Here is a 144179-nt window from a genome sequence, read left to right on the forward strand (position 1 = left end):
TGATGGCTGCTGCAGCGCTAAATGATGCATTGGCACAGAAATACAGTGAAAGAACAAATCATCAGTGACTTTTCTATTTTATTCTTTCAGGAAGAAAAACCCACATCAAGAATTGCAAAACCTGAATTAGATTTGTTAAAAAAAAAAAAGCTAAAGGAAACAGGCAGCAGACAAGCCTGGTTGTGTGCCCACGTTCTCTCACCCATAGCTGCATCAGCACAATAGGCGGGGGTCTCTGAAAAAGTGCAAGAACAGTTTTGAGGAGATCCAGGTTGTGCTTTTCATAAATCTGAGAAGCTCTGGAGCATGTCTGGAAAACTGCTGGAGGGGGGAAAAAAAACCCAATACCAAAACCCGAAAAATATGGGAAGAGGATGGTATTCTTTCTGCCCACCTTTGTACACCCAGCTCTAGTGCCTATATTAAAAAGGTGGTCTTCCTCATCTGTGGATGAGGACAAACTCTTCCAGCTGCTTATGCAGAGCAGGCAGGAAAAATAGCTCCCTCTCATCTCTGCTGTCTGAACCAGACTGAACGCAATGCATGATGAATAATAAGCATAATACCTGCTACTTGGTCTAATAGAGCAGTGAACTGTGGACCTCCCAGGACACAGCACAAGTTTTCTCCATTTTGCATTAATACACTTTGGGTCTGAGAAGTGTGACCAATTTACTTGCCCTGTGGTTTAGGCACCCAGAGACACCTAACCCACGTCAACCAGGCGCTACCAGTGCATGCATTGGTGTTTGTGGGTCAGGTTCCCAGGCTAGACAAGTTCAGCCCTGCAATGCATCAACAGCACAAAATGTGCGCAGAGTAGGTGGACCTAGATTTCTCTTTAAGCAGAGAGGGTCCAGGGACTTATAAACTACGTCAGCTGGGGGGGTGGGCTGGACCGATGAGTGGTCTGGAAATTCCTGACACTCAGCACCCCTTGGCTGGCAGGGCTGAGCTCAGTTCCTGCTAAAACCACAGCGGTTGTACTCCAAAAGTATGAAGAGTGTAGGATTAGAAAGGAGATGACCTCACTGATGAGATCTGGACTCCAACCTCCTTTCTCCATGAGGGGTGATAGCTGCCGTGCGAATGACTGCAAGTTCCCTGTATCCCAATGTGGTCTGGACATGATCAGTGACCTCATGGGCTTATTATTGCTTCTTACTTCACTTGCATTTTTTCACTTGAGTTTTTCATTTACCCATCCAATATTTTAATTATCTCAGTATTTTTTAAGCTACTCTTGGGTCCTATTAACAGCAGAAAAAGGGGAACTAAGAATAATATTGCTTACACTGCTAGGGTAGAGATCAGCCTTTGGCAGCAAAGATGTTTGTAGTTCTACTAATACAAAAATTACTTAAAAAAAAAAGGCAATCAATCAGATCTCATATGTCCTCAACAAATAAATTTCATCTGCAACACCCCCTGTCTAAACAGGTCTGCTTCCTGGCAGACCTCTGAGGGGACAACACAGCTCACCGTGAGAGTGGTCACAGGCCTTGTGTAGAGAAGGGAAGAGCCAAAAAAAAATCCAGCAGTCCCTATATACTAGCCTGTTCCTCAGGGCAGCATCCAGAGCCATGTGTCTGAGGGAGTCCAAGGAACAACACTGATGCAACGCCTACACTGTTAGTAGCAGCAGACTGAGATGGAAATGAATATGTTCAAGTGGCACTGCAGCGGCTGCCCATGGTCTGTGGAGTAGCACCAGTTGGACAACCTTGGAGCACAATCAGCCAACAGGAACGCAAGGAAATAATGTATGGAGAGAAAGGGAACCACCTTTGTGGCACAGCTGTGACCAGAGAAAGGGATTTTAGAAATCGTTTGCTTTGGTATATTAATACCCTGTTTTAATTTGGCTCAGTTAACCAATGTCCTCACAACAGGAATTAATGGTAGGTGTCAATAAAATTGAATGAGCCTCTGAAACTTGGGTAGGTCAATAAACCTTTCATAAATAAATCACTAGACTTGCTTCAAGTAGCAGCTCAGAAATTCCACGCTTTGCTTTTAAGAGCTACACAGTTAAGGAAGCCATTGACAACCCAGGATGCGTGAACCAACTGCATTAATAAAGAAGTACTTAGCATACTTGGTCAAGTCAACACAGATCAGAGCAGCATACCTAAAGTTCATCCTTTTACACCTCTCCCTGGATGTGAGGAAACCAGAGCTCCGCATTTACGAGACCAGCATGCCTGTGTTCTACTGGTTTTACATTTTTTAAAATAACTTCTTACACTGTATAGTTTCTTGGTCAAGCACTAAAAAAGGAGGCGGTGACAGATTTACCCAGAAGGTGAGGTAAGTTTAGTGCCCTGCAGTTAGTACTGCGCAGTCACAAGGCAGCAAGTGAGCCTGCACGTGGCTGCCATGTCCTGCCTACAGCATAGAGGGGTACCATAAGAAGTGGAGCATTTAGGATCTATGAGTGTGCCTCCTTTTCTCATTTCCTAGCAAATTCACCAGCACAGGAATCTGTAACCAGCAAGTTGTTTCAGTCAGCAAAACAAAAATGAGTCAAAGCTGTTGGATGGCAGCACCACCATCTTGGCTCCGACTTGAAGAAACCTCGACTCCAAAAAAACCCCCCCTCACTTTCCAGAAAAGAGAGCAAACAAACAGAAAAAAAGTAACATATAAATTAGAAGTTAAATGCCCCCACACCACAGATATATATTTGTGAGGCTCAGAACCTGACACACAGGCAGCAGGGCAAGGGGTTTTAAGTATTTGGGCTAAGAGGCGCTGTGTGGGTGAGGTAAAGCAGGTGAGGGCAATTAGAGTCCATGTGAGGAAGGAGAGGTTTTACATAGGTTATAGTGTGGTCTCCCAGGCACCACCCCCTAAATCAGCTGTCTCAGAGTTTCCACCTGTGGAAAACAGAAAAAACCTGTGCATGGCTGCTTGGAGTGATCCCTAGGGCATGTAAGAGCCTAGCTGTTGTTCTGCTTCTGGGGATCATGGTGTGTGTGAGGCCAGTGCCACTGAGATGCTGGGAAGAAGCAGCAGCAGGAGGCAGGTATGTGCCAATCAGTGGCTGGCATTGCAGTATCATTAGGCAAAAGAGGTTAAAAATAGGATTTTGCAATCTAGTGAGTGGAGATATCAACCAGATGGCAGAGGAAGAAAAGAGGTGCAATTCCCACTCTCTAGGTAAGGATTTTTGTTAAATCATTAAGTATCAGAACACTGGAGAGGAAGAAGGCCCCACGCAGCCCCATGCCTGCTGGGCACGGGGGATGGCAAGGTCCACAAGCCTGAACTCCCTCAAGGGTCTGGTGTCTGTCTGTCCCCCAAGGTGTGGCTTATGGGGGCCGCTGTGGTGATAGATGTTGTGACAGAGGTGTGAGATGCAGCAAGAAACTTCTACCCGCTGGGGCGGGATGTCATGTCTGCAGTGGGTGGTGGCTGAGTGGAGCCGCACCAAGGGAGGCAAATGGTGTCCTTCTGCTTGCTTTGTGTCTGTGGGCATTGCACTCAGGCGTGAAGCTTCAGCGCTGACCTGATGTGCGCAGGTAGCTTCTTAGCCAGATACTGACAGGCCTGAGGTTGCTTGGGTTGGTCTCCTCTCCTGTCATATACTGGTATGTCACGGTGAAAGGCGTGGCTGGGGAGCCCCTTTGCCAGGTCTTATCCTGCTGGCAGAACAAGCCTGTGGCCAACCAAACATGCATGAGAAAAAGTTCAGGTTGGCCTTTGTGTTGCCAAACTGTTAGCGACATATCCTGTGGCAATGGGTCAGCCACTGTTACCGGTGGTGCAACTGGGTCGCCGCAGTCTCTCAAGGGTGTCCCCCACTGCTGGGAGGAGGAGTGGGGTCTGGCCCGCTCTGCGCCTCAGCTAGGATAGCGTGCTGCTTTGTATTGGCTAAATGGGTGTATGGCAGCCTAACTGCGTGGCTGGCATCAAACCTGCCCCCACTACTATGAAGAGGGACAGGCCTTCTGTGCCTGCCACCCCCTCTCCTTCTGTGTGCCCCCACCGCTGCTGCTGGCCCTGAGGCCCCACCTTCTCAGCTGCAGTGCTTCCCGTTAAGCAGGCAGCGAGTAGATCCAAAAGGCATCATGGGACAAGGGTCATTTTCTTATCTAGTTTAATTTTTGATTTAAATTAAAATTATCAAGTGAAAATATGGATCTAGCATTTACCTAAAACAAATCCTTGGAATAAGGAAGTGCTTTATGTAATAGTAAGAGGTGAAAAAGGAAATTACTACATGTTAACTCCATTATAACATGTTGTATCTCCATGCCATTCAGATGCTGCACTGTCACTTCCCCCACCTCCTCCCAGTATGAAATAACATATGCGGTTGTGATGTGAACTGCTGAAATGGTGGGAGATGAGGCTATTCTGGGACTCTTTAGTTGGTCAAAAGGGTCATAGTCAGAAACAACGTGATAAATTAGTTAATGTACTTCTTTTGGCTTTCTTTTTCTTAATTCATAATGGATTCGCTCTATACAAGTAAAGCTGTATAGTTGTGCGTGAAAAGGTGCTCTGATGAAATGAGTGTTGCCTAATGGAATCAATACAAAAATATCTGATATTAATTTTCCAGCTACTATGATGGAAAACTGTGGAAGGAGGAGGGATCCTCTTGCAGATGGGCAAACCCTATGACTCCCTCAGTTATCCCCCACTTAAAAGCTATCAATTTAGAGCTGTCCTGTGTATTGCCCTGTGAATTGAACAAGCCTTTTCAGTCTTTAATTAAGGGTGACAAACTCTTTGAACATCACAGCATTCATCTGTTCATGTGTGGAAAGCCGGGTGTAACAAAAGAATTTAATCAAACTACAAGCCTAATAAAGACTACATTGCCTGAACTAAATGATGTTATTGCTGCTGCAGCTCATAGTTTTACATTTAAAAAAGCGGGTCAGAGTGTTCATTCATCTTGATTAGCAATGCCAACCTAATTACTTCTGGAGGAAACAGTAATTAGCTGGAGTCTCACCTCATTAATCATGACATTCTTCTAGCAGACTATTTTTATCTGATAAATGGCTTGGATTGGAACAAGGTGTATATTTGAATTCTAGTTAATTGTACACAGCTTGCTGCATAACATTTCACATTTTTATCATTTAACTGCTTCCTTCCTATGAACCTCTCAGCTGCTTTTGCAGGCTGTTCATGTTGAATAAGAGGTGAATGGCCCATGTAAGATATGTCAGCTTTAATTACGGATAGAAGTAACTGTAGGTGTGCTCCAACAGGAGGGAAACGGTGGAGTCCCTGTCTGTATAGGAGACTAAAGGGATCTTTTCTCAGGCAGAAATCAGTGCACAGCTACTATTGCTCAAAGGCTGATGCTGGTTACTATCAACAGAAGCCTAGGCCAAGGTTTTCAATGGGGACTGATGGTTGAACACATCCTTGCTCTTCAAGCCAAGTTCTTGGCGGTGTCTCCATTTAGGCACCTTGAAGTCAGTGCACCTAAATTCCCAGCCAGTTCTGGCGGTGTTGACTATTACATAGTTTCAAAACGTGTATTTTAGAAACCTAGTTTTGCATTTATTAAAACCAATGAGGAAGCATGTACTAGGTTTTTTGGGGGGGAGGATATTTTTTGAAAAGTTGCTTTAAGCAACAATCAGAGATGCTTCTTAATTTTACAAAGCCTGATTGCCTCATTTATCTGAACTGTAGGAACAGGAAAAGAGGAAGAACCTGGAAGCTACAATTCTAGATTCAGTTTTCTAATAAAACTAGCAGGTTCTTATTTTCTAGGGAGGATGACTAGAAGCGTGTTAGTCTGGGAACATCAGATTTTCAGGGGTAGTAAAATAAATGGATCTTTGGATGCATGCTTCTAAAATCTATGCCCAGTGTATCCCTGTTACTGGTCTACTGTGCAGAAAGTTCTCCTGCATAAGGCAAAGTTTTATATTTTTTAAATAGTGAAATAAAGGGTTTATGTTGTCCTTACCTACAATCTATCCTTTTTAACAAGCGGTAAATTAACCTGAAACAATGACAGAAGATTAACAGAGAAAGATAGGAAAAATAAAATCATAGAATGTCCTGTGTTGGAAGAGACCCGCAAGGGTCATCAAGTCCAGCTCCTATCCCTGCACAGGACAACCCCAAAATTCACACCATGTGTCTGAGGGTGTTGTCTAAATGCTTCTTGAATATTGTCAGGATTACTGTTTCCTTTTTAGGTAGCAAATATTAAGTTTATACTTGGCATTTGTTGTATGCAATGCATTACAATTTCAAATCATACAAATGTTAACATCAGTTTTTCATTTATTTTGAATAAATAGAGAAATTGGCTGTATTTTAGGAGTTATCTGTGTTCTGGAAGTAGCTTTCTCTTCCATAATCAGGTAGGTTTACTCTTACTAATAAAAAATGGAAACTACTTGCTATTTCTGAATGCTTCCTGCAGGACTCTTTAGCTGTAGCTGTTCCATAGACTGAGCTGCAACCCTGGAGCCTTTGGGGTACCGCTGGCACTTGCCAATAAAAGAACAAATATTGTTGACAGTTTTTGAGAAACCATAAAAGTATTTTCATCTTAATAATTAAAAAAAAGTACTCTGCACTTTATGCAGATGTGCTTGAAAAATGTTTTCTTTGGGTCCTCTTTCCCTGTCTTTCAACTACAAAAAGAAAATGGAAACACAAGAGGAAAAAATCCAGTGTCCCAAAAATTAAACAAACAACCCGCCCTAAAACCCTGAAAAATAAAATGCATTGAACATGTTTTTACAAATATTTTTTCCTCCAAGAAGAAAAAAAACATATGTAAGACACAACTTTCATTCTAAAGAAGATGTCAAATTACAATGAGCTCCACGCAGTCCGGGTATTGCAAAAAGCTTCTTAACTTCTATGGTAGAAGAACCCATGCTTTTTTGTAGATGAGAAACATCTGCAGAGAAGAGGTGTATTTGATGTGTACTTATACTACATGTGACTTTTTGATATTCAAATTATTAATTTAAATGTCTGTTTTAATAACTAGTATTGTTTCTAATCGTTAACTTTGTTATTAGGATCCAATATGCTCTAGGCTGATATGTTTGATCATAAGTCCCATTTACAGAACTATGCTAGAGGCAGTACTTGTCAGATGTTAGAAATGTAGGAGTCTTGCTAATGAGTATATACTTATAAATTAATACAACCTTAGTAAATCTCTAATGAAAATTGTAGACTTGTTTGCGTGCATATTACTTGTGTAGATATCACTAATGTCTCATAACTTCAGTCATAGATCACTTGTAGATGATTCTGCGTATCTAGAGAAAATTACTTTCCAACTTCTAATAGGTTAGAAGAAATTCATACTAAGTTTTTAATATTTAAGTAGTACTTTTCTTCTGACATCTCAAAGGAATTTTTAAACAATTAAGCCATTCTTGCTCCTCTTCTGATAGAGGTTGAAATTACCATGCCCAGCTTAGAGGAGGAACTGAAACCTAAGTTGGTTAAGGACAACTTCCTCAAAAGGAGGCTAACGCATGCAGGGCTCAGAATAACCAACCTTGTCTGTAGCTACAGATCAAAAACTCCACACCTCTGAAATTTGAGCTTTGTGACTTACCAAGGGAGTCAAGTGGAAGGCTGAGAGTAGAATCCCAAAGTCCTTGTTATCAGCTCTCTTTTCTAACCATGATGTACAAACTTAAACTCTCCTCTTGCTATAGCCCTCTCCAATTAAATTTCTTCTGGAAATGGACTCTTTAGTCAAAGTGCCAAGCTGATGTGGTATCCCAATATAATGCTATTTCTCACCCTGAAATCCATGACAAAGGGAACTAAGCCTCAGTTGTGTCATTTCATTGATGAGTGCTGTACAGAAATGGGGAATGATGAGCAGCGGTTTGGCTTCCCAGACCTTGTGAATTAGGCGGTCTGATGTATGGGGGGGGAAGGGGAGGGGGAAGTGCCTTGTTAATCTGAGTGTGCAGAGTCACCTTTCTGTGCATTGGTGAGGGCTGTGGGGAAGGGGACAAGCAGATGCAGGAAGAGTGGGATGGATCAGGTTGCTGCTCCAGGGGCTTTGGTGCATCCTGCTCTCCCCTGCTTGTTGCTGCAGCGCCATATGTAGCACTTAAGCTGATCTCCAAATTTCTTATTTTGGTTCCTTGTAATATACGTCTTGATTCCCTTCTGGGAGGCTTGCAGTGCAAAACACTCCCACCATCATAGTAATCTGCCAGTCACAAGATACGAGTGCTACTTTTTTTGGTATGTTATATAGGACATTATAAGTTTTGTGTCTATCCAGTCCCCTTGTTCCTTCATTCGTAGCACCTCATTTAAAACATGTCATCCAAGGCTCATGTATTGCAATCTCGCATAGGTTTTGCCAGGATCTCATCCTGTGCTTGGATTGAAGAGCTTTTTAGGATGTCTGGCGGAAAACCTTTAAAAATTAAAATTCAGTAATGAACTCCATAGAAATATTCAAAATTGCAGCTGCTTGGTAACAAAAAAAAAAAACCAAAAGAAAATGCAGAGTTTCTAGACAGCAAGAGAGGAGGAATGAGTCTGGACTTATAAACAAGGGTAAGGGACTTGGGTGCCGTAACTTCTATCACTGTCTATACCCTCCGATAGCACTATCCTTCAGACTAAAATTGACTATGTGGCCATTGAGAAATTCCTGCAGGCCTTTACTCTTGTCCATTCTCATAGCTGAGAGAAAATAGAGCAAGCTTTTGAGCAATTTCATTCTTTTTTTAATAACTATTGTTCTTCTGGGTTTTTTTCCTAGTAGCATAAGGTGGACAGAATATGGTACTGTGAGCAACTCATTTGTGGGAAAAATTAAAAAAATAAATCACAACGAAGAAGCAGGGTGACTGTGCATTAAAAATGTGGATGTCCTCCAGGTATAACCATGTATTGGCATGACAATAATTAGATTTTCGGTATAAGACACTCTTTTGGAAAAGACAAGTTATGTGATGTTTCTGCTTGCCGGAGACTAACTTGTGTCTCCTAATTTTATATCGGTTTGAAGTTATCTAACCCACATCAGAAAATACACATAGTAAAACAGATATTTTAAAAGTTTCTAACACATTTTAAAATAATCTGAGGCACAACCTTATGATTGAAAGATTAAATCCTGCCCTAGCCAATAAAAATAGATTAAAAAATGTGAAACTATTTCAAGCACAGTGTTGGCTGTACTAGACAATTTTAGTTAGGTCTGTGTCTCAGTCTTGTCAGAGATTAGCATAGTCCAGAAGGCTGCAGTCGGTACGCCAGAAAATCATAACAGCAGGGATGATAAAAAAGAGTTTTAAAAAATTAATAGAAAGCCAATGTCTATAAATAAAATGAGACAGTAAACGTGTACCTGGAATCTAGAAGTAATATGAAGATAAACCTTAGAAACTTGTCACAGATGAAAAATAGATGGAACTCTCAAGGGCAGAATCCAGTCCTGCTGAATTCAGTGGGAATTCTGCCACTTTCATCTTTTTGGCCAGGATTTTTTTCATACAGAATAGGCCCCCAGCTGGCACATGCTGTTGCAGTTTGATGGTTTTCCATGGAGTTATGACATGTTTTTAACAACATAGAATGGACTTTGCTTGAGGTTTTGCACCTTCTGCAGTCCTTCGTATCAATGTGAGGAAGTGGGATCACTGAAAATTTTACAGGAGAAAGAAAAAGTGAGATCCCCTTATTGCTGTAGTGGCTTTCACTGGCAACTGAAAAAAATATTAGGCAAAACTTTGAATGCTTGCTACTCTTTTCCTCCTTTAATTTTCTGCTTTCTTGCTTTTATGTACGGGATTAGAAAAACTAATTTATGATGAATTTGCATGTGATCTCTGATGTCTTGTTAACCACTAATGGTTTCTAAACTGAAAATATCACCACGCAGGAACATCCATGTTGTTGTAATAGCCTCATCGGTGAGTTGACCCTCACAGTGTATGCACTTAGGAATCAAATGTGGTCTCAGTCCCAAGGACTGAAAGAAGAGACATGGTCATGTCCAAAGAGTTTGCAAGGACAATAAAACTCAGTATCTATGAGCTTAGATCGACTGTGGTCTCAGCTGAACAAGTAACTGATTTTTTTTTTTTTACATAATGGCTTTTGAGAATATACAGCAGTTTGAGAAAAGATGTTTTTCAATCCAGACTTGTGAAATCCTGGAGAGCTATTACCTCCCACTTCTAGTGTTGCACCACTGTTCTGAGGACTGATATAACTGTTTCATGTCAAGTGTCTTTCTTGGAGAGCATGTTGTTGTACCACAAACTGCCAGGGCAATTCCTGGTGGCTGTTTCTCTTTGTAATAGTACATCTTGGCTCAGTTTTTTTCTCTGTGAAGTAACGTATATTTTCAGTTTTTCCAGAGAGGTAGAGGTAGCACTTCTGCTGCTCTTGGTTTGTCTCATATGCAAAATGTTTCTGTATGCCTTCTCTCTTTCTGACTTAGAAGCACCGCAAAGCCTCTGCCATACCTTTGAATTTTGGCTTGATTTGGTTATTCTGTTCATTTGTAGAGAGTATACGGTAATTATTCTTTGCCCCAGGGGTTTGTTTGTACTGAGTCACTGAAGCTGAATAGCCCTTCCTTATGCATATTTTCTTTGCAGTTATAATTTGCTCAGTTGATTTATTAGTGTGTTTATGCTACTTATGTTTGATCTTGATTATAAAAAACTGCTCATTGTTGCCCTGAGTTGTAGATAATGCCTGGCATCTATTAACCAGCTTAATTTAAAGTGTAATTTTAGACTGATCTCATAAATAGGTAGAAGAGGTGGTGTAGGCTGAAGTGCTCTAAATGAACACCTTTTGCGTGGGATTTAGCACACTAAAAAACATGCACAAGACCAGTACTCTCATGCCATTTGGTTAGCTACTGCAACTTGGTTGCTGTTGAACATGGGCGCCCATGTTCGGACTATAAAAGCCCTTGGTAAGGAATGAGTGGGACAGAAGATCTGAAGGAAACCATATTTTCAATACAATCAATACACTAGGCAGCCCTATGGGGCTTTGCACTTGTTAGACTGTTTTGCAAAAGTTGGTCTGAGGCTGTGGTTTCATGAGCAGTAGCTTTCCTTGCATCTGCTAGAGGGAGGCCTTGATGCTTGTGGCTGCGGCTCTGCTTTTCCCCCACAGCTACTTCCAGTGAGTGCATGGTCCTGCCCTCTCCTCCTGTTGCATCTGGGGCTCATGAGAGATTGCTACCCTGCAAAAATAGTTTTCTTTTTTCTTTTGGCTGAGTTAGTTTTCTGTCACGTTAGTAACATACATTGGCTCCTAGAAGGGGTCTGAAGACCTACAAAAGTAATGGGAGATGGGCAACAACATCTGGGAGTGGGGAAGAAAGGCCAGTAACACTTTTGGGCAGAAGCTGGTCCTCCCATATTGGTAGCAGCAAGCTGCTATATCAGCTCATGTTACCACCATAATTTAATCCCAAGTTAGTGCTGGGCCAGGTCAGCAGGTGCTCAGCACCTGGTTGAGCCTGGTGGTACTTTGCTGCTTCAAATTCCGGCACTGTGAAAGGATTCTCAGGGAAAGGAGGGTCAGGCTCAGGCTGCTGAGGCCCAGCACTGGGAGTTAAATTCACCTCTGAGAATCCTGCTGAGTTCCAGAAACAAACCTGACCCAGTGAACCTGTCTCTTGTGAGGCAGTATTACTGCCTCACACAGCTGTAGCCTCTTTGCAGGACTGGAGCAGCAGGAAACAAGAGGAGCAAAAATAAGGATGAGGCTCAGCATGTATGATTTGTGTATCTTTGTACACATCTGGTATAACTAAATCTTTGTGTGCAGGGCACATGCGATTTTGAAGTGTCAATTTGACTTCGGGTAACATTCAATAATCTCTTTCTATTCCCATTTAAAATCTGGCTTAATTAAAATGTACAGAGTGTTCTCACAATGAGTATTGTTTCTAAGTTGTGTGCCTCTTTCAAATTCCCAGTATAAACAATCCTGTAAATAGGTAATTAAAGCCATCTGCTTCTTGGTAGCCCAGTTACCTTTGCAGCATCATTTACATTTTTCTCCCCTTTAACTCAGGGAATTAAACTGCCATGAATTCTTTCTTTAGTGGATGAACCATTACAAAATAATTCTTGTGGCACATAATTTGTCAAGAGGAAAATACATTTTCTACTAAACTTCTCTTCCAAATTAACTGTTCTTCATGGCCACGCAAAATTGTGCCGTCAGGTGGTGGACATACCCATAAACTTTTATCAGGCATAAGATACTTAAAATAATGCAGTTACTGTCTGTGATCTTATTCTTCTGTCCATGAAAACACTGTATTTATTTTGTTGTCAAGGGTAAGTACTGATGTCTATGGAGCTATTTTGAGCTAAGGACCTGGACCAGTTTTTTTAGGCCCATTTCACAGAGGAGAAAACAAATTCAAATTTTCTTGGAAGTGGATAAAAAGAGAGTTCTGTCTCTTGCTCACCTTTTAAGTGAGAGAAAATGAACCAAGCTCACTGACAATGTTATGCCTACAGGAAAAAGATTTAAATGCATGGAGGTAGTTGCAAAAGCCTGTATTGTGTTGCCCAGAGGTACTTACTGAGGCCCTGAAAGAAAAGTATGTTCATTAGCATGGATCTGTGGACCTGGAAGCACACCATGCTGATGTGAGCACACTGGTGTTCATGGTGAGCTAGTTTCTGGTATCTCTGCAAAGCACTGAGCTGTGTTGCTACCAAAATAGTTTTTTATTTCTCCGCTTAGACCATGTATGACTTGAGTTATGTGGCAGGGATTAGCCAGTGAGACAAACCCTGTATCTTTATTGGATGGATTTGTGGTGGGCAGGCTAAAGTAAGTGGAGATAGAAGCAGGGTACAGCATTTTGTTCTCCTTTCCGAAGGCCTTGCTGCTCTGGTTGTTGATTCATGGCTTAAGAGAAGGGAAATGGAGAAGAGCTCTAGTCTCCTGCTCCCTTGGGAGATGGGAGCTGAGATCGAGGCAGAGAGAAACAGGGACTTTCCCATGCTCTAGCTAGAAACATCAGGAGGCACCTGCACCCTCTGAGAGGGGTGCAGTTCTTTATGAGCCTTTTCCATGTTACTTCAAGCTCTTGGGAACTTCTGTATGTTATTTCTGTGAAAAGAGAAGTGTTCCCTCTTATCCCCTTGCTTCCTTCAAAATAGCAAGTTCACTGCTAATTACTCACTTGTAAATTCTGGATTGGCATTGTAAATACTGGGACATTGCCGTATTCTATCTGACTGGTATGTTTAAGAAGCAGAGTCTGCTTAAAAGGGAGTGGAGGCCACTTGTTGTCACAACCCATGCAGAAACCTGGTAATTAACCCTCATTGTCTCTATGGCAATTTTTGAAACCAGCCTTCACAACTGAGCCCAATGCACTTTCAACCGCAAAGGAAAGTTATTTGAGCTCTTTAGTCATTTACCTTCTTTTAGAGAACAAAGCAAGCAACATTGTTGCAACATTTGCTATTAAGAGGGTTTATTTCACTGGGAGGGGAGGGGAACCACAGGAGAGCAACAAGGTTCTGTTGACCTCGGGTTTTCTTTAAAACTTAAGGGGAAGCTTGCTGGTGAAGGGAGCTGGTTGTGTGTAGGTGTAACAAAAAAAATATTGCCACTTTGGGGAGGCAACAGTGGGAAAACAATATCAAATATCCATGGGGTTTAGGAATACCATAAATCACAGAATGGTTGAAGTTGGAAGGGACCTCAAAGACTTATTCCCTGCCCAGTCCAGCCTCTATGCTCAAAGCAGAGCCAGCTAAAAGGTTGCTTGGGACTGTGTCCAGTCAGATTTTAATGTCTCCAAGGATGAAGACTCCACAGCCCCTCTGGAAACACCTTCCAGTGTTTGATCGTCCTCATGTTAGAAAACTAACAACAAAAGAACTGCTTACATTTCAAATGGAATTTCTTGTATTTCACCATGCCCATTGCTTCTTGCCTTCTCACTGGCTACTACTGAGAAGAATCTAGCTCTGCTTTCTTTACTTACCTCATCAGGTATTTATACACACTGATCAGATCTACCCCCACTCCCTAAAGCTACCTTTTCTCCAGTGGGAACAGTCCCAGCTACTAGACTCCTCTCATACAAGAGGTGTTCCTCTCCTTTAATCTAGGGTTAAAGCCCTTTGCTGGACTTGCTCCTGTAAATCCATCTTTCTTGTATGGGGGAGCCAAGAACAGGACCCAGCACTTACATGTGGCCTCACTGGTGCTGAGCTGAGGGGGAAGGATCACCTGCTGTGTTGACCTGCTGGCCACACTGTGCTTAATGCAGCCCAGGATACTGTTGGACTTTTTGCAGAGGTGCGTTTGTTGCTGACTCCTGGTAGACTTGTCCACCAGGACCCCAACCCTTTTTCTGCAGATCTGCTTTCCAGCTGATTGGTCCTTGCTAGGTACCGGTGCATGCGGTTGTTTCTCCTGGGGTGCTGTAGGACTTCGCATTTCCCTTTGAACTTCATGGAGTTCCTCTCTGCCCATTTGTCTTGCCTCTCAAAGTCCCTCTGAATAGCAGCCTGACCATCTGGTCTATCAAACACTCCTGGTTCTGTATCTACTGCAAGGTTGCTGAGGGCAGCGTGCCCTACCATCCAGGTCATTAATGAAGAGGTTAAACAGTATTGGCCCCAGTACTGAACTCCCTGGGGCACAACACTAGCGACTGGTCTCCGTCTTGTTTTTGAGTTGCTGACTATGACCCCTTGAACCCAGCAGTTCAGCCAGTTTTCGGTCTACCTCACTGTCTAAGTAGCCTGTACTTCATCAATTTGTCCAAAGATTTTTATGGGAGACACTGAAAGCCCTGTGAAGAAGCGACTTTCCTTCATTTTCATTCCATATGCTCTTTCACAAAAGGAAAAGTCTGTTTTGTATAAAGTAGGAATAATCCATTTCACTCAGGTACTAAGATGGGAGTATTCAGACTCTGAATAAGCTAATAGAGTGCCACTTTCTATATCCATGTAAGGGGGAATTGGGCGGAGTGGCTACAAGAACAGAACCACACTACTTGGTGATGATCTAATATTTTGTACTTGAAGTGATTTGAAGGCTGGCTGTTGTGGGTTGGGGTTTTTTTTGCTTTCTAAAATTTAAATTTTTTTAACCTGCAAGGCTCATTCCCTGATTCGCTTACTATGCATACTTACACAGATCAGAGTCCCTACCGGCTTAGACCAACATCACAGATGCAGGGGAGCAGGACCCTTGCTCCAATGGTTTGACATGTTGGGTCCCAGCTAGTGCCCCGATTCCTACACGTATTGAGTCCACTTCAGGCTCAGCCTTCTGCATGTGACACATGTGGATGGTGTCCCCCTTGCTCCACGGGTACAGTCTTGCGTACCTATTGCCTTCTGTAATAGATTGTTGGTGTAAGACACCAATGGCTTTGCAAATTATGTAGCTCCTGCTCAAAGTCTGACTTTCTTCATGCCTAGGGACATAGAAGGTTCCTCTGTGATTTCTGTCACTCCTTTGGACCACATCAGTACCAAAAACCATGATGTTAATAGCACTTATGTAACAAAGTTCATCTACTGCTTTCCTTTCCAGCTCATCCAGGGTTAGTCTAGTCAGTTAGAGCTGGGCTGATTCAGTCAAGAGCTCTTTTTTTTAGGTGGAACTTTTAGATACATAATACTCTGTAACAGTCTGTAAGTCAGAATGTGCAGCTGCTGTACCTGTAGTGTGTATAGATCTGGACTGATTAAGTCTGAAAGGTTGTCTTCCAGAATTGGGTCCTTAACACAGGCTTTATGAGGCAGAGATGGTAAAGCAGGAAATAAGTCATGCATGGCTCCCATAATACTACTATGCAGGCACCTGAAATACTGCAGTGTTGTTGCAATCCTCCCTCTAACAATAAGGGCTGGAGTCTTCCAAGTTTTCTCTTGTCAGTTTGTTTTCAAGCCATGCTTTTGCTACCAATGTGCTGGGTCATCTTAGCCCATGCCCCCTTCACATTGCCTCTGTTTCTGTATCTGTAAGTTGGATATAATTATTCCTGCATTTATGAAGTCCTTTGAGACCTGTGTACTAAGGAGTGCTATTTAAACACTCAGTAGTATTAATATTTTTAGTATTTTAGAGACCAAAGCATGACATACTTTAGTTCTAATTATTTCGTGCTGTAGTTTATGACTGGTACACTTCAGACAAGTTTTTGGTTTTATTCAGTAACTACTTAAGGCACCTAAAATGTGATACTGGGTGAACACCTCTAGGAAAAGAACTTAGTGCTTCTAATTACGGATATTGTCTTAGGATGGTGACATGATCAGGCAGGCTGATTATTTATAGTCTTAATCCTGTGTTAGTAAAACATTCGTTTAAATGAACAAAAGTTGGAAAAATAAGGTTAATGATTTCTATTAAATAAGGAACGTCATAACAACCTTCTCATGGGTTTATACAGTTGCATCATTGGGAGTCTTTTAAGACACATGTAGGATATTGATGTATGACTGAGCCATTAATATGGAATTGTAAAACAATATCCTACATCTGTCTCTTTTCGGTTATGACCAGTTGAAGTTAGAATTGTACTTTTGTTTGCTATGCAGGTAATACGAGTGTAGCTTTTCGATTTGCATTTTAAGAGATTGTTCATACATTCTTAGTCTGGTGGTCTTTCTGTTCCACATACTATTTTCTGTAAGAATAAAATGTCTTGCAAGCACACAGCATTTCATTTAAAGAAATGCGATCTTCCTCAATTCCAGTCGTTGTGGTTTAACTTAGGAAGAAAAAGCCCACCAAGCTAAAAAACCTGAGAACGCTTTTGACATTTAACTGTAACAGGGAAAGTGACTTGTAGAGGGTGGAGTTTCGCCCCGGAGAACAGGTGCATTGTTGGCCTTTGCTACATGTGCAAGGATCGCTTGCAGGGTAGGAGAGAGAGAAAGTGGGGGCAGAGCCGAGCTGGCTCAGAGGCTCTGAGGAGAGGCTCCTCTGAGAATGAACACTGCCACAGACCATTAAGAGTCCTTGAAAGGCAGGCAGGGGAAAATAATGTCCGTCTGTCCATGTCCCATCCCCCTCCCCCCAATTTTATGATCCATGTCATAGAAGAATCAGTCTTTTTTTTTTTTTATTAAAGTAATGAGATACTCTTCTTGATTAATAGGGAGGAATTTATGTGTGTTACATGTGCAAACACATTTTAATTTTTGTCAGGCCTGGTAGCATCTTCCCTTTATATTCAAAGCTGAGATACCATTGGAAATAAAACCAGGGATTTGGTTAGCTTAGGGGTATTGGGAGAAATAATTAGTACATAAAACCCTCTGAAGTGGAAAGTTCCTTTGTAAATTCTACCTCCATTGTTATCCTCACCAAGAACGTAGCTGAGATTGCTGTTCAATCTCAGTTTGAGAGCCAGATCTTCAACTGCTATAAACTAGCACAGCTACATGGTTTCCAGTGAAGCCACTTTTGATTTGTACCTGCAGAAGACCTGGCTTCTTTGATTCAATGATGTTACAAACTTCCTTTGTACAATTCCTGTTTAAAGACTTTTTCTTACAGCCAAATAATTTGTTTTCCTAATGATATGCACAAAAAGTATATGGGCCGAATTCTGCCTGTATGTTACCTCACTGTAATCACAGTTATTGTATTGCTGTCAGTAAATTTTATCTACTATCCAGCTGCGTAGCTGAAAAGAGAGCTTGATCCTGTTTGTCTGTAGAGCTTCCAGTGTGGGCTACTGCAAATGTTTTTGCTTTGTAACCAGTGGACATTCGCACATTAATTTAGTAACCCTGACTACAGTGGAGCTATGCCTGCTTATACTTATTTGCAACAAATTTGTGTAAAGATTCTTTATATTATTTTATAAACATAAATGATTAGGTTTTATAATTAGAAATGGGATAAATTAAGATCTTGTAAGTGCGAGCTTCAGCTCCTTTGAGGGAACTGTATGATTAAACTCACTGGTATATATTGTATTGTCCTCTGTATGTAACAGAAAGAGATGCTTTTTCTGACGGTTTGTATTCAACATAATTTTCCACTAAGGAGACTGCAGCAGCTTGCCAGAGTTGTCACACGCCTTGATGTCTTTGAACTTCTTCCTTGGAAGCTGCTGAAATCCTTCTTGCAACTGCTCCACTTGGGCATAATCCAGGAAGAGCTTTCTCCAGCTGCTTTGGTTTATTATGTATCGGCTCCCAGAATTTGAGATCACAAGTCAAGCAAAAAGGCTAAACGTAGAGGCATACAGAACAGCCAGCGCTCTCTGAGCCTGTGCTCCAGGAAGCCCCCCTGACCTGTTCGCAATGCTAACGTTCCTCAAGTTGCTTTCAAGGCCCCTGGGATTTTGGCTGTTGATGATAACAGGCCAACAAATGTCAAGCTGCATTTATAGGACAAAGGAAAAGCAAGCAGTAAAAACCCCTCCTTTCCCTCTATATTCACTGTATGGGGAGAGGAGTCGATTCCACATATCCTCCCCTGCAAGCTAGAAATGAAGTGCTAAAGCTAAAATCTTGGGACTTAGGAAAACAGGAAAGAGGAAGGCTGAGGTCCAACACAGCGAGATACACATCTCTGATGTTATAAGACTATCCCTGCTAGCTATTGCTTTTGGTCATGCATATCCACTTGTATGCTTTGGATAGTTTTCTATTCTGCAAACACAGGGCACTTCAAGCTTATCAACACTTCCTTATGGGAGAGAAGCTCCTTTTTTCAATTTGATAAGAAACACGTAGCTTATTCCAATAGCAGAACTGCCAGGTAAAGAAATACAAATGAGGTAAATAAGGTTTATTCAGATTAGAATGGGCTCCCTGTTGCTGGAGCTATGGTATGGTGGCTGTATGTCTCCAGTCCTCTACTGGCAATACAGCAGGTATTTTCTGCCAGACTACAGCATCTTTCACTCATCAGCCTCCAGGTATTGGCACTCAGGACTGCCTCAGCTTTTCCATCTGAGATAGAGGTTAGCCTGGATTTTCTTTCTCTCTGTCCATCCCTGCCTCCCCCTCTTCACCCTCCCCCTGCTTTGCAGCGGTGTGTTGTAGGATCAGACAGGTGAAAAAAAAATAGTTGAGAGGGATGGTATTTGCTCTTCATTGCATCAGAAATCCAAGTCTGAGGTAGTATAGAGAAATGTAATGGAAAGGCTAGGGTTGGGATGGAAATGTCTGGGTGTGGGGTCCCCAGAAGGGAAACACAGCAGGGAAAGGCTCTACAAGCACATGTGTTGGTGGCTTGCAGGCCAGCAGCCCATAGAGGCCTTACCACATCTACCTTCAGTTTCACAGGGCACCCAGCTGTGCAGGCAAGGAACTGTGAACAAATCCCAATGACTTGCAGAGGTGGGACAGGATGGAGACACTGACCACTGTCGGTTCTAGAAGGGTATAAAAAGGCACAAACCCTGCATACACATGGTGAAGAAACCCGGAGGCATAAGGAGGGCTTCATGTCCCTTGCCCTCCCTGGCATCAGAGTGGACCCTCGGCCTAATAGCTGAGCACAAACATTGCTGTGCCCAACAGCTGGATGGACTTCTTGGCACTGCCCACACTCTAGTGTTTCTGAGTGTGAGAGAGTGAAAACTGTTTCATTTCAGTTTTTATAAATTTAAAAATATCATCTTCCTCTCCTATGTTGCTGATACAATGTTGCAGCAGTATTTTCTACAAGATGAGGACCACCAGGAAAGAAAGATGTCAGGATTACAGAGCACCAGGACTCCAGCCTAGTCCAACTAATTGTTTAGGCAGATGCCTCCTTTGCAAAAGAAAATAATCCCAATTAATTAAGAAGACGAAGTGCTTTCCTGAAATGCATCTTGCAGGTTCAAATACACTTTCTTCCTGGAGCTCTAATTTTTTTTTCATTCTATCTTTTATGATTTAAGAACAACGCTTGAAAAACAGCTGCTGTGAAGCCTTAAAGATCCTCTATAATTCACATGTTCTAAACTCAGCAATCCTAGGATACTTATGTTCTTTTACAAAGCAGGGGGAGGAAAGGACGTGCAGAAATCTTTAAGATGTTATTTAAAAAAAAGACTTCAGAGGAAAAGGGAAAGTTTTATCCTTTCATAGCTTGAGAAAAATATGCTAGACTTATGCAGATAATCACACATCTTGTCCACACTTTTTTTAAGAGATCAGAATGTGATTGCCTCTTTCAGTAACATCTAAACTCTTCATAACCTGAAAAGCTATTGTTGTGTTTTCATATGTATCATGGGGAAGCTTAGGAGAGTTAGCCTTAAATGGTGTATGTACATTTTGTGGGAGGTGTTGTACTGTTTAGTTATAACTAAAGTCAGTAGTTCTTGCTTTTGCTCTTCAGTGAATGGTATTTTAAGTGCAACTGACAGAAGGGACAGAAAACTCCTATCTTTTTATTGAGTGGAATTGGGCAGCTTCATACTTGGTGATTTTTTTTTTTTTTTCTTTTTTTAACTTTTCATATAGTAAGTTAAGCAGGTCTGTCTTTGAACAAATACCCCCTTTGGGAATGGCGGTATTTTCTGACTATACGTGGGAGTTATGTATAGGACATCTCTCCATCCCTAGTCTGACCTGCTAACTATTGCAGTTCTGCTGCATGGAGGAGCCCACGTATAAACTGGATGCTTACCATGCATCCTAGTTTCCTGTATGTCAGCTGCAGTGGCTCTGGAAGGACTGGGCAGTACTGGTGTGGAAGAAGGAAGGTGAACAGGGCATGATGGGAGGTGGAAGAAAGAGGGTGGGTGACTGTGGGTGGTGTAAGCCCTGTTTTTGTGGGCATGCCCGCCAACGGCCAGGGAAGATATCTGCACTTAATGCTGGCAATGAAATACAGGCAGAGAAGCCTAAAGAACGGTAGGCTTGAACAAGTCTGGGGATTGGACAAGATGCTCTCTAGAGGTCCCTTCCAACCCCTCCTATTCTGTGATTCTGTGAAGTCCTTTTTTTATCTTCCTGAAACAGAGAGCTGTAAAAGATACTTTAGTGCTAATCTTGACTTAGTGAAGTCAATGGGAGTTTTGCCATTGGCTTCTTTAGAACCAGTTTTTGTCCTTTCTATGTACTTGTCTGGCAATACTTTCTTTGAGACTTGTATATCCGCAGTTACAAATCTGCATACGTAGGTCATACATTGCTAAACACTTCAAATTTTCTCACTCACTTTGTAGTCATTCAAGTACTGCCTAGAATTTGGCAATTTGAACTTCTCTGCTGAAGATACTCTTCCTCACTTATCACACCTTGGACAGACTGTAACTTTATCTACTTGACAGTTTTATGATCAAGAGCAGTAGTGGGCATTTGAATGTAGCAGGTAAAAAAAACTCTCAACCCTATTTTTCAGCTAAGCCACCTCCTAGTTGTCCAGTGCGCTTGTCCCAGTGAAAGTGCAACACAATCTGGCATCTAGGGACAATGAATAAAGACGTCTTTCTTTATCTGAAGCTGTTACATCACTTCTGATTTTGATATTTGCATCCTTGATCTGATGAAAAGATTTTGCCTTTGGGTAAATAATATCTTGCTGCTAACTTATGATTTTCATTCTCAACATCAACATTGCATTTTTATTTCTGATTGCAGTTGTTCAGCTCCCTTTGTTACAGTTATTTTTCTCGGTTTACAGGGTTGAATTCTTGTGTTGTAACTAATATCTCTCAAGTCCATATGGTAATGTAGATGTGCTAGCTATCGCTTTTTATTCCCGCTCGCCCCCACCCTTTTTACTTTACAAGATAAGGCCAGCCCCCTCCCCTCTTTACAAACTATGCTCAAAGCATGTTCTGTGCTCAAGTGTGATGATTTTTTTTCAATTTTTTCCATTATGAGAAACAATACAATGTAGAGGATGAGCACAGGTTCTGAACATGTGAATACCCACTTTTTTCCCTAGTTTTATGCTGAAGGACTATTGTATCTTAGACAGTTTTAGAGTCACTATCATGATTTCACCTTTTGTAGAAAAGGCTTCAGACTAAGCCACCCAGGATTCTATAAACACTGATTTATTTACATATTTATACAAACATTTCAATGTGTAGAGGCAGTGTGCACCAGTCCTGGAGTTTTATCTTCAGATGTACTTTCCTTAAATTTAAAATCAGTGTATATTTTTATTGTACTTCATTTTTAGAGGATTGAAACTTTTTTTTTCCTTATGCTCTTTCAAATAATTTCAAGCATAGATTATTTGAATTGGAGACCTTCCTTTTATTCACACTTATTTACATAATCAGAACTCAGACTTCTTCCTGTACACTTAAACCCAACCCATGGGGTGGTTAATACGTGTTTTAGCGGTTAGCCATGTCTTATGAATCATCTTTTGGTTTTTCTGTGTTGCTGCACCTTCAGACTCCAGTTGAAGGGTTCCAATACAAAAACAAAAGCCATTTTTAAGGTTGTTTTGCTAATATTTCTCTGCATAGAGGCTCCTGGGAGCAGGCATTTTGGACCTGGTTTTCTATATTTTCAAATAACTCAGGATGCATCTTGGAACATTTTTTTGTGCCAGTTCTGCAATGTGGGCTTTAATTTATGAGGATGGAAAGCTAACTATGGACATCTCATTTATTATTCCCTGCTTTATTTGCTAAAGTTGGTTCAGTTTTGCCTTTATGTCTAACACTGCTTTTACTTGTGCTTACACAACCAAACCTTTTCTTCCATGTGGTTGGCAGAATAACTAAAAGGTATAATGCTGCTGTGAAATAAGACAGTTGTTTCTAGGGAGGTATTTGTAGTATTCCCTTGTTGTTGTTTTCCTTGCTGATGAGACAGTCTTTGGGGCTGGAAGCTCCCCCTGTCCTCAGTAAGACTAGCTGCAAGAGAACAAGCATCATATGCTGTATTGTTCAGTTTAACAGAGTTCATCCGCTAGGTGGGTCACCTGGTCATAGAAGGAGATCAGGTTGGTCAGGGAGGACCTGCCTTTCATGCAGCTGTGCTGTCTGGGCCTGATCCCCTGGTTGTCCTGCACTTGCCTAGTGAGCTCACTCAAGATGTATAGCTCCATAATCTTCCCCGGTACCGAGGTCAGGCTGACAGGCCAGTAGTTCCCCGGATCCTCCTTCTGGCCCTTCTTGTAGATGGGCGTCACATCAGCAAGCCTCCAGTCGTCTGGGACCCTCCCCTGTTAACCAAGACTACTGACAAATAACGGAGAGTGGCTTGGCGAGCTCCTCTGCCAGCTCCCTCAGCACTCCTGGGTGGATCCCATCCGGCCCCATAGACTTGTGAGCGTCCAGGTGGCTCAGCAGGTTGTAAAACTGCTTCTTCCTGGATTATGGGGGGTTTATTCTGTTCTCTGTCTCTGCCTTCCAGCTCAAGAAGCTGAATACCCTGGGGATAACTGGTCTGACAGTTAAAGACTGAGGCAAAGAAGGCATTTAGTACCTCAGCCTTTTCCTCATCCTTGGTGGCAATGTTCCCCTCCGCATTCAATAGAGGATAGAGATTCTCCTTGGTTCTCTTTGTTGGTAATGTATTTATAAAAACTCTTTTTGTTATCCCTTACAACAGTAGCCAGACCAAGTTCTAGCCGGGCTTTTGCCTGTCTAATTTTCTCTCTGCAAGACCTAACAAGTTATCTATTTCATTATTCCTTCAGTAACATGTTTGTAATGTAAAATTTTATTAGGAAATCAGAAGGACTCAAGAGTCCATAAAGACGGCAGAGCTGCTGCACAGAAGCAATGAGCAAAGCCCTGTGGGTGAGACTTTGCAAGCCCTGACTTTGTGCTCTTTCATCTTTCTTTAGGTGACAATAAAGAATGAAGCTCATGCTTTTTGACTACTTGGGGACTCAGGAAAAAATGCATTACAAAGGGATAGGACTAGAGTGGACGAAAAAATTATTTTAGCTGAAACTAGTAGTAATTAGTATTCAGCTTTTCTTTCTTAGCCTGAGCCTAAATGTATGGCCCTGTACATAAAATTTGCTTGTCTTATAGGTAAGAAAACTTGTTTTATGTGTGTCTTACTAATGGATAATGTTCAGCTCCTTGGATTGCAAAAACATTATGCAAAACATTTCCTGTTTTCTGACTAGCTTTAGTTCTGAGCTTGGAGAAGGCTTTTAGCACTTCTCATCTGAGGAATTCAAACATCTTCCCAGCATTCTTTTATGACCTGCTTAATACACAGGGACTTGGAAGCAAAAGTGGATGCAAACCAGGTTTTAGGGAATGTGGCTTTACATAACTTTTTTCTTCTGCTTAGTTCACCTGAATTTCAACAGTTGATGTCCTTTCCAGGGTATGTCGCTGCTCACATCTTGTGTTGACTGCTGTTGGTGGTAGCACACTCTCCATTTCAAACAGCCATTTTCAGTTATCTCTACTCCAGTTCGCAAAAAAAAAAAAAAAAAAAAAGGACATCCCTTCTGCCCTCCCCCAGTTAATTTTGAAAATAAGACACCTAACCACTGAATGAGTTGGGGTTACAGTCTGTGTAGGTGTGTGTATATACCCTTAAAGGGTTCATTAGCTTGTCCTTTATCACCACAAACTTTTTTTTGAGATCCAGTAATTCTAGCCCTAGTTGAACCAGAAGTACAGGAAATCTCAGTCTCATGAAATAAAGGGTTGCAGTATTTCTGTGTTGATTTCTAGAAGACAGAAGATGTTGGGAACATGGTCTGTTTAAGCTTTTAAATGTATATTTAGGAAAGTAGGAACCTTCATGCTTTGTTCTGACCAGCAGTCCATTCGTGACAGGGTAAGAACCAGGCATTTCAGTAGCAATTCCAGGAACGCCCACAGAGACAATTGTTGCATAGTCCTGCCCTCAATGGACTACATATCTTCTCTTCTTCCTTGCTTATGAGTGATGGATGGCGTAAACCACAAAACTTTAGTCATACTGGTTTTAACATCTGTGCCTTGGTAACATTCGTGGCAATGCGCTCTGCGGAATAATGAAGTATTTTCTTTTGCTTGCTTTTCTCTGTGGGTGCTTTGCCACACCAAACCAAACATGTGGTTCAGCCCCATGTAAGGCATGCAGATATGACTCACCTAGGTGCCTTTAGCTGTGGTGAACCAGAGGTGAGTTGTGAGGCTACCCACGTCGTTCAGAAGGCCAGAGAAAATAAGCTATTAAAAGCTTTCTAGGATAAGTAGGAATCCCAGGCTGAAATTAAGATTTTGAAACAATGCAGATCATTTCAAATTGAAAGTTAAGAAGGCAAAGGCAGCATGAGCCACAGCAAGGGACACTGTACAGATTTCCGCAGATGTGCTCTAGCTGATTGCAGGTTATTCCCTTTGTATAATTTTCTAACTTTATTACACAGCTGACCTATCGAGCCCGAGTGACCAGATAGAGCTGATTCATGGATCCTGAAAGTGGTTTTTAAAAAAAAGATCATACATGGTAGTCTTATTTTAATGAGCCAGCAGAGAGGAATGTGTTTGTGTGTGTGTGTGTGAGAAACTGACACTGGAGGTGCAGGTTGCTGTTGCAGTGTAGTCTCTCTTTCAGCTCCCTCCTGTGTCAGTTCTGCCACTGCAGAAACCCTGGCATTAATTTGCATATCGGTCAGAGGGTATAAATAGTTCAAAAGAGGTCTGGCATGATCCAGTTTACCCGCCTCTCCTGAATTTGGCCCCTTGAATCCTTTCATTCATAGGGATGACTGCTGCAAAGAGGCCATCTCTCCTCCTGCGGAAACCTTCCCCCGTGTGGCATGCTGCGCGACAGAGCTCTGTGCCTTGTGGTGGCTAAAACGGGGACAGGTGGGGAATGTCTTTCACCAAATCTGCTAAATCTATTGCTAAAACGTGCTGTGACAGCCCTTCTCAGACATATGTGCACACTGAGGACACAGGCTAATTCTGTGAGTTGCTTTGCTCTTTATGGCAGGTTATCAGCATTCTGTCCCATTTTATTCTTTATTAGTATCTCTGTTAATAATTTTAATTGTACATTATTAGGGCTAGGACTCTCATAAAACTGAGCACCCATGTTAGTTTGTGCTTTCACTCAGAAAGGCCATCGTAGGCAGAGAACTGTGTCACAAACTGAACACAAATGGCCCCCATCAGCCCTGCCAGGCTAGTGGTAGGGGTCCGCAGGGAGGCCCAGGGCATGTTCTGATGGCTTGGGCATCAGGCTAAATACAGTTTTTCGAAGTTAGTGCTTAAGTGACAGGCATGCTGAATTATGAAGAATCAATGAAGTGAGCAGAGAGAGCAAAAGTTCTTAGGAAAGGTATGGGCTAAAGCCTTGGGATAATTGCAAAAATCATTCACGAAAACATTGCAAAGGAGGTGGGTTGCTATTCTTGGAGATTGTTTTCAGCAGTGTTTGAGTAGCTGTAAACAAATCTTGAAGATTAGAGCAGATAGACTCTGTTTAAGAAAAATGTAACATGAGTGATACATTAAAAGTTACATCCATGTCACAAATCATAATCCATGCCTCTGCCTGCTAAGGGGCTTCTGGGACCTGTAAAACTGTGTTCCAAATGCTGCATGATAGAAATTGTAAGTCAGCTGTGTTTGTGTAAGAAGACTGTGTTACAAATTATGAGATTCTTTCAAATAACGAGCACGGAGTTTTCCTTATTTGCCCTTTGAACCAGAAATACTGCTATTCATAGTGGATTTAGTGTCTTCCCATTGTAACCTCCTGATAGTGGAGTGGGAGGGGGGAGTGTTTTGGTGTTTTGTTTTTTTTTTCCCCCCAGTACCCACCCTTATTCCTTCCCAAAAATCTTGCAGTGTTGCATGCTAAAAGAGCTGGGTCTTTAAGAACACCCCTGTGTAAGATTTGTTATAAAATTGCAGGGACAGGCAACATTTTGAAGTACTTTGAGATAAAAACTTTAAAAGCGCTTATTTTTGTGTAGATTCCTCCTAAGAAGTTTCTCTACTGGGGTATGTATTATGCTTTAGCTGGTGGCAGTGTATTTTTGGTTATTAAAATGCTGATATTTTTCTAATGTCATTATAGTCTGCTGTAGAAATGCTAGGTTGGAGTTTAAATGAAAACTTGGGGACTGGCAGTGAAGTGACTGCAGCTGCCTGATTTCTGGCTGCTTGGAAACTCTACTTTTTTCTACCTTTATTTTTCATGCAACTCCTATCTATGGGTGGGATTTACCTGACTTAATTTCAGCTTTCTAGCATCCAGTCTAAGCTACTCACCTGGATTCCTTCTGTAGTTAATGGAAAGAGATAAGCACCTCCAGGCAGTGTTTTATCTCAGAAAGGTGAGATAAATCAGCTTTTGGAGATGTATATCCCTTCCCATTGACCACAGAGGAATCCTAGAGAGGTAGTTCAGACTAGATGCCTATCTTTAGATGGCTGAAGTTAGGCAGGTGTTTTTGAATCAGACTTCCTAGCTATGGACAGATAGCAAGGGAAGCAGTTCCTCCAACCCAATACCTTGCTGTGCCATTGACCCTGAGTGAAGCTTCAGGTATTTGTGCAAAGGCTGGCCGGGCTGTGAAGTGGGCTGGGGGGGCTAACTATGAACGGGAGTTTACATGAGGAAAGGGAAGATATTCCCATGACTGTGGCACTGGTTTAGGGAAATGTGTGTTCAGCTCCACTGTGCAATTCCAGACTGACCTGAGGTTCATCTCCCACATCATTGCTGGGCCAGACAGTAATATTATACCTCTCTGGAATGAGCATTTGAGGAGTTAAGACTCTGAGGTGGTAAGTGCCCACAAAGCTGGGAACAGCATAAGTAACTGGAGAGGTGGAAGTAGGAGTACTGTGAGTGGGCAGGAGCTGTGTGTTGCTAGTCCAGACTTTCAGATGGTTTTTAATAGCAGAGATTACATCCTTATAGAAATGAGAACCTCCTCAACCCATTTATAGCACACCCCTACGACAGCTAGAGATTGCTTAGGGGGAAATTAAGAACAGATGACTTTGAGGATGCCTGTGACGGGAGGCAGCCACTGCTGACAGCAGGTTGCATGTGGCACTTTGCATCAGATGCTTGGGCACCTTGAACACGTGCCCCTCTGGCTACCTCAATGCCTCTGCTGATCCAGTGCCCACTTATTGTGTGTGCCACGGATGAGCATGTTAGCTTGGGAATTGCTGTACAGGTGATCCTTTTTCTCAGTGAAAACACAGGCCTTTCTTCTTCAGAATATAATAAGATCGGAATACATAGAGAAATAAGTGTGTAAGTAGGTAAAGATTACTACCCTATATGCATTTGCTACCATTCACTCTTATGGTTGGAAGATTATCAGCTCTATATCCCATGACATTATACAGTAGAATGAAAGTTTTCACGCGTTATCTTTTCATGTATTTCTTTTTTATCATCAGGACCTCTGTAAGCCAATGAAGCTGCTGGAAATAGATACAGTTTCTTTGTAACTTCTATGTATTATTCTGTAGTCACAGGAGCTAGTGGGGGAGGAAAAAAAGTGAAAAACAGGAATGTATTAAAGGCTGCTCCTTCATTTTTATTAACATTAAAGCAAGAGTAACTGCCCTGCAGAATATGAAAAAAACCAGAATTCTACCATCCTGCAGTATCCAGTAATGCCTTTTACTTCTCTCTACATAATTTAAATGGATCCTGAAAGCAGAAACTCAAAAGGTGTGGTTTGGGGGGGGGGCACTTGCAAAAGGTTAAAGAATACTTAAAAATGAAGGTGTCTGAAAAGGCTGTATCTCAGACCACTTAAAGGTAGATTTCCAACACCAATTTAATGTGAGAGAAACGCCCATCTTCACACAAAGTAATTGTGGATTACAAAGATACCAAAAGTGTCCATTAGGAAATTAGTAAAATCACTATTAAACGCAATGTGAGACCAATAAATATTTAAAATGACTGGCAAGAGAAGTATGTAAAAATGCTTGCATATAGTCCAAATTTCTAGATTACATTAGTAATAGAATATTAGCCAAGATCACAACTCTTTCTTCGTAATTAAAATACCTAAGTGATGTTGATACCTGCACGATGTAATATATTTTTTTTCTTTGCACGTTTTCTGTACTACCAGGAGATAATACAGCACTGAGCATTTATGGGAAAGGGTCTCAAACCAGTAGCAATGGGTAAAAATACCCACTAGATGTCACTACTAACCTGGAAAAACAGCTGCCGTTGCCAAGCTTCTGGACAACGTGCTATTAATTTATAATAAAAGGTATCTGACAGCTTTATTCTGATGAATTATGGGAATCCAAAGCATAATTCCAAGTCTTTGGTTTATAAATTGTCATTGATTTTAATGTTCTTTGTAAAGTTGTGGCACGCAACAAATTTTCCTGCCAAAAGCTGTTAAATAAATAGTCATCCTTTGCTCCGAATAGTACATCGAACTTGTTAGAGTGATGAGCAGAACGAATTGATGGTTATCCATAAACCATTTATGACAGAATGCACAGCAGCAATTCAAACAATTATTGAATGCATTTATTACAGTTTTTTTTAGCCGCTCAGCTGAACCGAGAAGAACAGGCACAGGTAATAGACAGTAACAATTCCACACCGTTCTTTGCCTGACACTTCGTCTTGAGTGAAACATGGCTAGGGCTGCCGCAGGATTTCTGAGCGGCATATCTGCCTCCTCCCAGGAATTGTCTTATTTCCCAACGTAGGAGATCTGGCACTAGAAAAGTGTATTTCATACCCTCTGGAGACAGACAGTTATTATAAAGACAAGCTTATTTTCCTTTCTAAACATTAACTACAAACCCTTCTATTTTCTTGAAAAGCTTACAAAATGGATATAATATTTGCCATTAATTTTAAACTCAAATTTGTATATTTTGGACAGCATTATTTGTAGAGTCAAAGCTGTAGAAAATGTACTTTTACTTATGTAGTGTCCATCATTAAACCCAACAACCACACGATTACCTCTGGGGAAAAAAAAAACCCCAACAAATTGCCAACAAACATATTTCCAAACCTTTGCCCTTTATCTAGATCTGAAGTGAGACCAAATTCCTCTTAGCAATTCAAACAGCCAGCAAAGTGTGCAAGCCGTTTGGACAGGGAAGGACTGAAAGTGTGTTTTAAAAAACAAAAATCAGGTTACTTATATGATAGTGCTAACCAGAAATAAGAGAGTGGAGGTGCTAAAAATCTTGCAAGTAAGCCTGGTAAAGTTTGCAGCACCATTTTGTAGAGACAGGGACAGATCCCCAGATTATATATATCGGTACAGCTCAAACTTTGGGGGGAAAAAAATGGTTTACAGCAGCTGAACACAGGGAGTTAAGTATGTTTTATCAGTTCATTGAAGCTGCATGTATATATACTGCTATGATTGATTAAAGAAATTATAATCTTAATCTCTGAGATTTACATGTCCCTAATTTCTAAAATTGTGGCAATGTTTCATTTTTTAATGTGGAAAACCAGATGAAGCAAAGTTCTTGCCTGATATTTTTGCTTTTTGCAAAAGCATGACTGAACAAGGAATTTTCTGATTTCTACTAATTCATGGAACTGCCACTTACAGATACACAACATCAGCCTTAAATTTGAATGCATTTTGTCCAAGAGGGTGCCACAATGTGAGTAATGTGTACCTTTTTTTTTTTGGTTTGTTTTTAAAAGAAAGTATAACAAAAAGGTGGGAGCAGAAATAAAGAAACAATTAGAAAGTTTCTGTAAAGCTGACTCCTACTGACAGCTTCACTGGAAGCATTGTGGTCTGACATATAAACACTGTGTTTACCAACATTTCAAAATGCAGCCTATAATCCATGTACACTTGTTATTTTAATAATGCTTTTTATCGCAAGCTACAGACAGACAAATGTTTGAATACAGGCTACACAATGTGGCTTGTAGGTATGGACAGATGCCGACACACTTTCAAAAGCTTTTAGTTGTATAGATTCAAAATAGATTTGGATTTCAGTTCTGCCAAACTACAGCAGTGAGGGAGAAAGATCTGTCAGTATACATTTATGCAAATTTTTAGTGTATGGGAGGTTTTGGTAAATATGTATTAAAACTGAAGATCTTTTGAATACAGTGTTACCAAATGCTGCTTGCCTTTTCCTGGTGTGAATCCTGGTTCTAGCCCACGGCAGGTACCTCTGGGCACTGGAATGTGTTGTAATGTCGGGGAAAGGGAGACGCTTCGTTGTTTTGGGGAAAGGGGGGAAGTTTGCACTAAGACCAAATGCTTTGCCAGTAATTCTTCTGCACTCGGGATTGCAACAGAGTAGGTTTGTGCAAACCCTTTCTAAACTCCCTGCAAGAAAATATAGCTGATTCTCCCAATTTAACATCCGAAAACTAAATAAATAGAACCTTCAAATCCTTAGACATCTAACCAACGTTAGCAAAATAAACAAAACCCACAAAGCAGACAGGTTGAGTGAGACATGATTTCTAGAATCCGAGTCTCTGAGGAGTACTTGGAAGTATTAGATCTCACTTCACTGTGCAGCTTTTAAAGGAAACAGCTAGGGCAAGATTGGCTGGTGGTGTAAATCATCCTTGTTTCTTACAAACTAGTGGAGCTAGGACAATTTACTCCAGCCGAAGCTCTGGTTCCCCTGAATATAGTCAGATTTGTCTGTAAGTCTTTCAAGTCCAGGAGAAAAAAAAAAAAGATTAAAATCCTTCTATACGTGTTTTTCCATCACATGTTGAAAAAAGGAAGACAAAAAAAAAAAAAAGGACCCTCTAACCCCCCAAAAAACCTGAGAAAATGTTCCACGCAATTTTTATTGGACCTCTGAGGACCTTGAATTTTTAAGTAATCTTTTTTGATGATTTTAGACAGACCATTAAGCTGAGGATAAAAGTCCCTCTGTTCAATATCTGGATACATTAAGCATTAGGCTTAAAATTTACAGCTTTCATTTTGACAAGGAAAATGGCACATTTGGTCTCAAGTGCTACCTTGAACTGTTTTTCAACATTAAGACAGGTTGTCAGTCCGAGGGGAGGAGGTCTGTGCACCAGTGGCAGCTGCTGCTGCTCTTGCTGTGTGTACATGCAGGGATAGAAAGATGCGGCATTGCTGCCCGTCAAGAGCTGCAACTCAAGAGTGCTCTGGTTTTTTTTATTTTTTAAGAAAAAAGAATTATGCTGAGCCAAGGGAAGGCAAGAAGTAAATGGGGTGTCATTTATGACTGCAAAATTAGTGCTTCATCTAAATATTTGAAAGAATCAAAGACAGAGGAAGAAGGAAAATCGAGAATCATATTTCCAAGAAAGCTTTGGGGATTAGAGTAATGAGGAGTTTGACTTCCAGCTTCCCTGGTGCTGTTATTCCAAAACTACTCTCTCTTCCCAACATCCGTGAGGATATTTTACCAAGCAGAAACCGCTTTCAATTTTGTCCTCTGTCTGAAACAGAGAGAGAAAAGCAGACGTGTTTATTGGAGGTGTCTTCAGCTTGCTAATCAGGTAAATTCAGCAAGATCTGGTTAGAAATCGGAGAGGAATACTGCCACTATGTTAATTCAAGGCACAGCTACTTACAGCTAGTTTTAATAGTATTTCGTATGGGCAGAAAATCAGCCCAGACCATTCCGTAGTGGAGGATCACAGCTGCTGTCTGTAGGCATGTCTTCTTTCGAGGTTTATTAAGGCTAGCAGTTTTGGTCTGGAGGATTATTAGGACCTTGAATAATCTCACTAATTTCACTGAAGGGATGGGGGGTAGTGACCATCTCACATGATGGCAACCCCATGCAGGATCACGTACTTGTCTTCAGAAAGTGCAGGACTGTCTTGGTTAAGGAGTGCGCCCATCTCACTTGCAGCTGGCAAGCCAGGTTTGCTGGACAGCATCACAGTATGATGACTTTCTGCTTTAGTAGGGCAAGTTTTGAAGCAAGTTTCCAAAAAGGTCAGTAAATTGGTGGTAGTGGGCAAAAAGAAGAGACTACTCCAAGAAGAGATTAGTCTTTCACTGGTTGGCTGAAGTCAGTGAGTTTAAGGGAACAGAAGTTAATCCATTGATTGACCTTCATCCAAATGAAAGTAGAACTCGAAAGTAAAATAACTGTAGAAAAACGCCTCTGGGGTTTTCCCATGTGAGCAGAGCTAGCAACAACTGCCAGCGTATATGTCCTGGTAATGGTCACAAATCTTAGGGCAAAAATGCTTTGATAACTACAGTCAGAATATCTCAGAAAGATCTGAAGTACCTACAAAACAGCATCTTATCTAGCTGCAGGAGACAACACATGATCAGGCCATGTAAAAGCAAGAAGCATATGACTGGTTTGCTGGCATTCGCCTGGTTTTATTGTCCCTGTTTCTATTAACTTCAAGTGTCTTGTGATATATCTGGTACTTGAAAAGAAGGACAGCAAACAAAAGGAGTTGTTGTTTGTTTATTTGTTTTTATTTTTTTTTCTTGGAGGCAGCGAAATATTAACTCAGTGCAAGTACACTAGGCTGTTGTCTGTGATTCTTCACACAGTCAAGAGAGCTGACCTACCACCACAAATACCACTCACATATTTTTCAGAGACATTAAATAGGAAAATATAATCTCTCAAGTCACAAGAGAGCTGAGAAAGCAAGCCGTAACAGGGTCAATTAAACAGGCTTAATTACAATGGAACTTGTGAGCACTTGCCACCCTTTGGGTTCAGGCTTGCAGCCTGATTCAGGATTGAAGATCGGGTCAGACTTATAAATACTTCCATGCAAAAACAGTGATTTGATGATCAATAATTCAAAGTTAAGAACACTCTTGCTGTGTTTCCTTTATTTCTAAAACATGGCAGAAAATACCTAGATGTTTTTAAGTCATCTGGGCTTGATGAACTTCTTCCTGGGAAGGATGACGTAGTCTCAGAGCTGTCACTGGCTTGTCTTTGAGAACTGGATGAGACACCAAAGACCTGGGAAAGACATGAGTTGTGTCAGAATTTGCATGGGAGGAGAAAAGGAGCTAGGGCATTTTGGTCCTGTCATCTTTCCTTTAACTCCCAGAAAAATTCTGGAACAAGTAACCAATGAAATTCTGTGTAAGCACAGAGAAGTTAACAAGATGAATAGCAATCAAATGGATTTGTCAAGAACAAATCATGTCAAACCAATCTAATTTCCTTTTGTGAGAAGGAATCAGATCCTGTGGATAAAGGAAAAGCAGCAGATGTTATATTTTCACTTTCGTTAGGCTTTTGACACTGTCTCTTGTGACATTTTGACGAGTAAGCTAGGGAAACCTAATACTGGTGAAATTACTGTAGATTGGGCACAAAATCAATTAGAAAACCAAATGCAGAGAATTATCAGGGGTTTGCTGTCAAAATAAAAGGGTGGATTGAGGGTGTTCTGCAGTAGTCTGTCCTGGGTTCAGGGCTATTCAATATTTCAACAGCAATTTGGGTGACAAAACAGAGAGCGTGCTTTTTAAATTCCTAGATGACATGGTGCTAGGAGAGACTGAGAGTACATTGGGAAACTGGATTAGAATGAAAAACAACCCTCATCAAAATGGATTCATAGTTTGAAAGAAATTAAATGCAATTTGATAGGAAGAGCTACAAGAGTCACACTCAGACTTATATGACCGGCTACAGAAGTACAGGGTGGGGCAAAAAGCCTTTGATAGAAGTTCTGTAGAACAGGATCTGAGATATACGGTACAGCATAAGCCAAATATAAGTCAACACTGTGATGTTGTTGTGAAAAAGGTAAATGTCATACTGGGGTTTATGTACAGGATTATGGCCCACATGACCCATGAAATTTTCCTGCTTTATTTAGTATCAGTAAGACCTCAGCTTTAAAGGTTGTATCTGCTTTTGGGTACTGCAGTTCAAGAAAGATGTGGACTGAATGGAGACAATCCAGAGGAGAACAGTGATAGTGATCAGAGGTCCGGGAAATGTGACCTACAAAGAAAGAGTACGTGAATTTTTTTCCAAGGCGAAGAAGCAAGGACTGGGGGGTACATGATGACTGTATGCAACTACACAAAAGTGGAGGGAATGAGCAGGAGAGGTTGTGGGAATTCCATTATCTTCTCTTACACAAAAGTTAGACAAACATCAGGAATGATAGTGGAGGAGTATATCCTGCCTTGGGACAGGAAAAGGAGCAAGGTGACCCTGCAAGGTCCCTTCCAGCTATGTTCATCCATGACCCTTTGAAAGCCAGCATGGCATACTCAGGGTTAAATAAAAAATAAATCAGGGTTAAATAAAAAAGAGGAATCAAAAATATGAAGAAAGAAGAATATGCTCTGAGCAAAATTGTGATGACAAAAGGTGCTGGGAGAATGGCAGGGAAGGAAAGGGCAGTTTAATGGGTGCCATAGTGGCTCTAACTTAGTTGGAGTTTTCCAAGGTCAGCCATGATTTTGCCCTGTGTCAATGATTTCTGTAACTCAGGAGACAAAGTGATAGTACCGCTTCATTTTTTTTAAGAATTACACAGGTCTCTCATCATGCTACCACTGCTGAATTCCTTTTCTGTTAATGCTATTTGAAATGTAAGTAACCTTTTCTCTCCTGGGTGCATCCATTCTTCAGGTGCATACAGGTTCATACTGCTCTTTTTGCTATGCAGAAGATACTTGTCTGACTTCAAAATATTGGTGTTATATGTAGGATGAAGCATGACTCATTTTGCTTTTTGTTAATGTTCTCCAACAAATAATTGTTATAATTAAACTTTTTTAACATTCATGTTTCAGCTATATCTAAAAGCTGTGTTGTACCAGTCTTTAATATGGGTTTTCTTTTTCTTAGTCTGTAAATTTTCATAGATCACATAGGAGCTAGCTTCTAATCACTATCTCACCCCAAACAGCAAGAGGAGTGTGGAACACCTGAAAAGATAAAAGAAAAGATACAGGAATGGGGAAAGCCTACGGCTGTTCCCTCAGAATTACTTTAGTGCTTATCTTCAGACCAGAATGAGGCGTTTTTCCCTATCAAGGGCTCTTTGTCAGGAACCCTCTCCTGCTGCTTGCTGGAACTGGGCCAGCCTTTTGTCTTAGCAGATGCAAAAAGGGATTAGACAAATGTGTGGGCACCAGGTCTGTAAACATATGCAGAAAGAAATGGTCTGGGAAGTTCCTTCTAACATTGTTAATTATGTAGTTAGCGGTGGTGGGGGAGCGCAAGGAGCGTGGGTGGCAGAAGTGGCCAGGCTGGCATGCTCTTCCTAAACAACATCTACTTTTGCTGCTGTCACAGATTGAATCCTGGGCTGCACAGACCCCAGGGGTCCCAGCAAGACATTTCTTAGGCTCTCATATCTCACTGTCCTTGAAGACCCAAGGGAGACCCTCCTTCCTCTCTCACATTTCCCCAGCACACAAGCTGCAGAATGGATAGGGCAGTCACTGAGCATGGCTGAGGTGATCTGAACCTCAGTATCTGTTAACTGCAAAGAGTGAAGATACAAAGGTGGGTTTCCTGCAGCCCAGCAGCAGAGCTGTGTGGCTATTAAATAACTCTGTACATAAAAACTCAATAGCCATAGAGCCATTAAATAAAAATATATACGTACATGTGAAAGAATTCAGTTTTACTAGGTCCTAACCCCCCCCCCCCGAATCTGTTTATCCCAGTTGTCCTTGGTGGCTTGATTTGGTGATTATGCTCTGAGGACAGCTACAAGTATGGGACCACCTCATGAAATAAACATGCTCCCTGACAAGGGCTGGGGATTACAGCATTAGGTAGAAGCTTCACAGAGATAAGTTTTCAGTCGTACCTAATTGTTGGGCGTTTTGCAAAACTTTTCGATTGACTCATCTGAGGATGACCCAGTTGGACCTCCTAGTTCACACAGGTAAAGCAATAGGTGTCATTATGAAGCACTGATAAATCAGGGGAGCAGTGACATGTGAGATACACATACACAGGAGACTAACAATAATCTTTTGTTCCTAGAAAAAAACCCTTTAGGTGACAAGTCTTGTAGCTAAAAGCACAGTTTGGAAGTTTTAGTTTTACACATTTAAATGTTGCAGAATGGAAAATAATGTTGAGCACTGTTGATATTTTTTGCTCTGCAGTAGTGGTTGTGGGTCTGACTTACATGTGTTGCTTATGAGCAAGGACAGAAAAAAGAGGATCCCTAAGCCAAAGAGGGTCGTATTTAAAAAAAACCTCCTAAACTTTCCTTTCCAAAGTGATTTGTGCACTTGGGAACCTACAGTCCATTGAATTTTAACTTACTTTTGCAAGCAGGATGGAGATGAATTATCCTCTTTGAATGTATTGCAAACAGTGGAAATAAGCTTCTGCAGTCCCTTTAAAGGTGTTTAGCTGTCTGGAAGTTTTTATTTGGCCTCCAATTCCAGACTGACACTCACAGGAGAATAAATTCAGAGAGAGCGTTAGACAGTAGATGAGCATAACTGAGGGTTCTAAATCACCAAAATCAATGATGTAAAGGAAAAACATGAGCAGTCATTACTGTCCATCTACCTGTGTGTTTGACAGTTTTGCTCCAGCCGCTGTGGGCCTCGCAGGGAAAGGCAGTGGGAGAGGCTGGAAGAAGTTTCTAGATCCCCATGGGGATTTCATAGGGGGAGGTGAGCCTGGAGAGAAAGCTAAGCACAAACTAGCAGAAGTGGTAAACTAAACAGAGTGTGAGGTAGGCAGGATATGAAAACGCTGAGAGCTGAAGGATCAGGATTTTTTCTTTTTAAACTGTGGGTCTCCATCACAATATCTTTTCCACACTGTAAAGGGCGGGAAAATAGGAGAATGGGAAGCAGCTGTTAGTGAGAATAGACATAGAGGCAGTATCATAAAAGCAGAGCCAGATTTTTCCAGGGATGAGAACAGGAAGAAAGTGGCAAGATGAGATTTTACCTAGAGCCAATTGTATTGAGATGGAATAAGAATTCCAGAAAATTAAAAATGAGGTGGTGAGAACTTGGAAAAAGAAGAGTTGTTTATGGGAAATTCAAGAGGAGGGAAACTCTAGGCTGAAAAATTAGTATTGGAAACATGTAAGTTAAAATAATTGACATATGACTCAGAGAAACAGTCAATCCTTGTCTACCTTCACTGGGATTTAAATATGTCATTACACATGTCTGTAAGTGCCCTTCCTGTATTCTATCATTGTTGTCCCTTCATTTGATAAACTGAACTGCCATGAGTTTTCTAAAATTTGACCAACACCAGATTACTGAAGCCAGAAAATAAATATCTGTCTCACTTACAAATATGCCAGCTTGTCAGACTGTTATTACAGCAACCAGCATGAAACCCTGCTGCTTTTTAGGAGAAGTGTTTGCAGTACAGATCTACAGAAACTCTGGACATGACAGCAGAACTAACAGCATGTGCCCCTGTAACTTGTGTTTGGGTGAAGCCACCAGCCTGAGCAAAGCATGCGCCTGCTCTTCTCTGTGGCTTTACTTTTTTTCTGATTTCATTGAATACAATATACCTGTGCTTTGGACAGAAAGCTGGGGTCAGATGAAGTTTTAATGGGCTGACCATCAGTGTTAAATACCAAAGAAAAATTAATTTCAAAGCAAAATGCATTTTAATAAAAATAATGAGGAAGAGGTAGGAAACAAAAAGTTTGCTAAGGTCATGGGATAACAGAAAGAGAAAAGCAGCTAGAGTAAACAACACTTTGCTTCTAGTGCTTTTCAGTAGGTAAATACACAGTGTGGGAAACTAAAGTTTTCAGAAGCTGTGTCCTTAATTAGTGGGAAATCATTATTACACAGGCTGAGCAGTTTAGAGCTGTATCAAATGCTGCAGGTTTCCATCTGAGTGATTGGCTTTAGTCCAGGTGATTATCTGAGAAACACACAACCTTACATATTGTAACTGAATAAGCTTTATAATATAATTCTGAGGGGATAGAAAAAATGCTATTTATTTCATGTGTGTATGAACTGAGGAAATGAGGTTATATTGCCTATGGTTGCACAGTGATTCAGGTAAGAGTCCTGAATGGAAATTAATAATGGTGACTGCTCTACAGTCCTCTTTCAGCCACTAGGCAGCTCTGCTTCTCACGAGTGCTACATAATCCTTCAAGCAAATCTCAGTTTTGAATATTATAATGGGACTTTCAAAGAAATTTGCAGGAGTTAAGCATTCATAACCTAAAGAAATCAAAAGACTCTGGCAACTTTGAAATTCCAGTTCTCACTCCTAAATATAGCAGTTGTGTCATTCTTGCAAAATGCTGAAGGGGAGTTTGTGAATCTGGATATCGCACCGCGTTGTTAGAACCACTTGTTCGTCTTCATTTCTGCCCACTAAAGGAGGATCAGGGCTATTAGATATCTTTTGGGGAGACCTTTCATTAGCTCGCCACATTTTATATTGCTTTAGTACTTTCACTGGTGCCTTGCTTTTTTTTTCTTTCCCTGATATTGAATCTTTAGTATTACCCCTTTCATTGCTTGAGTGACATGGGAAATACCTCTTCTGATGCAAATGCTAGCAGGAAAGATAATAGCTTGTACTGCAAGGGACATATTTAATGACTCAGAGAGTCTTCCTCAGACGAGGTTAGTGCCTTACTGGTTGGTGCAATGCAGACTAGCATAGTTGGGTTAATACTATTTACAATGTCTCATGTTGATGTATTCAGAAACTGGAGATGCCAACTTTTCCGTAGAAGAAAGCTGGGTCTGTATATAAATGTGTGTGTGTGTGTATATATATATATATATATATATATGTATATTTCTATTTGGTTCAGGAAAAATAGCAATGTGCTGCCTTTGGTTCTAATTTTTGGAGAGCATTAATAGAGAAACCCTTAAATAAAACAGAGCCTTTGCTTGCTGAGCCAGCATCACCACTCCTGGAAGCATGATTTGCCTGAAGAAGGGCAGAGAAGGAACGAAGTAGCTCCTGTAGGAACAATAAAAGAGAGATGAGCCTCCTTCAATCCAGAAAAGTCTCCTCCGTAGTGTTCTTTTAAAGGAATTAAGCATTGCAAGCTGGTATGTATGCTGTGTGAGGCAAAAGAATTGGTGAGAGAACCTGTTGTCATAAATGGGTTGCCGGTAGAAAGCTCCAGCACAAAAGTGTGGAGCAGGAGGCGATAGCTATGGACGCTCTGAAGGAGCACACAAAGGCTGTGCTGTGCTAAGGAGCAGCAAGCCTACCTGCATAAGTTCAACATTTGTGTGCTTCTCATTTTCTGTGCTTGCAGCTGTGTTTATGACACATTTATGTCTCGGACTTCTTGGGCGCCAGTGTCTACGCTGGTTGCTCCAAAATCTTGCTTATGAGAGACAGTTTTCCAGGTTCTGTGCTCTAACTTTACACCCCTACCTGCAGTAAATGTTGCTAAATTGGGCCTCCTGCTAAGGAGCAGAAACTAGACAGGTAGCTAACAAGTTTTGCAGGTGGGTTACAGGTCAGCCTTGATATCATATTGTCCATGTTTCATTTCACTGTTCGGCATATCTTTCTCTTCCGCTTTTCCCTTGCATGTAAAATATTTAAGAGACTTTTTCTCTTCAAGCAGGTTGAACACTGTAATATCATTTCTGTTCATGGACCAGTGAGCACTCTAGCTTGTCAGTATTCAAATTACTATCAAACTGTTTAGTACCTGTCTAATTAAAACAGAACTCACTTGCTGATCTCTTCATGCTAAAGCAAATTAAATCCTAATAGGAAAAGTGATATATCACTTAGATCAAAAGCAAATGAATAACTATAACATAACCACCTTTTTTCTACTGGTTTTTTTTTTTTTTCCTTTTTCTAGAAGTGGGGGAGGGGAATGGTAGGCAATTCCTGTTTTCAGATAAAAACAGATGTACCATTGCAATTTTCTTACGACTCCTGGTACTAGCAAAATCCCTGCATTTTACTATCCAGAGATGGAAATTTCTGTAGCTGAAGGGAAGCACAGTTCTAGGGATGGAGCATGGGGAGGGGAAAAGGAGGTGGCAAATAAAGGAAGAGAGCATACTGGGGAAGGGAAACAAACCCCTAGAATGTTTTTGAGTCAAATGGGGAGCTTTTGCAATTGCTTTGTCGACTAAAGGAGGGCTGATGCTCTGTGGAAGACCCCGATCCTTTTGTTCGGTTCCATTAAATTGTTCAAGTATCCTAGGGGAAGTGGCTGTCCTAGTCTGTCTGATACTCTTGGGTTATTGATAAAAATAGAATAGAGAATATCTCCTTGTTTTCAGTCTATTTGCATACTTCTTCCTAGAGCAGAATGGTCTGTTCTTCTTCCGTCAACAAAGGGACCACTTGTCTTGGGGTATTGACTTGTTCTATGAGGCCTTCAATTCTTTTCCCTTCTTTTTACTTTTTTTTTTTTCCCTTTCCCTGACCCTTCCTCTCACTGAGTTGTAGCACACTTGCCTCTGGCTAGGAATATTAATGAGCATTTCTTTTCAAGAGCTTATGCAGATTCCACTCTGTGAATCAGCTGGCAAGAGGTGCTGTCCAAGTAACTTACCCAGAGTAGTGCCCAGGGGCACAGCATATGAGTGCATGGCATGCCTCATTCCCTGGCCTGAGAATAAAAGGTCAAAGAGTCGACGTTCAATGCGGGGTGCCTTGTATGCCATGGATGGCTCAGACAGTCCTTCGTACAACAAAGGTTATTTAAATAACTATAAATTAGGAATGGCTCCTAAAAATGTAAATTTGCATCAGGATGGGAAACTGAGTGGCTCAGGTGGTTCATTATTAACTGCACAAGCCTTTTTCCTTTGCTAGTTGAGATCTGCTCCAAGTCAGAAAAGATGTAGAACATTAAAACTGAGTAGGGTTCAATAGCAGGCATGAAATGAATTTAGTTGGCTAAACGGGAGTGCGTTTTCCAGAAGACTCTTGACCAGACTGCGTGCTTCCATTGTGGATAGACAAACTCAGTCAATGAGAATTAAAAAATCCTGGGGAGACTAGATCACAGATATGGAGCACTCCAGTCTCTTGGAGAAGATGGGTCATTTGAGATGAGGGGTGCCAGGATGACAGTGTACAGAAATGGACACTGCTTAGTATTTGAAAACAAACTGATCCCTCTTCTCTGATGACGTAAAGCCATGCTAACTGTCCTCCTCTGGATCCTCCTGTAATCTTGGCCTTGGTGGTGGTGGTTCAGAGCATTGGGCTTTATGTTAGAGACCTTTTCTCAGGCTCTAGTGGGTTCTGCCCACCATCCTAGCTGTGACATAGGGCTGGCATGGTTCAGCTACCGGTTGACACAACTCTGAAACAACAGATTCATAATAACATTCTGGGAAATCTTTTTGAAAATTGGGCCGAATCTAATTCTAAGTTACAGGGCAGTTTAAATTGTCTCTGGTAATCCTTCTCACTGGGGTTCTTGTCATTGGGAAGAGAGGTTAGGGTAACTTGGCTGAAAAAAAAAGGATAATTTTTCACCTGTAGGAGTTCAAAACAGCCATGTTTGTTGAACCATCATGACTGACTTCACCTAAAAAATAGAGACAAGTTCATTGCTAAAATCAGCATTCTTGAAGGATTTACTTGTGTCCTGGACAGGATTATGACAAAAGGGTCACCCTCTTTGCAAGAGTTTGGTATTTTTAACTGTTGGTCCCACTGAAAATGAGAGAAAAAAATATAGAGAGAGGTTTTTATACAGTTAAAGCTGCAAAAAAAAAAACCAACAAAAGATTAAAACTGAACTGTAACTACTGGTGTTTGTTTCTTTCATTTACATCCTCCCATCTGCCAGTATGGGCGAATTCCTATACAAAATGTTTATTCAGCTTCTAGGCCTGAGAGGTAAGGCTTATCCAAATTCTGTAAGGTTTTCAGAGAGCTGATAGATACATTCCTCCTTTGCACTATTCAAAGGAGAGAAATGATGCTCCAAGGACAGGAGTACTTGGCGGGCTGTAGAAAACTAAGCTTTGGTTCCCTGTTCTGCCACAGATTTCTGCATAACTTTGGACCATTATTTGGATTTAGATCATTAATCTCTTTATGATGATGCATGTCCTGCGAACTTAAGGTAATAGCATAAGCAGGCATGTTCTGAGAGTATATACATACCTTTCACCAGGAATTGGTTGACGTTAGCAAGACTCAGGCTTAAATTTCAGGAGATTTCTACTAATATGTTACCTCAAGACCTATACTGAAACCAGCCAAAAAAATCAAACTTCTGGCACTCAACTGGTTAATTTTCCCAACTCACAAACATGAGTCATTGCTTAAAAAAGTTGTATTATTTGGAAGAGAGAAAAGAGAAGTCCATAAAACCTTTGTAGCCCAACGCTGGAAGCTATTGCCATCCATTCGGGTGACCACTCCCCAGGCACATTCACACAAAATTACTTGACCTAAAGCTGATTGCACTTTTACTGTTAGATCTTCTTCACTTCATGGTATAAGTCCCCTTTTAACAGAAATGCCTCTCTGGACCTTTCCACTATTTCTACATCCCCCTTCTAGCTGGCAGTGCAGGCTCCTCTGATTTTGGGAACCTTTCCTCGGCATTCCTTCCTGGGCTTTGTGGTTGCAATGGGGCTTGGCTGCCTCCCCCGCCTACTCGCAGTAAAGGCTTTGCTGTTGGATGCTAAGGCCATATGGACATCCAACTTTGCCAGGATGAGTATCTGAGCGGATGACTTTTTTGTTTCTTTTTCTTGTAGAGTGATCTTTGGCAAGATACTTAGATTCTCTTTTGCTTCTGCATTTCTAAAATGGGGGGAAAGTGTTCCCTTCACAGCATGTCACAGTGCTCTGCTACAATTTTCAAGAAGTTCTGCCATCCCTGCATTCTGGAAATTAAAACCTTCATGATTTTATTAAAATTTACCAACTAGCCTGTATAGACACTGCTTTAAAAATATTAAATATTTCAAAATATTCAGTAGCAATCTCATGGGTGGAAGATAAGTTTTTAAAATGCCTTTAGTGTTGGTTTAATGTTTTTTTTTTTTTTCTTCTGACTTTTGCAGGAGCAGAGCTAAGTTAACATAAAGAACTGATTATGCTAAGGAAAAAGAGTTCCTGGATTATAGCTATAGTAGAAGATACAGCATAAAATGTAAGCAAAGTGACTAAAAAACATGACAGGATTTTAGTGCAGCATGTAAACTTAGTTGTCTACTAGAGAGGTGGAGATTAAACCTACCAGTAATTAGACTATGGGAGAAATATCCTTCATGTAACTAGTCCTTTCCAGAGCTGATTTTGTTCTTGTTTTACGTGAAAACCTTAACCTTCCTTCCCTGTCTTCAGGACTTAGTTCTCTAAGGAAAATGGTTTCTTTAATCCTGCTCCAGAGTCTTCAGTCTATGATTCAGTTACTCTTTGTGGAGCACCAGGAGCATCTCAGCTGAAAGGCACTTTTGTAGGTGCTACAGATTTTGGCTGTCAGCATAACATACCAGAACGGAATTACTGTAAAAATATTTCTTAGCATGACGTAAATTTTCTGTAACTGATCATGACACTCAGGTCTCTGAAGTTTTGTTACTTTCTACCATTTTGCTGAAAAGCTGTAACAGGAAAACCGATCACTGTGACGTCTGGTAACATTTAAGGGTTGTATTTTATTTTGATTCACACCATAATGCCAATTAATGTCAGTCGAATCATACAGGTTAGAGATGGAAAACACCTATTAGATAATGGCAGGGCATGACTGTTCCTCCAATGAATTCTCAAGTGCTTTGTCTCATCTAGTTTTAAATTACTCAAGCAATTGAGGTGCCTCTGGGGAGGCTATTCCACAGCCTAATGTACCTTGCCATTAAGAAATATTTCCTCCGATTCAGACTAAACTTTTCCTATGCTTATTTTTATCATATTGCTGCTAGTTCACACCCTGCTGTTGCTAAACTATTCCCATTCCTCTCATGTGTTTACTCTTCTCAGACTCCAGTCCATAAATAAACATTCCCCTCCTTGTTTATTATATGCCCACATTCCCACCTACATTTTTCTTTTCATGTCGACTTATAACACAGACTCTCCTCTTCTGGGACCCCTTTCTGATGTCAGGCACCTCAAACTGAAATGGCTATTGTAGGAGCAGTCTCATCAGTGCTTTGCATAGACAAACTATCATGGGTTGTGTTGACATGCCATTTTGACTGATGCTGGCATTTCTTGCTTTCTCATCACTGCTGAACATAGGTTCTGTTCCACTCACTGCTGGTCATGTGCTTATGGACCCTGCTGCGTTGTTATTAGAAATACGTGAGGAAGAATAGGCATTTTAGATTTTATGGAGGAAGTAGAGCTGGTGACTCAAACTGTACAGCTGAGGTGAGGAACATGATAGATATCTCTACAGCTCCTTCCACTGAAAAACCTCAAGCCATTTAAAAGCAATCTGTTGTAGGAGATTTCAAATATTCTGATGGAAGAATTAAGCAGTTGATAGTCATTGAAAAAATAATTGTGTAGAGATCTCTTGCCAGTGCTTGCAACGAGACTACAAATATTAGGTGGCTGATTGTTTGCATGCTGGACTTGAATCATTTGTCTTGGTCTGGACACCTAGAAGGACCTTGTAGCTCATTTGTCTGACATCATCTAAGATGAAGAGTGGGATTCAGTGCCAGAATAACCCTAAACTGTCTATGTTGTGCAACAGAAAGTGATAATAAGCCTGCTTCCATGACCGAAAGGCAGCCTTTCTTTGCAACCCGATGTGGCTACGCTAGCATGGCAGAGTGGCTGCACCATGCACAGGCCTCCGGGCTGGCCATCTCTTTCTTCAGAGTGCTGTGCTATGCAGGAACTGCCTGTTTGGCTCCTGAAGGCTTTACTAGCTCTCCTGCTCCACCTCGTCCCCAGCTGGTAACGCACACCTTCAATTCTTTACTATTAATTGTTTAAAATGCAACCAATCTCTGGATTCAGGGCTGGAATCCTGAACCAGTCATCTGTGTGGTTAAGAGAGACTGTGGCCGGCCCCTGAGGTGACAGTTAAAGCTGAACAGCAGATTAGGTCTATTTTTTATTAATCTTCTCTTCTATGTTTTTGTTAATGAGGATAAATGTTTGTGAGTCATATTTCTTAGTTCCTCAGATCCCAGAGAAGATTAATACTTAGCTGACTTTTAAAAAAATCAACCAACAAACAAACAAAAAAAAACCCAAACCCCCCCCCCCCCCCAACCCAGAATAAAAAAAGAGTACCACAAATTGTTTTTTTCCAGCTTTTCTCATGGTAAAAAGGAGCATTGTCCTACTTTCTTTGCCTGCCTGTCTTTGTCTGTCCATCCGTCTGTCTTTCTGAGTGAGCAAAATTCTTCTAGTGCTGTATAACAGATTTTATATTGTCCTTAAAATATTAAGACTGGGTAAATGCCTATATGTATTATGCACTAGTCTTTCTGTCTTTTAAGTATGCGAAACTCCTCTAAAGTTAAGGGAGAAATAGCTATATATGATAAGAAAAATGGAACTCTAATGTTTTTTCTTTTTGTCTAACTTTTACTCCTAATAATGGCAGGGAGTTAGAACACTTCTAAGGAGGGTCCCAAATGCCCTCGTGAGCCATAAGGCTGGAGCAGTGATGTAAAGCCCAGCACCTGCATTGGTGGTGGTCGTGCTGCATTGCTGTCATGGGAGCTCCAAATTCCTGCTGCAAACCCCCGCCCCGGGGTAAGAGCGTGGCGGGGGGCTGTGGGGAGCTGCTGCTTGACCCCTCATGGTAGATGGCTCCACAGCAGGGATGTGGGGCAGCTGGGCTGGTGGAACTTGTGCCTTGTGAAGGAAATTCTGCTTTGAGACTGGGGATGGGAAAGGATGGGAAAGGGTATGAAATAAAATTATGCGTTTTACTTGTGCATGGAACAAAGAGAATTTTTGCTTTGTGTCCTCCAACTAGACCTTGGAAATAGTCTGGAAAAGTGTGCTGTTATAGCAAGAGGTGACTCTAGGGTTGAATGTTTACAGTTTACTTGGTGAAAGTAGAGCAAATGATTCTTCATTAATTTAAATTTCTATCTGAATGCAGGTACCTTCCCACAGATCTTGAGAAACTCTTATGACAAATACAGTGCTTTGCTCATTGCTGTGGTTAATTTAGGAAGAGTGTTTCATGACTCAACAATAGTAACTTCAGCTAAATGCAAAATTAATCAAGAGCTGGAGGAGGCTCAAATAAAGCAAATGAGGTCTGGATAAATAACTCCACTTCTAGTTTATGTTCCAAGCCTAAAGCCATCTCTGGCCCCTATAGATTTGCTTATTACTGGTTGCTACATTTCAAAATTAAAGGGTCTTAAATTATGTTCATTGGCCTGGTTTTTGATTCAGGCAGGTGTGACTGCGCAGTGTCGTTAACTTCAATAATGTAGTGTAAATGGAGAAAGAATCCACTTCGTTCCCTGCTCTTGGTTTGCACTTCACGTACTCTGTGTGCTGTGTGGAGGCTAGATCTAAATTCTGCATCAAGGCCCTCTTGTTCCTGCGGCACCCTGGGGAATCCTGTGATAAAATGGGAATTCTGTGGCAGCTACAAATAAATTCAGGTTCAGTTCCTTTTTACTGAATTAAATATGTACATGAATAATACAACTGGTGCAGTAATCCTTGTAGTTTACATTATCAAATGCAATTTTTTTATGTTCCCTACATTTTCAACATGCCACAAAACTTTGTTATGATAATGTATGTCTGCACTGTAAAACTTTTCAGCAGGAAAAATCAAGGCTCTGTGCAGGATACACTTTAGATTCATTACATCCAGTTTGTGAGATAATTTGAGTTTTGGACACCTGGCACATGTCCTCTCACCCTCTTTCATTTGCTTTAGGCCAAAAGCCACTTGTCTGGGACTGCGTGAATTGATAAAACCCAAATGTTCCAGCTGCAACGTTCAGTACTGCATCTTGAATCAACAGTTTTCTAATTGTTCCTGAAGGTGCAAAGAGTTAATGTTGACATTTAAATAGCCATAGATTACTTCTAGACCTAACATTGTCTCTATTTTGCAATTTTTTTCAGAGACTGTTGATGCAGCGCTATGCAGTGTAACACCTTATTATGTGTGATACCATACAGACCCCAAGTTGGCATAGACCTTGATCCCAAGAGTGACACATGCGTAAACTCATTTCCTATAGAAAATTTGTGTGGAAAAGAGAAGCAATACGAAACACAGTGACTTGTCCACAACTGTGCAGCAGCAGAGTTGACTATGCAGAGCTAGTGGTTTCAGAGGCTTTCAACATGCAGTAGAGTGACACATCCTCTCTTGGATAGTTGTTCCTCTACACCCACCCCCTTTCTTTTTAAGAATAGGCGACCTCTTTCACAATTACTTCGTTAGGGATAATTCTAGAACATGTTTTGCAATGTAAGTTGCAAAATATGTAGGAATATGCTTAAAAGTTATCAAAGTATCCCTGTGTATTTCCTAGTGGAACAGATACTTAGTATCTACTGAGCCTAGTGGGTGGCCACGTAATTAATGAAATCTTTCCAGGACTTCATAATGGGGTCTATCATTTTCTTTCTAGTTAATAAGAAAATGACTGGGCTTACAAAAATTTCAGCTGGAGACCTCTGGAGCTGAAAGCACAATTTTGAGTCCTCCTTTAATGTAAGCATGAGTTTCAATGAAACATAAAAGCAGGATATGTCACTCCGAGCAATATAGTCAGTGTTTGCCTTCATCTTTTATAACATTAGACCAATGTCATTCTGGTCCTAATTCTTATGCCAAAGCAAACTACCTATTTAGGTTTCATCGTTCTATGTTTTCTAGTATCTTGGAAGCTAGAAATGTAGTCAGGTCAGGTTCCATTGTTCTTCCTTTTCGATGTGAATAATAGTTTTTACGGTGGATATGAACCTCATGTAAAGAAATCAGCCTCTTTTATTATATTGCTGTTTTAAATTTATATTTAATCATTAGACTTAAATTTAAAGAATGAATGCAGATGGAGCATTAAACTTGGTATGCTCAAAGAGAAAGCAGGAAGGGAATATCGTTTGGTGTATGTATCACGGGTGTCGATATCAGGGTACATTTATCACAGTCAGGATGTTTGAGGTCCTATCCTGGTGTTGCTGTGAGTCACTGGCTCTGTACGTATAGTTTAAGCAGCAGAAATCTTTATTACGGGGGGCAAATTTATCCTTAGTCTCAGTGGGTGGAACTTCCCATGATTTCAGCGGGAGTGCCCCTTGCCTACACGTGGGTGCATTTTCTCCTTGGGGAGGAAGTTCTGGCAGAGAGTTTCAAAAATGGGTTTTTAACAGAGCCTTGTATAACATTTTTACACTCGTTTCCTAACATAAAAGATGATACAAGGCAATGGTACAGGCAGAACTTGCTTATACAGATGCTATTGGTAGTTTAGATAAACAGTAACACCTAGGATGCCAGATGTTGTGATTCATCCCTAGTGCTTGCCAAACTGTATTTCATATTACGTTAGGGGCTACTGGTTATTTATTTTTCAGCCCACTAGATGTGTAATTGACTATTCCTCCACCTCTTCCCCCCCCCCCCCCCCCTTCCTTCCTCTCATTTACTTTTCTTCCACCTGCATTAATACTCATTTTGGCCCGAGGCATGGAGAAATCCTATCGGTCATCCAGGGATCAGGTACCCCAGCCCAGAGTATCCTAGTTTTACTTAATGGTTAGTGATGGCATCCAAATCATTTCCCATTTTCCTATTGAGATGTGGGTGAGGGGAAAAGCTGAGAACCTTTGCCAAGAAGCACTCTGTGGTGGATACTAAAATAAGTCAGGTAGCAGATGTCCAATCCAAACTTTGGTGGGTAATTAGCTGATTCAATATCCAAAAGAAGCAGGTAATTGTTGTGATTTGTGAATCCTCTGCCAGGGCAGATATTTTACAGCTTGCAGATATTTCTCTAATGAGGGAGGATATCGTGAGCTCTGAGCAGTAAAACACTGTTTTCTTAGTATTCAAAAAGAATGGCTGTTTTTTTTCTTTAGGGATGTTCTTGGCATAGATGGTTCTTGTTCTTTTCTTTGTTATTTCTTGGAAGTCTTCTGAAAACTATTGATGCAGTATGCAAATTCAATGCAGGAAATGTAACGTTATATAAGTGTAATTGGCCTTTTATTCAAAGGCGTTTTTATTCTTCCCTGCATATTTTAGTCCTTTCTTAAAGAAAAAGAGAGAAAATGAGAGAGGAAAGGACGAAGTTTAAACACAATCGTATATTTTTTTAACAAAAAAAATTTAGAGGAAGGTGCTATAAAGATCAGACCATAAAAAGAAATTGAGGAAATAGAGAAACACTAATAAAAACAAAAATATGGATATGAAATGCACAGAATGGGACTGTTTCAGGATGAAAAAAGTGTGCCTGGCTGTTGCCATTCTAGGAGAAGTAGACACGGAAAGAAGAGAAAGGAAAATAAGAGCAAAGCTCTAAAGCCATCTCTCTTCCATTCTTCTTTTCAGTGTCATTTCATAAGTAGTGGGGGTAGAGGGAGAAGTGAGGGGAAGGGGGCCAGGAATCCTAGCAACCAAAATACTACAGATGCAAACACCTCAGAAATGTGCAACTGCTAGCAAAAGTTTAAGAGGGTAAGTTCACTACTTCCATTCCGGTGTTAAATAGAGCAGTGTACGCTCACAACAGCATTGTGAGTCTCATTTCCTCCACTTCCTAAAGAGGAAGGTTATTGTTTTCATGTTCGCAGCACTTTGATATACAGAGGTGCCTATGCAATGCTAGGGAATTTAAAAAACAAACAAACAAAAAAACCCCACCAAAATTAACGAGGGGATACTGCTTGGATGCAGTTAGTTTGAAGAAATACCTGGAGCAGATGATGAGAGAGGGAAACAACATTTTGTACCAGTCATCAGCATTTGGGTTTGTTTTCTATACTATGTCAGGATTTACTTTTCTTTTCTAAACTCTATGCACTTTCTTCCATTTCATGTTTTTTTCTATGAACCTCTCCTTTTTGCTTTCTTTGAAAACAAAAGTCTGGACAGAAGTCACAGTAACTCTACTGAAGACTTTCTGTGGTGTAAGGGATCAAATTTCCTTTGCTCTTCATTGTCTTTGTTCCATTTGTCCCATTTTTTGCTGTCCACCCCACACATGACATTCCGTACTGAATTACTTCTTCCTTCTCTTTTTTTCATTCTTTCTCCTATTTTTTTTTTTCTCTCAGCGCTTCCCTGTTAGTATCTCTGTTCATTACTGCCAGCACAACTGGCAGGCAGCTGTTGGTTCCTTCCATTCACCGACAGAAGGAACATTTTATGGCAGGACCAAAAACTGGCCAAACAACAAGCCCAGAAATTAAATCATGATCATCATAAGCACCAGTGAGAGTGAGGGTGCCAGTTATCCAAAGTGGTGGACTTAGAAGGAAAATGCTGAGCCATAGCTCACCACTTCATTGCAACTTGACACATCTGGTCCCTAAAGTTTCTTTACCAGGGCCAGTATTTTAGTAATGGAGCAATAACATATCATTGTCTGTACCTGTGTAGAAGAAGAAGCTGAGCTGTACATACCGTGAAAATGGACACTGTAATTGTTGCTTACTTTGAACCGGGCTCCAACAGTAGTCATATAAATGAAGCGACAATAGCAGATTTATGTCCAAATTATTCCAGTTCAGTGTGAATGTTGATTTACTGGGGCAAATAAAAGTTCAGCAGATTGTAATAAAGACTAATGGAAGAAATTTCTCCTGGAATGACAAAATTGAAATTTGTTCTAAGCCTTTTGAGGTCATGTAAGCAATGTTTGTCATATTGCTAAGTGCCTCACGTAATCTTCCAACCTGAAACCCAAAATTCCTTCTAGAACCCAACCCCTATTTCACTCATAACAATGCTTTTATATTCTCTAATTGCATAGAAGTACAAAAAGCATGGCACTTCAGTCATTACACAAATTAACCCACATATTTAACACAAGTCACTTATCTAATGCCAGGTAAGAAAGAGATAAGTTATTAAGAGCATGATGTAGTTAGTATTAGGTTATCTTTGAAAGGATGAATGATCCAAAGAAAAGGAAAAGCAGTCTTAGCTGAAATGGTCCACTACCCTCCAGTCTATTGCGAACGAAAACTTACCAAAAGCTAATTTTAGGAAAGTTGCGTTCAAGAACAAAATGATGGTATTGTTAGAAGCCGTCTGTTCTCCTCGCTTTCCTGTCCCCTGTGCAGAAAGGTCTTCTATATGTCACTCAGAAAAGGTAAAATTACTGCTTTTTGCCTAAACCAACAGTGAAGTGATAATATTACAGAAAAGAAACATTGTGGACAATATTAATGCCTGACAGGAGTAAGGAGAAGGGGCCAGACTGAAAACAGATGAAACCCAGGTGTGGATTTAGACTCAGCCATACTTTTGTCTTGTGACATGCTCATTGATAAAAGCCTCAGCTTTTCACTTTTTTCTATTCTGAGTGGCTGGACAAGAGAAGAGAATTGCAGCACAATTGACATCTTGAAGGCACAGTGATTCCCAAATTGGTTCAGTGGCTGGGAATTGTGAAACACTTGCAGCTTTTAATTCAACTTGGGATTCAGCAAAACAATTTTGAAAAAACAAATGTAAAATTTTGGGTTCGTTTTTGATTCTTGGAATGCAGAAAATGAGGGGAAAAAAAAAAGTTGTTCTGGGTAAATACAGGGTCTGAAGAATTAGGGCTTTAAAAATAAGGGGAGAAAAAGAATTATTCAGGGTTTTTAATTGTATTCGTCCCCAAAAATGAATCTTGCCATCACTGACCTTCTATGAGGAAAATAGTTTTCAAACTGTGATCCAATAAAACACTCTAAGGGTATCCGCAGAATGGAGTTGCTCAAGAGCAAGCAATAGAAAACATGCCAGTTTTGCATCTGGGGGAGTTGAGAAGAAAAACGAGTGTGTGTGTATGTGTGCGAGTCGACAATCCCTCTGTCAACAAACTTTGCCAGCACAGTCTGAGGCTGCAGGGGGAAGCCGGAGCACCAACATCGGGGAAGAGCTCCCTGCTCCTCTGACTCACCTGTGGAAGAAGAATTGTATTTTTCAAACATCTTTCTTGACTCACTGATCATCATTCCCCTCGAAATATGTACCAAAAAGGAAGTCAAAACTCTGCTAACATAATTTTCTCAGTTAAAAGCATGGATTTTGTCCACACCCGCACAAAGCTTATTAAATTGCATAATCAAGTCCTAGCGTGATTTCTAAAGCACTGACACAATCTTCCTCGTGTAGATCAAATCTTTGAAGTTGTAGAGTAGCTGATAGATGTTTCTATGTACACAGTTATTATGTGCATGATGAATATGATTGCTGCTTGGCTACACTGTTTGCATTTTACAGTGCTATGTGTAGGATTTACAAAGCCCAGACTATCTCATGCAAAGCCAAAGTCCAAATAAACTTTGGTTTCTCTGTTCCTGAAGAAGGAACTTTGACAATAGAAGAAACAATTGCTTAGAAACAGTGTACACTTTCTAAAAGATGTACTGACTTACGAAAGAATATATTTTTTAAAGTTTACACTGTTTTTACAATGCTTTTGATATTTTATGCAAGCTGTCATCTAATGGAAATAATGACCTCAGGGGCATGTGTTTATCTTGGTTTTAGCCCACTTAAAATACATTTAGCCTTTAGCTTTTCCTGAGGCCAAAACCACATCAAATGGGCCAAAGATGGAATAAACACACACATACACTCCTGAGGTCATTATCACTTCATTGTAGTTTTGCAGAAGAAAAGGAAAACAAACTCTGTCTCTTTGCATTACTTTAGAGACTCAGCATGCCCAAGTGATGGCGTGTACACTATTTTATAAATGTTTTCTTTTAAGGGATGTGCTTTGCTTCTCTATTTGCCCCTGCCACATACTAATTGTAAACTCTTTTCTGTTAATACTTTAAATTAATCTTTAAAACATTAAAAAGCTAGAATTGCAGAAATTAGACCAGTAGCTGCAGGAGTACAGTATTAGTAACCAGCGTTCTCCACGAGCAGAGACTCAGAGTTGGAAACATTTTAAGAAGAAGAAAAGCTATTCCTTTTATGAACTGAATCCTGGAATATTAGATTAGTAAGCCATGGACTGGACTGTGAAACAATAAATGAACTCTGCACCCCAATGCTACCAGGGGGTTACTGACCAGTACAATATATACATCCCGATGCTATTCCTACTGTTCTCCAAAAATTAGTAGTGGCAAACAAACTCTGCCAACTTACTGTGTGGAAAAACTTACTCTTCTTTTTTTTTTTTTGCTGAGTCCTATTTTTATATGAATATCATATAGCTTACTTCTGTCATGTTCCGACGTAGTGGCTGTGGATTACAAGTGGCAAGAAAATTTTGGACCTCTTTCAGAAGCTTTAGTTTGCTTCCTAAACTTTAGTAAGGAGGGGGGAGAAAAAAAGATTTGTCTCTGAAGCATGCAACTTAAAAACAGAACTCCAAATATTTGTTCTGTTGAAATAATTGGCAATTTAAAAAATATATTTAATACAGTTAGGACTTCATCCTAAACCCAAATGGTACTTGGAGTCAATGCTGTAAAATAGAAGTTGTTTGTGGAAAGTTTTAGACCTTGTCTCTGAAAGCCACCCGGCACAAGCTGAACTACCATGGACTTCAATGGAAATGAATTTCAAAAGTGTTGGGCTTAAGCACACACTTTAGGTTAATCGTATGTTTAAGTGATTTCCTGTTTTGGAGGTTTAAAGATGGAAATAACATGGTTTGAATTCTGGGCAGAGAAAGTGATTCTGGCAGCCATGCTTTGAATGGAAAGGATGTGTTGTGTGCACATGTATGTTAAAGGGAATTGTTGGCGCACATGGTTGAGGAAAATTGACGACCTCCAAAAGTCTGTACTGAAGAGGACAGTAAGTTACTGATTCATATGCAGGACTACCAAGGGACCAAAAGCTGCAGGGAGGTGGGGAGGTCTCTCCAGAAATAGCCTAGGAGCAGCACAGAGTGCTCTGAACCAGAGTCACTGCAAGGCTGCACCTACTGTATTCCCAGTGGCTTTGATGAATCACACACCAGTACCAAATATGCAGGTTGATTTCTCTTGCTGGTAATTGCTTAACAAAAGAAAAGGTTGCATCCAAAGGGACGAGTATTTGCTAATAGAGACACCCAAACCAGCTGTCTGTCCTCATCCACGCATGCAGAAATAGCTGTGCTTTCTCATTGCCCTCATGAGGCGATGGCAGAGTTCAGGCAGTCTGGGCTTGAATCCCTCTTTCTGGATGTTTTAGACTAGCAATCCATTTCCTGCATTGCCTTAGCCTCAGGTCTGCTGCCTGTCAGTTCCTCCACTGACAAAATTGTGACCATAAAAATAATTCCTTGAGAGCTATAATACCCACCCCGGTTACCAGCCCGAGTTTATTGTGAAATCTTCACATTAATCATAGAGATGCTGGCATCATACAATGTATGATCTGTGGAGTATGGACAGCGAAGGCTGTATGCAGTACAGTGCTTACCTGGATGGGAAAAGACTTACCTCCGAGCAGACTTTTCCTTTCAAAAAACCAGGCAACATATGGTTTTATAGTGGGTTTATATGGCAAGGTATTGGTTACCAAAACCTTGCCACATAAACCCAATACAATTTTTTAGTAAAAAAATGAATTCATAGTGTTGATATCACAATTTTACTCTTAGAAGAGCTTCCTATTTTTTGAAAAAAAAAGTAATATCTGACAAATTACACTATTCAGGTTTGAAAAGCACCATACCATGGCACGCAGCTGAGCAAAAACATGGTCATGCTACCTTGCTCCCACCTGCCCCCAGAGGGGTGACAAATGTGGAAGGAGAAGAAATAAACAGGTCTGTAAGCAAAAACAAATAAAATTACCTAGGTGGAAACCGCCTATCCTTTCTTCCCCCAAAAGTCACAGAACTGCAGAATTATGGGCCTGGCTGCCTCACTCGGTGCCTGTATAGGGCAGCTCCGTCCCCTGTGACCACTCCCTGCTCCCCACCATGTCCCCCAAGCCCCAGCTCCCCATCTTCATCCCCAAGACTGCTTTCCACCCCTCACTTGACCATGGGTCTCAGTATTCCCCTCCTTTCCCGCACCTTCCCTCTTCAAGTCTCCCTGTGCCAGGTTTGCAATGGACAAGAAGGGGGCAGTGGCCAGGCAGGTGAGGGGTGGGCACATCCTCCTGGAGGGCAGGAGCAGGGAGAGACCATGGGGTGCAGATGCAGCCCTGGAGGGGAATCAGGGACTCGGCCCCCAGAGCTGCTTGGAGCTGTGGGAGGGATTGAAAAATGTCTTTACACGTTGGACTCATTTTCATTTCCAAAATTCAGTGTTTCTGGCAGCACTTATTTTTAGTTTGAAGTTCTATTTAACAGTTTTCGAGATTGGGCAGTGTAGTAATTTAGCAGCCCTTATGTGAAGGAGAGAAGGCTGCAGCTTCTGTGCCACTTTTAATGTTTGTTTACCGTTTCAATTTTGTAGCAGGCCGACATTTAAAAGTTCTGTTTGCTGTCATTTTGACACCTTCCCTTTATTTGCTTATTTTTAATCTGTGAAAGCGTAATACTTGGTGCTCACTGTTTAGAATCTGGGGATGAGAGTTGACTTTTCTTTGAGAGTAGAGCTGAACGTACCTGAAATGTGAGTGAAAAAACTGGGCTGAAGTCAACTTGGAGAGTGTACCTTCTTGAGAGGTGATCAATCAGATTTTCTTACTTTAGCTAAAATATATTTCAAGAAAAACTTTTCTTCTAGCACTTTGTTATAAGTTTCTTTGGCCTAAAAGAGAAAGTCAAGTAAAAATTATTGTTTTTCTCTAATAATTAAAGGTCCTCCAAAAAAGATGAACAAGTAGATAAACTCTTTAAAATACCAGTAAAATTTTGGGCATGATTGTTTCAGATTGGAAAATAAATGAAAGTTTGATACGTTGTATTTATCTGAGCCACATGGCATGGTTCCTTCAAGTTTGATCTTAAAATAATTTATTTGGATTTGAGAAGTCCTCTTCCTTGTCTCAACCCTGATACATTATTTACACAGAGCCATGTAATACTTTGACAACAAAGTGTGAAACCACATATAAATACAATCCAGAATCTCAGCCCAAATGGTTGAAAGTATATACAAGCTATAGAGCTTGCCATAGTTCTGTCTTCATTACACAATTCCAAGTGAGACCAGGTAACCTTCAGAAGTTGAAAACTAGTTTCCTTCATGATTTTTTTAAATCAAAATTCAAAGTAAAATTCAGAAGCGTGAAGCTCACTAAAAAACTCGTACTGAAGAAAATATTTACACAGTTCCCTGGAATTATCTGAAAGCAGAATTATGCAGAACGGCGTTTGTGAAAAGTTAATTATAAGATCCTTAAAGGCTACTAGATATATTCCCCTACAGGTAGTGAAAAACCCAGAAGACCGTATCTTTCATTATTTGTTTTGTTTTTTTCTCTGGACATATGTTTTTCTGTGGAAATCATTACTATGTTGTCACTTTTCTTTGAGTGCCCTATAACAACTCACGCGTGGGCCATCTCTGCCTTCTCTCAAAGACCAAATCTCCGTTATGTTCAAGTATTGTTATAGCCTACATCTACCATATATGAACAAATGAGTGGAAGTAAACACAGTAGCACGGTCTGGCAGGATTGCAATACTTGATACTAGGCTAGGTCAGTGTACGTCAATTATCTTGTATACGGCATTTAACTATCACTGCAAAATTATTAGGTACAAAATGTAGTTTCTTGTAGATCTTGCATAAAAAGTTGGTCAGAGTGACAAAGTCAGGTTTTGGTCTGTGGCCTGTAAATAAAAATATAATTCCTTCTTCTTCCCAGAGAAATTCTCTCCTGGTACACAGAAAGGAATGATCCTCTGTGAAAGGAAGATGCATGTTACTTTAACTTTTATGATTTTATGATAAGAATTTTTATTGCTGTATGCTTTTCCACAAGGCAGTCCACATCTTTAACACCAAGACCAGCTGGCACCTTTAAACTTCTTTAGGGATATGTCGTCAAAGATTCACTTGGGGAATTTTGCTGCATGGCCAGTGTAGAGTCAATAGGATCTGTATAGTTAGATCAGCTTGCTGCTTTGAAAGTTTACTCTGTTGTGTTTTAAACTATGCTGTCTCATTACACAAAAATGAAGAGGATTTTTCTGATACCTTATGAGATAGCAGACATGGGGTCTTGTGTATTTTTGTTTTTACTGCATCTTCTTTTGATTAGCTGCCTATTTCTTCTTAAGCAATAATAGCAACATATTTCTTCAGAGTTTTTTTCAGCTCCAGTCTTCTCTGTGAAAGTACAAGAGAGAGAATTTTAAAGATCTGTCCTGTGAAACTGTTATCTCTTTGATTAACATTCAAAATTCTGCTGCTTGTTTTATCAAATTAATGTAACTTTGAAGAAAGGAAAAAGGCAATACTGATTTGTAATAATAGATTTTAATTAGGATGAGTGTTTGAGTCTCAGGAGTCTGTCCCGTCCACGTTTTCAGATCTCTCATCCTCCCACTGTCAGAACTCTAATTACCACCCTTACAGATCAACTTGTATTTTGAAGATATCAGAAAATACACCATGAAAGATTCTTCTTTTTAATTGCATCCTTATACCCCCTGCTATATAGTTTCTATTGCCATCAATATTCCTCCACTGCTCTTTCTGTGTTTTTACTTCCTTTGTTACAGGTGAGCCTGTCAGGTTACATTTGGAAGAGGATCTGTGTTTAAGCCTCTCTCTGTTCTCCCCAGCTTCCAGCAGAATTTAAATAGTTGGACTCCACATGCAATGCCAGGCACATATGAGGAATCAGATTGGTATCATCCAGCCTCGGTGGCAACAGGGGCCATCTTGGGGTATGGGTCACACGGCAGGTTACCGCTGAGCTCCTCAGACAAGGCTGCTCCCTGCCTCTCATAGCAGCAGCCTGCCAGACAGCCCTCACCGCAGCAGCAACTGCCAAAATCTTTGTTCCTTGGTTGCCATGATCAATGCATCAGGAGGCAGGTAGGGAAGGAGGGCTGGTGATCCCCAGCAACGGAGCTGGGATGAACCAGTAACTCATCATGGACCCAAGGGGTTGTGCCCCAGGTCAGATGGGCTGGGGTCTCTGTCAGGGGTGTTTTCCACCTGTTGCGCAGGCACAGCTTTTGGAAGCACAAAACGTGGGTCTGAGTTTCTTGAGGCATTAGTAGATACTCTGCATCCTGAATAAACACTCTGGGCAATTGTCTGTTGGTGTTGCTTACTTCCTCTTCTCCCGTTCCCATTCAGTGGTAGACTTAGCACCGTGGTGCACTCTGAGATCTCTCACCACTGACTACAGAAATTTACCATGAATAGCTTTGGTCGAGCTCTGAGCGAAGAAGAGTCTGATTCAGCAGGGAGTTGGAATTAAACTAATCTTTTCACATGCCAAAGCAGAAACACCCCAGAAATCCCATTCAAGCCTGGACATATGGTACCAGCCCCACTTTGCTGCCTCATGCTCGCAGTGCTCTGCATGTTTCACAGCAGCATCCACCATCACAGCTAGACTTACTGTGTCCATCAGAGCGGTCTTCCTCTGAGCAGGCAGGGCTGGAGAATGAAGCTCTCCACTTCTACTTGTGTGGTGCTATTCACTGTTGGTCCATCACATAGAGTGAGTTTGCTTCAGAGCTAAGCAGGCAAGTCTTTTAATTTCTTTAGAGATTTTTAGCTCTGTATAAAGATTTAGTACCCTGTGAAGTCCATCTACCGACGCTACAGTGCCTGCATTCATTTTTTTATATTCCTCCTGCATCTCGGATCCATTGATAATGAGGCTCATTAGGTGGACACACTTTTTATTTAAGTCTTCACCTGAGGTCCAAAAGCTGAGGCGATAAGGGATGATATCTGTGAGATGTTCATACTGCCAACTGTCATTAATTTCAGAGTCAGGTGAGATGAATTGAAATGAAGTCCCATACTTCTCGTAGCAAGAGTTTCAGTAGACTCAGAAGGGTAAGCCTACACTAAGCCGCATTTATTTTCAGCAGTGCAGGATAGAAAATTAACAGTGCCAGGTGAACTCTTAATTTCTTTTCAAAAGCAAATGAGGATGTCTGAAAGAAGTGATATTATTGGCTTAATTGGATCCTTGTCTGCAGTGCTATGATCAGCAAAACTTGATGGTAACAAGGAGTACACTGCCTACACTACAGTGCAGGATCCTGAACTCCTTAGCAGGCTGTACGACAGGGAGGTGGCCCTCTTCACCAACTCCCATTTGCCAAGGCCTAAAGTAACTACAGATTCAGTATCCCTGAATTTGTTTCCTGGTTAGAAACCCTTAGAATATGGCTGAATGTCAGAAAATACCTAACATCCATTTTGTGAACATCAGTCATCTTTTAGAAGCCTTATATTTGGCCTGACAAAAACTAAAACATATTAAGACAATAGTAACTAGAAAAACTTGAATGCAGAATTCTTTTTTTTTTTTTTGCTTTAGTTACAGGAGTCACATAGATCAAAGATACTTGAGAAATCTTAGACCATATGATTGATCTGCTTAACAGGAAACTAAATGTATGTCAAAGAGAAAACAAGTTTTTAAAATGTAGAGTTTAATGATAAATATTTAGATATTATACTTATTTGTAAATGCTGTAAGGAATATAATTATAGTGGTTAAACTTTCAGCATATTTTATTGGGTGTTATTTTGCCTTTTGAAGCTGATGTCAGTGAAATATGCTGTAATTTCATGTCTAAAAATTAGGAAGGATTTTAATTGCAAACTTGTTTATGAAAAACCTTTTTTTCTTCTGGAAAGACACAGAAGAATTGTGTCAAAGGTGTCTATTTTTTTGCACAAAAGAAGAGCTGTGGGCTCTTTCCTGGGTAATCAGCTTCAGGGAGGAAGCTGGTGGCCGTGGGGCATATCTTATGTTGCTGTATATGCCTTGCTGATCAATCCTCTGCACCAGCTCTGACAGCTTGCAAGCATCTACAGAGCATCCCAAAAGGAAAAACCTGCAAATATAATACAAAAGATTTAGAAAAGACAGTACTGATAAACTTTGTTATTTAAGACAGGCAAAAGTCTTTATTTCATGGTGTGTGTGTGTGTATATATATATATATAACCTAACTAACCCAAATATGCAGTTTATAAAACCTCTTTGTAGTTTCCTTTCCACAGGGTTTTTGACTGAATATAATTCTCAGATCCAGGGACCATCCAATGCTCTCTGAAATCAACAGGACTACCATGGGCTTTGCTAAGCATTTGTCTTGCCTACAGTAAACTCCTTAGAAAAAAAAATGTTCTTTTAACATATGTTTTACTTTTCTCTGCTGTAGTCACCTAATATTCACAAAGCTTCCCATGTGCTTCACTGGGAGTTGCATTTTGTTATCTAGAGGTGAAGTTTGGCTCTGAATTATTGCACCGTTTACCTGCCATAGTAGTCTAGTAACCCAGAACAGGACCAGATCTGTATATCTAAGTCCTCATATTGGGTGAGATCATTTTTCAATGCAGACAAAGTAAAATATTATGGTTTTCTTAGTTATTTCTAATAGTCTATTGAAAGTGCTTAAGAAGTGGCTTTTAAAGTTTTAATTTATTTATTACATATTGAAATTTTGCAAATCTTTCATTTGCTTTGCTTTTCTGACAATCTACTTTTTTCTGTGCCTTTAACAATATTGCAGAACTGCCATGATAGTTAGATGCTTTTTGATTCATACTGAGTTTTCCTTTCTGTCTAGATCAATACCGTTATAGGAATTTCTTTCTCTTAATGGGATTTAAATTTTTTTTTTTAAATTTTTGGATCTAACACTTTGGGGGCTTTTTTCCTGGGACCTTGCTTAACAGGGAATCAGGACTGCATGGTTTTGTTTTTGTGGTGATAACAGTGATCTCAGCCATCCTACCTAGCCCCTAGGAAGAAAACACCACGTTAACCTTTTAAGTGCTGGCAACCCTTAAGGGCTTGCTGTTTCCAGTACTTTCTCATAGCCTGCTAAAAAGATAGAAGAGTAGGGAAGGAAATTGTCCATCCAAGTAAATTAGGAACACTGAAAGGTCAGAGTGAGTCAGGTAAAGTGCTATCTTTCACAGAAAGAAAGAAGGATTTAAAAACCTTATTCTAGGGGAAAAGATTATAAGAAGGACAGGAAATGGCACAAGATTTGTATCTTGAGATAAGGTTGTAAGAGGAGATTAAAAAGATGGATAAAATGTCACAGGCAAAGAACAGCAATAAGAGTGTCTAATCTGCATTTCGGAATTGGCATGGTATAATAAATTTTATGTTGGTTGGCAGGAGAAATTCATGTATTAACTTGCTTAGCTTTTTCATTTGAACTGGTAACTAGAACATGGCAGTGACCACATTGCTTTTCTTTACAAATACCTAATTTTGTCTCCGTTTATGCTGAACTGCATTATGACACAAGTGTAAAGTTACTTACATGTGAATTTTTTACCATATATTCTTGTTCTATAAGAATTATCTAGGTATGATCTTCTTACTAGAGGAACTATGATAATATTCACAATCCTTGGACTTTTCTCAGTGTGTGCAATTATTAGTTCTTATGGGACTGTGATTCAGACTTCTACATCTGATTTGCGAGTGGATGTGTTTCAAATCCATGGACCAATTCCACTAGCTTACCTGAAGTCTGCATTGGGCACACAGAGGAATTATTCCATAGACTTGAGTGGACTTTACATAATTTTTGGACCATTAGTGAGGCCTATGAAAATATATAAATAGATAAACACATAAACATACATACGTACATCTATACATATATATGTTTTTTAGGTGTAATGCTGAATTACTACCTGGAGGATGTATACAGTCCCTTATTTGACTTCCCCAGAGAAGCAGTTTTTCATAAGTAGAATTATTCAAGTCACTTACTGCACTGAGAATGCAGAATTGCTCGATATAAATTGAAAAATTGGCAGGATCTAGTGGCAATGATCTATGTGAACCTCCAGCCAATATGGAAGAAATGCACTTCAAATTCTTGGCTTTAGAGGAAGTCAAAGGCTCTAGCTAGCACAGAAGCTTGCATTCAGGAAATGTTAATTAAAATTCCCTGGATGAAACTTACAAGATGGACATTGAAACTGTTCATGGCACCTTGTTGTCCAAGCCAAACTTCATTCAGTTGCCTCTGTTTTCAAGCAAAATAATTTGCTTCACAACAGATTTGACTAGTGATTCGGTAATATGAACTGCTCAAATTTCACATTGTGAGCTGCCATGCCAGCCTTATTTTGTAAATACCAGTGAAGAAACAACTTGCCACTGTGCTAAGTATATGAACAGCACTAAGCACTTTAAACATGCCCAACATGGTTTGTTCCTCTGGGGATAAACCTCTGACGCAGGATGGAACCAGGCATGTCAGAAAAGGCCAAAAAGAAAGAATTTCAAATCTCTTAGGAAGGAGCAATATCCCTAGCAGATTTAGGTGGATGCTGAAGAAAAGGGGGACTGAACTTGGAGAAAAGGACAGTATAGCTCCTCACAGAGCTTCAGAGCCTTTATTTTCTGCCAAGGTTGCTCTATTAGGTCTGTATGTTTTGTGGCAAAATAAGCCATCAGAGGTGCTTTCACTGAATGAGCAAATTACTTGATAAGCACTCATACTGTTTGCCCTTTTATTGTAGTGTCTTCTGACTGCCTTGCTGGATTAAGTCCTACAAGGACTTTCAAACGAGGTATACAAATTTCTACACTTTCTGACAAGAATCTCTTGGGCAAACATATATTATTTTAATGGATGTAAGTATGAAGTCAAAGTCTCGAGTCTTTTGGGACATTTCTGAAATCTTCAGTACACCTCCAGAAGGTTGATGTGTTTGGCAAATTCCTGAAATTAAGAGGTATGCTGAATACCAGGCAAAATTTAATAGCTAAGATAAGGCAACCTATGTGCTTCATCAAGTATTTCAGAAAGAAATGCACTGCTAATACACACTGGACGTGATGCCATTAAATTTTTCATTCTCCCACTAGCGAAAAGTAAATGCATTATTTTTTCTTATTTATTAATCCTTCTTTCAAAAAGGTCCTTCTGTATTTTGCAAAATTTATTTGTCCTTTCACAGTTTGCATTGAGTGAAAAAAAGAACTTGCTACATTTAACTTAAGAAGTTCAGAAAAAGCATTGAGGTCAACAGAATTATGGAAAAGATGCACTTTCCCCTAATATGTTGGTAGTTTTTTCTCTTATCCGATTTGACCATATTGATAGCACCCATTTATGGATGTACTTGTTAAGTAAGAGGATATCCATAATTTTTGAGTCTTTATAAGAGGCAGAAACAGCTGTGTTTCAGATTTAAGCATTTTTATCTTTGTAGCTTCAGCATTTGAAATGTGACGATCAAATGATTGTCCAATTCATGGATTTCAAAGTTGTCCTATTGATAAGAAAACTTTTCTATTTCTTGGTGTTACTTTGTTGTGTTGGGACTTTTGGAGGAAGTTTGGAAGGGGGATGTTCCACAAAATCAGAGGCGGAGTGGAGAGCTCCTTGTATTAAACGAAGTGAAGCGCCTCAGTTTGGCTCTCATTTTCATATAGTGTAAGATATTACACAGATGGTACTGGCCACTATCCAAACTGGCTATTGCTCGAGTCCCTCTGGCAGACGCTGGTGGGGTATCTCCAGGATGGTATTCTTTCTGTCTCTTTTTTACATTCTGTGCCTTTCTCCCCTGGTCAACTGTTTTTGTGGCAGACCACGTCCAACATAATCAATAATATTGTTTGTGTCATGCCTAAACTTTTACTTCGATGAGGCGTTTCATCTTTTGCAGGGTCTTATGTCTATCCAGTGGCTTTACCTGGCAAATCTCACTGCTAAGACGACGACTGTATGTCACTACCTACCCATGGAACAGCTTATTTTTTTAGAAAAGGTCTGAAGGGCATCTCTCAAACTCAGCTATGTAAGGAACTGGGATATGCTAAGAGGGTGCCATGAAATACCAGCAAAGTGGAGTTCAATTTTATGAATGGTAATTTTTGACTTCCAAGCTTTTAAAGGACTTGTTTCTAGACATTTTTTGTGATCTCTGACTACATTATACTCTTGTTTCCTAGACTAATTAATAAAGATAATTTGGAGCTTTGGAAGTTAGTTTCTATTTGGCTAAAAAAAAAAAACAGTGACATGGAGTCAGTTTATTTTCTTAGCATAATTGCCATATATTTAAAATGTAGGGAAGAGTCTGATCTCTGAACAGAAGCAGCACATTCAGCTCACAGATGGTGTTCTTCATGCCAAAGCCTCGGGCTAGGCATCTTTCCCTTATCCTACCAGACCTATGCTGCCTATCTTGCCTTGCTTTCTCTCCAGAATCCATGCAGGCCATGTGAAAAAACAGTGTATTTGGTGATTGTTCACATAGCAGTGTTTGAAGCTTGGGAAACCCAATTAGATTTACATTCCCTCCAAACCGTGTGCTCATTCCCAGCATCAAGAATTTACCTGCTTTTTGATTTCTTTCCTTATACAAATAGGCCTACAATTCTCTCTGCTGCCAAGACGACCTTAAAGTGCAAAAATTGTTTTATATGAATATTCATCCCTTTAAGAAAAAAATAGGACAGTTGGCATATTCAAGAGCACTTGACGTGTTGCCAGTAGTTTTGCCTATATGACTTTTTGACCTGCGAACCAACACAGTATTAGTTGTTTTGAAATAAAAAACATCTCCATTCCAGAAAGCTCTTGGCATTGTATCTTGATTTTATTTATGGTTTTATACTAACTTGGACTGTTTTACTCTTGTAACTTGGGAATTAATTTATCTGTTTGTTTCATTGTAAAATGTCTAAGTTACCAGATAAGTGATAGATAAATATTATTATTATAGATCTTTGTGTATTTCTGAGTGCAAAATTAATCTTGCATTTGACAAAGAATGTTTTGTTCTACCCTTTTATGCTTTTCCTTGGTATTTTCCATATACAGAATTTTGTAAGACCAGTTAACTCTTATAACGCCAGTATTAGAGAGTTGTAAGAATACTGGTAGATGCAGATAACTTAGGGTGAGATAGCCCAGGTAAATTAAATCTTCTTCCAAAATTTGAACTAGGTTTTGCTTGAAGTTCAGAAATGTGCAGGAGAACACTGTTTTCATTAGTGCATATTTCAATAGTGCTGGGTAATGGTTAGGGGGGACAGTACCTTGGTTAGAGACATTTATAGAATCATAGAGTCACAGAATCATTAAGGTTGGAAAAGACCTCTAGCATCATCATGTCCAACCATCAACCCAACACTACCATGCTTCCTAAACTATGCCCTGAAGTGCTGCATCTATGTGTCTTCTAAATACCTCCAGAGGTGGTGACTCCACCACCTCTCTGGGCAGCCTGTTCCAATGCCTTACCTCTCTTTCAGTGAAGAAGTTTTTCCTAATACCCAGTCTAAACCTCCCCTGACACAGCTTAAAGCCATTTCCTCTCATTCTGTCACTAGTAACTTGGGAGAATAGACTATCTGAACTTAATATGCTCACGTATGTAATCTGTGAGTTCTTGTATTAGCAGTTATTTCTGGCTTTTTTCAGCTTCCTCCACCCAAAAAAGAAACCCTCCACATCTGCCTCTCAGTACTGTTGAGCTAATCACCTCATTCACTACAGCTGAATGCAATCTGCTGGGGAAGGTGTGGAGGTGCTTGGTCTATGAAGGGCACCTTGTGCTCCTGCAAGGGGCAGCTTGTCCCCCAGCACAGCTCTCAAGTACTCCCCAGAGATCTGACATAAAGACGGGTCAGAGCATAAGTTGGTAAAAATCTCTTGTAGTTTTCAGACTGATTTTTGTCAGACTGAACTTTAATTGCACCAGCAGTGAACGCACCAAAGCTGCTGAAGCTTGGGTGTCACCAGTCAGCATCACTTGTTACCCTGTGGTGTCATGATACCCCATAGCTTAAGTACCAGCTTTGCCAGGGAATACATAAATGGATTTTGATATGGAGTCTGATCAGAAGGTAGCAATTGCTTTAAGGTTTTTTTTCCTGGAAACCACATGAATGAGCCTCAAATCCAGCCTGGTTTTCACTTCTGTTAACTTGGAAAAGTTTTCAAGGTTGAATTTGCTAAAAATAGTGACAACCTAACATTACCTGGAACTAATTCATGCTGTTCATTTTACTGGTAACCAGGGGAGAGATACCGGGAAGTTATTACCTCTCTGTTACACAATAATTCAGTGCAACTAGAAAATCTGTTATTTAGGAGATAATTTTAGTTTGCTGTTGAGGTTACAAGGCAATAAATGGCTCCTTGCTGTATCCTCAGAGTTTACCCAGCACATTTATGAGGCTATTTATTGCCCAGTGTACTTAGAACCAAGCTAAATTATCACTACTGTATCAAATCTACATTTAAAAACCCCTTTTTTTCATTCATCCTTTCCTTTATTTCTTTTATTTCTCTTTCCTTGCCAGATATAGCAAAGAGCTTACTTCCCCTATATTGCTTTTTCAAATAGAATTAGAGCAAATAATATTAAAAGAGCAAAACATTTTGCATGTTAATTGCTGTTGGATTTTATTAGTTCCTTGATTTTAATTGGTTAAAGTTTTGTTGGGATTTTTTTTTCCTTGGGGGGAAAAATGTGCTCTTGCTACAATCAATTTTGTTAAAAGGATAATTAATTGCTCTTGTATATAAAGTGAAGTGGTTAACTTACTAAAATACTCTGTTTTGGATCATAACCAACTTATAAAATCCTATTCGTATGAAAATTGTCCCAACTTAAGATTCCCTAATGATAATGGAAAATATTATTCTAATAGTCTACATACCTTTCCTTTCTCTCAAGTTAGATAAACACTGACACAGTGTAGGCAGGGTTGGGATACTTTTTTAATTGTACTGACACAAAAAGTTTCTTCTGTAGTCCAAAAGATATAGTCTATGCTTTTTATACTGTGTGATAGCACCTTATCGAATTCATATAAATATATTTACGTTTCTGCTTGTATACCACTCACATAGACCATAGTTTTATGATTTCAGATTACTTGGTATCCCACAGATTTTTCTCCTTATTTTATATGCCTTTTATGAGGGCTGCCCGACACATACATATCTAACATATACCCAACTGATATCCAAAATATAACCAATTTTGACAGGTGTTATGGACAGCAGTCACGGAGCAAACTATCAACTCTGTCCCAGCCACAGAGCTGAGTATGTGGTCTCTGCCATCCTCTGGGGCTAGAAGAGAGAACTGGCAGCCAGGAATCCTGTGTTTTAATTGTCATTTAATTGTAAAGCTGGAGATCAAGACACCAGGAAAGCTGTACTTGATGAATGCAGGCATGTTAGCACCCATGAGGGACGGAAGCAGAGGAAACTAGTCTTACGGCTTGTGATAAATCCTGCTGTAGGGTCCCAGCTTTTAGGTCCAGACACATTTTCTCCTCGACTGGAATATCAGTGTCACTTCTGGCAGAGCGCAGCACACCTACCAAATCATGCCCTCTCTGAGGGGCATCTCTCCAGGGCTTTTTGTTAACATCTGCATATGGTGTATCCAGAACTGTTGTTTAATTTCTTTGTGCCATCCTCTGAGGTTTCTTATGAAGTAAGTGTGATGCACATTAAAGCAGTGCCATGGTAGTAGTGCAGTGCTTCATGAGTATAATGCCAAAGCTATTGGGTACTGGTAGGATCATGACAGTCGTGGTGCTGGTTTCATGCTCTGCTCCACCTCTGTCTAAACTGTTTTTCATACATGGACTCCTGCGTACCTTCCCACTTCCCTTCACCTTCACTGCCTCTATGTTTTCTCTACCCCAACCAGCATCCCTCCTTCTTTTCAGCAACAGAGTTAGAGCTGAGAATGGCTCTGGGTGGGGGGCTCTGAGCCCCAGGCAGTGGATGAGAATGCTGGCTGGTCTGAGATGGTAGGACCTGGGCACCAGGGAAATGAGAATCCTAGCTGCCATCATGGGAAGAAACCCTAGAAGGGCTAGTCACCCCCTAGCAAGGTCTCATGATCTTCCATGCAAGGGGAACTCCAAATAACAGTCCTGATTTCTTGTCCTCTTCCTTGCTTATCTGTGAAAAATTCATCTGGGATCAGCCATCACTATGCCCTAACCCTTTATTTAGGAGTATCCCAGACCTGGCCACCTTCCTCTGAAGGCAAAAATATTTTACTGGCTTTTATGATTTTTTTTCATTAATACTTTACTTGGAAATGGAAAAAAAAAAATCCTCCTCATTCTTCCCTTCTAAATCAGTTCACATCTGTAAGTGATTTCAGCAGAGCTGCAGCTGAAGCCCAGCCACCTTAGAAACCTCCAGCCTGTTTTAATGCAGCCCTTAGCTGAGTTTGATGATGAGATGATGCTGATCTTAACTTTTGCAATATAACCCTGACATCCAGTAAGCACCAGAAACTCATTTGTAAAAACAGGTCCTTTTTTAAACTCTGGTATTTAAAGTAACACTCTATTTATAATTACACATCAGGTGGAAACAAGAATCAGGTTCAGGCTTCCAGCTACTTTCGTGCAAAATATAGAATCCCTTTCCAAGGGGATCTGATGATGAAGTACATCAGTAACACCCTCCCAATTTCCAGATGCTGTCTATATTGTCACTCGTGGTTACAGATGTTTTATGGTGTGCCTATTTCTTTAGGTAAGACCACAGTGATTTGAATTTAGTAAATTTGTCTTCGTAGTTTGCAGAGTGACAAGTGCAACGCTAAACAGATGTGATTTAATTTTGAACATCATTGATACGCCACTGGGAAACGTTCCTGATGTGAATATATGTTGTCAAATACTCTAACTGTTAAAATGCCCACAGACATAGCTAATGTGAACTCTCTGTGTGGGAGGGCATTTGTGCACATATATAAAAGAGAATAAACTGAAAACACAGCAAGGATGTTATGTTGGCAGGTTATAACCTCTCTACTTTAATAACATGGACCGGCTAATATCAGACATACACTCCACAGCGCACTCATAGAACATACACAGCTTTAATCACAGTATGTGATTTGGAGGCATGTGTTAGCAATTATATTATCTCATTAGACTGCAATATAACTTTAGCAACAATTCAAGTTTATGTGAAGGGTAATTTTTTTTTAAGGGAAGTGAAGAAATTCTGACTCGTAGATGATTCACTGAAGGGAAGACTGGACTCTGCCATGGTTACTAACCCTTCTTCTCCCATTTCCCGAGTCTCCTGGACAAAAAGGACTTTCTCTTAAGCACTTAACCTGTACGGTGAAGTCATTTCTCACCTCACAAAGATTACTGAAAAAAAGATGTGGTTATTCAAGAAGATAAGGTCAATAATTGCTTTAAACTTCTCCACTAAAATCTTCCATAAATTTTCCAAAGGCTTGTCAAAAATTGTTGGAAAAATTCAAAAATTCTTCTTAGAAACTTATATTCTTTCACAGTGGCATTGTAAAGAGGCACAAAAAGGAAAATGGTGAATGTGATTGAAGAATTAACTTCAGAGCATTGTATATGATGTATAGAGAGCATGTATGTGAGGGTTATTTTCACAACTGCTAACAAAGATTGTTTTGATGCAGAGAGATTGTTGTTATTGTATAAGCAATAAGATGCTGTTTCCTGGATAGAAGTGCAATACCCTTGGTTATGAATTATTTTCAGGATGGTAGATCTCTCCTTCCTCAACCTCTTCATGTAACTAGTCAATGATAACGTGATACTAGTGGTTGATTTCTTCAGCACAGAGCTATCTGCTTAGAGGATCTTTGGCTGATGCTCAGGTAGTGTTGGTTTACAGTGCAATTACTGCATAGGAGATGGGAGATTCTTCATTGGTTGTAAAATGGAGTTGGCAGATAAGGAGGAGAAACCATTTCAGGAGGCCTTTGGGCTCCTTCAGAGAGCCCCAGATTCATGTCTGGGAGTCATTCCCATCAGGCACTATGTTATTAGCACAAAGATATATGTGTTAGCATGGATCCTACTATGGACCCTACTGAAAGAGCAACCTACTAATCGCTTACAGTAATCCATTGATTTATGCGGTGTTTTACAGAAGAAAAAAGGAGACCAAAGGCAAAGTATCTTTACTAGTGCTTTGAAATATATCCACTAAGTTGGCTTTGAATCATTTTCTGTGACCATAAAGAGGGGATCCTTGTTTGCAGTAAGTTGGTGTAATTCTGCTGATGTCAATTACTTTACATCAGGCTTGCAGAATCCCATCCTTTCTACTTAGCAAGGGTGGGATATTCTCAGACTTGGGGTATGTGGATCTCCCAAAGAGTGAACAAAAGCTCTTCAGAATTGCCAGTGGAGGGGCAGGCAGGGGAGCTGCTACAACTGTGTGCGCTTCAGTTCCTGTTTTGTTTCTTAAAAAATGGGTGTGATTAAAAGAAAAGTATAATTGCATGAAGACTTTCAATAGCCAGCTGTGGCTGGGGAGGCTGCATTCCAGAACACTGGCATGGATTTTTTGTCATGTCCCTGCACTCTGTAATTAAATTTTCATTGAATGGCTGAGTCTGACTATTATAATGTAATCACTTACAGCTCTCGCGTGTAATTCATTAGACCAATAATGAGTTTCAATGAACAGGCTCCCCACCAGTGATGAACTCTGAATGATTTCTACGATAAAAATTCATTTGGAAGGGTGGCAGACATAAGGCAGACCATGGTATACTCAAGATCTGTGCACACCTATGTATAAATAACAAATACATCTCTGGCAAATGTAAAATGTTGCAGCATTTTGTGAAGTTATTGGGAGAGGAGCTTCTCTACATACCAGTACTTTAAAACAAGAGCCGCCTCAGCACTCAAGCTGTTTACATTTTACATATCTTATGCACTTCTCCCTGCCATAATTTTTGATAGCAACATTTCCACCAACCTTCCAGTCCAGTCAATAATTTATCTCCAGATCTTCAGATAACAAATTCTGTGACGGACCTTACAGCTTACCAGATGGGCTGCCTTGCTTGCAGCTCCCCACAGCCTCCTGTTGGCTGGTATGTGCCATCCAGGTGAAGGAGCTGCCTATTATCCTTCCTTTGGTCTATCAGTTTCCCCAGGAATGTTGTTACCTGGGTTCTACATTTCCCCAAAGGTAGGGAGCTGAGCAGCCTGCCAGCTGGGCAAGCAGGAGCCAAAAAAATCTGAGAAGAGTATTTCTGTTCAGATTGTTCCTACCTTGGGAACATTTTGGAATTTCCAACTGAAGCTCTCTTGGTGGGGGAGAGGGAAGAAAAAAAAAAAAGGATAAAAAGAAAAAAATAGTTTGGCTTTTTGGCATTTTCCATGAGTTGGGAGTTCTGTTTTTATGCAATCTCTGTGGTTTAATTATTAATGCCTTGGCAACACAAACTTAGGAAAAGATGAAGAATTAAAACTACAAGAAGACTCAAATTTCATCATCTGGTATTCTTTGATTTTGCCCACAAAAATACAAATGAATTATTTTGTAAAATAGGTGACGCTGCAGAAGATAATCTCCCTAATGCATTTTTTTAATTTCTCTGAAAAACTCGAGAGTTGAAAGCTAGGGATGTATACATTTTTATCTTTTTCTATGGAAAATGGGAGTTTTGTATTCTGCCTTGACTTTCCATTAAAATATACCAAATATTAGCCACACAATGACAGTCTCGCAGTGCAGAAATCTGTCTTTCTAAGGGATTAGTAAGTCCCATAAAACCCTGAAAGCAGACATCAGTCAAAGACCATACATAGTTTCAGTTTTCAGATAGTCTGTGTTTCAAGATGACAAATAAAATTTACCATAACGCTTCCCATATTTGGAGGCAAAATAAATGATGGATAAATGCTGGAATAGTGAACCCTGCATTTAGAGAGGCTGGATCAGATCCCTCTGCTAGGATCTGTCCCCAAAAGGTTTAGCTCATGTCCTGAATCAAAACCAGAGAGGGCATATTTTCTTATTACAGTTTCAATTTAGATATTACTTCATTACGTCCTGTTAATGATAGCTAGCTTTTGGCACAAGATGTTAAACATCTAAGAAATGAGGGTCTTGCTGATGATCATGTAGAAAAAGGGAACTATGTTGCAGACCACGAGATGAAGGAAAGGAAACATTTGAGGCAAGTTTTTAAACACCCCTCAGCCCTACAAAGAACTGCTGTATTAATTTATGGCATGTTTGTTGGAAGTTTCATGCTGCTACTTCTAAAAGGTAAGTTTCTAAAACTAGTGGTGTTGGCACCGCAGCCAAGTTGGGACATTCCTAATTACATATTCTGACAGATAAAGATGAATTGATCACTGAACTAGATGGTTGCCTAGGTGCAGGCAATCATGATCTAATTTTATTTGTTTTGTGCAAACAGTATTATATTCTTGGTGCTTTAAAAAGGCCAATTTCCCAAAGCGGAAAACAATCATGAGCAAAATTGAGTGGGAGGAAAAATTTAAACACAAGAATGTGCATGATAATTAGGAATTGTTTAAGAATGCTTTATTAGATGCCAAAAAACCCCAGCTCTGCAATCAAGAAAGGTTTCTATGGCTGAAAAAAATACCACTAAAAAGGGAGGTGAAGACAGTTACAAACCCCCTCTGAAAATCAAAAAGCCCTACAAAACTACAGTATGTAGCAAATGAAAAAAGAAGCTTATCATAGCGAGCATAAACCAACGTTTAGTTTTCTCTACCAGTTTATTTTATTTCCTAAATAAATCAATAAAATTCCTCTGTGCCCAAGATGGTACCAAAACCAGGAAAGCATTTCTAAAGCACATGAAGAATAAATCAAATCTTAGTAATGATGTCTGCCCAATATTGCATAAAGATGACATAATTTTCTAGCAATATACATAAAGATATAACCAGTAGATGTTATATTTTATAAATGGAAAGAAGCAGGATTCTATTTTAACACAATACTGAAATACCTTCAGCTAATATTTAGGAGATTAAACAGCAATGTTTTAACTGAAATGTTTCAAAATTTTCAGAACTGAATAAGTTAATGCCAATTCTATTAAAAGAATTGGCCAAGGGGTGTCTTAAAGTAACGTTGTGGACACTGAATTAAGTTTTAAATATGGGCAAAATGCCAGAGTACTGGAAAAAAGGTAATACCATTCCAATATTTAAAAAAGGTATTTGGTAAAAATTGGAATATCTGAGCAGGCTAGTTAAGATAGAGATCCTGAAAAAAATGTGGAAAGTTGAAGTGGACATTGCCATTAAAGAGTGGAATGATGGGTGCCTTATTACTGTCTGTCGGAATGATTGTACATAAGAAAATGTTTTCTCAAGTATACCTGATGTTCCCTTAATTTCATTATGTATTAATACAGAGTAGCTATGTTGATATAATAAAAATTATTATAAGTATTTGACATAGTCCTGCAGAAAAAATACAGCAAAATCTTAAATTGTATTGAGTTAAATTAATTGCATCCATATTAAATTATTTATAATCTTATAAAATTGTCTCAAAAGGAATTATAAATGGGCATCATCACCTAAATAAGGTATTTATAAGGTCATATACGGTTAGTCAGTATCTTTTGTCTGGAAAACATAAAACAACTCTTGGCTGACATTGTTAATACAAGTGTTACTGAAGTGAAAGGCTGTAATGGAAGCAGGTCACCTGTTACACTGAGGTCTGGATTGCTTGACATAATGGGCACATTTAAACAAACGTACCTTTTAACGCTGTTAAATATATGTCCATTTGTTCAAAACTAATGTAAGCCATATTTACAGTTTAAGGGTTTGTATGCAGGATAGAACAGTAACAATAGAATTAATAACTGAAAATTAGCTCCTAGTACAAAAGTTCAGTAAGGAGGACAAAATTATTTTTGGCCGCATGTGCTGAAACTGTTATGTAGGAGTAAGAATGTAAGATTGTCATTGTATTCAGAATTAGTGAGACAATTTAAAGAGAACTGTGTGAGCTGGAACACTAAAACTGGAAAAAATTCAAAAACTGGTCTGGAAAGCATGCCTCTTAGAAACTGCAGAAGCATAAACTATCAGGTTATTTGAGACAAGGCTAGGGGTGATTGTTGGCTCTACGCATCTGCATAAGGAAAGGACTTCTGGGAGACAGCTATGAAAACAAAACAAAATAACCCAAGGAAAGGTACTGCAAGATCCAGTAGCTAGAAAATTCAAACCAAATAATGGGGAGATTTTCATGGCAGAGGGACAGCCGTTGCAACAATTTGTGTAAGGATATAATAGTTCTTCGTCACCTGAACTTTTCAGTCAAGGATGTCTTTATACTTGCAGGTTATATTTAGAGTTTACTGAACAAGTGTCTGTGATCTGCATGGTCCCAGAGGCCATGATGGTGTCTCCTCTCCACTAAACATATAGAAATTACATCTTGAAATGTTCAGCTTTGTTCCAAAACCTTATGGAAGTCTAATCCTAATGTGAATTTTCCACTAGTTCCATGGATCATACAAACCTCAGGAACACAATGCAGAGTCCCACACAGAACTAAATAGAGTTATTTCTCTTGTTTCTTTAGTACATACTCTTTTATCTTTATAACTCCAGTGGCAATCGTGAGTTTTATCTTAGAACTTCAGCTCACTGAAGTGAAGAAGCTGTCAGACAAAATTTCCTTTTGAAGCTTTTCTGTGGTTAAAAGACAGAAACAAAAGTTAGAAAATTGTTTGCCTTCTCCCCGTCTAACCAGGAGGCGCTCCAATATTGTGATTGTGTAAAAGGCTATGTAGATGGAAGAAGTCACATATGGGTTGCTCTTGTATGTAGCTATGGAGTAAGTCTTTGTGGCTGAGTTTAGAGATAGTTAAGGTTATGCTGAAAGAAACAACTCCTGAGGTATCCAAAGTCTGACGAAACAGCCTGCTGGTACATGTTAATGACTAGTAATCCTGTACAGCAATGGGACATATTCTTCTGGGCAGAGTTTTGATCTGTTTGCTGCCCAAGGGACATAACTGAAAACATGTGCCGGTGTCCCTGCACAGTGCAGATCTGAGGTGTAGCTTAAACACCCTGGAATGATGAAGCTGGTTTTTTGCAATACACTATTCTACAAAACACACATTTTTCAGGACTGAGAATGAAACCAGAGACAAGTGAAAGAAATCTAATGGTTTGGTGATAAGAGTAGAATTCAGTTATTTTTTTCTTGCTTTACATAGTTTTTCTGCAGCAGTATATTTTAAGAGTTTGCTTTCCTTACACAGATATGATTTTATCATTCTGTGTCCGGGTGGTGCATAATCTGCATTCCTCTATGAATTGCCCTAGAAGTGACAGGGCACACAACTGCTAGCAGGGATTCTTCTGCAGTTCCTGTTTCCAGCACTCTTATCAATGCATGCTTTTGTAGTTAATAGGGGCTTCATATGACAACCGCTCACACAGTGGCAAAGCCCCATTATCTTACAGTTGTATTAAGTGAATGTGTAAACGTATTGACCTTTTTCTGTCCTGTCTTTCAGTTATTGTCATATCGATTTGAACCTTAGTCTTGCAAGTAGGCAAGCAACTAATGCTGAATTCATGGGGGTACTTGCATGAAGATTTTGTCTCACGTGTGATTATTAACGTGAGTTTAAACAACAAAACTCTTAAATACATGCCTGTGTTTTATCAGTTAATAAAATCATCAAAGCCACCCGGCCACTAGGCTTACATGCAAGGACTGAACTTCGTCGTGCTGGTGGTCTCTTCTAGTTCCTCCGAAGTCAGGGGGACAAAGATGCTTGCATAAAATTAACCACGTGTTTAAATGCTTTGTTGAATTTAAATTATGATCAGTTAGGGGAATGAATTGTCATTATTTAAAATCTATAGTGTTTCATGCACCTTTATGAGTCTGCAGTGCATTTCCAAGAAATAGAAATAAACAGAACCTACTATTTCTCTAGGGTGTTGGTATGTTTATTAGAGGCTTGTCAGATGCGATCTCTATTATTTTAGAAAAATATTGAAGTAGATCCATAGTCCTAGGAGTTCCTGATCTATTTAGTGAAGAGAAAGCCAGAACTTTACTAAGAAAAGTCAAGAAATAAGACAAGCAACCAAAAAAACTTTCTCCACTTAATTCCCATAGATACTGTAAAACCAAAGAGTTGGGAACTAAAGCTCCGTTTTAGGAATTCCTCCTTTAATTTTTATGTCAAATAGACCTTTTGATAATGTTCAGAGCGCTTTTAAACTATTTTATTTTCCTTTCAGGTCAATGTAAGGTTTGCCTAGTGGTCAGCTTTCTAAGCTATTGCACTTCCCATTTAAATGTGAACATAAAGACCATTACATTGCAATTGGCACACATCAGGGTTCCCTGATATTCTACCACCAGTTGAGATTTTAGAGATTTTTGAGCTGTTCAGGGGTTGAAAAGAAACCCAAAGAAGTCATTTTATCTAGCTGAAGATAACTGATTTTTCCACAGGAAAGGTAAATGAAACTTATGTATTTTGCATAATGAAACAGATGACAAACTGGGCAAACTGATCTATTAATGAGCTTCCTGTAAAGCGAGGATGCAGGAGAATGAACAAGGAGCAGAAGGAATCACTCTGATCTTAAAATTTAACAACCACTTCTAATCAAACCGTCTTCTAGGATATGTGAATTCTTCAACTCCCTCCAATGGGCAGCACTATTTGAATTAAAAAAGGCATTGTAAGGTTAAAATGTAAACCTCATTACAAGCAACTTATTCAGGTATGCAATATTATTATTTGGAGGACAACTTACCTGTCAGGTGTTAAAGTACTGTAATTTAGAGATGGCAATTTGCAATGCTAAGAAAGAAATGCAGCCATGAAGTAGTGAATCTGATTGATCTGGCCTCACAACATAGTTCCATTCTTTCATCCTTTGAGTGTTTATTGTCTTTGTGACAGTTCTTCACCATTGGCTTTCCTATAAGCTACCTCCAAAAATTGCAGAAATGAAAGGGGGTCTTGCCCATTACTCAAATGGGCTTTGAATCAGGTCAGTATCAGTTTAACTTGTAATCCTACCCTTTGCTGAATGCTTTTACGGAAACTCCCCTAAATGCTGGTGCTGTTTTCTTTGGACTGGTAGCATGGAGCACTGCACCTTTTCTCCTGTGAGGGAAGTACAAGACTATGTCTTCAGCAGGGTACATACATGTTCAGTGTTGCACGGTGGGCCTGTGGATGTGTCTTTGCAAACACCCTTTGTTTATGGAGCAGCTGTACCCAGTTTTACTATTTGCACTGATGCCAGCTGGAGCTGCATGCCAGCTTTGACCCTTTTTGATTTCACCGTGACCTGCCACTTCAAGAGGAGTTTTCTGATAGACATGTACTGTTGGCCAGTTATAAACTTTTTCTTATCTAGGGCCGGGGGTCACAGTTATGCTGGCAGCCCACTGTGCTCTGTGCTGCACAAATACATGGTAAATGACAGATTGCCACAGAGAACTTACAAGCATTTAAATAATCATTGATGCTCTCATCCCTATGGCATCCAAGCGTCACCTGGAAAATAAGACTATCGAGCTGGTAAATCTAATCCCCAGCTTCCTTTAGAGGAGTTGGGAGACCTGATATTTGGAAACTGCTGGTACAGAAGTTAAGTCCAAATCCAGTGTGCTGTTACTGTCCAGTAGCACACAATGGAGAGCTTGCTTCTTTGGAAATTATACAAGCAAATTAAGTATCAAGTAATGAAGCCTGTAATAAAGATCAATATCTTCAAAATACTTCCCAGTATGTTGCTGCCTGAGTCAGCTATCAGTCTGTCTAAAGAAGCAATAAATACAATGCAAGAATTAAGAAAGGAAGAAAGAAGTCAGGCAATACTGTTTTTTTCCTTACAGCTACATGCTGTGTTGGCTGCTGTTTTCGTCCCAGATGTGGCCATATGAATTCTTCATTAATACAGTCTGCATTTATTTGGACTGATATCTGATCTATATGTTAATGCTTTTACCTATCTTTTTTTTACACTGATAGTCTTCCACACATACTTTGTGATATATATAGCAATATGAAATGGCCCAGAGTTCTCAATGGCACCCAAAGCTGTGCTCTGCTCGGCATGCTTAGGCAGTAAGAAAAAGTGGCTCATTCAGGATTGTTGAGCAACCGCAAACTCCTTTTTCCTGTTTCTCTGCAAGTGATGATGCTAGAGGGAGCAGAAGATGAGCTGTGACTCTGTCAGGGAGCATGGAGCTCCTATTGACCAGGGCAGGAGCCTAAGGAAGCAGGGGAGGGTGGATAATTGTGGAATTCATGGTACCAAGGGCCAGGAAGCCCAGTTGTGTTTGATGTTATACCTGTGTGGCAGTGAATTTTAATTTAAGATTTTTGCTGTTGGAAGAAGAGCTATACAGATTATTCCTTCCATTTAAAAAGAAAAACAACAGTGGAAATGGCAGGATGTCTTTGTGAAACCATCTGCTCTATTGGAGCTTTTGCATAGGGTGAGAAGAGGGGGAAAGGCTTTGGCCATGCATCTTCCCAGAATGAGATTTTTAGAATTCTCACAGGAGGCAAAAAAAGCCTCAGAGCAGCCTGAAAGCTCATGTTCTGTCCTTAGAACATCTTGAAAGCAAATTAATGCCTTTCAAATTAAAAACAAACTGCATATAGGGGGTAAACTAAGAGTACCTCCTATACAAACACATACATATGTACCCTTTAATTCTATCAAGTTAAATATTTAGTTTAAAAATTCAGTGCTGAACTGGATTTATTGCTGTGGGGAGTGGCCACATTTAAAATCTGGATATGTTGCTAAGTCTTTTTAAAATAGCACAACTTTCGTTTTCTTCTTTTAGCTTAGATATCGTGCTTTCTTTGCACGTGCATATAAATTTTGAATTAAAATTGAAACCATTATTAGACAAACAGGATGTGATATAAATAATTTGTAGTATGGGCTGACACTTTACTCCACAATATTTTGAAGGCCAGGTCCTAGAAAAGTGTGAAGAAGAAAACGTATTAGTTTTAGTTAGTATTCTAATAATTCAATAGTAAATACTTTATTGTTTTTTACAATATGGTGATAGGCTGTGATGGGGAAGGAGGGGACTTAGTATCATATTAATAGGAAAAAGTAGCTGCTTAGAGACACACGATATTTCAGCTCATTTTTGTTTACTGGCTACATCCAGAAGATGCAATAATTTTTTGCTTCTTGGTCCATTTTTTATCCAGAGAAGAGAGGCAGGGTATGAATAGTTTCTATATTTAGATTAGAGAGGGTTTTTTTTCTCTAGAAGTTACATTTTTCCTGGTTGAAGGGTAAACAACAGCAGCAATAATAACAATTTTTAGTGCTAGAAAACTAACCCCCACTTTTTAAAAATACCTAATAACCAAATATTGATTCTGTTAATAACTATTCCTTTGTAAGTACAATACTACCTTGGACAATAGGTGCTCGTGTACACTGCAGGGAAATTCTAGTGTCTTTACAAAACTGTGAGGGATGTAATGTTATTGGACCCAGTCCAGGATTCACACTGGTATTAGTGTGGATTTGAAGAAGTACTGTTTGTGATTAAAATGGGCATGGTAACATGGATCATAATTAGCTGAATTTAGATTGTGATTAGCCAACAACATGCCGAACATGATTTTTCCATACCTCTAATAGCAAAGTCACGCTCATGCTGTGTATATGTCCTTATACAAAAGGGAATACATTCTCTGCTCAGATGTCTTTCAGTGTTTACTTCAGAAAACACACAGTCAACTAAGCAAATTTCAAAAAAGGTCAGCTTTTGATTTCCTTTAAGTTTTGGTGGTGTGATTTTTTTTTTTTATTGTGGATTTTTTTTTTAAGGTTCCTTTAAGCTCTCCGCAGAAAATCAATTGTTTGGTCCTTTTTTTTCCTACAGTGAATTTTGTGTCTGCACACTTACATATACTCAAATATTCTCATTAGAGAATTATTATTTTTAGAATTATAATGCAAATTGAATCTCAGATTGGTCTGAGCCTCCAGCGTAGCTGCATATTAAATGAAATGCCTCTACTTGCAGTACTGCATTTGAATATATCCTATGCTTTGTATGTGTTTAATTCTGCACAGGGAAGACCTTGTTGCTTGAGGGTGAAAGGAAATCAATTTTTACAGTGATTCCTCCATTAAAGACAGATGTATCAGAGGTCATTCTTGATCCATATGCTGTCATTGTTTATTCATGGGGGGTAAGGTAGTTCTTAAGTTAGGAGAGAAATTTTCCATTAGGAGTTAATGCAGCAGCTCAAGACATAAAAGCCTGATGTCTTAGTGCACTCTGGGAAAGTGGGGAATTTAAGTCATTACAGAATCACAGCAAGGTCTTGGGGGCCTCTGTCACAATGACTTGGCATCATCTGAGGTAAAATGGAAAGCAATTGTCCAGAGGAAGAACAAAAGAAATGAAACTCTAGTTACCAATCTATACTATTTACACAAAGACCCAACATTAATGGAAAGTGCAGATGAGGAACTCTGGCTTAGCTCATCCTTTGAACCTCAGTGGGAGTAATTCTATTTTTAAAGTCTGGATTTTTCTTTTTTCTGTCTTATTCTTTCTTTAGATCTTGTTGTTTTGTTTTTACGCTTGCAGAAAAAAAGAATAATAAGAAAGCTACAACAATTCTTTCCTGTCTATGGGGAATAGCACACAGGTCATAGACCAAGGAACTATATTACCACATTATTGCTGATTTTTTCCAAAATTAATTAAATAAGTACTTGAAATGAAATAAATAAGGTAGGACTTGCTACAGGGTTTCTAGAGAAGAAACCTTGTAGCCAGCAGTGACTTTGAAGTTTTGCTGCTTCTTCTTTTTTTTTTTTTTTTTTGTTTTATTATTATTCCGTGTTGATGTGCTGGTGTTCGGAGTCCATGACCTATGTGCAGTCCCTTGAGAATGTCAGAGATCTGAGAGCCATTGTTGTGAATGTGTTCATTAGGTATGAAGAAAAAGATACTGATCTAAATGCAACAGAATGTCAAACCTCTCCATATTTTGTTGTTGTTGCTGTTAAGGACAGAGCAAAATAACAGTCCAGAGCTGTTAAATTTCTGTGCTTTGTTTTTGCAGAGAATTAAATATCTTTGCTGAATTACATTGCTGAAAAATTCAGAAACCAGCTGTATTTTTTGGGGGTTGATGACAATAATATTAAAAAACATGTAAATGAAAAAACCCATACTAAAAGATAATGGTTCTAATCCTGCCTTAGAAAAGTCCATTTAAAAACTAAAACTATTTTAGGGCAACGCAGACTGGATGTAATTGTTCTTGATGTTTGCAACAACACTTTTCAAACTGCTTTGCAAATATTCAGTGTTGTACAGTAACTTATCTGGAAAAGGTCCCTAGGTATAATCATCTAGGACTGTTATTGGTATTTCTGCTAATTTTCTTCTAGTGTAATTGGCGTAACAACTCCCTTTTTGTTAGGCATAGTATGCACATAAAATCATAGACAACATGTGCCTCAAAGGACTTAAAATCTAAGTGGGTATGACAAACAGAGGGAGTATGATTATCCCTAGATTATGGCTATTAATGTGAGATACAGAGAAAAAGAACCTCTCCCATGCAAAACAATGTGTGACATCACCACCCAAACTCAACGACGTTTAGGTATGTGTTCAGTTCACATTGTGATAAATGGAAATTAGGTGTCATTCAAGCATTTTGGACACTTAGGTAACCGATTCAAAGAACTCACAGGGACAGAAAGAGGTCACTGTGCCCTGTATCTTGTGCCAGCCACATGGGCTTACCCAGAGCTCTGTTTGAGGACCCCTGTTTCCAAACAAACCACAGTTCTTTGGTTTGGAGTGCTTTCAGCCAAGTAAGGGAAATTTCCTTAAATTTTTCAACTACATGATATGCATCATAAGCACTGGTATTTGTATATCTGTCTAGCTCACTGTCTCCTAACTCCGTTGGATGCACTTATTTCTTATGTTGCTCATTAAAAAAAAATTCCAATTATTCAATGTAAACAAATGAAGAGGAAGTGTGGGGCTTCAGTACAATTTACTTGAACAGAAGGTAGGAAACATTAGTATCGATGCATTCCAGGACTTGCTAGCAAAGCACAACTAAATATAGCAGCCAGAGATATTGATTTGATTAAAAATGGTTTAAGACTTGTAAATGTCACTGGAACTTAGCAAAATGAACATTATTAAATCCTTCTGGTGATGGGGAAAACTAACAAAGGGATTTGCAGTGGTTTCTGTAATTAATTGCTCTGTCATGATTTATATTAACTTACAGTACAACTCCATTAGCTCAGACCTGTCATCTCTGCTCAAGGAACCACCAAGTAATCACTACCACATTAAAGAATAAATTAGTTTTTGGCTTGGAGCCTAGTTGTAGAATGTTTCATTTGTGTCTGCTGTAGACATATGTACCTAATAAAGTTGGGAAGAATGAGTTAAAGTATGTATATATCAATGTCGGCTGACTGTATTTTAGAGATGATATGATCAGCATTGTTCATTAGGCCTAATGAATCACTTAATTTCTGTTTCTTGCCTCCTGTTTTGGTGAACACGTTTTGATGAACTATGAAGCAGGAGATGACTGAAAATAGGTAGGTCTCCTGAGATCCTCCTTCTTTCACATTCTGCGGCCTGTGGTTGTAGTAATAACTTCATATGGTTTTTGTTAACACTTCATTACCCCAGACTTGGATAAATTATCCTCCTGCTTCTTCCCCAGTTGCAGACACACGGGTGAAGCCAAAGTCTTAGCTACTACTTACAGTAGATTATGGGATTTGTGAGGTTCTATCAAATCATCTCTGATAGTTTGAAGATGTTTTAAGTGGTTTTTCTGTTGGTGTGTTACAGCTTGCGCAAGAAGTTGTTTTACATTTCCACATATGCTGTAACGGTCTTACGAGTCTGCAAGCTAAGTCTTCAACCAATTTATCTTTTTTTTTTTTTTCTCTCCCCACTGGGTCCTGGATAAACCCTCTCCATACCCTTGAGGCATGTCAGTGCATGGCCAGGAAGGCAGCAGTGGCACTTTGAACATGCAGCTGGCTGTCCTACTGAAGTGTCATGTGGTTAAACAAGCGTTGTGGGCAGACTTCATGACTTGTGAATGTGCATCACGTGTAAACCCTCAAAGGGCTTGTCATGCCCTTGAAGCTTTCAGTCTTTCAACTAGCTACTGAAATTCAAAATGTGTCCTTTATTAGCTCTGTTGTTTGAACTAGCACATTATCCCCTCCCTGTAACCAGCAATGGAAGCCACACTGACAGCCTTGCTGTTTTTACTGTTTCTTAGTATTTATGGGGTGTCGCATGGGTCTCAGTTCTCCTCCCTGACCTCAGTGAGAATGTTGCCCTTGGAGCCAAATTAAGGACCCTTGTGTCAAAACAATAAGCAGGACATGCATCCACTACCTAATGACAAATGCAACCAGGTCCTAGATGCTCTTGTACCTAGAAGTTTGGACCTAGGTTGGTCGAGACGACCTAACGTGCCTGCAAGCAAGCCAGATCCAAGAGAACTGCCTGAATTAATATGCCAGCTTTAATATGCACGAGTTTAGGAATAGGAGATGACTCAGCATGGCAACCCAAGCAGAGGGAATAAACTGGCCAGACAGCAGAGATGTGGGCTACTAAGTGGGTATTTTGATGAAGTGTGATGGACACAAATGACGGCTTGGAGTGATGCTGCGTTCCTCCTGATCAGCTGCAACTTGAGATAGTTACAGCTGCAGTAGGGTCGGCTGCAGGGTACACAAACACCGAGAGAGCTTCTGAAATATGCAGTGCTTTCACAGGTTCTACTGGACACTGATTATAGGTAATTTTAAACAATTACATATTTTATATTAATGATAATTTCCTAGTGTCCCAGAGAAAAAGCCATGCCTGGCATGTTCACAGAAGTGGTCAGGGCACAGATTTTTGTGAGCCCTCCATCTGTTGAAGCCAACACAAGGACAGGAAGGAGCGTGAGCTCCATACCTCCTTTCTACAGAGGGGTCTATGCCACCCCCCACTGTTTTCAATAGATACCTGCAGTAAAATGGAATTTTTTTTAAATCTGTGAGTTTATCAGATCTCTTGGCATGATGACTGCTGTGCCTTTATTTGAATGCCGTAGCACAAGCATTAGGTTCAGTGGCAAGAGACACTGTCATTTGTAGTGTCCCAGACTGCTAGTCTTTAAATATTGTCGCACCAGCCAGCTCTTTTCTACACATGCCATCATGACTGGCAGTGCCAATCTACTATTTATGTGGATTATGTTCAAACCATCTGTTTTAAAATAATAGTAATGATCTCTTGAATAGAAATATATGTGTTGACGTAAAAGTACAAGGCAGTGCTAGAAAAGAGTTACAAAATGGATGGACATTAATTTACAAATGTTCAGTGGTGGAATAGATGTATATCTATTAAGTAGTCCCAGGAGGAAGATGAAAACAGGCCAGTTGTGCCCCCCATTATTTTGTTGGACATAACTTGGATCAGAGTTTGTTCCAGTGTTTGCAGACTAACCTAGTTTTATTTTTCAGTTCGAACCTAGTGGGAGTTATCTGAAGCAGAGCAGTTGTGATCCTAATACCCCCAACAAACTTGCAAAAAGTACAGATCACTATCCAAACTTTGTGGTTTGGTCTCACATTTCTTATGCAACTTTTCAAAACTAGCCATGAAATGAGGTAGTGCGTTTGCACAAACTTGATGGAAACTGGGACATAGAAAATCTCAAGAGAATATCAGTTGTCAGGAGACTTCAGTATGTCCTGAATTCAGTGGGAATGGAAAATCTGTGACAATAGCTTTTCTCTTAAAGAACGATCTAAACCTCTAGCTTTAAATCTAATCTTCTAGACTTCTGGCTCAGACCCATCACAAAATATTTTAGCGCTTCCATTCCTTGTGCCAGGCAAAATCAGGCACTGTTGTCTAATTTGCATTTCCAAAGAACCTATAACTGCAGTCTCTACAGTGAGTGTTGAAGTGCAGAGACATACCAAAACATTTTTTTTTTAACAAATCTGAAAGAATATAATAATCTAGTTTAGGTCAGTTCTTACTTTATGTGAACATACTAATTTCTTAAGCCAACATGGTTCTTGGCTGTACTTTTCTATTGCTAAAGCTAGCTGTTTGAGTTGGGAACATATTTGCAAAGTTACTATCCGATATGATCATAACAAGATGAGGGGTATATTCTCCTCTCAGGTACCTTCCATTAACATCAGAGCACTTCCCTCCTTCAAGTCAAGGGAAGCTTTATTTGAAGAGGGACTAAATAACGACCACAGGCTTTGTCTGTGGTAATTTATAGTCATTTAGGCTCTTTAAGATAGAGGATGTGCTTAGGCACACCATGCTGTGTAGCCCACCCCCCTCTGCTGCTGTGGTCATTTATGTTACCTGGGAAGGCTTCTTGCAAGAGCAGGCTCCCAGCAGACTGGGATTATTCACCTACCTTTTTTTCCTCTTGTGACAGCACTGGGGTAAGTTGTGGGTAGTAAGAGAGAGACAGGACCAACAGATAGCCAGGGTTTCCAGTATGCAGAGATGAGGTGTTTCTCCTCCCCATGCTCTTGTCTCTGCATTGCAATCATCTGTCACAAAAAGAAGCCTCTCTGTTGAGGTTTCGGAAGTCAAAAGAGAGGCTTCTCTTTTGATAGACAGTTGCTTGCGAGGCCTGCTCTGCTTTTATCTTCTTCCCTGTCAAGTTCTTCTGCTGTGAAAATGTTGGTGGAAATCATGCAAGTCTTGTAGCCAAGATCCGTATAAGGTTCAGAAGGACATTTGCACAATTGTTTAAGGCTCTCTGTATACGGGGATATGGTAGAATATGGTAGAATCTTATATGAGTAGCTCTTTTTTCAAGATTTCCTTCACAATCATAAGGATTGAAACAGAAAAATGACACGAGACAGTGAAATGACTAAACCTACTGAAATTACAGTGCCTTTGACCCCTAGCCTTAAGCAGAAACTCTCAGTAGGTGTCTTGTTTTGTGTGTTAGGACTTTTGCATCACCTGTCCTTGGAGAAAACCCCACAGCTCTCCCAACATTCAGAAATCTCTGTGCTAACTCTTTGGTCAACCCAAAGTATTTTTTAATCTTAACAGCAAGAACAAAGAATATCCTAGTGAATTACCTATATGCACATCTGTTTTACCTATTGCTCTCAAAACAAGGGATTTAGTTTGTTCTCTGGGACTCTGTTACATTATTTTACCTACCCAAAGTTCTTTGTTAGATTCTCTCCCTCTGCAGTCTTGCTCCAATTCCAGCTGATTTTCTGGTAGTGAACCAGCACGATGTTGAATTTAGTGTAGCCAGTGGTAAAATTTCAAAGTGAATAACATTTGCATAGTGAGAAGTGTAGCTAGATGGGACTATACAAGGCTTTTGCCCCTTTCATATATGTTAACACCTGAGTCTTTGCAAACATGGTCACAACTAAAAGAACTTATAACCTTAGTTATTACCTCTTTCATATTCACATTTTAGTGTAAGCCAGAACTGTTCTCTACAGGCAGAATAACTGATATTGTTCTGCAGTCATTGCCTTTTAAGAACGGGCCGATGAGTTATGCTTTCCGTATAAGCATGGGTTTCTTTAAATGGAAAATAGTCAGTGAAAGTCAATCAGGTTTTGAACATATAAATTTAATCACTCGTCACTCAGTACTTGATAATCTTGCACATAAATATGTCATATTACCTATTCAAAGACGCAAACTACATATGCCAAAAGAAATAGAGTCCACACTTAGAGTTTAAAAAATTAATCAAGATTTTAAATATGTTCCTCAATGATCCTACAGTCCAATAAAATCCTTGGCCATAACCTGACACCAGGTCCTTTTCACTCTAGAGATTGCTCATTAATGGAGCTTAATAGTTTTTGTTACATGATACTGAAATATATTGCAGGTCTTGTTGGATGCTTTCCCTGTTCTAAGATCAGTACCCTAATGGCTTGGAGATGAAGATGTTGCCACTTGCCCAGAGCTCTCTCTTCTGTTTCAGTCCCTTCATGAAATGATATTGTGTCTCCACCTTCCTCATTTTGCTTCATAAAACCAAGCTTTATTCCTAAGAAAATAAAATCCATGTGTCAGCTCAATTCATTCCCTTTGCCATCCCCTATTCCCCCAACAGTTTCTTCACTCCTACTTCATCAGCAGGGACAATTTACTGTCCTTAATTAACTATATGGATCTGTTGAGTGTCTAAACTTGATCTGAGGAGCCCAGCAGCTAGAGAGCTTAGGGACATGGTGCACAGTTTCAGAGTAGCAGAACCAGAAGTGTGCACCCATATGGCTCAGTGCAGAGCATTTTGGAAAGCAATGTTACCAGCAGCAGTGTTAATTAGCTTTACACCACACCACTCCAATGCATCAGCATCACTTCTGGTACTCAGTTTGGCTCAGGGTATTGTAAAACTTTCTGTTGCACAGTCCAGGCAGCCTTACTACCTCTCAACTCCAGCCATTGGTCCATCTTCATGCTAGAACTCCTTCTTTCTTTAGGGGTTTGAATTAGTTATTGCCTAGACCCAAGCGTTGCTGCCATGTTTGACTCCTTAAATATTTCTATGTGCTGAGTAGCCTGGTTTCAGGGAGTGTCTGGTCTAGTTCTTTGAACTAAGAAGACAGCAGGTCTCTGCCAAAAGGGGTAAATCAGGAAAATCAACTGGTGTCAAATCCTTAGATCCCAGCACTTCCAAACTTTGACCTAAGGAGGGAACAAAAGCTGTAAATCATGCAGGCACTCCTGAGCTTTGCAGAGGCATTTCTTCAGTGTCCTACCAGAGCCTGTCAGATCAGATATTTCTGGACTCAATCTTGGAAAAATGAACTTTAAAAAAATATTATAGTAACCCAGGACAGAAGCCTAAAGCTAAAATAACAAGGAACACTATGGCAAGGAGACCTTTTAATGGTGTGATTTACGCTGCTTTATATGGATAATCTTTGGCTGGTAGAATACAAGAGAAAAAAGTTGACGCTGAGAGGCATGTACAGAACCAAAGCTCAGAATCTCTGCAGAGCAGCTCAAAAAAAAAAAAAAAAAAAAAAGCTACAAGTGGTTTGGCAAGTGATCGGGCAGTAAAGCTGTGGCAAAATTATGTGAGATGATGTCTGGAAGACCAGAGGGAAATCAGCAAGTGGGGAGAAGCTGTGCCCTTCCAAAGCGGCAGCAAACACAGAGACAATGGTGCTGGGAAAAATCATAATATGTTTGAGAGACTGTGGCTGCTTCTGCTGCATGGAAAATAGCAGCTGTCTGGGAAAGAGATCTGTGAGTGGAGAGTAAAGGGCAGGAGACTGAGAAAGTTGTAGCCAGCAAAGATAAACTGACAGTTACGGTATTGTGGGAACTACTGAACCAAGCAGGCTGCAGCAGACCAGGAAACAGCTCTGTGTTGATCAGGCTGCATCCAGCATACAGAAAGAAATGTGTATTTTTTCTGAAATATGCAACAAACTCTATGCATTACCTACTGAGTACTTGCTCTTGGCTACTTCTGTATAAGAGAGGTGGGGTGTAGAGTGGTTCCAGGAGCTTGTTTTTCCCCACTTGAATGCTGGTCTGGTCCAGTGGACCCCTACAGGTCCTGGCTTGGATCTCTAAGGGAAAAGGCAAGGGCCCCTGCTTCGGGGGCATGATGGGGGTGTGTGTGCGCACCAGCACCCTTGGGGCCAGGTGACAGAGGAAGATGGGCGTGTCTTAGGAAAATGCATATGTAGTGTTGTAAACCTACTGCCTTCATTGTGGTGTGCTGTTCTTTCTTACTGCTTTTATTAAAAATGGACACACTCTTTATTAGCGGAAGAATGAGGGCAATATATGCTACAGCTTTTTCTGAGGTGTTTTTTTGGTCTGTGGTATCACTAACTCCAACAATTAAAGAGCTGCAAGTAGGAACCAGAAGCTGGCCCACCTAAAACTTTCAAGGCCAGTCTAAAAGTAATGAGTGTTTACAATATTGGTTAACTTGGGATTTTTGTGTATTTGCCTTTTTGTGCATACCTTTCAACACACTTTTAGTTCATATTTGTAGCCTATTAGTCTTTTTAGGGCTAAAAATCTAGTAAAACCAAAAGCATAGGTCTATAGGTCCTCATATAATCTCCAGGATTCAGAGCCTGAAGATTTGCAACATCAAAAGCATTGTCAGCAAAACTTATGTCCTTCCCAGGTATGTTCCTGCCTGCCTCTGCTACCCTTCCCAGGGGCTTGGGGCGGACAGGGGCTGGCGGTGGTTGGTTGAGCTCTGCTGCATGTAGCAGTGCAGTTGTGGCCGTGTCTCACCAGGTGATGCTTTTGGGCAGGGCAGAGGCAGCAGGCAGTCCTCCACCATCCTTAGGGTCCTGCATCTGCACCTGGCATGTTCTCCTCTATGCTGACAGCTGGACAGATCACCGCTTTTCCCAGCCTCCTTGGGAAAATAATAACGCAACTTCCAAAACCAGGTTTTGGGCTTTTTCCCCCCTTTTTCCTCTCTGTTACAGTAAGATTGAGTAGACTCAAGTGACTCATACTCTTTTTCCCTTTATCGGCGGCCATACAGTTCTTGTAGAGCACCGTTGTGGGTCCCCCAAAACTGATGCAACATCAGGCCTATTTTTCTCTCAAGCACCAGCAAAAGCTTGTCCCTTTCTCTGTCTCCTGGCCCGCAAAGACAGAGTTTCTGCAGTCTCCTTGATCCAGCCAGGTTAGTTTTTTAATTGCAGGGCTCCCTTGGCTGGGCAAGCTCCGAGATCTCCTTTCGGCAGCCCCCAAGAACACAGCTGTCCCTCCCAGGCTGGCCCATGTCCCATCGCCTCCCAGCCCCACAGCAGCTCCAGACGTGGGCAGAGGAGGCTAGGGAGGGATTTCTGGGCACAGACTCACTGCGGCGGTGTGTGCCCCCCTCCAGGGAGATGTGGGGGCGTGCCGCGGTTTGTGGTTGGCCCCCTCTGTGCTGGAGGACGTGGGGGAAGGATGGGGAGTCAGAGGTGTGCCTCTGAGTCACCACGTCCCCACGGCTCCTCTGGGCCTGGCACGGCTTAGTCACCGCTGCTCGCCTGGAAACGTGCCCCAGCTCACCCTCAGCTGCTGGCAGCACCCATGTCTGCTTTCCCCAGGAAACCTCATGTCCTCGCACCTTGGGGAGGGTGGCAGCATGACTGCAGACCCCAGAGGGCAGCCCTCGGATGTTAGTGATGCTGGTGCAAGCCAGCTGAGGCCAGGGTGTTCATTGGGAAGGCTGAGTAAGCTGGTCCCCACCTCGCTGCCCAGACCCTCCTCCAATGCCGGCTGGTGGGTTGGTGGGAGGCCGGCCTCAGATGCCTGTGTCAGTCCCCTGTACATTGTGCTAAAAGCGTATCTTGTCAGGAAACTTGTAGCAATACGTGGGAGAATTTGGCACCAGGTACTGGAGTGGAAAATATTAACAGCCTGTAAGAAAGTCTGGCTTGTGCTGCTGCGGGGAAATCAGCAACTGGCGGGGGTACAATTAGTGTAGGAAACTCCTGAGCTCCTCTGTGAGAAGGCTGCGCTTGTACTGTGCATCAGGATGGGAATTATTGCAAAATAACGTAAGCTTTTGTGATCACCCAGAGACGCTGGCTAGAGCCAAGTTGCAGAAAAGCACTACAGAAACTATTTCTTTAGTCCAAAAAAGTCACATTTAAAAACACAGAGTAAACCAGAAAAAAAAAAGGGCGGGGGGGAAGCAAGCTCAGCTCTGTAAAGATGGCACTGTGATAAAACTGTTAGAAAACTGGCGCTGAAACGGTCATGTTAAATATAAAACACTGCTCTTCTCCCACCCCTGCCCTGCACAGTGAGTGCAGAGGGCAGCGTTTCAGAGCTGTTTGGCTGTGGCCTAATTCTGCTCCTACTGAAGTCATGTGAAATCTTATGAGGATTTTTTTTAAGGGGAAGTTACACCAACACAGCACATTTTAAAAGAATCCCTCAAATCCCTCTCTCAAAACTCAGAATCATTTGGGCCATAAACCATCCATTAAAACGTCTCTGACAGTCGTATGCACTCAGCTCAGTGTAACAGTGACTGTGGTATTGTTAAATGTCCCATTTCGCTGTGTTTGTTCCATGACTCTGAGTTAGCCACTTGGCTGTTTGTGGCCGTGGCCACAAAACACCTTCTCTTCCCAGCTATGTCCTCCGCCTCTGTGGGAGGCTGCCTCCACAATGGTTGTGCCAGGAGAAAGGGCCTTGTCTTTGCCCCTTCTCCATGCGCAGAGGTAAAAGGAAGGTTATGGTATTTTCCGTTAACGCACTGGGCTGTGAGATGCCGTGGGTGAGAAACACGTACCCTGCTGGCTCCTTGGTGGCTGGTGACCTTTGGTGGGGGGTACGTCTGACAGCAATGGCAACTGCTTTAGCTGCATCCAGTCCAAAAATAATTGTGATCTTTTTTTTCCTATGGCACTGTGCTGAGGAAGAACTTAGTGCTGTTGCTGTTCAGGTCTGACCACCATCGGCAAGCTGCTTCTAAGAGAGGGAGCAATGCAGAGTCAGTTATATGGACTTTTTCAAAAACTTAGTAATCTGACCTAGAAACTCCAGGTTTGGCATATTCTTTTCTGCCTCCAAAAGCAAATGCTATCAACGTATAGAAAATGTAGACGTCAAATATTTGAGTTATTTGTCTCTTTTCATTCTGTTACACACCTACTGCGGTTACTAAAGTATTTGCTGGTTGTGGATGACTCTGTACATTTAGAAGTGTTAATTTATGGATGATTCAAACAAGAAAACTTTTTAAAGTCCTCGTGTGATCCAGTATCTTATAAGTGCACAAAAACGCCTTCAAAGCACATACTGCATGTGAATGCCAGTCTATAATCTCTTTCTGCTGATGTGAAAACATTGTTTTCAAATATCATTATAAAAGCTGCCCTTAAAAAAGAGTCCCAGTTAAGAACTTTATTAAAATAACCTTCAGGTTCTCCGTAGACCGTCAATGTACAATGGCATTATAATGTTGCATTAAACACATAAAGTTTACTTGAAAATTAGAAAAAGTTAGTGCTAAAGTTAAAGGTAAAAACCAACAACCCAAAACTGTTAACAGGAAAGTTGGGACATTGATTAAAAAAAATTGTCTGGCAATAGTCACTTGATGTGCTAACATGAACTTTAACAGTATTTGCAATTCTAGCCTAATTAAGATGTTGTTAGGTAATGCTAATAGGCATTGAGCCAATAACTTCATTTATCTAAGTGTAACACTGCAATTATCCAATGCAAGTTACACTCTTGTAACTTCAAATAAAGAGTCTGAGAGAAAGAGCCAAGCCTGGAGCGCTGCTCTACTTCAGTGACCACTGGCTGCTAAGCCAGCTACTTACGGATGTTTTGCATTTCCCTGGAGTCTGGAGTCCCTGGTCCCCTGGATCCGTGGATATCTGTTGAAGTCCAGGGATTAGGTGGAACATCAAGATGTACAGGTAATTTTGTCCTCTCTCTGATTTAGCATGTGAGGTATCGCACATCTGAGTCAAACCTACAGAGAAGGGCCATGGTCTGGATGATACCCACCCCAGAGCCTCTGCAGCTTGCGGTTGATTCTTCTGGAAAATAAAGCAATAGATAGATACTCGTTTTGCAAACATCTGTGTAGTGAATACGTTACGGGTTTCCCAGCTGCTTGGGAGGCTGCCTACCAGCTGTGAGCTCTCACTTTTGCAGTCCTGCCTGGAGAAGCCAATGCGTGTATGGACCCCGCTCAGCCCCAGTGCAGAATCAGCAAGGTTGGCTCAAACTATCTTCACCAGCAGATTAAACTAATCTGTCTAATTCTGTGCTGAAACAAATGAGAACTGCTCATAGACTCCCTGCCACTGGGTCTGGTGTGGAGTTAGTCACCACTGGAAGAATCAAGGCAGCAAGCAGCTAGGGAGCATTAATGTCTTAAGTGTCACTGACACTGATAAACTGGGCGTATACCCACAGCCTAAGAAATCTCTGTATGACAGACAATATATAATGGTGACTCTCAGGTCCCTGAGTATACACAGTTTAATGTGGATTATGCCATCTTCCTCCTCTGCCTGCCCCTTTACAACTGTCCTGCCCTATATATCAGGAGAGCTGTTGGGGTTAGGAACAGATCCAGAGCTTCCTCCCTGCTCTCCTGCTGACAAATGTATAGATTAATTATGCAAATACATATTCTTCACCAGCCACCCTTCTTCACTTGCACAGAGATTGCAGATCATGGAAGTGAAAAGGCAATCTCCGTTACTATTACCAATGAAGAAAATTTATGGATAAGGATCAGATCGCATTTTATTAATTCTGAATGATCCAAGGACCTGTCTGAATGTACTATCAAATGTTAACACTTCTTAATCACACATTTTTGCACATTCAAGGAGACTTTAATTAATTGGTTTGGTCCAGTCCACAAGGCAGTCACGATCCAGGAATAACTCAGACACATGACTAGCTGAAGAAATGTAAATAGTCTACTTGAATTTAAAGGGAGTATTTAATTTCTGTGCCCAGTCCTTTCCAAAGTGCTGCTTTTATTTGTTTTCATTCTAGCAATTATGGACTAACAGATCAACTACTAGTTTGGAGATCAAATCCTAGGAATAATGATAAAGTTTAGTTATGACTGAATACAATGAGAGAAAGATTGTTTCTTTCAACAAAATTCACTGAACACCTGAGAATCAATACTAATTTAGACTTGAAGGGAGCAGGGTGGTAGAAAATAACCCTTGCAAAGAGTGACCAAGAGTTGATAGAATTTAAATTAAATGGTGGGATAAGATAAGGTTCAAAGGTCCAGTTCAAAAAGACAAACTTTAATAAATGTAGTTTTTGAAATGAGTTGGGCTGAGAAACTGTGGCATTAAATACAGAAGAAATTTAAAATTTGATCCACATTTCAAAATCTGTTAAGAATTTGTATGCCAGCAAAAAGGGGAACATTATCTGACAAAAAAATGTGCCCAAACTAACTGTAGAGTAGAAAAAAGCACAAAGCCTAAGACGAATGAAAGAGAGGAGTGAAGAGCAATGAAAACTATGTCTTAAAGGTCAGGAGTTGTATTGATAAAGCAAGAATTGCTAGTGGTGAAGCTACGGTATGCTTTGCAAAGAATATTAAAGCAGATAGTTTGTATTTACCCAGGCTTAAAACAGGAAGAGACTAAGGAAAGACAAAAGAGAGTTACCTTACAGTAGGATGGGATAGAAACGAAAAATAGTGCAAAGCCCCAATAGAAGGATAAAATATTTGTCTTTTGCCATTAACATAATATTTTTTAATATGGAAAACAAAGGTAGATCAGCTAATAGGAGCAAAGGTATGGAAATGGAAGTGGAGATTATCACATGGAAGGTAATAAGGCTCAAAGAGTTTAACCTGTTCCAGTCTTGGGGTACCATGTGACTTCCACTCCAGTACTCTGAAGAAATGGTATCTGATTTTTCATGTGTTGTGGCCAAAACAGCTGCCAAGTCAGGACAGTACTATGTGAAAAGAGGATAACTATATTTGTATATACACATAACTATTTACATATGTATTTGTGATATACATATATATTTGAGAGTAGGAAAAAAATATCTGGAACAACTGTAAGCCTAGTTGTCAGGTTTCAGCTGTGAGTAGGCTTTAAAGCAAAGTTTGTAGTTTATAGTAAAGATGCAGGATAAATAGAAAATTGTATAGACTACAACTTCTGTTTACAAAAGATAGATTATACCGGGCTAAATTAATAGCTTTCTTTCATAAAATAGCTGGTCTTCCAAGCAAAGGAAAAGTGGTATAGCCAATCCATCTGGACTGATATGTAGTACTGCGGTAAGTAGTTAATGCTGAATTAACATTTTTGAATAATTTTTTCAACTGGAGAAAGGAAGGTAAAAGAACAGTAGATTAACACAACTGAGTAAGGAATATACTACATTAGATTAGAACAACCAAGGAATTTACTACAGCAGAAAAAAAGCAGGGGTAGAGGTTGAGAGAAATTATTAATGGAGTTCCTCTACAATGTTAGGTTGATTTAATTAAATAATTTTGGTATAAAACATTGCAATGAAACTTGTTGATAAAAAAAAAAAAAAGAACGGCATAAATATCTTACGTACAACCAGAACCAGATCTTGAGGTCTTCTGTAGTGGGGATGGAATAAATCTGAGCACTAGAAAATACACGATCATACAGCTTGTTCTAGCTGTCACCTGGAAATTACTGTGGATGACAAGCCATCTATATGAGGAGTTTATGGAAAAGGCAAATTGGGCCTTAATACATAATAAGGGAGGAGTTTGCCATAGGAACAATGAAGGATTTATGCCACTGCAGAGGCTCTGGGGAATCCACCTGGAGTACCTTGCACTCTCTTGGTAAAATTCTGGTCTCCTCTATTCAGGAAAGACTAACTCAAACTGGAGGGTGTGCTCAGGCAAACTGAGACTCAGTCTTAAAAGAGTCAAAGACAATTGCTGTTTCACTTAGAGAAATGAAAGCCAAGAAGAAAGATTTTTTCTTGTCAAGCCGTCACATCTGGAAGCCTAATGGCACGGATAAAAAGGTACAGCTTAAACCAGCACACAATGTTAGCACATAGGCAGGTGATATAAACTGACCACGACTAAGTATTTCAAATAACCATAGGGAGGACAAAGAAACGTTAGGCCCAAGGAGGCTTATAAGTATGAATAAGCAGGGGCACGTGAAATTCCTGTTCTGTTGAACAGTTGAGTCTGGTGGGACCGGCCAGGGGAGCGCAGTGTAGGGAAGCAGCCAGCAACTTTTCAAAGGGTGCTCAACAGTCCCAACATCTTTTGAAAAAAATATTTGACATCTTTTCTGTCTGACAGTCTTTGCTCTGAGGAAGCCCTTTTTTTCTCCTTTGGCCAAAGTAATTTGGCGATTTCTGGTTATGTGAAAGAAATAAGCGATAATGTAGAATTCACCACTTCATTAGAAAAAAAAAAAAAGTAGACCTAGGTGTGATTTGGTAGATAAGACCTGGATGGAGAAATTCCTGCATTTTTTGTTTGTTTTCATTTAAGGAGTAAATATTTTAAGTAGGTGGTTTTGATTTATTTACATGTTTTAATTAAAAGAAAATTACAGATAAAAGATGCTATAGCAATAATCTTCCTACAAAAGCAAAATATTGCAATGTAATTAAAAGGACTCCTCAAATTATAATTAGATTTGAAATTTAATTATGACTAGAATACTTCATCCCTATGCACAACTGACACCTTATTGATACATAACCTTTATTGTAATTTTATTACATTTCTGCTGAGATCTTAATCTATGGACTAAATAAGATCATCAGATTTCTGTGAAAGCTTAGATTTAGGTGAAGAAAGCAATACAATATTTTCTTCTGTATATTAAAGTATAGTTCTTTATTTGCATATTTCTGTTGGATCAAATACCTTGCTCTTTACTTGGGCTCAGCTCCTCTGGACAAAGAGTACTGGACCCTGGTGTTCAATAACTGCAATATTTTGCCTTCAGCTATAAACTGTGCAAAAAAACCAGGAGCCAGCTGATATGAAACTGGTTTAGCTCGTTTTCCACCTAACCTCTTACCATTTGGTTTGCTGCCTCCTGTGGCTAAATCTCATTGCGGCAATGTGTCTGCATCTGCTCCACATGTTTTTCTTGTTCAAATTCTTTCAAAGACATAGACAATTTCTGTAATCATCTCCACTATGAGGTCTTCTATTCATTGTTGAACGTCTCTTCTGTTGGGAAGAGCAAAGCAAGCTTTGAGTAGGGCACTGTCAGGTGTTTTTAATTGTATTCTAATTTTGCTCAGAATCATGTTAAAGATTATTCTTCTGTTAGCAATTAAAGCAGAAACAAGGGGCCTGGCAATCTGTCAGATGTCCGGCTAGGACAACTGAAAACACAGCCTGCAAGAATGTCTCTTCTCGTAAGTAAAAGAGTCAGACTGAGGATCCCTGGATCTCAGTAGCTCCAGAAGGAAAAAAAGCTGTTCAGAGGAAGAGACTGTAGTCCTAGTGCATGTCCATAGTTCTCCACTAGCAACTTACAATTTGTTTTAACAGCCTTTTCCACCAGCTTTTGAGTTGACATTTAGTTTATTTTTATAGAAGAGTGTGTTCATTTTAATAGAAAGTATTCTAAGTCCCTATTAAATAACATTCAGCTATGAGTTTTGGAGTAAATACAGGTGCATATTCATTAGTGATCCACTGAAATCAAAACATGTCGGCAAAACATGAAGTAAAACAGTGCTGGTAGGTGGAAACTCACAAGCCTTTCTCCCTCAGTTAAATTTAGTACAGATTAACAGTACCCAGACACAGAAACCATGGCTGACCATCTGGTTAGGTCATGAGTTCTATCATGTTAATTGGGTGGTACCTTGGAGATTGTCCTTGTGTAGACAGATACAGCTATGCTGAGTCTGGAAGGGTAGCCATAGTGATGGAGACATGGAAGCATGGACCTCAGTTTGGATAAGCACATGAATGGGAGCTGCCTGCAGGGTATAACTCTTACTCATTTTCTTGTGCAAAAATTTGTGCCATTATCTCTACATTAGTCACTATCTGAATTAAGTTTAGTAAGAAAAGACTTCAGCATATCAAGTAGTAATTATTCAATTATATCATCTCTCAGTTCAAAGTAGAAGGTACCGCTAGATTTCTACTATTATTCCCAGGTGTTAGTAATCTGAAAGATTACTTTCTTTCTGAAATCTGACAGATTACTGAAAGAGATAAGAAGAAATGTAATCTTATGACTGCCACAGACAACACTGACAACTCAGCATAGGATTTATGTGACATTAAATATAATATAAAGTTGTTAATATGATTAAAATGTTAACACTGTAGTGGTAATAATGTAGAAATAATTTCTTGTGGTTAGCACAGGATTTTACTTTTTATTGCCTGTGGTTTTAGCATCTGTTTCATCAAATATTACACCTATAGTAAATTCTAAAATTTTGTATTTATTTCGATGTATCTCTCAGTTCAGATATGGGAAGGTAACTTTTCAGTAGTATCTGGAAAATGTTCAATTGTTTTGAGTAGCACCATAAGAAGTTTCTCTTACAGTACTATTATTCCATGTTTCCTCTTTAGGCTAAACAATTAACAATAAATATATTTTTTTTCTTTCTGCCCAATCATCTTTTTGTCCAAGGATGAAGTATAGATGAAATATAGCTGTTCTCAGCAGTAGACCTGAAAGCATTTTACGTAGATGGATTATATTTTTGTTATCTATTTACAAACTGGGAAACGTAAGGCAAAGACCACCACATGGCAGGTCTGTGGTAGAGTAGGAAGAAGTCCTATTGACTTCTAGGCACAGCCTGAGTGCTCAGGACCAGGGCTCTTTGGGGATATTATTGCAATCTTCTGCTTAGAAACTATGGTAACAACTGCACTGGTAGTGATAATAGGTCTATTCCAGTATATTTGGGGCAATTACCACTTGGAAAAAAACCCCAGCTTCATATATAGCTGTACAAAGAAACTTGTTAAGAAAGTTATTAAGCCTGAGTAGAAAGAAATCACAGGACAGTTGGCTAAAGAGCCATTAGGTCTTACAGTGAACCCACTATGGGCCACTGCAGAATGATTCCCAGGAATACACTCTCCATTACTGTACTTTGTCTAGGACCAAGCAATGACTCTGCGCCCTTTGAAAAACTCTTCACATGTCTAAAAAATTTGCCTCACTGTCATGAAAAGTCACTGACATAAAAGAAACTTTGTCCTTCCTGTTCCTTCACCTTTTTTGCCTCATGTTGTGTGGGCATCGCTGTGAGACCCTGGATGAGACCTGAGGTTCCCATACCTTCACCTCTGCCCATTTGTTTACCCCATGTTCAAGACCACCATCCCTCTGTGGAAATAACCTATCCTGAATACAAGGGGTGACAGAAGGAACAGCTGGGATGTGATTTGAGAGGGAGAATCATAGAATCACAGAATCATAGAATTGTTAAGGTTGGAAAAGACCCTTAAGGTCATCGAGTCCAACTGCTAACCTATCGCTGCCAAGTCCACCACTAAACCATATCTTCAAGCAAAGGAGAGTCTCCTTTAAAGACTGGCAACTTGCCCCTCTGAGGGTAACATGAAAACATTGGACCTGAGCTTCTTTCATTTTACATTTTAGAAGCATTAGGAGATTCAAAAAAACATAAGACGTCATATTGTTCAAGCTGTCTGATGGAAAGGTGTCAAAGTTTGCTGCTTTTATAAACTGACACAAATTAATTCATTTCAGTTTTAATGTCTGCATTATATCAGAGTGAAGTAGGCTATTGGGTTTTTAATTGGCTTTTAAAAAAATTCCAGTTTAAATTGTCAGCATGTCATTCAAGTTTAGATACTGATGTAAAAGGCCTTTGTATACCTTTTACACTAAGGACAGTAAGGTTACAAGATGGTTAAGGAATGTAATACATGGATATGCATGCTAATCTCTTCACACTTGGATTAGTTTGTCTGGCCATCTCAAAATCTCATTAATCTCTTTCTCTCAAGTAATCCAGAAAGGAGAAGCAATGTAAATGGATTTTAGGTGACCAACCACTATAAATATTGACTAGCAAACAGTAAAAAGTAATATGTTCACCAAAAAGCCCCCAGAACATATAGACTGAAATACCTTTTTTCACAACATCAGACAAGATCAAATAACAAAGACGTTAATGAAAAATCGGTCAGTGGCAATTTACAAACAGAAGAAAGGGTGACATTTACCAAACATATTGTTTGCAATAGAGAGTTCTCCCTGCTCCACGCAAGGAACATGTTGCTCTGTCCCCTTAGCTTGACTGGACTCAAGGGCTGGATCTAAACTGTTAAATAAAACAAGCCATGATGCCAATAGGAAATCATCCTTCCATATGCTACCCCATGAGGTGTACCTAGGCATCAAACGGGCCATGCTAGTGGGCCAAAGCTGGGGCAGGAAGTGTGCCAACATCCGAGCACTTTGCCTGCTGGTGTTTTGAATGTGCCTTTGCCCTGTTTTATTTCGTAGCAGATGTGCAGCCTTGGAGACCTCGGAGCAGTTAATTTCTGATTAGCGAGCTGTTCCTAATCACAAGAAGTTAACGCAGGAAGAGGAATTTACTCCTTTTCAACCCAGCCAGTGTCACCCAGTTAATCTTACGTTCCTCCCTTCCTGTATGAAGAGCATTTTTTTGAATAAGAGGAAAGAGTTGATGGTTTAATCTCCTATTTTGCTTTCTGCATTCCTGTTTTGTCTGACAACACCTGTATACTTAGGTTTACCTTGCCTTGCAAAATACTTATGAAAATGTCCTTTCAGTCATTTGTACTGAAATGGAGAAACTCCACAAAAAAGTGGCCTCATTGCTCTCAGCCCACCTTCTAGTCAGTGTGCTACCCACTGGGAACATTACCCTCTGTTTCTTTAAATACCTTCTGTAAGCTCTTCTCAAACCTGTTGCTGGATTTTTATTATAATATCTACTTTCTAATTTGAGATAACCAACCATTTGAAATGATGCTATAGTAACCCTGTTGTACTGCCCTAATTATAACCTATTTGTGTTTTCTCTGTATTCTCCCAATTGCTCAAAAATTAATGAGCGTTCCTTTCAAAGATAATGTATTGACCCTATTTTAGTCATGTTTTGGCCTGCTATATTGCTCTTTTCAAGGTAACCTTGATATTGTTATAGACATACATTATAATTTTTTATGCTGGAACTATCTATATTGATTTCACTGTGGCCTTTGATCCAATAAATCACAACATATTGCTATCTAAGTTTCCCTCAATTTGGCTGAGTTTAACTACAGTAGAATGGTTCTCTGGCTACATTAGAGAGCAAACACCAGTCATTTTGTTTAATGGTGTTGAATCTGAGGTGAAAATGTTACATGTGAAGTTACCTCAGGAGCTAATTAGAGGGCTTTTACTTTTGCAGTTTTTATTAATGACCTGTCGACGCTGTATAGTTCATGAAATATTCTGTACATCTACATGCTGATGATGTGACCTTGTACACAGTAAGAGCACAGATAAGGTATCAGACCTTGACTGTTCTAACTCAGAATTTATGGAGTGATTTTCACAATTTAAAGATACAGTTTTCTGCAGAAATAAATTGGCTTAGAATCTTAGGAAAATATAAAATGTGTAATTAGAGGGGTTGTCTCTTATACTACAAACAGACCTAAGTAAACTGGTATGGAAAGTAATAAGATTTCCCTCACTTCAGAAAATAAGTCAACCAGTGAAAAAGCCAAAGCTACCTTTCCCCCCTCCTCGAAGGAAATATTGATAAAGCTGGAAGGATTTAGATCTCAATGTTTCTAAAGACTGCGGTCCTTGAGATCTAAGAACATATCTCAGCCTACTGCATGGATGGTAGTTACTGCACAATAAATAACAACATGCAAAAGCTATTAAAAATCAGGAGTGTGGGGCCCAGGCTTACTTATTTGTCAGGGCTCAAAATGTTTGAATCATTTAATTTTGTGTCCAGTTGCTACCTGGGACAGGAATTGTAACATGGGAACTGCAAAAGAAAGAAACCAATGCCATGTTACACATGAACCTGTTGATTGCAGGTCAGACTGTGCAATATGAAAGTCTCTGATGGTTTCTGTACTGAGTCTCTACCCTTATGAGACCCCTTTTCTTCTCTCACTATTTGAACAGAGCACAAAGGAGATGACCAGATCATATCCATGCTCACTGGTTCAGTCAGAAAGTGCTACACAGACAGGCCAAGGCATAGGCTTTCAGCATGGGCCTAGGTACCAGCGACAAGCAGCATAATAAAGGTAATGTTGGTTCAAATTCAGCTCCCAAATATAATGCTGACACCATAATAACCCAGATAGCCTCAGTTGGGCAGATCTAGTCTATGCCTTAGATCAGAGGTTTTTTTATGGTACTTTGGAGATATCCAGTGAAAATGCATTTTATCTATTTTGGCATGACTAGATATTTTGCTGTTGACTTTAAGGTGTCAATCCACTTGCTTAAACATAGATATTTAGTGCTATTTTAGATATTCTAGGTTATCCTCCTAGGCCTCTACCTGCCATTGCAGAGGCAGGTGGGTCTCCTGTGTCATATCCTTCCCTGCAACATCTCCAACGCGCCAGCACACCTCAAACAGCTGAGGCAACAGTGGGTTAGCCCAATGACAGCAATCTTATGAGAAATGTTAAGAGGACCAAAAAGCCAAAGTGCATACTAAAGTGGGTAAGAGGGAATAGTAAAGGGGATTGCTATACCTTGTAGCCTTCCTGACTGATGCTTTTCAAGTTATAACTCCTCTTTTTCTTGTTGCATATATTATACTAGCTAAAGGTCAGCTATGAATCAGCCCTGAATCTGACCTGGCACTGTTTGCAATTGTAGCAACAGTTGTGACCATGATCTGGAAAAAAGTGAAGCACATGCTTGCAAAGCTGTTTTCAAACCAGCCACATTTTAGGGTTTGGGTTTTTTTTTTGAATATAGAAATCTGTAGTGGCATCATTATCAGTATTTAGCTATTCTGTTTGCAGGAATGACAATGATTTATCTTGTCTTCTTTCAATGTTTGCTTCATTATTGTTTTTAGACAGTAACATTGGAAAAAGATCCTCAGTAACAAAACCCATAGTCTTTTATTCTTGGCTAAATTGTGTTCTGTGCAAGGAACTGTTAACCAATTACATAGGTACGTAAAGATCACATACTCCCTGTGTTTGAGAATGATGCTTGGAGCTTCTAAGCTCGTATTGTGAAACTCAGTGGAAGCTGGATCATTCTTTAAATCTGCTGATGATCTTGTTCACTTAACCATGCCAGGATGATTCCTCTCCCCTTTCTTTCTCCCTGTTTTCTTTTCCCCTGCTCCTCTAGTTTTACAGATGGTTAAATGCTTGCTTTACTAGATTGCAGAGAGAATTAATTATTTTGTCTCTGAGAGCATTTGAAATTGAACACGTGTGTGTGTTTTTCCTTAGACATTCAGAACCTCTGGTTGCATTTTCTGCCTAAACAATTTAAGAGAATATGTGTTTTAATAATATTTTTCAGCTGGAGTTGTATTCCAAAGGCACTTTAACAATTCTCAGAATTGTATTTGATAGCTGCTTGTACAAGCCTGTATTGCAGATGGAGGGAATTCTTTATTTAAAAACCAATATGCCAGTTCATATCTTCTCCATCTCATCAAGGGATGAATCATTAACTTTCTTGTCTCTCCCTGGCCACTTTGGTTATGTATAAAGATATACTCCTTTATACCACTGCAGCCCAGGATTCCTGCTACAGGCAGTTTTGAGGCTTAAACAGGCAGAGAAGAGAGAGAGATACACCAGGAAGAAGTGCTGAAAGATAGCATCTGTGGAATAGGAGAATGGAAGTCTAACAACTACTTCTTTTCCATTAACAAAAAAGCTCATCCTCTACTATTTTCAAATTATTCAGCACCTCTTGTTGACTCATGTCCTCAACTCCTGTCCTCAGGACCTGTGTCATCTCCAGTATCAAAAGTGAAAGAATGTACTTTTATTCATTGACATGATCTTGACCACGCAACCTTGTGTGACTTTGGGACTGCAGCTCAGTCCCAAACAATGGGAACTCCAATATAAAACATTTTTTTAAAGATTTGTTTATTCCGGGAAAGTGTTACCTTGTCACATTGGCAGTACCAACTCTCAAGAGCTTTAGAGGGTGAAAACCACTTCTTCCATTTCTCTTTCCCAGAGATGCTGCTACAAACAAGAAGACAAAAAAGGTGGTGGGAGGAAGAAGAGGAGAAAATATGATGAGGATGTGGTTTAGGTACTGAAGAAGAGGGAGGGAAAAAAAACTGCAGGAGAGAATGTAAATGTGGAAGTCAAATACTTGGTCAAAATTACCTTGAGTAGAGGGAGAAACATTCAACCTCTGAAAAATGTGATAATGTGTTATCAGCTCTTGAAAAGCACACTACAGCAGGGAGCTGTCATAAGAACAAAGACAGATCAGTTCACTTCAGGAACAGCGCATCTGTCTGTTCACATAACAACATCGTCTTTATATAGTGCTGCTTCTTGTAGTTACTTGCTCCATGGTAGTAAATCCTGGAAGCTCTGTTCTAGACAAAACCTCTGGATGCTACATGGATGTATGAAAAAAACAGGTTTTGCTCCAAACAAAACACAATGTGTAAAGCTCCAGACACATGATTAAGTTACAATGGTCTAACAAGTTGCCACGGTGACTGCATACTCTTAGCTGTCATAATGTAAACTTATGTTCTTAAACCCATTTCACTGAGGTTTAAGTTAGTGTATTTTAACTTGCATGTGCTGTGGCTTGAAACTATGCAAATTACTACTTTGGCTCAGCTAACACGTGGTACTCATTAACCTGTGGCAATTTGATTATGCATCTGAGCCCAAGACAAGAGACGACATATGGCTGCAGACATAACTGAGGGTATTTCAAGGAAACCAAGGGACAATATAGGTCAGCATGGTAGACAGTGGTCTCAGCACACTGTGAGTTTAACCATTGACAAGTTTTTCCAGATTTCATAGAGAAGGAAAGTTTTAAGGAGAATTTTGAAGAAGAACACAGAAATTATATTTATTTATGACCATGAAAAACTTTTATTTTGAAGACTGTGAGGACAACTTATGGAACAAGCAATGAAAGCATTTGTTTGAAATTTTAATAGGCCGGACAGGAGTAAACAACTCATTAATGAAAAAAAGCTGATAGGAAGTGTGAATGAGATCAGCTATGAGGTTCCTTTAAAATAACAAGTAGTTTTGTATTTGGTGTAATAGGGAAAGGATCCCAACAGAAGAAAAAGAAAAGAGGGAGTGAAACAGTTAAAAGAAACAGGCTAGAAAATAATTTTTGCCAGGCATATTCTTAATGGACTTGAGGATGATTGCTTTTGTCAAGGCCAGAGAAAAGAATGTTGCAGTAATCAAGATGTGCCATGATTAGTGGATGGGAAGAGCTATATATTAGAGCTGTTATGCAGAAAGAATATACTAGGTAAAGACATAGCCCGAAGGGGTGGTTGTAGAGAGAGATTCAGCTCTAGTATGAAGCCATCTAAAAAGAGCTTAAGTCTGCAGGTAAAGTAAAGGTTTGTATTTATGCTGGCTGTCCTAACAATGCTAATAAATCTTAATTTAATATGCAACATATTTTTTCCTGCTCAGACATGAGTTTTGCCCCTGAGGTTTACCAAAAATAGAGCACGTGAAAGTTTATTTTTGTATTTTTCCCTTGCTTCCTTTGTCTGTTTGATAAACATCTGTTTCTCCTTTTATCATAAATTACAAGAAACCATTCTTTGTTGCTGCTCCTTTAATTTTATCGGTCATGTTGCGTTAATCACGTGATGTGCGTAGCAATGCTAACTACCTTAAGTATAAACCTCCTAGCTTGGGTAAGCTCACGGGTCACCCTTAGGTAAACGTAACACATATAAGAGCTTTGGACTTATTCTTGCAGGGCATCTCCTCCCATCAAGCTGCCATGCCACAGTTCTGGCAGGATGCACAGGGCACACTCTGTGTGCCGCATAACAGTTGTTGCGTTAGACCATGATAACTACAGGCACACACAGCCTGTGTGTTGAAGTTACCACTTATCAGTCACCCTCAACTTGTTATTGCTTGTATCAGCATATAAAATAGTGGTACACTGATTCTTTCAGGTGAGAATGTGGGGCTGGGGTGGTGAGATTTTGGGAGGAAGATGAGTGAGAGAGATAAAGGAGTATGGAGCTGGTGGAGGGAGCTGTGGAGGTGGTAGGAAGAGTGAAAAGAGATGGGGAGGCATCAGTGTTTGAGTGGGGCATCAGTTTGTAGTGTAGAGGAGATGGGACCTGGGTGGGGAAGCCAGGTCAAAGGCGGGCCTTGGTTGGCTCCCAGATGAGAGAAAAGGAAACTAAAGCATTTTTTAAAAACAGATTTCTGCACTAAAACTAGCTTAGGGCTCTGATGGAGCTGATGAGGGAGGGAGGTACAAGCTGCGCCAGGACTGGGGCAGCAGAGTGTGGTGTTGGGGCTTCACAGCTCTTGAGATCCATAGCTGAACATCAGCCATGTGGAGGTTTTTGATACAGCTCTCAGCACTTTTTGATCTCAAGTTCTTCAGTGTGGATATTCACATAAATGCTTTGGCAAATGTCTCGTGGTTTCATTTATAGCTCTTTGGAAGAAATCGTGTGGGGAGGCTCACACAGCATGCAGAGACCGAATGTCAGTCCCAGTCCCCTTCCTGTGAAGCTCACCAATGCTCACAAGGACAAGCCATGCCTCTTGGTTTGTTGTGCCAGTCACATATGAGGGTAATGTTATTAAACATTCAAGCCTTAACCTTCCCTGACTCCAGAAGCCAGGAACATGCAGAAATCACTTGTAGCGGGGCAGTTTGAGCAGGATCTGTTTTAGGTAACGCTGCCGACAAGCTTATCTTCTTAGAACAGGAATTAAAGCACTAATGTAGCCAGGGCAGAAACTAATTTCAGCACAAACATGGAAATGATGTGCAACATTCAACATTACTGAAATTCTATGGAAACGTGAAATGTAAAGAACACCCTAAAATTGCACAATTAAAGATTCAGTTCTCTAGAATTTAATCGCTAACAACCAAGGCCTAGAACTGCTTGTCATACTCAATGTGGATTACTTTGCATGAGTCAGACAAGCAGGATTTCAGCCCATGGGGGTGAAAAACAAACTGTAATAACCATAAAAAAGTGTAGGACTGCTTATTTATAGGGTTGCATATTAGAAATGCAATAAAAAGTCCCAGTACAAACTCAGTAGACAGGCTTCAAACACCAAAAATGGGCAGCTCCAAGTCGTTTCTAAATTATGGTGAGCCCTAAAGACGGCCTAAACCCAATTAACTTCTTTTTTTTTTTTTACTCTTTTTATGTTTTAAAAATGACCAAAGAGATCTCTTTGAAAATATATTACCAAAAAAAAAAAAAAAATGCTCCTAGAATTAAACCTTTTGTGAGAAGCTTCAGCCTGGAGCAAAATTTAATGGCTGAACTATAAAGCACTGAAAACTTTCATAAAGGGGTTCATAAAGAAACACCAACTGACCCTGAACTCAAGGAGGTCTAGCAAGCTCCACTGTAATAAACACAGGGCCTAGTTAATTTTCACTTAAGGGGTGTATGACATTTGAGTAAGATGTGGTTACTTTATGTTCACTTTCAGCACATATGTCCAATAGATATAAATGACAGAGGGGGATACTGCAGTCGAGAGGTCTACGTAAGTTACAGCTAGCCCTAAATGAGGTTATAAACTCCGTTAGCCAGGGACTTTGCTTTTTCATGTGTTTGTAAGGTGCCTAGCATGACTGGTCAGTGAGACCCTTTTTATCTGCATTTCCTACTTCTATGCCTCCTCTAGACTAGCAACAATGAGGGGTGCGTATACAGCTCGTTTCCAGAGCAGTTACATTAAAACATGGTAACTGCTGTTATAGGTGCTTTCACTGCTTTAATGTTCATCCATGGGAACTGCCAAAATCTAGACCATGCTATATCCTTACCTGATTAATTGATTTACATTATAGGTAACATTTAAAAAGAAATTTTCATAATTTGGATTAAATAGAAGTAACTGTACGCTCACTCGGTCTAGAAATACCTGTGTTATCTGTATGGAAATACTCTATTCATGTGTTTTTCTGTATTTAATACAGCCATAAACACATGCAATGTGTGAGGCATGAATATGAGGCAGAGAAATCCTTCATTGTCTGTAATCGCTCAGACATCATCTGTGCTTTTATAACACATTTTCTTACACCTCAAGATGTTTCTGCTATTGGTGAATTCAGGACTAGTATTTCATCCAGAAGAGAGGCAAAACCTGTTCTAGGTCATTGCCTCCTCTTGGCCAGCAAGGGATGCTCTTGCACTAACAAGATATCTGTGCAGGGACTTAGGTCTCATCCTTTCCCTTCTTCACCACCCCTCTCCTTCACCTCCCTCCTCTCCCCTTCCAACCTCAGCCACAGTTGGCCTTCAGGCTAGATCTCCCAGTACAAGTAAGATAGAGCTTAAAAAAAGATCCAATTTTTCAAGCATCCTACATTTAATTTTAAATTCCTCATCTTAGCATTGGTCAGAATTCGTTCCAAAAACAGACAGGAAAGTGAAGGAAAGGCAGATGTTTGTCAAGGCTATATTTAGGAAGCCATTGCTTAAATGTGAAAAGCAGTTATACTTTAACCATGAGTGAGAAGCACAAAAAGCATATTCTTTCCTCTACATGTGTTTGCAGAACACTTCTCTTTTCTTCACCTGCAGTAGTGATATGTTCCTTTACGCTCTGCCTCTACTTGGTTATCAGTAATGTATTGTGGGTCTAACAATGGCGCCTGTTTTCACAATACTTTGTGGAATAATGCCATCCATCCCCATGGATTCATTGGTTCACGAAGGTATTGGTGAAAGGTGGGATAGATTTACTCAACTTTTCAGCATAATATTCCTATTGTTCTCTGCTAGGGCATGCATAACGAATGGCCTTTAGTGTAAATAGCTCAACCACTGAGCTTAGTGATTACTATGGGGGGTCTGTTTGAGGTGGGTATTTCTAGTTCTTTGATATATGACTCATTAAACCCACTCTATGTAAGTATTGTTTACAGTGCTTGCTGTGCTGGTGGCTTGCATCTGAGTACTTGTATTTAATTTGAAAGGTATTTTGCCTACACTTAGAAGTAGTCTTTAAGTGCCTAAACCACTCTCACATTTTTCATTATAAACCATGGGCAGAGGAGTGGGAAGGAGTTGGGAGTTTCTTATAACAAGAGAAATGACCTTTTGTCTCTACAGACTTCCCTTTGAACTCACTAACCTCCTGTCAGTAGAAAGCAAACAGTAGAATAATAGTCTCTTCTCAGTTTCTCCAGGCTTTTGTCCTCCCCAGGACGCACAGGTTGGCCTTGCTCCTCTACGCTTGCCTTGCTAGTAGGAGGCAGAACTTGGAAAGATAACTACACAGGACTATCATGGCCTAAGTTTATTACATATCCTAAGTTCATGCTAACTTTTGTGCTTTGACGCCTGCACTGAAATTATCTAAATTATAGACTGCCATTTTTTAAATGGGTTGTGATTACATGGGCCCATTGCTTTTATTCAGAACCAAAACTGCTCAGATCATGATGGTGCTATAACAACAGAAGAATCCATTTAATTGGTGCCTTGTTGAAATATACTGCCCTGTCTGTGGGTGCAATTGCTGTGGAGCAGAGCCTGCACCACTGATTTCATTCCCTCCAATCAATGGGTAAATGGCATATCTAGTCAGTTTTAAGTGGCACGCTTGCTGTTTATATTTTATTCATAGTGACTAACAACTATGAATCAATGTCTGCTACAATAAACTCCTGTCAACTTGGCCTTTACTAGTTTCATGCTGCTACTTGACTCGACTATACCTTTAACTTTGCCTTTGCAGTCAGTATTTTTGCAAGTTTAAGAGATGGGTCTGTCTAGGATAGTGAGTAAAATAATGAGTGAAAGGAAGGTGGAATGGTTGAAGACAAAGACTAGAAATTATGTGCTAAGAGTTCTAGTTCAGTTTTTCTCTGTCTTTCACCGTGGCCATGCTACTGGAGATAGACTTGGACTTGATATACACACCTTCTGTACCTCCCCTTCTTGACCCTGAGTCTGATTTTAAGGCTGGCAGAGTGAAGTCCTGGAGGAAACCTCCTGCTTGGGAAATCTTTGCTGGAGACAAAGCTTCTGTAGAAATTCCTGTATCATTCCCTGGTTCAAAGAGTATATCCAGCTACATAAGAGGTGAGACCATCCTCGCATCCTCCAAGATACAGTTCCTGGGACAACCTTGTCTTCTTCACTTAGAGCCAAGAGCTGACTTCTCTACCTTGGATTGAGACCAGGTCTACGTCGACTCTATTCTGCTCTACACATGCACCCTCCCACTGTTCACATGGATGCAGGATTTGGGGTCATTGAGCTGGTGGCATTTTCAGAGCGTGGGTGAGAGGAAAATTTTATCTTGCACGTTACATTGTTCTATCAGACTCTAAAACAGGACAGATGCTTCTTGCAAGTGTTGTCGTTGTAGAACATTTATAATCACTGGACAGAAGGGGTGTCACAGGTTGAAAATATTGCTTAGTGTTTTGTATTCCTCAGCACTTCATAGATTTTAGTAAGCTTGACTATTCTTGATTGATATGTTTGTTTTCTAGACAGACCATTTATGAGTTCTTCTTTATGCTGCTCGTATTAAATGAACATATTTGTATCTTTATGATAGTTTCATCCCTCACCCCAAAGTTTATTTTCTCCCCTGAAACTTTTGAATAACTTTAAAAGTTCTGTATAGGAGTTAGATATTACTAATACTATTTTTATATACCAGTATGAGCACATTTGTTATGATTTACTGTTACAACTGTACACAAAGGCTCCTGTTCAGGTAACGTGGGAATAACCTGCTGAAACCTTTGCTAATAACTCCACTACATCTGACAAATTTGTCAGCGTGGATTAATTGTTGTTTGAGAGAATTCTTAGCCATACAGAGCACACCATTTGAGGGAACATTCAGAAGATAAAGCCAGGAGGGAGAAACTTGCCCCTAAAATAAGCTTATCATTTCCTGCCTCAAAATCTACAAACTTCTGAAGCTCTTTTGTAAGTTAAAACTTACATATCATTGCTAACTTATGTTGCTTACATTTCTGCTGAAGTTAATGTACACTGACATTGTTACAAAGGCAGTACTTCTTAACAAGAGTGAATTATTTTTTGCACAGTATGTCCTGTGTACGAGCCACAAACAGGACATTGTTTGTGTGAATGTGCATTTGAGACCTGTGAGTGAGCATGCCAGTGGTCACTGGGCTGTCCCCATTTATTCATCATTAATGCTGGAGTTTTACTTTTTCCCTACCTCACCTATTCTGGGACTTTTCAGTGTTCTGAGTTAATACAGTGTGGTTAAAAGTGTACGAGGCAGGTTTCCAAGTTGCTTCATCACTATAAAGCAGTACTTACTATTTTTATAGCCAGAAATAGTTGAAACTGGTCAGACAACATTTTTTTCATTGGAGTACACATAAACTCCTGGAAATTTAAAGGCTTCCCAGGGCTGAACTGTAAATTATAATGAAGCCCAGGTAAGATTTTGGCTTGGATGTCTTTCTGGGATTTTTGTTCTTCTTTTGATTTTGCCACTTCTGTGCTGTGTTCCTCAGCAGTCTGCCTCTGAGTTAGGAACCCAAGACTTCCTAGGACATGCAACACCTCCTCAAAGAGAAATACATGAGTTTTCTCAGTTTTTGTTTTGAGTCTGTGCAGAAAAGAAATATTGAGTTCTCAAATCCTACATAAACTTCACGTACTTTTCTCTGGTCATCTTGAATCATTACTCTTCAAAGGCAAAACACATGTTTCTCAATGCTGTTGAAACGAAAGTTGGGATGCAAAAACATGAATCTATGAATAGTACCAGTAGTATGTAGCTATATAACAATAACACCTAGAGACTCAATACTTCATTCCTTACCATGTCACAGCCTCTGGATGCACAACAGAAGTCTCTGCTCCAAGGAGCTTGCAGAAAAAGTTCAAGGCAAGGGTAGGGCACGTACCTAAGTCAGGTGGGCCCAACAGATTTTTTAGAATTACTGTGCAGTAATCAATATATAAAAAGTGTTTGCTACTGATAGATGTTCACAGAATCATTTTTATTCATTGAATATTTATAATCCCTGTGCTGTGCAGTTTCCTCTGGCTTCTGGGTTGAAATGTACATAAGTGGTGAATGCATACCTAGGTAATTCCTTTTCATCAGCTCTTGTATCCATTTTACTGGAAGGTGACACACAGGGGAGGTTATGGCATGTGCAGAATAACAAAGAATCAGAGCAGAATATAGCATCCAAGACTTGGAGTTTCTTGCTCTCCCACCAAGATGTACCTCCTTTGTGATTTCATGTCCAATTGATCAGGAACACTCAAAGGCACCTACACTGCAGACTGTCAGAGTGTAAGTTGATAGTCCTTCTTGTGATCATCAGCAATAAACTGATGAGCTCTTGAGCTCCACTCTCTAAGAGAGGAAATGTAGTTGTCAGTGTTGGGGTTCATCAGGTCTGTGGGGGCAGTAGGGTCCTGTCATTTTGTGGCTTGTTCCGAGTCCAGAATAGGTCCCATATCTATTCTGTGATGGCCTATGGTGGCAAGACGTTGGTGCTTGATAACCTTTAGTAAGACTTGATAACCCTGGGGACCTCCTACAGTACCTGTATTCCTAATGAGTTCGTGTCTGCGGTTCCTCTGTACTGCCAGAAAAGAGAAATCATCTTGTTCCCCTGCAAATGATAACCTGTTTCAATGGTGGTTTGTCTCATTCTTTTACTTTACTTTTCCATAGCTTGCCATTTTATTTTTGTTTTGCTACCACTGAATAATATGCAGCCCCACAGCTCTGGCACAGAGAACCTGATGAAAGTGAACATATAAGAAAAATATTAGTGGCTGCACTCTTCATTGCAGAGGTAATGGCCATTGACATTAATGGGAATTATGCATGTGTGGAAGAGGAGTATGGCCCCTTTACTTAATAGAGCCCTTAATATGTTTTAGTGAGCCATGGTAGTGTTCTAAATATCATGAAACCCAAAGGAGATAGAGAAAACAGCCTCTGGCACTGATGAGCTGGATTCATTGCTCTGAGGCGGATGGCTTTTCAGGACTATCCCGGTTTATCCTCCACTGGAAATAGTTCTGCACGCAGTATTCATTGACATGAGAGAGGAAAAGGTAAGGAGAGTGGACAGAAAATGAGGAAAGGAAATACAGAGCCATCCAAGTCGTCAGATGTCAGACTGTCACATAACTACATAAAAGTCCAAAATTAAGCATTATACTCACACACACACGTATATATAATTTTACACATACAATATTTCTGTCTGCCTTTTATTCAAATTCTGGTCTAGCCCTGCTTTACACTATGTTCTGTTTCATGAAAGTAAAATGTGAAAATCTACTGATAAGCCAAAATAATAAAAACTTTATGGCATGTCAGGGCTATTTTTTTATTATTATTTTTTAACCTTGATCGTGTTATAATAGTGAACATATGTATCCTTGGCCTTAATCACCTTGTCGAGTTAAAGTGTATATTCAACTTCATTTACATGACATATGATCTAATGCTGGAGAACAACAATACCATTGTAGTGCTAATTGAAAACTGTGAGCTGAGAGCCAGAAGAAACCACTGGTCTGATTGCTGAGGGTCCCAGGGAAAGGGATTTATTCCCACACCTGCAGTTGGTCCATAACACTAACATTGTTACCAACATCTGGGTCTAATCAGCACAGAGGCCTTGATATGCTGCTCCTGTGGCACATAAATTTAGCATTATATTCATTTTAAAGGCCCCCTCTTTCAGTTTTTTAAGGACAAGATAGATTCATGGCTCCACAGAGTCTAACAAAGTAGAAACCACAAACAGAGTAAGTTACTGCCAGGTTTCTTAGACCATACCTACCTAGTATATGCCACTTAAATAATGGAATTTTATGTTCAGTTCTGGTTTTCAAGAATGCATCTCCATAGAATGCAAAGTTCAGCTGAAAAACTATGTTTAAGGTAAAAAGCAAACACTCTTTGCCAATTTGCATTTATCAGTTTTTATTGTGACATCTAGCTATATCAGCCAGAGGGATGGCTGCAGAACCAGTGACAGTCCCGGCGGTTCACAGGAAAAAGCGCAGCTCTGCTTGGGTTGGTGTATGGCCTCAGGCCCAGGGAGAGGTGGCTGCACCAGCCAACGCTGTCCTTGCGGGAGAGGGTGCCATGGTCTTTCCAAATGGTGCTCCAGCTCTGAGCAGGACAGACTGAATTCTCTGTCCGTAGTCTGGATCTCAGCCTCACTTTTACGAGCAGTGAAACACCCCTGCGACACCAGCTTCCTGTATGTGGCCTTGTGCATATGAAAGACAGTGGGGTGCACAAAGGCAAGATGCTGCTGGTACGCCCACGGGGGCTCAGCCGGGTGCTGTAAGGTTCACTCCGTTCATACGTTATAACCTGTGGTGCTCTTGAGCTGCAAGAGATGATCTTGCACACAGAGCACTGCTTTGGCACGCGAGAAAACTGGGGTCTCTCTTGCAACTCAGCTTCTGTGATTTATGCTTGAAAATACGCCATGACTTACCTTCTTAATTCTGAAAGTAGGCTTGCCTCACAGTACTCTGAAGCTAAAACCCCATTCATAAAGGTGGTGAAAGTATCCAGAGCAAATGGAAACTGTACAAAGAGAGAGAGAAACAACATAGGACTGAAAGCCAGGCTGCCTAGGCCAAAGAGCAAAATTTAATTCTTCATTTGTTGAGTATAACCAGTGATTATTTTTGCTAATGCATCCCTTGGCTGTCTCTATAACTATCAGGATAACTGGCTGTTCACCTTTGTATCTTCATGTATTTTCCTGGAAAGTCTTTACAAACAATGGGACAGACATGGATGCCGTTACAGAAGGCTGGTATTTTTTGCTGTCATTTTTTAATATCTACATATCTTTAATGTCTGTAAATGGTGAATATAATTACACAGAGAAATTTTGTTAGCAGATCCAGAAATTCAGGACTTTTGATCCTACCTCTGGCACTGATCTTTTGTAGCAGCAGGCAGTTCATTTAACTGTTGCCTCTCTTACCTACTGTGCCTTTTGGGGATAAATAATGTTACAGAGGACTGTTTACCTAAGGTTTCAAGATAGAAAAATGCCACAGGGGTATAATGGAGGCATAACATTGTACCACTGACTAAAGTGTAATTACATCAGTTGGCTGAAACATAGGGTTTCATCTTGGTCACTCTGCTGTCAAGAAGAATGTCTGTTTCATGAGAGAACCTATTTATCAAAAAGGCACAGAATATGTAGTTTTGTAACCTCTGCAGCCTTCTCACTACCAGTGGGATGGTGGAAGAGAGAGGAATTTCCTTTTTATTACTAATAACTCCAGGTGGAATTTTTAAGCTGAGGAGTCATAACTTAAAACCAGAAGATGTCAATGGAGATATTAACGTGCTGGACCAGATTCTCAACCACTATAAATCAAGGTAGCGCTATTAATTTCGGTAGAACTACGTTTCACCCTACTTGAGGAGAAGGTGCATTATTTATGGTATGACTGCAAAATCTGTCACTTGATTTACCATAGAAATGTGTTCTGGCACTAGTAATTGGTTTTGGTAGTACGCCAGTTTCCTGGCTTTGAAGGATTTCCAGTAGCCAAAGGGGAATTTTAGCACCCAGCATTGCCCTACCCCTGTGCTCTGTTTCCATGGGTTCACAGCAGATTTGTCCCATTTCCATTCCAGCTTCATCGATCCGTTGTCAGCTCTGCTGCGGTTCAGCACCGTGCTGCGACCCTGCATGCCCGGAGCCCATGAGGCTGCCGAGTCTCACCTAATGCAGTCAGCAAGAGCTGAGCTCGGGGGCCAGGAACAGTGTTCAGAGGAGAACCATGGGGTAGGATTGTTAGAGATGTTAAATTTCTCATTCTTGTTTCATTCGTCACCGTGAGAGCTAATGCCCATTATACCGTTTTTCTGTACTCCTGACCAACTTTGTGACCAGAATGAGAAATCTGAATTTCAATACGTGTGGTCTAACCACAGCTTCCACATGCAGGAAAACCTCCCTTGCTGTCCATGGGAGATGTACAGGAGGAAGAAATGAGCTTGGGATACCTCACTGTCTGTGTGAAAGACTCTCTCTGCAGCTGTTTTGGCTTTTTAACTTCTCTGCATTGCTGTGTTATTGAAAGTGCTACTTAAATGAATTAAATGCTAATTACTGTAATAATTGACTGCTCAATTTTGATAGGTCTTTCCTCATAAGTTGCTCTTATAGATGGGAGGAGTCTGGCAAAATTAAGAAAACCAAAATCGTCAGAGTAATGCAATTTGCTGGTGTAGCTTTATTAACACAACACCTGAGCCACACAGAGATCTCATATTTGTGTTGTATGTGGTAAAAATGACATAAGCACACAACCAGGTCATGTAACTATATGGCCACGGTGTGGACATCATAGAGTCCAGGCTTGTATTTCAAGTAGTTTACGGGCACATTACTAAAAGGGTATTGTATCTGACTTCATTACATATTCTTCATGATGATGCAAGTAAGATACAACATTAGAGAAATTTAAAAGAATAATCAGACTATGGAGAAGGCATCTCATGCCATTTCATGTTTTTCAATCAAAGTGCAAGTAGAAAAAAAGGAGTTAAGCTTATGCCATTGGAAAGTTCTGATCATTCTGTTGTATTTATTTTAATGTGTGTAATGCAAAAATATGATCAAATACAGATATGTTATTATTTTAATCATAGTATCTTACTGCATTTTATGTAGTTCCTTCTAATGTGATACCAGCAGATCTAATGAGCTGTTTAAGGCTTTTTGAATTTCAAAGCATGACCTCCTAAAAATAAGGATATATATTTCACCCAGGATCATTTTGCTGAAAAACACCCAACTTTTCAAATATTAACATATATTTGATGTGGAAAGGGACATTGGACATATCGCAACAATTGAAATTACTTCATTGTAAAATGCATTGATAAAATGAAGAAAAATTCACAAATATTATTCTGATACATTCTCAAAGCATTTGTCATGGCAATCTCTACCTAAGCCCCAGTTCTGCAAGTCATAATATTAGAGTCTGCTAGGCACGGTAGTGTGCTCACATGGTGCTGATTGCAGACCTGAAAACATTTCCTTGAGGTGTTTTCTAAATACCATCATTTTTTCATTATAATTGAATTATCCAACCATTTTTTTCTTTTTATGAATCACTCACAAGCTGAGGCTAGTTTCTCTGACTCTGTCTGTTATGTACAACTGGAATAGAAAAAGTTAATGTGGAGGAATATCTGACTATACGATGTTACTAAGTTGTACATTTCAGTTATCCAGTATGGCCACATCTTCAAAATGAGCTGGAATCATTGCAGAAGTGTTGCTGGTTTGTATACATCATCCTTTGAGTTAGGAACCTGCTGCTGCCACCTATTTGCCCTTGAAGATCAGAACCTCTGTTGCGCTTGACTCTGATGATTCACCTAAAACACGATTCGGCTTCCTAACTCTCAGCGAGTGACTGAAACATTTTAATCATCAAAGTCAGAAACAGGAAGAAAAAAAAGAGTGAAGTTTGAATATCCAGGTAAGGCGCTGAGCTCTTGCTAAATACGGTGATGCTCAGGCACCCAGTTCATCTCCATTTTTGAAAATCGTGGTTACACTACTAATTATTGCATCGGGCCATTCTTAGACTCCAAACATCAGTGCAAAGAAAAGCAAATCACAGAAGTTTTAGAAGTAAATGTTAAGAGGTGTAAGTATGAGCCTCATTCAAATATTTGAATACATGTTCAGACACAGTTTTTTCAAGTATTTGCCCACTTCTAAACATTTCGTAAAAGGTGTATCTATATCTATGTTCCATAAAGCTAAATGTCCATTATGTTTCAAAAGATTACAAGATTCTTGCATTGTGTACCACTATTTTATTAACTACAGAAATACTTTTTCCTGAGTATTCCAACAGTGTTTTTGAATACAGAAAATGACAAATTGTCTTAATTTTGCAGTGTCAGTCTTCAAAATTCCAGTCTTTTAAAACAAGCAGATGAGTAAAGGCTGAAAGGCCATAATGAATCAGATCTGCACTATATGATTTTTGCATTCCTCCCTTAGAATTGTGTATGATGTATAAGTGATGGATGATCTAATATATTGATAGGAATAGAAGAAAGCAAATGTCTCCATGTGATAATAACTCTTAAATATGTTTTGCACTACCTCAAAGAGCCCATGCATCAGACCTTTCATTAGGGTGGATTATAGCAAATGTTGCATGCTTTTATTGCCAGCTTATTACGTAGCAGTTTTACTTGCATCATATGTTTAATTACTGCATTAAATCATGGTTTTTAAACATCAGTTCACAGCAGGATCCTCCTCTGAAATCTTATCTTTTTTTTCTCTTTGGCGATGTAACCAATAGCAAAAAGGTTTCCTCCTTTTCCCTTTGTAATCTAAATTCCAATTTTGTGTCTGTAACACTACCCCTGCCTAGTGCAGCAACTCACTGCTTACAAGAGCGCAGAAGGAAAAGTCCTTTTTTTCCTTGAATGTGCATGCTCCTGGTGGAGCTTAAAAACTTCCATAAATCAATAAAGTAATTGCTGCATAATGACCTATTGTTGGTGAGCGTGCCCAGAATGATGTCATTGGGGGGTAATGGAGCTACTGAATCAAAAAAATGGCAGCTGTTTCCAATTTATTTGAGAGTCAGTTGGACAGAAAATTAAATAAACACATAGACAAGCAGGACAAGGGCAAGTCCTTGCATTATTCTTATGGTAGTTTTAATTCAATCGCAGAAGTCAGCAGGCAGCTGATATTGTGGCCCAGAGTTTCAGTAATTGCCTGTCTCCTATCTCAGTCAGACTGCACATGCTCATTTCATCATTTTAAGCTTTTGTGACTTGCATTAAAAAAAAAAAAGACCAATGAAACAAAGATGAAACTTAGTCTTTTTTTCTCTCCCGCCCTCCCTCCTCCCTTTGCAGCATAGCAGGCTATCTAGGAGATATATTAATAGAGAGAAATTTTCATTTCTTCCTCCATCTGCCTCCATGGGGCCTCTACCCTCCTTTCCCAAGGATGCGAAGGAGAGTTTTCCTTTTTTTTAATCACTCATATGTCCTTTGGGAAGCCCCCTAAAGTTTGATATTCGCTGGGGAGAGAAAAAATGCCACCCGGCTTCACACTCTCTTCTCCGCTGTGAATAACAGCTTTGATGTGCTCCTTTGAAGTTACTGGCTTGAGGCTGCATTAGGAAAGCATCAAATGCAGCCATAGCACTGCGAGTGGAAGCTGGTAGCGTGTAGTTTTTGCACACTGGACTTGGGAGCACCTAACACGCTCGTGGCAGCCGAATGAACGCAGGCGAACACAAGAGTAGGTCTCCATCATAGCACACTCGTTTCTTCTGCAGCCCCTATTCCCATTTCCTACTGGCAATGTATTGAGAACACATCAACATCCTTGATATTTTCCAGTTCTTGCAGCTTCTCTTGACACTCTTGCACCCTTTAGGAGCCCTGCTATGGGTCATAGCATTGAAACATCACATCTGACTCCAGTCAGATGCGGGGAAAATATAGGTTTTGTTCTTTGTTCATTACTTCAGGGCAATATGGCTTGAAATCCTGCTTCAATTATTGTCATATTAAAATAATCAAAAAGTGATTTCTTTGGACACTAAAAGAAGTTTGGGTCACTGATCAGTTATAAGAGTTATGGTAGGAATGAAAATGCTTATTCCTTAGTATTTGCACTCTTAATATGATGGTCTTCACATTTTTAAACGAAGCGTGGGTTTTTAAAATCCCTGTTCTTCCTTTACTTAAAGATGGATCCTCTGTGTTTGTGCTTTCTGTGTCTGCATAACCAGACACAGTGAAGTTGATGTTTGTCTCCAGGATGGAGAAGTGCTTTTCCATATTTGTCATCACAGATCTCTTCAGATCAGACATCTCTTTGATCACTTTAACTGTGTTTTGTATGCTTCATAATTTCCTTGCTGAGTACCTTATGTTACATGTTACTTTATAAATCAATAAATAATAGCAATAATTAAACGGGTGTTCTGTAGTAGGGAGCTAGATGAAAAAATAGGTTATTCCATTAACCTTTTACCTCTGGAGACAGGAATTTCAAATTTGTGTTAGGTCACAAGAGCAAATCAGTTGGTCTCTTTTGAACTTTAGTCCACATCACTAACCACTGCATCACTTCTCACAGTCCCTCCTGATTGACAGCTGTAGTCTGGAAGAATAACAAATCTTTTGCAGCTTGTAAGACTGAGATGCAATGGCAACACCAGCATCTATACCTACCGTGCCTTGTTCTGCATAGAACCATTTGTGAAAAAAAAAACCCCTTCAAATGCCCTTTATCTCCACATACAGCCTGAATAAGCTAATCTAATATTTAATTACCAAAAATGTAACTGGTAAAAGTAGGAAGTAACTTGTGCAAGCAGGAAGGTTTGGGTTTTTTTTCAGTGCTGTCCTATAAAGTAGCTCTCAGGGAATACAAAAAGTTTATCAAAAGAAATTAAGGGGGAGTTGGTGGTGGGGTGTCGTTGTATACCCAAGTGTAGGCAACATATGTGTTAGTGAAGAGCTGTCTATTCCATCAGAGATCTGACTGACTACATGAACTAACAAACAGACCTTTAGATTATTATTACTCTCATCTCCTCCTTTTCCAGTTTTGCCTTCCTCCATCAGTTATTGATGCAACTCTGTTGCCTATACGCTGAGGAGGTTGTAAATTAAAGAAATACTGAACTTTCACAATCAGACAGTGTCACAGTACAATGGCATTTTTTGTGAAATACTCTGAGATCAGGAAAGCAAATTATTAAGTGGAATCTCAGTTTTAAGATGGAAGCTCACCCTAAAAATAGAAGGTAGCATAAATTTTGGAAGAATATTTTTTATGCTAGGGAATCTTGCATTTATACCATCTGCTTCCTTGTTTTACACAAAAAGAATTGAAAATGTGTGATTCTTCTATTATTTATGCAAATTGAAAACAAAATGACTTGAATTATATTTTTTCATTTAAAAAATGAATTAATCTTAAAATTCTGAGGATGCTAAAAATTCTAATTTTTGACCAAGACATTTCAGCCATACCCACTTTGAACAGTATTTGCTGCCAACTCTCATCCTTTCTTGTTGTTTTTCAACTCTTTGTCCACTAAAATGCCTTGGGTTCCTATTCTGTGTTGTAGGTGAGACTGCTTTGGCTGAATAAAAGTTTTTCTGCTATTTCAGGCAATTATCAATTAAAATAATATTTTCATTAACCTGGACCTTGTCAGTTATATGTATGAGCCATTACACATGATGATTCTTGAGCCTTAAAAATTTGTATGAAGTTTCTTTTTCCTGACTTCCTGGGATTATCCTGGTTTCATGTAAATTTAGCATCACCATTTCCTACTGAGAAGTGCTCTAAGAAAAGCAAAAGGTAGAAATACCTATTTCACTTTGGCGGAGGTCTGTGATATACTCTGGTATTCAAACAACCTCCTTCTTCCTTCTGCCTGAAGGTTTGACATTCATTTACCAAATACAAGGGACAGGGTCAAGTCTAATTATAATTACCACACATATCTGCAGGTCATAACAAGGGAGAGATATGGTGCTTTTTGTTGGCACTTGCAGGAGACACCCCAGAGCAGACTGCACATTTTTGTCTATGCTGTTCCTGTTGCCAGGATCTCACAGACCATTTCACAACTGATTCTTGGTGAATGCTGGTATTTTCTTTATCGCAAAGTGTCTTGTATCTGTACAGGATTATGCTTTTTTTTTTTTAAAGTGGAAAATTACTGAATTTTTTTTTCAAAACAGTACTTTCGGTGACTTAACCTTTTCCTCCTACCTGTGGTTCCTATTTTGGAAGTATGACTGTGACCTGGGGAGGCCTTCCAAGGACACTATATTACGTTTTATATTGCTGGCCATCCTAATGATAATCTTAGCAGACACCAATCTTAGTAGACTCAGTAAACAAAATCAATAAAAATGGACTCTGTATGTTTCAGTTCTCAGCATTGAAATGTTGTCTGGAATAAGGATACAAAGCTATTTATGGTGGGAGGGGAGTCTGGGAGTGTTGTGGGAGGTTTGGGTAAGGGCTAATAGGGATGTGGAATGAGAAGGAAGTACTGAGATTCAAATACGGAACTTGGTAGAAGAGAATATTTTATAGGAGTAGGAAAAGAAGTGTGATTATGAACTCGGCTGTTGTACCTCCACAAAAATTTGTTTTCCTAAGAAACCAGTCTCAGTTTGCAATAATTCAGTCTTCTCATGATGTTACCTGGTACAGTTTATATGAAACAAGCATCCTTTGGAGGGTGAAGACTGTTTTAGAAGAAAGTTTTGCACTGTTCTTTAAGATGGTCAGGTGCTAGATAACACAGATTTCTCTAGAAAATGGCTTCACAAGTGGGCTTTATCAGAATACATTTTGTCCACAATTTTTGTATTGTTCTGTGCATTGTGATCTGCATTGCTGCAGAGGGATGCATCTACCACTTTGGTTCAGAGGTCAAATTTCATTCATATGCGAGTCATGCTTTTGAAGACTGAGGCCAAAAATTTAAATAGGCATTAGAAAAAAAGCAAAGGTGACAGGAGCCACTTGAAGGCGGCAGGAACACAGACTTGGCACAGCTTGTCATGTGGATAAGGTAGGCAGCTCCTTCTCCTTCCTGGAGAAAGTATGGTGCTATTTTTGTTTGCAGCTTCAGTTACAACGCTGAAGTTACTGATAGTAACCCAGCCTAGAGAGAGGTGATGCAAGAGTCTCCCAGGCGTTGGTCTCAAGCCTTCTCACTCCTCAACCTTATTGAAGGTATTCCTGGATACCTGACCTCCAGTCTTAGTAGAGAGTCAAGTGTTCCCTGTGTCTTCAGATGCCCCAGCGAGTGGGGGAATAAATGCCTTCAGTAAAGACATTATTTCATAGCTCTTCACAGCACTTTCCTTTCTGAGCAGACTGGCTCCAGTCTTGTGTAGATCCAGCTCGGTTTTGTGCCACCATCCAAACTTTGTTGTCAGGCCCTAAGGATGACAGGAACTTACTAATGATTCCTCTCATATATATTTTGGGCAGAAAGGGGAAACTGGAAATGAAGCAGCAACAAAAAAGTATCTAGTGGTTTTAATTCCCTTTCGAAGAGTGCTTCTGACAGAAGCGCAAACTGTTTCCTGTAGTGGTGAAGGTAGTTGTTCTTTGCTGGCTTTTGTCAGGCACATGGGCATAGAAGGCAGCTATAATATTTTTCAGTATTTTTCAATATTTTTCAAGGCTTCCGAAGCTTTGCGATGTGGCTTACGTTCAGCCATACACGGACATACACAGACAATACATTTTGTTTGCAGCTGGAATTTTCTTTCCCTATTAATTCCATATGTATTCAGCCAACCTAATCAGTGAAGCACATAGACAGCTTTTCACAACAGTTGATATGTGGGTCTCTCACACCGGTTTTGCCGTCTAGGTTGATTAGCTGGTGTGAAATAGGTCTGTTGCCTTGATTGCAGAAGAGGGCGAGGTTCATTTTACCTCCTTTCTGCAGCCATGTGGTGCTGTAAGTGTCGGTCCTGGATCTAGTGGTGAAACTCAGAGTGCTTTTTATCCCAGGAGACTTCTCTGTATGTAAGGTTTATTTACTGCAGATTATCTGTGAAGTCTTTCTTTTTGCCATGGCTGCTTATTTTCTTTCCAGGTTAAAAATATGTACATTTAAAGCAAAGTTTCTCTTTAGTTTAAAATTATAAATCCTGCATGTGAGAATTCCCATTTGTTTGTCAGCCTTGCCAACGTTTTGCTGAAGAACTTGTGAAAAGTAAGTGAGCGCTGTTTTGCATAAAGACAGGCCCACTTGAGGGGGGTGACTCCTCAACCAAAGTTTCTCATTAAACCCTTTTAGCAGTAGCTGCCTTTTCAGCTGAACCTGAAACTGGAAGAAAAGGTACTGTTTCAGGAAGAAATCTGGTGAGGTAGTGACGGGCAGCCCCACTGGACTTTTTTACAGTACTGATGCACAAAAGGCTTCTCAACACCACCAATTTCTATGATACTACTAAGCCCTGGACATAAAGGCATAGAGACCAGTGCTGGTGCTGGGGGTCTTGCTCCTCTTCTCTGTCTGGAAGTCCTTACCCTGGCCCTAGAGCAGAAGTGGCAGTGAGGTGTCTAAGACCTTCTGCTGTGCCCTCCCCACTGGGTTTGAGATGTCTGTAAGAGCAAAAATGCTACCCTGCTTGCTTCCTTGCACCTACAGCTGCCCTATGGTGGATACAAGCAGCTCTTCTGCTCTGCTCCAGCAAAATCAGGGGGAGGGAGGATGGATGTTGGCTGCAGAGGGGGAATGGAAGTGTCTCCCTCAGCTCCTCCTTTCTCCTCTTTCTTGGAGCAGAAGAGCTCAGCAGGTAGCATTCTTCTAATCCCCACGAAGAACTGGAGGAGAGAGGAGGAGGCAGGGCAGCACACAGGAATATTTTGATAGTTACTGTAGTTTTGCAGCTAATGTAGTTGGACATGTTGGCTTTGCATCATGTATGCTCAATTTATTGGCCATTAGCATTAATGACATGGAGAAAAGTAGCAGAGACCACCATCAGTATCAGTCAAAAGCTAGGTATTCCCACACACTCTAAGGAGAAGAAATTGGGGTGAGGTGCAGGGCAGGATGAAGGAATCACAGAACCACACAGAATCACTGAAAGGTAGAGGTTGGAAGGGACTTCTGGAGGTCATCTTGTCCAACCCTGCTGCTCAAGCAGGGCCACCTAGAGCCAGTTGCCCAGGACCATGTCCAGTCAGGTTTTGAATATCTCCGAGAATGGAGATTCCACCACCTCCCTGAGCAACCTGTGCCACTGCTCCATCACCCTCACAGTACACAAGTTAAAAGGAATCTGGGACCAACTCTCCTTTCTCATGCCCCTGGGGAACCAAAATGCCATGGCCATGGCATCACCAGTGGTATCGGGAGAGAATGCTTGGGAAAAAGTGTGCTGAGCCAAAATCTGCTGCTGGTGACAAGGAGCCAAGGATCTAAAGATTTTATAAGGACATCAGAGAAAATGTGAAGCTAGAGGCAGGCCCCTGGGACCCTTACTCTGATAGAAAGACATCTGAGGTTCTGACTCAGCCCTGAGCCAGGAGCTGGTGAGGAGCATCTGAATAGCTTTCTGCACCTTAGTACTGTTTTCCTCCAGTTATATACATGTCCAGGGAAACACAAGATTGGAAAGCCTGGCAAGAGAACACTCAGCACAGTAATTGCAGGCAGCTAGAAAGCAATTGGAATGGAAATGGAACCCATTCACTGGTTTTAGCAGACATTTCCTGTAGGTCTTCTGTTTGGGATTTTTCATTTCCTTTCTTGTTCTGTATGTTCTTTTACTTCTTGGGATTACAGCATCTCTTCCATTACTGTAAGGAGGTTATACCTATAAAATTTACTAAGCAAATAAAGACCTGCAACCAAAACGTAGCCAAGACAAGGAAAGTTTAAAAAACTGATACCAAGTTATCTTTATGGGTAACTATGATGAACTCAAGCATACCATTTAAAGCCTTTAGTTATGTGTTAAAAATAGTAAAATTTCCTTGAAAAAACACTTTAAGAGTAATATTCTGTGTAATCACCCCACATATGATATATCATCCTGAAGTTTCGAAAACTCTTTGGTTGAAATTTTAACAGCTCTGCTTAAGAAATGCTAAACAGCAAATACTCTTTCCAGAAATACCATACACTGAAAACCTGTCAGACTATTACTTAGCTATTAACCTTTCTCGATGAAATTGTAATAGTGCTGTTTAAAAGAATGCTGAATATCAGAAACATTTCACTAATACATAACAGATGGATACCATATCCAGAAATATTTGTACTGTAAACCAAAGCGCTTAGCAGTTTTACACTGAGAGGTCAGAGATGGGCAGGAAACAGTTTTCCCATCCCACAAGAATTTTAGTTTTCATATTTTCCTACTCTGATGAATATACAGAATATTAAAGAACCTGGGGTTTCTCATAATAAAGAAGGATTAATTTTTCTAAGTTTTTATTTGTTTGCTTTTTAATCCAAGCACATTGCACACTTATCTAACTTTTCCCTCATGCACGTTACATATTTGTTATTTAACACATCTTTCTTTGGTACAAACATCCTGCCCTGAGAGGGCTTCGGATTCTGGAAGGGATGCAGATTCAACAGTCAATAGGTTTTCTTTTTCATCGCCATCTCCTTGACTGAAAACCATTTTCCTAGTAGGTTAAAAGAGTAAAAGAAAGTGTTAGAACAAAACTGTGACCTAACTGAAATACAGATTCCATATGTCACATACCTTTTATAACTCTCCATATGTGAGAATAACTGATTTTTCCATCCTGTTTACATGGCTGATTTCACTGTTGGACTTGGTCCTGGGTGTAACCTTTATTTTTAAATAAATTAAGTTTGGGAAAACTTAGAGTTGCTGATTTCCAACCAGTTCTAAGTATGGGGAGGGGGACGCTTGGGTTTGGAAAATCTTTGTGAAGATATGGGGTTTTTTTAATCTTGTAACAGTTATGTCCGTGGCTTTAGCTGGCAATCATGTTTCTATAAAGGGATAGAATATGTTTCCAAACAATATGTTAGTTCAAAATAGTTGGGTACTTCTTGTGAAATGCAACTACAGCTGAAAAAAAGTACACTCTGTCTTCCATTTAAGAACTAGTAGACACCCTGCTAAAAGATTATGTCATTGAGCCTGAAGATTTGGATGCAACAGAGAACAAACTATTATCATGTGTATATCTGTAATATGAGAAAGTAGTATATTTTATGATTTATTTTTAATAACTATGAAGCAATATGTTTTCAGAAAATTTTGATTTGGTGCAATGGAAGCAGAAACCTTGTGTTCAAAAAATGTTTCATCCTTCTATTATGAGACTGATGTAGCCAAGATGTTTTAGCAGTGATTTTCTACCACTGGCAGTTTCTGCAGACTATCTCTCCTGATTGGCAAATACATGTCAGAATAATGGATTGCCTTGAAATTTTGGTTTGTTTGGTTTTTTGTTTGGTTATTTTTGTTTGTTTGGATTTTCTTTTTTTTGTTTGTTTGAATCACCATGATAGTTTCCCCTCCAGTATTATGACCAGGGCTTTTAATTAATTAAAGTATGATTTAATGTAAATTTTGGTTCTTCTAAAAGAAGAACGGTTTCTCTTTTATGCCTGTTCATCACGAGGTGTAAATTCTACTTCGTGAGCACTGAAATGATGAAGCAAGAGGTGTTGTAACATTTCTGTTAATTAAAGGCTTTAAATCCAGATGGGCATCTTTATATATATATCTATACATTTACATAGATATATGTTCGACTTCATTTGTACCTTCTATATTTTGATTCAAGAATCACTAGATAAAATTATGTGGCCTATATTATTCAGACAGTCAGTCTAGTTTTCATCAATAATCCTAAAATGTAACAATTCGTGTTAAGCCATTTTACATTTTTGTGTAACTACCTTGCCTCTATTAAGTATTTACTACTTGTGCTGTTAATTAGTTGTGGGGATGTAATCTGGTTAATGTCATTCTCTAAACACTTGGTTTTCAAATTTTTTTTTCAAAATATGATTTTTTCAGTGACAAGAAACATTGAAAATTACCATAGAGACTGTTCAGTATTTTAAGCTAACAGCAACCCTGGATACAGTGGATACATTCTTTCAATAGCTGAAAAAAATTTATTATCATTTTTTTTAAAAACTTGAAATTTGTCCTGTGCTTTAGATCTCTAAATTCTAAAATTTCTTTGAACTAGCAAACCCAAGAAATATGATTCAAAAATACTTTTTTTTTTTTGACCAGGAAGAAAAGCTATTTAGAAACACTACTTACCCACCACCCCCCTGGAACATAGAGAACTTTTTTAAAAAAATATTTCTGATGCCATTTTAAATTAAATTTAAATGGGAATTTTTTTCCTCAGGTTATCTTACCTCAGTAAGGGCTGTTCTACAGAATTAATCTACTGAAAATAAAAGCAGGGGTACAATTTTAAAGCTGAAAGGTTATTCCATAGTAGATTTTTGTTTGGATTTTTTTAATTATTATTTTAAATTTTGTTAATAGATACACACTCTTATTTCATAATAAATGTACCCTGGCAGCAGTACTTAATTTGCTCTGATGTACTTTAATCAGCTTTGTTCCTGATGGTACACAGTAGCTGTGTCCACACGGGCCAACGGTGGAGGGTTGTTGTTTCACAGTAATAGCCAGGCAACACTCATTCAGGCTGTATGTTTGCAGGAACATGCTCCAGGGCTGCTGTGCCTCAGAAGCCTTTTTAGCTATCGATAGCTATCGATAGCTAAGATAGCTGTGCCTGATTTATGTGAACTAAAAATTAAACAAAATTCCCTCCTGCTGAGGGAAGCTTCCATTTTGTTTTGTCATTGCTTATGATCTCTTCCTCCAATTTTGGGTGGGATCTCTACGTGTGAGTGGGAAATGTGCTGTTTGTGTAAAAGCCTTCTCAGCAGTCTCTAAGTTTTACTAGCAAATTGTTGGTGTATTTTCTGCAGCTCCACAAAGTTGTCCGGCAGCTTGGTGGTCTTCTGCCTTACCTAGTTCAGCTATCTTAAATACAATATCATGACAGAAATATCACTGTGTCATATTTCTCCCCTTACCGCACCCAAGTGTGTTCACCTCTGACATCTCCAAATCTCTTCAAGCGTGAGCTCCTCATCCCCCAGGCTGCCTCCCTCCCCTCTGCAGTCGCGGTGGCCACCTCACCTCCCACTCTGCTCTCCCCAGAGCTCACCTTTCCCTGAGTACCTCTCTTTTCCCACAAGAGCCTTTTTAACCTCTTTATCTCTTAGTTTCCAGCACAGGGAGAACAACCCACGATGGCTGGGGTAGACAAGAAGAGAAATGGTTGTGTGTGATTGTGCCCTCAATGTTTTTCAGGAGGTTGCTTGTCTGTAGCTGATTGTGTTGATTTTCTCCCCTAGCTTTCTGTTAAGATACAAGTATACATTTATACAGGGAAGTTTTACAATTATTTTCCCTAATTCCCTAGCAAAACATTAACAAAATGTTAACGCAGCATGATCCATAAAATTGCCAGTAGTTGCAGGCTTTTAATCTGATGTTGTAACAGATATTGGTCCTGCCAATTCCAACTAATTTGCACTTTGCATGTTTACAGTATTTATGAGCATGAGGAATGCTGTGCCATGCTTTTCTATCCCAGTGGATAAGGCCCCGTGCTAAATCCATGCTGAAACACATGTCCATGCACTATATCATAATTGAAACGCTGAGAGAGATTTTAGCTGTTCCTGGCCAGCCTTGTTACCTATGTTAATCTGGATGGTAGCCTAAGAAGGTCTTGAATTCTTGAATATGGGTCCCTTTTAAGGCCAGTTTTCTTTGTGAATCAAGAATGAAGAGCACAATCTCTCTGAAGCAGCGTGGATTGCTAATTCCTTTTTGTTCATGTACATATATCGTTTCTCTCTCAGGCTTGTGAGTGCGTACACACAGAGACACTGTAAGCTTTTTATAGTTAATAGGGCCTTCAGCATTTTTAAGCCTTAGTCTTGACTAATTTGTTTTATTCTGCTTTCCTTCTGTTGTAGTTTGGTAAGCGTTTGAGTTTAGTTTAAGTGAAGTTCCTTGTGATCATTCTGCATGAAGGGCACCACAGAAGTAACATAGGAATGATTGAACTGATTGAATGAATGTACTCCTCCCCACTAAGTTCTCCTTTTCATTGGTATTTAAAAGGAAGAGGGAAGGAGAGCTTTGTAGATTATATTTGGGATGCATATTTTTGTTGTGCGGCCTTTCTACCATTTCTGTACTTACAGCATCAAAATATATAACCAATGGAGTCATCATGAAACATTGCCTATCTGTTATTAAACAGCTTGGTTTTAAACTAGAGAGAAACCACCACAAAGGTAGAGGGAGTATTCTTAATGCACCTTCTTGGGACACCTTTGTAGTGGGTCACCATAATCTGACAGGAGAGTGCAAAGATGAGTGGCAGTCATTCAAGTCTTCCCATAGCTCCCTAAGCTCTGGGAAATGGTGTTTACTTGTACCTCAGACTCCACCAAACCAACCACAAGACACTGAGCAGGGCTGTATTCCCAGAGCAATATGGGCAGCAAGGAGAATAAGCAAGTGGTCTCTTGCCAAGTAACTCAAAAGAGGCAAGGACATACTAACATGACTGCAATGTACGAGGCCTCCCCTGAAAGACTGTGCACAGATGAGGTCAACCACATTCAAGAAGGGGAAACTCAAAACAATTACATGTTCAGAGAAGGGCCACCAGGAGAGAAGCAAAGAACCTGTATTTTGAGAGGATACTGAAAACAACCTGGCTTTTTTAATCTAGCAAAGGAACATCTATGAACATATCAGGAGGGCATATGCCAGGGAAGGAGAATAGGCAGTTAAACTCAATATCAAAATAAAAGATAAAATGCATTTAACCAGACACAAAACTGCAGGAAGTTAGAATACAAATGAAAGTCCTCAAACAATAAATTGTTGAGGTTTTGAACAGCATTTCCAGAGATGTAGTGGGAGTAAAAATGGAACTGTTCGTTAAACACAGTTCAGTCAATCTCTGTATAAGAGATGATGTGATGTGATTGCTTATGATAGTTGGGTGGTTGTCTGGCCTTGATGACTCAAGAGGTCTCTTCCAATCTTATGTTAATGGACACATAAGAGAAATCTATTTCATAGGAAAATGGCCCCTATTGGAGTAATAGAAAAAATGGAACTTTCACATTTATTGATAAATTCTGCAATTTTTATCCATAAACTGTTGGACTGTTAGAATTATGCTCTGAATATTATTAACTCCGATTAAAAATTATGTCCAAAACATTCATGACTCAGTGAGCACCTCTGGACTACTTCTGGCATCTGTCATACTGTTGTAGGTGGTCATCTCATCTGAGCTCGTAAACGGAGCGATTCTGAGTGAAGCTTGAAGTTGGACAGTGGACATAGGGAATTGCCAAGTGAATCCTTTGGCCTGCCTTCTGACTCAGTAACAAGCAAATGTGTTGCTGAACAAATAATATTAATGGATCTGCAACTGCCAAGAAAGTACATTTCCAGTAAAACATAAACTGGACTGCTGGTTTTTTATGTTTATTAAAAATCATGGAGTGCTTGGACATCCCACCAAGCTGACCAGAATCTGTTATAGGAACTACTATTCTGTATGTGTTCCTGTAGTTTCCACTGTAAGGTATTTCTCCTTGTTCTTCTCCTATGCCAGTGGCTCTCAAGTTTTTCGACTGGTGAGCTGCTTCTCAACCTTTGTAATGCCTTGAGCACTAACCTGTATTAAACACACTTTTTAGTTTTAAAATACCACTAGGGCAACTATGGGTCTCTACACTGCTTCTGCACTACTTATTCAGACTTTAAGATTCAGTGTTAGAACACTGTTTTATTGCATTGCTGAAACTATTGAGAAACAATTATTTTCTTTCACAAGGTGGCTGTAATTTGAGATCCACTGCAGTATTCAATGATTTAATACAGTTAATAATTTTTGCTATTTTTTGGTATAGGAATACATATAATTTTTGTTGCTTATTCTCTTATTTTTATAAATGTGATTGTTCACCATCATCATTATTATTGTTATTGTTGCTGCTGTTATTACATCATGTGATTAAAGAGCGTCTTTGGGATTGCTCACAAATATGTTCTGCTTCATCTGTGGTCTTTCCTACCTTGGTGAGCAGGGCCATTTTTATGGCTTCGTACTGTTTGTGTCCTCCAGCAGGCTGAGCATAACTGCATAAAGAAGAGTAAGGCACAGTTTGGTCCTCAGACCTTTGATGAGCTAAAAAAGAAAGAATAGCAAAAGTTTCTGGCATTAGCGAACCAGGTCTGTGAGAGTAAAGAATACTTAGTACCTGTTTTTAAATCATCTTTTCCTGCCCAATTGAACCAGGCTTTGCCAAACGCATCACTGTTAGAAATATTAGGCTATTGTAATACCAGAGACTGTGGTCAGATGTAAAATTAATTTTCTCTTACCACATTCAGACAAAGTAATTTTGTATGATGCATGCAGGTATTTTCCCTGCCACAAAAGGTGAGGTCAGATCCTTGCCTGGCGTATTTAAATGCAATAAATAGGTAGGTTTTGTGTGGTCCTCGCTATGAAGGTGTGGTGACATACCAGTGTCAGTCCCATTCAGTTGTAGCTGCAGATCATAGCACTTGTAATACAGTTTAACTCTGTTATTAAGCAGCATGTGCCACTATGTAGTCACTGGTGTTTCAGACTGCCACATGCAGATAGAATTCCTCATCTTTCTGCCTCTCTTCTTATTTAGCACAGGACTTGATGCAAAGTGCTAATGTATATACCAGAACCCACTCAGGAAGTGTGTATCTGGACCTGGTGATGAGTCTGTCCTTGGTCAGGCTCCGAGTAGCATCCCTCAAGATGAGGGATTTTACATAAATACAAGGTTTTAATGCAGTCCTAAGATTTATCATATTTGTGCTTCTAAGACAATAATTATGATAGTTTCAAAATGAAAGTGTGTACTATATAGAAAGTCTAACTCTTATTTCCTAACTAGCATTTAAAATTGCATGGATTTGAAGGACACAGATTTCTCAGTGAGCACTAAAAAGTGCTCACTATTAAAGAAAAAACAATGCTGACTGAAAACAGCCTGGTTCTAGAGAGATAATGATGGACCACCCAGGCATAGTTTTTACAAGGCCCAATTTACTAAGGAATGCCAGAATGTTATCTCCTCGGGTTATTGAAGAAGAAATTAGTGTCTGTGTACTATAGGCTGTTTGTTAAGTTATAAGTCCAAAAGAAAAAAAGAAAAGGGAAGAAAGGACAGTAAATTAATATTATTATATTTAAACTATGATTCTCCATTGCCTTTGCCAAAATCTTTTATGGAAAGTGCAATGTTACGAATAAAATTGCAGTCAGGAGAAAAAGCCACACTAGCATGAGTACACCCATATGGCATGTTGCAGTATAGGCAAATATATAGATCTTACTGAAAAAAAAACCCCAAACCACAGAAGCTGAATGATACAAGAGGCAAAGCTTATGCTTCTGAAAGGATATATACTGAGAACCAGCTATCCAAACAGTGAAGCTGCTGCAGATGTTTATGAGGTAATTGACAGTCATGATGCACAAATGCTACTTAAAGGGTATTACAGATTAAGGATGGAGGTGGCCTTTTAAACTTGCACAGCACTGAAGCCGGGAAGCAGGCAGTGCAGGAGAACAGAAGGGATTTCTTACTGCTGCCTTTTACTTGCAGCAGTGGCTTCTCTGGTGAAACTTTATGAGCTTTCGTGCTGCCATAAGGCTGACAAAGAGCCAGAGAGGGTATTTATTATTCTCATTTGGAGCTGATTTGGAGGGGTTTTTGTTTGTTTATTTATAAATAAAAATTGCATACATTTATGAATATCCACCCTGCCCAGCCTGTCCCCAGCGGGCTGAGGAACAGCTTGCCTGTGCCTGGTTTGCAGTAAGTCGGAGCCTCCCAACCCTGTCAAGTATCTGACAGGTTTTCCTGGAGCTGATTTCTGCCACGCGGGGTGTCCCCGACATGTTTCAGGCTGTTCCGCAGCCTGACAAATAGCTGGTTCGAAAAAAAATATTTTTGATTTCATGAAAGAAGATGGCTTGATATTTGGTTGATTTGGGTTTTGGTTTTTAAATTTTTTTCCTCTTTATTTTCTTGTGTCAACAACTGGACGGGCTTCTCCAGAAAACTTCCCTTTTGTGGTATAAATGTTTCCTGGAAAGTTTGCGGTCTGCAGGTATAATATTGAAATAGTTATGAATGATGGAAAACAAGGGGTTCTATTGGAAACTCTTTGACAGCTTCATCTACAGCTGTCACTAACATCCCAGATATGACATATGGTCCCCTACTGTCACAAGAGCTGGGACTGCTGATGCAGTAAGAATAGCCTGTACGCACCTGTATCCAACTTCTCGTAAAATACCGGTCATGGAGCATTATCCTGTAAGTTTTGCAAGGCACATTTCCCTAAAACCCTAACACCAAATGAAAAAATCACAATGCAAGGCAAAAAACTCAGCCCCCAAGCCAGACTATACCTCTTCAGTCACCATCCAGTTTAAAACACTCATTACAGAGAACACAGCCAGATCTACAAGGGTGTGCCCAGAACACACTCCTCGCTGCAACAGCCTCCACCAAGGTTTTATTACTGTGTGTGGAGTTAAAAAAAAAAGAAAAAGAAAAGAATTCCAGAGCAACAAACATAGGACATAGGAATCAGTCTCATTAAGGAAGAAAGGGGAACTTTATGAAATATATTTACAGAAAACAAAGGCGAGAAAAGGAAGAAAAGAGTACTGTACCAACTCCACCAGGGAAATAAAAGAGACGACCAGCCTTATACCAACAGAAAGAGGCACAGAATTACTAGAAAAACAACTATAAAGACGTCGTAAATCAAACAGCATAGAGTTTAGAACATCAAAAATGTAGAAATTTTCATCTATTATTAATTATGATAAAAAATTCTATCTCAGAATATTTTACACAGCAGCTGTTACCAAGAAAATCTACATCTTCTTGAGCTGAGAAACTTTAAAATCAGAAGCAAATCTTTGCATAGCCAGTGAAGATAGCGGAGATATTAACAAAGTATTTCAATGTCTTCTTTCCATTTTCCAGTCAATTAAAAATACAAATATGAAATACAAAAACTATTTTAATTTTATTTTGATCTTATTTAAATATTTAACTGAGCCCCGATATCCTGGTGTCTATTTTGTGTGTGTGTGCATGTGTTATGAAAATCCAGTCTTCTCTCTGAAATTGAGTTATTGCTGTTAATCCGTGTGGATTAGTAGTTCTAAAAAGTAATTTACTTGTTCTATTTTTTTCCTTGTAGTAATTTTGATGAGACTGAGAACCACTTTTGAAGAAAGTGTCAGAGTTAGGATACACCAGATTTGCTCACGCCTGAAGCCTGTTAGCACCAACTTTAGCAGCTAACTTACAGTGACAAAATTATTATAGTTATCTTCCTATTAATGTGTGTGTGTATATTTTCACATATTTTAAGGAGCTGGTTCAGTACTTGAGTCTATAAGTATAGATGCTTGCCTACATTTTCCAGAACTGGACCTTGACCAGGGGCAGGACTGCATTTTGTGTGGCTTGAGACTTTGGCTTCCATAATCTACTGCATCTCTTCACAGGTTTTGTTGTCTGTTAATTTAGATTGCAAGTTCCTCGGGGCACTAACCACATCAGTGTTTGTGTGCTATGGGTATTGGCAACACCTACAGAGAATGAATAGAATAGAATAGAATAGAATAGAATAGAATAGAATAGAATAGAATAGAATAGAACAGAACATTTCAGTTGGAAGGGACCTACAATGAGCCTCTAGTCCAACTTCCTGACCAATTCAGGTCTGACCAAGTTAAAGCATGTTAAGGGCATTGTCCAAAGGCCTCTTAAACACTGATGGGCTTGGGGTATCAACTGCATTCCCTGTTTCTTCTCAAACGAGGCTGCAAGTAGCTGAAATTAAGATATATAGAGATATGGCTGAAATGTCCATGTTACCCTGTCCATGTGTTTCAGTGTGGTCTAAAAGGATCAGTTTTAATGGTAGGAGATATCCTGGCCTCCATATGCATTCAGTGCCTGGCCATCAGGGACTCATTTACTGCCATTGAAGTGGCAAATTATGGTTCTTGAAAACTGATTAGTTCTTATTTGTCTAAATAAAAGATAAGGCATACAAAAAATGATTAAAAACTAACTTGATAAAACAGAATGCTCCATTTGATGGGTGGGAGGAGAATTTTCAGGGGAAATACCAGTTACAGCAAACAGCAATAGCCAAGTCAACTCTCATGGTTAGTATTTGTCAACAGTGTAACACATTTGCATCAGTCAGGAAAGTCATCGAAGCTGTTCACTTGGAAGAATTGCAGTCTCTTGTTCTTGAAGCAGCAGTGAAATGACAACCTATAAAATGCTTGCAGGGAGTTGAAAGGAAACATTTCAGGCACTGCCTGGAAAACGTGTGACTAAGGCTGTGAGAATAATTGGTTTTTTTCAGCTAGAGTGCCGAACCTAAAAAAGAGGGAGAAAAAATAAGTTAGAGTCAAACCAAATGGAACTTCGTTTTTTGTTTTTCTTGCCAAAATGGAAATCTGAAAACATTTATTTAGTGTAAAATGCAAACATACATTCCATTTCATCCAAAACAAAAATGTTCATTTTGAAGCACGAGGAGGAAAAGTAAAGGAAATAAAGGGCTGTGATGTGCCAGGTTTTCAGAGGTGGCAGTGCTTTTTACCTAACAGCTGGTGTGGGGGTTGTTATATATATATACATGACTATTATTTGAAAAGTAACCTCCCGGTTCGTTACGTGACCTTAGCACAGGGACAGAAAGCACAGGCTTTTGCAGGGGCAAAAGGCTCTTCCCCAGGTATCTTTGTGCCCACAACACAGTGGGCAGAAGGTAAGTTTCCTTCCACACCTGATGTGAACCTCCACACCCTGCAAATGCTCCTGCTTCACCTGGCTACCAGCTCATGTGAAAGCAGGTGTGCCCCATGCCCTGTGCTTTCTGCTCCTCCTTTTTGTCTCGGGGACTGCATGGAGCAGGATGTTGAACACAGCTGCCTCAGCCACCAGGCAAAAAAACCTTGTTCTTCATAGTGCTCTCTTGCTTTTTCCCACAGTGATTATTTAAGCACCTTGTAGTACTTCAGCTTCATAATAACATGGAACATCTCTCTTGAGAAGGATTTAGAGCCACTTCCCTGAATATCCTGTAGAGAAAGATGGTGAGGGCACAGGCGTACCTGAAAGATCAAGGTCTCTCTCAACTCTGTCCAGGGGAGGGTGAGTTCTCAGGTGTGTTATAGCTAATGTTTGTGTCCTGCTCACATATCACTGTATGTACAATGAAATGAGCTAAAAGAGATTTAGTTGCAGGTACCTGGCATCTGCACTGTCAGTCCAGCATAACCAAGGATGTACACCAATATTTCTTTCCTGGAGACACAGGCAGGAACATGGGAGTTCTAGGGAGGGGAAAAGTGCATAGGCAGTGCACTCTGATCCTTGAGTAAGGATCTAATTTGGTGCTCACTGGACCTTGTGCAATCACAGGGTAATTCCATTTGGAAGTGACCTCTGGAGGTCTTTAGTCCAACCTCCTGCTCACTGCAGGGGCAGCTCTAAGCTTAGCCCAGGCTGCTCAGAGCTTTATCCAGTTGGATTTTGAAAACCCCCAAGGTCAGAGACTACACAGGCCCTTGGGTAGTCCCAGTGGGTGCTGCTTTTATGGGAAAGAAGTTTTTCCTTATATCCAGTCTTAATCTCTCTTTCTTCAACTTAAGTCTGTTGTCTCTAATCCTCCCACCTTGCACCACTGAAGACCCTGGTTCTGTCTTTTCAGTCACCTCCATATCAGTGCAGGCTGGCTGCTGTTAGGACCCCCAAAGCTGTCTCCTCTTCAGGCTGAACCAGCCCAGCTTCCTCAGCCTCTCCCTACAGGGCAAGTGCTCCAGCACCTGACCATCATGATGGCCCCCTGCTGAACTCCTGCTACTTTGTTAGTGTTATTGAGGGGCTTTTCCTCCCCAGTGGCAGGGGTTTGTATTTGGCCCTGCTGAACTTCATGGAGTTTCTGTTGTCCCCTTCCTCCGGCCTGTCTGGGTCCCTCTGGAGGGCAGCCCCTGCCCTCAAGCATATTAAGTGGTCCTCCCAAATTTGCGCCATCTGCAAACTTGACAGGAGTGCAACCCATCACCTCCTCCAGGTTATTCATAAAGATATTAAACATTCCAAGTCCCATGGAACGCGCTCAGATAGAGTATGACCCATTAACCATAACCCTCTGAGCCTGAACATCCAACCAGCTTTTTACTCAACTAGTTGTCTACCCATCCAGACTGTGAGATTTCAAGTTGGGTACAAGGGTTCTTGTAAGAGACAGTGCTTAAAGTCTTGCTAACGTCAAGGTAAACGGCACCTACTCCTCTCTAATTTTCCACAGATCCAGTCATTTTATCATAGAAAGCAATCAAGTTGGTCAGGCAAGATTTACTCACTGAAGGTTCTTTATTCAACTAGGCAAAATGTAGCAAGGTAAGCAGAGCAAAATAAGCTAGACAAAGAGGAGGTGGCTTGTCCTAGACCACACAAGAAGTCAGTTGTGCAACCAAGAACAAAACTCAAGTCGTCTTAATCTCAGTCTAGTCCCTGACCTAAATTATGTGTATCTATTTTTTAATTGAAAGTTAACTTCTAGTAAAGTATTTCATAGCTGGAAGGAAAAAACTGAAACATGGACGCATGGCAGATCCCTAGAGACAACTAACAGCCAATAAAACATATTTTGAGAACTGTTATGTTAGATCAAATTCAGCTATGAGTTGATGAGAATTTCTCTTTAGAAATAAATGGCCAGCACAATTTGGCATTTACGTTTCCTAGACCACAAATGGTTTAGGAGCTTTTAAAATTACACTCATGTTAGGATAACAATAAAGAATAGAGGGATCTCTTTTTGTGGTAGTAGGAGGCATGAAGTGTGTGACATGTGTAATTGCCTACACACATCTGACACAGAACTTGATATGTGTAAGCAAATGTTAACTTTAATTCCTTAAAGTTCAAGACCATGATCTTTGCTTCTGAGACAGGAGGCCAACAGATCAGAGGGAAAAAAGAGGTAATATTCTGTTGCTGTACGCTTCTATGGGAGAACTTACCTTGGGCCGCATATCTCTGGCACACAGGGCTCTACCCACCCTGGGGACAGTGATGCACAGACATCAATATGATGGATACAAAATGTCCGTTTATTCAACTGCGTCACACGCTTATATAGCTCTTGCACTTCCTGTTCCTGCCACTCCTATGGGGAGGAGTCTATCTTTCCGTCACATCCCGTGATCTTCCGGTCGCCGATCCCTGTCTATTCCCCTACAATATTCTTAATACACTAGCATGCCAGACTATCTAGTGTTGATGCCACAACGTCAACATCTAGTGGTGTCACATTTTCAGCAGAACTTTTTTGCCCCAACAGTTTTCTTGTGAGGCTTGTGGCCTTATTGTGAGAAAACTTTGCCCTGTTTTCTTGGCTTTGTTGAAACTCTGACAACTTTTTTTGATGATTTGTGGATGGGTCCTCTTGAAAATCCATCCTAAGGAGACAGCTGAAATCTTTGATTCCTGACTGATGACAGGAGGATGCAACATATTTTATACAGAAATACAACTTGCAGTAGAGAGTTATGCCACTTTCCAGAAGAACAAGACGGCAACAGTCCTTCCTTAGTGTGTCTAAGCTCCTGTTTGAATGCAGCCTTTAAGGAGGAATTTCAGAGCTGTCGAGTGTCACGTATGAGCAGTAATGGCTGGCTCATTTAACCTCTGGGCCCATTGTGACACCACAGCCAAAGAGACAGAGGAATTGCAGTTGGACTTTTTCAGTAAGCTGCACCACTTGAGTGATGGATGCACTGAACTCCAGGAAGAATTTCCATTCAATTTAGTATGTTAAGAATTCATACCTACAATCTATCTTTTAAACCTCTCTCTTTTTTTTTCGGTAGCTGTTCATAGGTAGCTCAGAAAATAACTGCATATTGGGTCAGTTAAGTGTGGTCATGTTTTTGTCCTATTATTCAGTGATCATGGGAGCCTCCATCACATACAAAAATTGCCTCAAACTCTTATAAAAAGAGCCTCCTGGTACCATGGGCTGGTAGGAACATGCTGCCTCAGACCATGATATACCAGATCATTTCCCAAACTTTTGAAAACTAAGCCCTGCTGCATTAAAAGAAAAATATTTTTTCTTCTCCTGCTAAATTACTGCATTGTTAAATACACACCCATTTTAATGTATTCATCTTCTGTGACCCATTGTTAGCTCTTCACACCCCGCAAGGGGATATGTCTCAGACTTTAGGAAACAATGATGTGTTGTGACTCATCTGCTTAAACCTTTTATTCATTATTTTCCATCATACAGCTAACCAGTTGCTCTATATTTTTGTTTGGCATTAATCATAATTGAATAAATAGTAATTTATGATGGGTTAACCCATAAAAATTTCAGCAGTTTGAGTGGCTTTCGGTAGGCATCTGAAACCTACTTACTGCTATACGAAAGACAGGAAAACAGGATCTGCAGATTATGTGTATAAAACTAGAACAGTACTGACTGCAGCAGGGATGGGTATTTGAAAACTGGTTTGCTAATTCCTCCCACCCACATAGAAATGCAAGTTTCCACATCTTTCTTACCTTCTTTTTCTCAGGAGTGAGGCAGAGGGAGAATATATGGAAAGAGAAGGTAAGAAAATTTGGAGAGGGGGAAAAATTTGACGTAGGAATACAAAAATGCCACGAAAAATGTTTTTCGTATTTCAAATCTGGCCTAACCAAGAGGCGTTAGAAATGTCAGGCATCAGTCTGTTCATGCAAAAATTCCCACTCAGTCTGAAGAGGAAGAAGCTCTACAAATTTGAAAAGCACTAGAACAGGTTCTGTCCTACCTCACTGTTTGTGAAATTTAATTGCGACTGAAGTTGCAGCATGTATAAGTCAGCCCAGAACTTGGCCCACTTTCTTGGTGGTAAACCAAAGCTTTCTTGATCTTATTCTTATGTAGAAAGAAAATATTAGAGTGGCTTTCAAAGCACCCATGCAAACTTTCAGTAAAACGCACAAGGGACTGCTTAAATGATCAGCCTTTTAGCAACAGCATTTTTACTACGCAAAACAGTATTTTGGACCGAAGCCTACATCTTCCTGTAAATGGTTCTAATTCCAATATTCATGAATTGTGGCATTATTCTTAATAGTTAGCACTGTTTTCTGTAGTGTCTGAAGACTAGCAGCGTCCGAGATCCAATCCACACAGTGTAGTTATGTAGTAAGTTACTGTGCTTCCCGTACGGAGATTCACAGAACAGTTTAGATTGGAGGGGACCTCCAGAGTCCATCTAGTCCAATGTCTTGCTCAAAGCACTTTTGTTCAGAGCAGGTTGCTCAGGGGCATGCCCAACTGTGTCTTGAATATCTCAGAAGATGGAGATTCCACAGCCTCTCTGGCCAGTTGTTCCAGTGGCTAATCACTTCCATCTCAAAAAAATTTTTTCCTTAAATCTGATTGGATTTTCCTATGTTCTGCCTTGTATTCAGTGACTGTCTTCCTATCATGGCTGGGAAAAGTCTGGATCATTTTTTAAATGGCTAGAATGAGGTAAATGGCTGTAGTAAAAACAACATAGCTACTCTTCTCTAATAAATCCTGCATATGAAATAAAGTGAAAATCCTCTGCAATCAGCAGCAAAACTTCTGTTGATCTCCGGAAGGCTGAAATTTTGTTGTCACGTTTGTGGCAAAACCACAGGTTTTTTGGTTTCTCTTTTTAGATTGTATAATTTCAGAAGCAACAAAGTAGCTATGAAAAATGTGCTGGATTCTAACTTTGTGTTTTGACCCTTTTTCATCATCAGTGCATGTATGAACAGGAGTGAAAAGAAATCAGGAAGAATCTGGCCTGAAATTCAGTGCCTCTAGCAAATGTGAGCCGCTAATAGAAGATAGGTGTGTAGAAAGGTGGATTTTTGTTATGAAGTCTCTGGCAGAGAATGAATGTGTCTCTCCCCATTGTCATCATTAGAGGTACCTTTCCTTCACTTATAACCACTTCTGGGGTAGCTTTTATTTAATTACCATGAACGCCCTCACCATGCACATGTGGTTTCATGCACCAAGCAGGAGTCACTAAATAGCAGTTTGTGCTGTGGAAAATTATTAAAAGTATAATTAGGTCAGATCGCTATTTTGTCTATCAAAGAAATTAAATATGGAAATGGCTTGTCAGATCATTGAGCCATTCCCATTGCAAGTGGATACAATCCCCAGTAGAGAAAGTCTCTGATTTTCAGATTAAAATGCCTTTGCAATGATGAGCACTGTAGGACTCTTTTTCTCTTGGAAAGCCAGGGAGCCTCATGGGCTTGTAGGAGAAGAGGGTTCTGGGGTGGGAGGAGGGGAGAGGAGAATGACGGCTGCCGGGAAGCCTTTCGGCAGTTCAGTGAGGAGTGTGCAAATAATGCAGCATCTTTCCCTGAGTACTCCAGCACTCCCCTCAAGCAAGGCAAGACAGTAAATCTTGTCTTTCCATTGTAGCACATATAACTTTCGTCTTCACTTTCTTCCCATGCTATTCCAGACTTTACCGAGCCTTTCCTCAGTTTTAATGCTCTTTTATTTTATTTTTTTTAAAACTTCCATTGTGCAACTGCTGGGCTTGTAGACCTACTTCTACAGCTCCTCGCAATGAACCTGCTCCCCCTTTGCCTGGTCCTAGTCACAAAAACAAAGGAAGATGGGGGAAGCAGACTTGTTGCAAAGCCCAGGCTCCTGTTGCAGAGGTCTGATGTCTGAGGTGTTAATCTTCATATTCTTTTGATCTGAGTAAGGATAATAGGTTGTTTTTCAATATTGTTTCTGGTTCATTAATACGTATGTTGTCTGCTCCTTTTTTTTCCCCCCAGAAAACCCTTTGAAGATACCTTTATAGCCTTTCTTCTGCTACAGGCCTAACTTTGACTTTTCTGCTGTTCATTGTTTTCCTCTGCATTTCATGTTCTCACTCCATTACAGCCACTTGACTGCTGCAGCCATGGCTAAAGCATCATCTTGCTTTCTTTCCAAGGAGCAGTCTAATGCAACAGCACTTTTTACTGCAACCTCACTCTGTGTAAAAATCTAAACCAGCCATGGCCAGGCAGCACAGAATAGGTCCTAAAAATAATGCTGAGGTCTCAGAGGTGTCACCCTTTTTTCACAATCTCTCATCCCATGTGACAACCAAGGATACAGTGCTGCAACTAGGACCAAAGGGCCTGAGACCCCAGCTATAATGACGGCTGAGAAAGCCAGATGCCAGCATGCAGTGGTGTTTTTGTAGCGTGCATCAGACATATTGCACCCATGCAGCATAATTGTATCTCTTGCATGCATGAGGGATTCCAAACAGCATGTAAAATAGTCTCTGCTCCCCCTATTACATGTTGCAGTTCCTTCAGTACTCGCTCAGTGTGCGCAGTACCTGAGCCCCCCTGATTTCTGCGTGTGACCCTGGCAAAGAAGGCGTCACTGAGCAGACTAAAACAGGAGACCATCACTGGTGGGCAGTGGTGCCTTTCAGGCATCCATTTTCTCCCTACAGTTAGTATTGGACAAACCATCTTTCATTAACCGTGCTAAAGTCTGATTAGTGTTGTTTCCGGCCACATTTAAATAGTTGTCATACTGTAACCCATGAAAGGGTGAGACAATCACTATCTAGTTTTAAAGGCTGCCTGTGATGAAAAGAGCATTAGATCATTTGATTGCTATTTTGCTTTGGAATACACCCTCCTACTCACCGCCCTGTGGGCATCTATACTCTCTTTTGTTGAAGTTGTTTCTGTTAATATGATTTCATGTGCTTTGGGGCATTTCAGTGTTCTTGCTGATCTTCTTTTTCCCCCTTCCTTCTCTTCCTCTGTACCCTCTCCATATTTTTGTGGTA

This window comes from Phalacrocorax aristotelis, chromosome 1, assembly GCF_949628215.1.
Source record: "Phalacrocorax aristotelis chromosome 1, bGulAri2.1, whole genome shotgun sequence".
In the NCBI taxonomy this organism is placed as follows: Eukaryota; Metazoa; Chordata; class Aves; order Suliformes; family Phalacrocoracidae; genus Phalacrocorax; species Phalacrocorax aristotelis.